Here is a 144179-nt window from a genome sequence, read left to right as displayed (position 1 = left end):
ACTAACGGAGGGTGGGAATCTTGCCACCATGTGGAGGCCTGCAGTGTGAAAGGCTGAGGGTGTTCCTGGGCTGGATGTATCAGGTTTGGCAGCTGGAGACAGATCGCCTCATCCAGAGCTGTTCTTCTGGGTGGGGTACACACTCTTTAACAATAACTGGAACAGTTTACACCATGCCCAGAGCTCCTCGTTCTGGCCCTGACAGGGGACCTCAGAATGTGTCATAGATGACCCTGGCTGGATTCTGTTTTAAATAAATAAATAAATATACACACAGTATTTTCTCTTTAGAATCTTATTGCACTATTACTCAGTTGTTTATTTGGTCATTGGCTGTGTCTATTACATTAAGACTCAAGGCTGCCAGATCCTAGAATCTACAGTATGTATTTTTAAAAATCATTATTTTATTATTTTTTTACTGACTTTGTATACTTTATTAAGGTGTTAAATTTAACTCTTAATGAAAGAGAAGGGAATAATGCTTTCACAGCAATATATAACATAAAAGGCAACCACTGGTATCATATAGTTGTTAATGTAACACACTGTAAATTAATTTCTTATATTTCTAATATAAAAATGATCATATTCAATACCTCTGAAATGTGTTCTCCCATTCGGTAATCTCTGTATTTATTACGTTCACATAGGGAGCTGAGTCAGCATGAACAGGCTGCAAAGTAGCAGGCAAAGGAGGCGGTGGAGCCTTCTTCAGGTGAGAGGGAGAGAGGAACACCTGAAGAAGACTCTCCATCCCCAACGTAGACTTTCTTTCCTTTACCTTTCAACAGAGGATGAACCTTCAGCCATTTCTTTATTCATTAAACACCTTGAAATCCAAAATGAGGCTTATTCAGAAATAACATCAATTAGACTTTTGCAAGATAGGTTGATGCCTTTAGCTACACTTAGACACTTACACAATATTAAAACATATTTAATTATGCATTTGAACTTGTGCTTTTAGTATCAAATTCCTTCCCTCCAGCTAACATCTTGTGCTGTAAATCATGCTACATTTTTAGCATTGGGAGTGATATTTCGATCTCCTGCTGCGTATTGTTAAAACAGTCCAGTTTTGAAACTTATGTCAGGTTGTTAGGATGACAAGGGCGACACAGTGGTTAATTTTTCAGGATCAGTCCCTGGGGGCTATCTGGGGGAATCTGTATGTTCTCCTTGTGTTTCCATGGATTTCCTTTGGGTGCTCCAGGTTCCTTCCACAGTCCAGACATGCTGGAAGGCTAGTTGGCTTCTGCTGTGAGTGTCTGTGTGTTTGGGTCTGGAGACATATTCTGGATACAACAGTTCAGAAAATGGATGGATGTTAGGACAATGATATTCTGGAATTGACTTCAAACCTATGCTTCAATGTGATTTTTTAAATATACCAAATAAAGACAATGAAAGTATCCAAAATAATTTTATATTTTATATACCAAAGACAGTATTTGTGTAATGGGACAAAAATGTTCCCTTCATTTCTTCACTTGAGTGTTTTGCGTAACTAATCTGTGGCTCATCTGGGACTGACATTTTGGAGTGTCAGTTGATGCTCTAAGTTTGAGGATTTGAGAAAGAAATGACACTCTCTGTTCTAAAAACCAAAGAATTTACCAGTGAGATGAACAGCTGTGCCAGTTGATTGTGAAAGTTAAAACGCAGCAGGAGCCCTTTCTCTGGGCCTCTAGTCCCTAGCTGTAGGGAGGACTGACTAGGAACACTCTGGGGAATCGCATTGTAGTCCGCAGTGTAGGAAGCCAGCGACAAAACCACATTCAGGTTTGGATTTTGCTCTTTGTAAAGGCACAGGCAAGAGATGAGAATTCATGAGTACTTATCCCCCAGGCATGAAGGACTGCTGTGACTCATCCAATTAACGTGATCTAGCATTCCTCATCATGTACTGTACTCTCTGCTGGGAGTAAATCACAGCGAAAGTCCAGACGGACAGCCCACACGACACACACATCGTCAGAGCTCGTAGGACACTGGACATGCCCAAATGATTTGATTCCAGCACATTGCTCAAATCAATTTGGCTTAAATCATAGTTTACCCACATTTGAATCTAAAGCAAAAATACAAATTCTTGTGTGGAAATTACAGTGCCGTTATATTCAAGCATGAAATGAATTTTAGTACTCTGTAAATTTGCAAATTGATTTTTTTCTTAGTAATATATTTTTATACTGTTCTGCCAGTTTAGCCAGTATAGTCTGCATTTAATTTATTATTTTATTAATATATATTATATATTTCCCATATATAACATTTTTAGATTAAATATTTAGTATTTTATTAAGAAAGATTATGAAGACATGGTCAAAAGTCTTTACTGGTCTTTAAGTCAATAGTATAATATCATAATTTTGAAACACATATCAGTTCTGACTGAGATTCCTCAAGCAGAGGAATTTTTTTAGATTAATCAGCTTTCTGGTAAACAGATGCTCACTGATGTCACTGAAAGGTGCACTGCTTCTCCAATGGGTGTGGACTCTCCTGTCAGGCTCAGTGGCGCTTGCAGCACATTAAAAAGACGATTGGCTCGCTGGGTCAGTAGAGCAAGACAGCCCACCTGTGTCTGCACTGTGGGAGCCATTGACATGACCAGAGACACAAAAACCAGATGCAGAAGAGAATAAAAATGAAAAATTCAAAACTAATCACAGCTTTGACATAAAAAAGAAATGAATTGTCGACATCACACATTTTTTGCTGCAGACTTGAAGTTAACAGCAGCACATGTTTATTCCTTGCTTTCTTCTCTAATACAGTACGTTGCCATGGGGCTACAGGGTCATTCTCATGATGTCAAAGTCATGCTCACTGCCAGCTACCGCATATATACATCATCCCTGCCATAATATTTTGATTCCTTGTGCACCAAGTGCCGTTGTGCCAAACCAGACATCAATCTTCCACCATCAGCATGGCATGAGCTTGGCTCTGGCCTCCTGCAGCACTGTGGAGGGAGCTTGAATACTAATGCTGGGCGAATGTTGCCTGGCGAAAGAACATTAAGGCATGATATAATGAAAAAAAGCAGGTAGTTGGTTGGTTTTGAAAATGTGGTCACAAGAGGCACGAAATAAGGAAATCAGCCTTACAGACACTCAATTCATGCAGCTCTAGATTTTAGAGTTATTTCACATATTGGCCACATCACCAGCTGCATCTTGATTCAATTCGGATAAGAACTGTTTCACATTTGTTTACTTCGTGATGCAAAGCTTTTTTAATTCCAGCATCCCTCTTTATAAACAAAGAACTTCCTTTGAATTCAGCCTTGCCTTCACGGAACATTAGGCATTTCGGCAAAAAATAGGTGAGACATGCAGGGATGCTCTGTGGAACTCCACCACAGTAAATGTACAGTTTGTCTGTGGTTTACACCTCATTACTTTGTGTTGCCATGGTCCTCTGTGATTCCCATACAAATTGGAGTTTTACCTTGTTACTACCATAATGTCACAAGTGGTGGTTTCAGAGTACAGAGTGTGTAAGAGGGCTGGGTAAAGGGTTAATGTGCACCCTGATATGATGTGTGCTGAAGATGCAGCAGATTCATCTGAAATGCTTGAATATGCAGCCCCCTGCCCTCCATGGCTACAGTATTTCAACCAGTTTTTGTGTTCGGTCTAGCTATACAGTACCACAGCAAGACACCCCCTTTTCTAAAAGTACTCACCCATTAAGACATTTGTCAGTGACTATTACTTTTTGTTAAAGAACATGCAACAGGAGCAATTAGGGATGAAGTCCCTTGCCTTGTGTTTTTAAACTGCAGGCTAAAACCCACACATTTCCCCCTAGACTGAAGATTTTCAAAAAGGAAAAAGGAGAGGGCGAACCACCTGGACTGAGAAAAAAAATCTGTCTTAGTGACACATTGTAGATCCTTTTGCAGGATGTAGGATTTGGATCTACAATAATTACTTTTTGTAATTGCTGTTTGCACTTTGTCACACTGCCTGATTAAAATCTCCCAAACAGCTAGACCAGGGCCTGCCCATCTGGCTTTTATTTTGACTGAGTTCTCAGTTACTTCAATGAACCCTTAAGTGAACTAATAATTTGTTTGATTAGGCCATTACAACTCTTTCTCTCTTAGCTCTTCTGTTCCCAATAATATTTAGCAAATCACATTCTTGCAGATTTTCAGCTCTGCATGTATTGGCAATCAACCACAGGTGAAATGGTTGTCTGTATTTTCCTTGACACATATTCATGAACCAGAATTAAAAGTTTTTTTTAGAATCTGTTTCTATAAGTACAAAAATGACATGATTTCAACTAATTAAGAAAGAAACCAGAGTGGAAAGAAAAGTGTTATTACATGAGTTGGAACAAGAGTGGAGTAACCAGTTAAGTGGTTTGATAAGTGATAAGTGATAAGCCAACTGAGTTCAGTCTGTCCAATCACAAGGGGGATTCCAGTGGTCAGCATTCTAAACACATTAATAGTGTGTCAGGATCATGGAATAGTGCCTAAATATTTCAAGACTCTTTTTATGTATCTGCTCCTTTCAGTCTTCTGTGTCCTTAAAAGCTCCCTGCATAACCGTGCAGTTTATTACAAGCTATTCATTTTGTTTTAATTGTTCCTAAACAGAGAAACTTTTTCACCTTTTTCCATATCTTCTGAGCTCCTGTGAAAAAATCATTAACAGTGAGTGTATGGAGTCTGGAGAATTCATAGATATTTTTTTAGATATATACAGTATGCACTATTGCCTTTCTTTGGTTTGCCCACCTGGGTGCTGTAACTAATACAATTTAAACCTACTGAGTACTGCTCTGTAAGATAAGTAACTTTATAATCTATGCTCAGAACATTCCTCAGAGTTCTTGTCAGCAGTGAGCAGGAACGTCTCTTATTCACTTGTTTCAACTGGTATGTCTTTGTTCTACAGTAGGTTTCTTCATTCCAAAGCCCTTGAAGCACACTTTAATGTAATTGGTATTATCAATGCAAAGTACTCTATATGGATTTTCTTTAAAAACTAGAATCACCATTAGTTCTTTAAAAGGCTTTAGGGCTTGGCTTTTGGCTGGAAAAGCAGTGGGACATGATGCAACATGACACAGTTTTCCAGCATGTCCACCTATTAAAGCCATTCGTCTTTTGACACGCTGCTCAGTCACAGAGTAAGTACTGATCTACATCTCTCTCCCATTTTGCTGAAGGCTTGCAGGTGCTCAACAAGTTGCAGGAATCAGCAAACCCCAAGAAAAGACTGAAAGATGCCCACTCTACCCTAGTGGAAATTTATCAACCTTTGTCTTCCACCAGGGAAATCGAGTGAAACACAAGGTGTTCATACCAGTCACATCTGGGCCCCAAGGCTCAACCAGTCCTCTTAGAGGGTGGCTTTACTCATTAAACCACTTGGAGCTGTGATGGACTTTCATAATTTGATTAACGATCCTTACTTTCAGTGTAATTTTACATCAGATGACATGCAATTTCTAATTCCATTCATATTAAACAAGAATGTGTTCAGGGCATTATTTATTTCACCTAATTCTACTTTTAATTAACCATGAAAGTCTACTTCTTTTATCCTTTCCTCAGATTTACAGTGCTCCATTGGAATTTCTGATCCAAGAACAAAACAGTCGTTCGAATCTCCCTCAGAGCATCCCCTGAAGGAAGAAAAACAATGGAACATCATAATTCCTTATATAGGGGTTTTCTAGACACTCCACTCAAAGCGCTTTATAGATAATGGCGACTCCCCTCTACCACCATTGTGCAGCCCCACCTGGATGATGGGGCAGCCACAGTATGCTCACCACACACTGGAGGAGGAAAACCAAGTGATGAAGCCAGTTCATAGATGAGGGTTATTAGGAGATCATGATTGGTAAGGGCTAATGGGAAATTTGGCCAAGACACACCTACTCTTTTCAGGAAACGCCCTGGGAGTTTAAATGACCACAGAGTCGGGACCTCGGTTTTACATCTCTTTTGGAGGATGGAGCTTTTTTACCCTTTTACTTTGTCCCCATCCCTATACTGGTGCATTAGAACCCACACATACTGCAGGGTGAACATCCCCTGCTGGCCCCACTAACATCGCTTCCAGCAGCAACTTTAGTTTTTCCCAGGAGGTCTACAATCCAGGTACTGACCAGGCTCGCACTTGCTCAGCTTCAGTGGGTTGTCAGTTGTGATTTGCAGGCCATATGGCTGCTGGCATCTTCTGTTCAAACCTGCAATGGTATTTAGAAAGTACCAGGCCAGAGGACATGTAATGTACTGACTGGAACACATCTCCAAGAGGATATCTGGGATGTCCTATCTGGGAATTGTGAAATAATACTTCAGAATATTTTTAATAAGTTTTAAGTCAGAATAAGTTTTGCTCAACAGCTTTGCCTTGACATGCTTCTGCATATTGAGGACATATTCAAAGGTTTAGATTGAAGAAGGATGTTCTCTTGCAAAGGCATGCGTTTGAGCCCTGCGTAACCAATAACTTAAGTGAAATAAATAATTTAATTTAAAACTCTCCAGTACTAACAGGAAATGTACATGATGCCAGTTCACTATAGGTTGCTTTTGCACTGTTGTCTTCTTTCTACAGCATTATAGCTTGAAACCAACAGAAATTCTCATGCCATTGTTTGTCTTTATGAAGGATGCAGGTAACACAGTCAATTAAATATGTGGGGGGAAATTGTTAATTTTTAATATCTCTTAATAAACCTAAATAATATCTCTTCATAATGATGTTTATAATGATCAACTAGCTGTTTGCACTGTCCATGACTTCCTGCAGAAGAGATTCTTGATCACTGTGTTTTTGTTGCTCCCACACATTCAGCCCATTGTCCTTAGAAGGATGGGCTATTGATATTGGCAGTGTTTGTTTTTTCTCTTACAATTTGAAAAATGCATTTTGCAGGGTTGGGTTTATCTGTCTCTTGCTGATTAATGATATTTTCCTGCTTTGGGGTCTCTTGTGCACAGGCCATCCTTCCACCAGCAGGTCAGTATTAATGAGGATCCTTGTCTCACTCTAGCAAATGACAGAGCACTTTGTGGAAACTAGAAATGATAGTTGTTGTACGGGCAGAATAGGACCAGCAGCCTGAAAAGTACAGCAAATATTTTTGCAATTAACCACAAAACCACTATGGCCTTATTTATCATCTCAGCATGCCATCACAGGTAGCAAAAAAAGACACAGATTACAGAAAAAAATAGATCTTTCTCAGAGAAGAGCTAGCTAGCTTGCATCAGCTGAAGAGAAACATGCCTTTTTGTCTGCAAAAAGTGTGGTGAAGGAAAGAGAAAACGGGTTTAAGCTTCCACAGTTGCTACAATTAAGGTTGAGAGTAAATAAAAGCTCTTTGAAAATCTGTGGTTAAGGTCTGTCTTAATCCTAGGAGAAGTGAGGTGCAATATGCCTCCACGTATTAAAAAGCTCAATTGTAAAATCTTTAAAATCGTAAAAGTGACTTGGCCAAGTACAAAATCCCTCCCTGCATATCCCTCCCTGGCTGTTAAATTAACGTTGGCATTCTGCTCAGCTCATCGGAGCTAAGAATGGAGGGAGTAGGGCCCAATCACGCTATGTGGTTTACTGAAATTTCCTGCAATAAAACCATGACTGAAAAGACATCCATAAAAGTGTGAGGAGAGAGCAAAGAGGGCTTCTGCCAACCCCATCCTGAATTTTCAATGAATGCTCCACGTAATGTCATTGTTTACTGTTGCTGTGCCATTTTGTGCTGGTTTCTTTGGTTGAGCATTTCTTGTTTTTGTTTGACATATGGCAAAGGCTGCCTTAGCTGAATATCCAAACCATAAGCATTTCCTGCTTTAACTCCCATTTTATATAACTATTCCGCAGCCCCTAATTTTATAGCATTGCATGTTTTTGTTTTAAGATGACATCATCGGTTCTCTGGAGAAGCACTCAAGTGCAGTGTTTCATGGCTGGGATTCAGAAATAGGGGTTGAGGGTCAGAGTGGACTGCTCCCAACAAGCTCCACACAAACCTCAAGTCAGCCCGACCCCTCCTTCACTCTGCTGAACAGCAGGAGGCGAAGACCTCTGTGAGCACAAGATGTTCCTCCAACGTACTTTTATTAGCGTTCAGTAGCACTGCCTTAGGCGAAACAGAAATGTCAAAAGCTAAATATGATTTGCACATTGCACTACTAAAACAAAACAGGAGAGAAAACGTTCTTGCCAGAGTTTACTGTGGTATGCCATGTTAAAAGCAGAGCAAAGTGCAGTGAAGCACAATAGAATCATGGCAAAGCATGAAGAGTTTTAATATAATCATGATACACACTGTGGAATACTGAAGTAAAGCAAATGCAAAAACATTCCAATAAATGGAAATGTGCCATGCTACTTAAGAATGGTGAATTGTCAAAAGAGAAGATTTGCAACCTTATTTGCTTCATGGTTGGAGGACAAAATTTCAATTTTCTTTTTGCATTGCTTCAAATATCTTTTTTTAAAAGCTACTTTTCCAAGTCCCTCTTATGCACGTGCATCTGATCCACAAGGCCAGTCATTCTTATATTCCATTAACGTGGACCTACAGTATATGACACTGACCCAGTGGAGCCAGCAGCAGACTTTCACTTGTTTGCATGGACCTGTGAAAGGGCTGCTCAGAAGAGCCTTTCTGCTGCTCCCACCTTCACAAAGCAGAACTCAGTGAACAAAGTCCCGTGTGCAGAGAACACAGTCCCATTCACTCAGAATTGATCTCCATTCCTGGCTATTTCCATTGAAAGCCCACATGCAGAGATGTCCAGGGCCTCATTGTAACTGAAGTATAGCTGCTTCCAGCTGACACCATCTGAGGGCACTGGCCAGACAGCCTCACAGGGAGGACACCACCCTCTCCAGTGTGAGGGCTCAGCTGAGAGAGCTTGTTAGTCATTTTTAAAAAGGGATTTTTTCATAGTTTCCTCTCTGCAAGATTTCATATACAGTATATACAGTATATATACACATACACTGTATTTATAGAATTATTCACCTCCTTGATTATTTTCAGTAAGTATTTTACACCTTTGCTACCACCCACCTATAACTGATCAGGTGCAAATGAATTGTTTTAAGAGTCCCATAATTAGTGAAATGGTATCTTCCTGTAGCTAATCAATCTGTAATAATTGTAGATAATTTCCTCCAGGTATACAAAAATGTTCAGCCTACAGCTCACATAGAGAAGAAACCATAGAGACTGAGGGACAGAAATCTTTTTTTTTTTAAACATACGACATTTGTGATTAAAAAAATGTAATTTTGGTAGGTACAAATAATTCTGAAAACTTCTGTAAATATAAAATGCACTACATGTTTGTGTAATATACATACTGTATTTAATAATATTAAATAATTCTTTTAAGCAGATTTTGCTATTGAAATTGTGGGGCCATATTTATTTTCATATGACTCTAGGTGATCCATGGTGATTATGGGATTCCATGTCTGGGAGACAAGATGTTTGTCCCTCAAACTCAGTAATGTTTGGTGAAGTATGGAACAACTCATGAGGGGAGACCGGGGCTGGTTGCTAAAGAACTTACAGAGCTAACCACTTATACCTGATTATTTTAGGTGCTATGAAATAAGTAACTGTTGGTATTACTGTGCGAAAATGTGAGGGCTCTGAGGCACAAAGAAAAGTAACAAACCGTGACAGGAAATGGGAAATTTAAGATTGGAATGTGTGAACTTTTGCTGTATTTCACATGGAGGCAAAATTAATTCCTGAGTATAAAGTCATGGGTTTTGGTTCACGCACAGTTACGAAAGCAATTCTTACTGACACTGAAGAGCAATGCCATGAGACTGACTCTGTCCTGCCTTGTGCATCTTTCTTTCCTTACCAGTGATTGCCTGGAAAGTCCGGGTGTTACTGTGAAAGCAGCAGCAGAACGAAAGGGAAGTCAAAGAGCTGCAGTAGAATAGAGCACCTTCTGCTCGTGGGATTGTGGGCTGAGGATTGCTGACGCCTGAGTGAAAAGAGGCCAAATCTGCAGCTGTCTTCCTGTGTGAGGACCTCAATAGCAGTGTAGGTGCAGCCTGAGAGAGTACAGCCTGCCAAGAACCAGGGAAGAAGTGTTGTCGTTGGCCGGCGTCCAGGTCAACAGTAATTGTGAGACCCATTATTAAGTTTTGCTTCGAGAATATAACTAGGAAGAAGCTGTATAATAATACGAGCAGCAAAAGTCCCTGAAACCTTTAAAACTCCCTGCTCTGTGTAATGTGTTTTTCTTCGGTCACCATTTTGGATAAAACTGAACAGCTTTCTTCAAAAGTCCGCCCAGTCTTACAGTTTCCATTTACTTTTTCTCTCTCCTTATTCTTGTTAAGCCAGCTGAAACAGTGTCCAACCATAATTCCTTCAACTCCATAAGGTGCAGTAGAGATAATTAACCCCACAAGGTGTAATGTGGTTTGTTATGGGAAATGTTTTTCGTTACAGGTTTAATCTTTTAAAGTGAGTTGACAATGGTGTTTACCATATCTACATTAGTACACATACAGTCAGTTATATATTAAGGTTTGATTTTTTCTATCTGTTGTTTGGGCAGTACAAAATACTCTGTTGTTCAGAATTATATCATCCATTTTCATACAATTATTATAACTATCATCTATGTATTCTTATCATTTGCCAAGTGCCGTATTTGCATGTGCAAGGCAAATAGTACTTTTAATAAATAGTGATGCTCTTTTCACACTTAATTATAGTACGGCATTCTTACTCTTTTCCACTCTCATTTAAATAATCTGATATCCCTGGGTACCTGAAAGCTGTCAGAGTCTTTAATTATGTCAGTGATAAAATGGAGATCATGTAAAATCAAAATAGAAAAAAGCCCCTCATTAATAAAATATTGAGTCCTTCCAATATCATAATACAGTAAAAAATGATTCACAGAGAAGATCTGTGCACATTTTACTGAGCAAATAAAACAAAACATTGGACTCAACTGATCAAGCACGATTTAGTTATTCATAGGGCAGGCTTGCTCTTATATCACAATAAATATCACTAATTGAATAGGTCTGTATGACCAGACCTGTAAAAGTGGTTCAGTGTTGAAAACCTATGGGGAAGCAGGTACAACATGAACAGTTCTTCCAAAGCCAGGACACAAGTTTGCCCATGACGTGCTGTCAGTGTCCAGATTGTTTCTTCAATCTCATTCGTTACAAATCATCGTTGTGTCCGTAATATATGACAGTGTCTTATATCTAAAACCGAATTTTCATTTTTTTTCAAAACACATTAGTGCTAAATCTCACTTGTATAAATTCTAAACTATCTGAGTTTGGATTACCTTATGCTGTTCCTTTTCTAAAAAAGAATTTACTGTACTTCCAACAGAAACCAGACATTGGAAAGCTTCATGTTTGTGTCATTGTTTCATCTATTTATTGCGCTGTTTCTTTTTTTAGGTATTCAGCAGAGTCTGCACCTCATCAAGGTATTATAGTCTTGGCTGTACGCACACACACCACAGATGGGACCTTTATTTTTCCATTGTCTTCACCTCTGCTAATGCCTTGGATTTCACCCACTTACCTAATTTATGTTGCTGGCACCACGACCAGGTTAAGAGAGAAATGTTGCAGGAACGGTGAGCATAAAATAAATCTGTCCTCTGGGCCAGATTCCCATAAGGTTCTCTTTTTGTCTGCACTGTGTCATGGGATAGATTCGATGTGCTGGAATAAAGATGCAAGACTCAAACATGGCTGTTTCTGATATAGAAGGCCTGCACTTTGTCACACCTTGGCACGTCAACTATCACCTAGTTTTTGCTAATTATTGTTTCCATGACCGTGCATGCTAGACTTAACTGGCTTATTATTAGGTCCAGTTTTTTTAGCCATTTTATGGCTCTACATGTACCTCTTACACCCTTTTATTATAGTGCACTTTAAACATTTTTACTTACTAAATGCAGGTCTCAATTCTCAATTTCCACTCTGCATTACAGAGGGAATGAGAATCTGGGCTTCTCAACATCTGCAAAGCTGTCACTGGGTGAATAATGCATTTTGTGGTTCTCTCCTCAGCAGCCTGTCTGAGAGTGCAAGGTCTATAGTTTGCTTCATGTGGAATAACCCCCTAGAGCCATCAGCTAGATAAAGACAAGCCTCGTGGTCTATACTCTTTCTTGAAGTACCCTTACAACCTCTTAATGCAACGCCAAGAACGTTTTCCAAAGTTATTGATCAAACCTGGCAAGATCTCAGTTCATTACATAACATAAACCTTTCTCCGGCAGTGAACTACACTGCAAGGTCAAAGCTGAGGAAATTCAATGCATGCATAGCTAAGCCTGAGAGACAGATATTTTCATTTCAACCACAAAAAACTAAAAATAAGAACAGGCCAGGTAATAAATTAATTGGTGGTAACACTCATGTGTCTGCTCAGATGATATGAATCTGCTTATTTGAAAAATGACAGGACGCTGAAGTAGCTGACAGTCCTAAATGGTGTAAAACGAAATTCCATGAATGGAGGTAATTCTCTTCCAAGAAATAGAGTTTTAGGACAGTTATTTGATAAAGGTTAGCAAAATCGAGAAAATAAAAAGGAAAGGAAAATAATGGTTTTGTTCCATGTAGGCAGTGATCACGAGTTCAAGGGATCTTTTTTTCAAGAAAGTTCAAAGTATGTGGTGGCCTATCTCATACCACGAATCTAGACATACCTGACAGCTTTCATAATTTTAGTTACATTCCTGAGACTCAGTCTAACACAGACATGCAATGCATAGAGTACAGTGATACCAATGAAGGGGACATACAGGCTCTTATGATTAAATGAAAGGGGGAAGAATATTAAAACTCAAAGACTGGCAGAACATCAATTATAGCTAAGGGAGTAGGCAAAAAAGACTAACTGCCAATTCAGCATGAGTTGTAATTAAATAGCTGTGGAATAGACAGGACATCGCTCCCCCACTTCTCCTTCTGGAGGAAACTTTATCAAAAGCCTCACAACTGCAATTTATTGTCCAGTAACAGGTCGTGGAAAGAACTAGCCTCTCTCTTTCTGTAGGTAGTTTGAAATTAAGGTTTTATATTCATTGTACAGGTAATCCTAATACTTTTCTCACCTTTGAACTTAAATTAATCAGGGAGCTATTAGAAGAATGATATAATATTGAAAAAGATCAATCATGACACAAACAGGTATAAGCTCAAATATTAAAAGCATAAAAATGCTGAACTCCATAACCATACTGTATCTCAGATTAGTGTGTTTCTGATACATTTATATAACACTGTTCACGTGGTCAGTCGGCGTTTTGTTCATTCTCTCTGGGCCTTCTTGGAAATCTCTGTCATTTTAATTGTCTGTGTAGTTTGGCCTTTTCTGAATGGTGAAAGGGAGACTCATGGTGTTTTTATGTGTTTCAGTCAATTCAGCAGGCTGGTGAACATAACGTCAATGTACATTTCTTCCTCAGTACTTCATAGGTCTGTATGTAATCATTCCGTGTTTCAAAGAAGATTGTTTCCAGTAAAAGTATTTATTGATTAAGTCTTTTTGGTAAGTTTGCTAATGAAGCCACTTTAATGGAATATTTAATCATATCAAGGTGCTGTAAATCAGGCACTGGAAAAAATAATTTTGTGGAGAATAATTAAGGCTTCCATTCTACTGTTGCAGTAATATGGGAAATGGAGCTTATGGAATGAACATTGAAGGTAATTACAGTGACATGAGTAGAGCTATTTCCAGTAAAAATGCTCTTATTGTATTCAATATGACCAAATATTAGGATATTGGTAGTTAGGCATTTGTTAATGTGTACTGTAGTTATAATGTAATAATTACCTTACTACACAGACGTTGTATCAAACAATTTTTGATTAACTTGTCACATTTGTATTTTTAAACTGAGCTGAGCATAAACTTCATTTTTCGCAGCACTTTGAGAGTGTTGTCTCAGAATGCTTTTCTTGTCTCCAGGTTTGGACCAAGCTTCATGTACTTTAAGCTCCTACATTTTCTCCAGAGCTGCTGCTGTTTCATCTCCCGCCTCAGTGAAAAGTTCATCAGCAGATTAAGACTGCGAGGCCCTAAAGGAGAGCAGCCTACTTCCACTCTGCCGCACAGCTGTGAGCCTTGTCGTCAAATTGCAGACAGTAATTCAGGGAGTTTTTAGTTCAGAGAGCACTTGGTTTGTATTTATATTTCATTTTTGGGGGCAGTTAGGTGAGACTGCATTCTGGAAAGTAATACCAGCAGGTACAGGAACTATATTTGAAAAACAGCAATATAGTAGGTAACAGTAACAAGAAAAAATGATTATGAGTATTAGCTCATTTTGATTGCTATTTTTTTAAAATTTGATATTTTAAATCAAACAGTTAATAGCTTGTAAGAAGCAGTAGTTGTGGCCGTGTTGTAGGGGGACATATGGCCTCTGTCACACCAGGCACCTTACAACTCTGCCTGTGCACTGGGCACAGGAAAGTAGCCCAATATCAATCAAAACAGTTAATAGCTTGTAAGAAGCAGTAGTTGTGGCCGTGTTGTAGGGGGACATATGGCCTCTGTCACACCAGACACCTTACAACTCTGCCTGTGCACTGGGCACAGGAAAGTAGCCCAGGCTGTACATGTATTGTGATGATTTTTGTTTCTGTACTTTACTGGCCTCTGTGAATGCATAGCTTTAATCCTGCTCTGCTTCTCCTCTTTCATTAAATTTGTATAAAGCCAACCTGGCTATCTGCCTGTTGCTGTGTTGAGTGCTGAAAAAAGGCAATAAAATACTCCACCAGTTTTAAAGGGAACAGACAGTGAAAAGTAAAAGCCCAAAGCCCAGCCTGGTTTGGATTCCTATTGTGACATACTGTATATGTGTTGCACAGAAAGTTTGGTTTGTGAGGTAAAATTTTACTGACTCACTTTGTGGTTCCCTGTATAATTATGCATTCACTATTTGTCAGGCTTTTGGAGGTGTAACGCATTAATGCAGTGTGGGACAGGATCACAAACTGCTTTTGAATTTTATCTTAATTATAGTTTCCCCATTTTATTTTTTTGAAAAGATCTGTATTTTTTTATTAACAAAAAGGTATTCATTGACCACCCATTGGAGAACGCCCTTGGTTTGGAAATTGCAAGACACCGGGTGTTTTTGATTCACCACGTTTACCAACATCTGAGATAAGGCAAATCCTCCAAACGTACATTTAAAAAAAAATAAACTTCGAGACTGGTCTGAAATTTACATTTAAACAAAAGCACACAAACACCTATACTTCCCACAGTATGTTTTCATTTTATTTTTCTGGGAGAGAAAATTCTTCTTACTTTTTACATCTCTACACCCGGAGTAGTGGAGTTGTCCTGGGGGCTGGTCTGTACAGAAAGATAGGAGAGGAATATAAAAATATAAATGGCATTAATTATACAATATAAATTGTAATTGTGGTTAAACCATCAGGCAGCAAGTCCAATGGTTGGTGTAAAGTCTGTGTTTAAAGTGATCTGGTAAAAGAAAAAAAATACAAAAGAGAAAAACGTTGAGCAAAATAGCCACCTGCAGCTTCTCCCATGAATTTTCCTATTAGCAGTTTCAAAAACAGGGCTACAATTACCCAGGCATTGTAACAACACACAGAAAAGATAACACCATGAAGATCAAGTCAAGACTAACTGCTCCACAATGAGTGAGAGTTTAAATATCCTTAACTCCAGCCCTGTTTCCTCTTGATGGACAGTTAAGCCTCCATTTAAACCAGAGGTGATTAGACTCTGTAACCTGACTCAAAATGGTGGAACAAACAGATAAGGACAATAATGTGGACCCACAACAGGTAAGGCTATAAATAGCTCATGTGCATATGGGATTAATAACATTGCAGCACGAGCAAAATATACCAATTTATTTAAACAATTTATTTTAAAATAAGTTAATAATGAGACACTTCAACAGAGCATGCAACAGCCCTTTGTCACGATAGTTATTCAACATGTATTCCATTGAACTGACATTAAAAACAGTGCAAACGCTATGAGTGGTTTTCAAATAACATCTACAGTGTGCCTTCTGCAACAGCTGCAGATTCAGGATTATCAATTAAAATATTCTCAGATAACTTCTAAGGCTTACTCCCCAGTAGTTTCGTATTGATCATGAGTTGTGTTCCGACTCATGATAGTTTCATTTAGATGGACAAGTATTTCCAGCTAGAGAGATTAGTTATGGGCATTTTATATCCTAAACTTTCTCGTCACAGAAAGCAGCCAGTGGCTTCTTGATAGGATAGTGTAAGGAGGAGCAGAACAGAGACATTGCAGAAAAGCCAGAAATAAAAAAATAACTTTATTTAGGAGGCAAGGAATTTGTTTAGGCATTTTCGCCCTTTGGGAATTGCCATGTGTAATGTAGGTTCTTCATTTGTGAAGGACTGCCATTTGAAAACAGGTCAAGGAGTGTGTTAAGTGCCTGTGTGGAAGAGGCTGGTTCAATTTCACTGGATGTGGATGCCATTTCCTTCTTCTTAGCAAAATAGTTTTGGGACTTGTAAAGGATACATAGCTTACGAGAGAGTGGCTTTTCCATTATGAATCGGTTGCCTGATGAGAAATGCAAGTGAAGAAGCATCAAACTATAAATCAGTCAAAGCCCTGACATACTGGCCACACATACTGTGTTGATTTTGTATCTCTGAAAGAAAGGTTTAGAATGTTTTACATGGGGTAAGGATGGCAAAACAAAGGATGTGATTCCTCATCTCATGTGCCAATCTCAATCTCTGGAAATTTGGAATGGCACATTTTCAGGCTGCAGTCGTGAGAAAGTCTAGAAACATTTTGTTTTTAAATAAAGAGTGTTTAGCTTTTTTTTAAAAAAAGGACATAAACACAAAGCAATAAGCCTTGTTTTACTGAGAACCTCAGCAGGCAACACTAGATGTGGGGGAACTGTGCATGAGACCAACAGCAACTCCACACAGAAACAAGGGCACGTCAGATGAGCTGTCTTCAATGTCTGATTTTTCTGTTTGATAGCCACAGCTGTGAGATTCCTGCAGGACAGCTGGGAAACTAGATCTGCATCGGCCCCAGAGAGACAAAACCAGCTCTATTTGTTTACATGTGTATCAGATGTATGCAAGTTTTTCCATGTAGTGAAATTCCGGGAGGTAAGCTGGAGCTCTGATTGAAGTCAAAGGGAGGAGGCCAAAGATACTTGATTGTGAAAGCCGGTATGGACATATTGTCGATGCCAAAAGATGTGATATGAAGATTTTTTTTTAACAGTTAAATTCATAAAATCATTTGATCTGGAGATTTTTTTCCTCTTCAGGAAAGGGATTGTTCTATAGACAAAGTTCTAAACCCTGCACCAGAGGGTCAGTCTCTGCAGTAAGCAAGTGTCCTCGGACCACAGCAGTGTGGGTTAGGAGTTTCCTAATCCCACTTCCTGAAATGTAGGATCTTTTTACTTTTATTTCTCCTGAGGGTTAGATACGTAAGTGAGCTAGTTATGAGCATAATTTTATGTTATGTGATTAATTAATGGGAATGTAAATCACTAATTGTAGTCACCGTTACATCTAAAGTATGGATGTGTAGCGGAGCCAGTTCGGATACGGTGACGTCATCGCCCTCCCTGCACGTAGCAGGGACCTCAGCTGCCTGGGCTGGGGGAGGTCTCCTTTAGTTCATGCGTCCGATTCCCTGTTGCGGAAGACCGGAGACCAACTCCCAGGTGTTGCAGGATGAAACAGGTGGAACTGTGACAGTCACAGATGCCTCTCCATGGCTCTGGAGAATGTTAGTATCTTCTCCTTTTGTCTTAAGAAGAAGCTAACATTCTTTCCCGATATGTATTAATGACCATTTATGTCTGTCTATAAAACCTACTGAACGATGGTTTTTCAAGACCAAGGATCTTAAGGATCGACAGGAATTATAGACCTGCTATAGACCAACTCTGCTGAATTATACACGAGCTGAAATCCCTGCCCTGGGCATTTCCTTTTCATTACCAAAGGTACTCTGTGCTAGAACCAGATGGCTTTCAAAGGGAAGGTGCCTGTATGAGACAGATGGTGTCCCTGATATTAATGGACTTCCTGCTGATAGTGGTTCTCTGATTGGCTGAAGCTTAGTGATGCCACTTCAGAGATGGACACTGTGCGTTCTCTATTGGACAGTGATGTATCTGAAGTACTCCCAACAGAATGAATTACCATAAATAACTCACTAGCTCCATATCTGCATTGCAGCTAGAAACTTGCCTTTATCATGTAGAGAATGTAAGAATGATGTAGGAATTTAAAAAGCAGCAGAATGTCCAGTATTGTAATTTTACTGTTATAAAATATAAAAAATTACAGATCATTGCACAAAAATGACAATTTTTGTACACAGTTTTAAATTATGCTTTTAATGATTCTGTCTATTACAGTTTTTCCTATGCAAAGATTCACATTAGTGAGTCTTTCACATGCTGCGCTGAAAGTTGTTCAGAGTGTCAAGGTGGCCTGTATTTACAGCCATGTGAATCTCTGTCACATTGCACAGAAAAGAGCTCTTCTGTTCAGGCTGCCATGAAGTCGGGACATTTAATGCTGAATCATTTCACAGTTCAAGGGAGTTCAGATTATTTTTTCACAAAGAACTGGGGTAGGAGGGAGCGCGAGAGAGACGCAAGTAGCTGCGTGCCTTGGTATTTATTTTCACTTTCAGCTGTTACTGAGCCAGGGTTCGAGAAGCCAGTGTCTCGACACCTTTCCCCTTGAAAGCCATCTGGCTATAGTGCAGTCCCCCTGGCAGTATCACCTTTCCTAATCTCTGGTTTGTTTAGTCTTCAGACTAATTGCTAGCCAATGTATCATTTCTCTACACAACAAAGTGCTTCACTGATTGCCTCCTGAAACACTGCCCTCTCTGCATTACTTAATAATACTGCCACACTTTATCAGTGTCACTGTTTAAAAAGCAAGCAAGCATGTATGCCAGCCCAAGTTTTCACAGGCAGAGATGGGGAAAAAACTGAAGTCTTACATTCAGTACTGACAGCTTGCAAGTCTGCCCAAATATAAAGTATAAACTAAGGTATGCTAAAGTATAAAACATAAATCTGTGCAATACCAAATAAAGAGGTAGCTCTTAATTATTTGATTCACTGCTGGTAAAGAAAAAGTAGTAGCCATTTTCAGACTATTTGGCTATGCAACAACACCGAATAATGTGTAGCTGCTTTACTGTAGTTCTAGTCTTCGACAAGATGGACAACATCCTGTATAGACTGTGTGGTTGTAGACATTACCTCAGAGGTTTTCAGTGAGTCTCCTGGAAAGGGGTCTTACAGTATGTGTGTTCTCATTTTTCAAATTAACTCTCAATCATCTAATTCAATCTTTATTTTTTTTCAATATTGTACTTGATCAGTCCATAAAGATATTTTGTTAAAAGCAATATCACTTTAATTATTTGTTTTTACCTGAAATTTAATTATAGATTATATCTGGTTTAGAAGATTACTGTTTCAATTAGGTGGCTTATTCTACAATTCATCTTGATTGGGGCCTACAAAGAGAAGTGTTGAAATTCCTTGTGCTAAACACAATGTGTCCATGGAGTTCCGGCTAAGCTGACAAATAACCTCCTTTCTGCCACCATGTTTTTCAATGCCCCATTAAGTATTCTGTTAGTGGGGATCTGTGTTTTATCTTTAATTGGTGTTATTATCAGTTTGAGGGTGTTCCTGATCATCAGCCCGCCTCCCGTATTCAATTTTGTGTTTCATTCTTGACATTTCAAGGAAAGCAGTACTTCTCTGACCAGCTGTATTGCTTCAACAGGGAAATCAAACTTCTCACCTCTGGGCTGCACCTTTCTTATTCACCATTTCCTACTCTTCATTCCTCTGGTACTGAGCCCACAGTTCACTACCATTCCTGCTGCGTGACATGCAGAATGACTCTCTGTGCTCTTTTGCTGCCTTGTCTCTCTGCTTCTGCAGGGACATGTGATCTGAAAGCTTTGACGGATGATTTAAACACTTTAACTAGTTCATTAGAAATGGTTTCTGAAAGAAATGACAGCATAGCTAAGCATTCACATCTCCTCTCCAATGCAATCTTGGTAACTCATGTAAATGCTTTCCAATGGAGCTTTCTCTGCAGTGTCTTTTCTCTTTAACTTTGACAGGGTGGTTTATGTCAACTCATGATTATTTTTAAGTTAACTACCAAAGCCAAAATAAAGTAGATTGGAGAGGAAGAAATATGGAAGTGTATTAGTATTGCACATGCCTGTGTGTGTCATCTTACAATCATTTTAGACAGGGGGTAAAATGTGTTATGAGCTCCACCAAACCCATATCTTCCATTATTGTTTACCACTATTATAAAACCGAACTTCTATCGATACAGCTTAGATTAGGTGAGAAGAAACCAAGCTTGTGATTTAGCAGCTTTTAATTGACTTCAACTACAATCTTCAAACACATAATCAGTACAGCTCAAGGTGAACTGTACCTGAGCAGCCAATATCATGTTTACCATGTCCTATGTTTACCAGTCAAATTTAACTAACGGATTATCAGATTTTGCTCATCCTTAATATCATCTTTTTCCTCTATACACATCCATAAGATGAAAATGTTGCTTTTGCACTGTGAAATGTGGCATCATGATTCACTATGAACTTTTAAAAAAAATGGCTTATATTTGAGAAGATTACCAAAGCTCTGTTCCCATATAAAGAAGTGTAAATAGTGAGTGAAAAGAGCACAACAAAACAAATTGCCTGGGCCGTTTGCACAACAGTGTACAATATAAACACTTTTATCAACTAAATAACATGCTGTTATCAGAATCAATGTCGAAGAATAGGGGTGAATACAATCTTAGACCCATTAGTTAACATTATTTTCCAATGCCAAACAAACACAAAAACAGACAACAAAAAGGTACAAAGAGGCTGATTAAACATGTTTAAAAGATAAGAACAACTGACCAGTCTGTCACAGCCACCCTTGTGAAATGCATCTATCCAGAAGAACATTTATTTGTCTCCAGACCCTTAGAGATACTGTTGGTAGGTCTTTAGAATTTATTTGTGAAATCTCTTGCCTTCTAAGATATTGCCGAACAATCTTGTATTATTAACTGAGGGATCTATTCTCTTACTGGGTTACTGTTACAGTTTGAACGGTGCAAAGGTGGACAACTGCAAGTGTTCATCAATAAGCACAACATGTGACTGAGGACATGTCATTCTGAAACAGCCTTCAGCTTTCATGGCCACAGGAACAGACACTGAATGAGGTGGGACGCAGCTGACCTAGGGACGGGCATCTGCAGAGAAGTTCCAAAACGTATACACTTGAATGGAGATTGGGAGAATTCAAAGACATTCTTTGCAGTTTTAGAGTCAAGAAGTCAAGAAATGAACCTAAGGAAAAAAAACATCAAAGGACTGGGTAAATGAAATGCTTGTACAGTAAATGCCAGGAGTACAAACAAAATGCAAGAAATAGCTTGTGCTTTGACATTTATTGATGATAACTGAAACCTATGAAACATGTTTAACAAAGTGACGTTTGATAGTGACAAATACAACATATGTGGATTAAATGTTTTTGCGAATGCAATTGAACCCTAGTCTATCAACAACTCTCCTGGGGTTTGCGGTATGTAGCTCACTGTGAAGATGTTAAAGACACCTGCTGGGTGAAGCAGTACTTAAGAAGGAGAGCAGCACGCAGGAAGGACTACTTAAAAATAACTGATACCTGACCCAAAACTTCCTTTTACTGTTTTTCAAAGGATTACTGCACCAAATGGACTGGGTCTGCTTTAACTGAAATGAATGTGGGGAGTCAGATCACATTCTTTCCGACAGAACGTCTCAGTTGCCAGACGGTTCACTCCCAGTTCATTCCTGACAAAGTGAGAGGAGGAATTTTCATTATATTGGACGAGCCTGTGCACAAATTGGCAACCAATCAAAGAAAACACATCTGAGATCCTCATGTCTTTTTTCATTTTTTATATTGTATTTATAATTTTCATCGCCTTGAAAGGTGTCGGGTGTCTTTCTCTTTTATTAATGTAAAGACACCATTAAACTAAGAGATTAAGAGAGAAGCCAAGGGACCTCTGGGATCTTGGCTCTTTCTTCAGAGACAATGCCTTCCTATATTTTGGCAGCAGTTTGAAGACTCAGAATTCCAGACAATATTGAAAATTCCAGGAGAATTTGTTGCAAAGTAACCACGGGGCTTTAAGAGTTCAGATGGAATACATTCAACTGCAGCTTTGTACTGTTTATTAGAAAGTACATTTTGTCCATATGCTACGCCCTTGGAAAAAAAAGGACACACACACATCCAGGTTATTATGTTTAACTGTATTAGGCAAGGCTCTTAGTCAACTCTGGAGGTATAAATGCAGAAAAGGAGAGAAAGAAAAAAAAGTCTGGCACAGTTTGTGATGTAACTCAACTATGTTTCCCAAGTGCTAGGCGTTCACCAGTGTGCCCTCAAGATCCTCAGTCCACATCTGTTTAGTTAAATCTTCTTAAAGGAACGGGACAAGTGAGCAGTGAGCTGCAAGTAGAACTCACAACTCCTGCACCACTTACCTCTGTCCAAAACCATGGTCTCATCTATGAAGATTTCAGGGGCACAGAAAAAACTGAATTCATGTGCTTCCTTCTGGGTCACTGACAGGCTCTCTTCAGAGGATGGCTTAGACTGTGCTGTTGCCAGAAGCTCAGTCACCCTGAATCCGAGGCTGGCTGCTGTACTTTGGCTGCTCCCAACAATTAGAGGCTTACTTACCTTTAGCAGTGTATAGTGTTATTCTAGGTTGCCAGCCATGTGGCATTGCCAGTGTGTCTTTCTCCAGGATACCCTATACTGGGCTCTGTAAGAGTAAGGCTCAGCACTGCTTGCTTGGCCTCTCCCTGATCTACTGGGACCTGTAATGGTGTGAGAGGTCATGCTAATCAGACATGCTTGAACAAATACTGTATAACATTCCCTATGGTCTGCAGCATCTATTGTGGGCTTGGTGTAAGACCCACCTGAGCCAGTGAATGTCAAGATGATTGGCACCCTCAGAGTAGGCTTTTTGAGGTAGGTAGGAAGCCCAGAGGCCCGTGATCAATTTTCAGCATATTTAGGCAGGAATCAGCAGACGTGGTCAGGAGCCAGCACTCTTTGGCAGAAGAGCCAAGACTTGTGTGAGTGGACAGAGAGCAGTAAACTATCTAGAGCACAACGGGACTGGTGCTGGCACAAGCTATAGCCAAGAATTAAAACTTACCCACTGGCTACACCTGAGAGACGGTGCTTGATCACACTCCAGTTATTTTAATATCTTTTTTATTTATTCTTTTGTTTTTTTTTCTCATTTAGCATTTGGTAATGGCTGCACGCCAACCCCAAAATTCAAAACGAGCACATGTGAAGGGCTTTGAAAGGAGAGCCAACGAAAACAGGGCTTCAGCAGGTACCCCAAAGAGGCTTCATGGTGCTTTAAATCAACCTTCATGGTGTGTTGGAAAAAATAAATTTCAGCCCAGACAGAGGCACTTAATACAGCGCTGGCTTTTCTTACACTTACATAGCGCCTTTATGAACACTCCACTCAAAGTGTTTTACAGCTAATAAGGACTCTCCTTCACCACCACCAATGTGCAACCCCACCTGGATGATGCAATGGCAGCCATAGTGCACCAGTATACTCACCACACACCAGCTCTCAAGGGGAGGAGAGCAGGTTGAACAAGTTCATAGATGGGTAATATTAGGAGGCCATGATTGGTAAAGGCCAATGGGAAATTTGGCCAGGACACACTCCTACACCCTGGGATTTTTAATGACCACAGAGGGTCATAGCCTCAGTTTTATGTCTCATCCAAAGGGTGGAGCCTTTTCACACTATAATGTCCTTGTCACTAGGACCCACACAGACTGCAGGGTGAGCGCCCCCTACTGACCCCAGTAACACTGCTTCCAGCAGCAACCTTAGTTTTTCTCAGGAAGTCTCCAATCCAGGTACTGACCAGGCTCACACCTGCTTAGCTTCAGGGGGTTGTCAGTTGTGAGTTGCAGGGTGATATGGCTGCTGGGTATATATTAGATATTCATTCATGTTGGAGCTATGAGAAAATGTGGAAAAAATTGAAAATGCTCTGCCAGCAAAACCTGAGATTAATGCTCCTTTAAAATTAAAATTTGGCAGTAATCTCTTAGCTCCCATGCTCTGCTGACATACTCAGTGCAATATCCCCAAAGCCTGCAGAGGCCTAAATCTGTCCTGAAGCATGGCAAGAGGGTGTACCCTCGTTTCCAGGAGAAAATAACCCCGATTTAAAAAAACAAAGGCAAACCTGAGGCTAGCCCTTCTTTAGAAATTTCACCAGTGTTGTGTAAAGAAACATAGTGTTAGTCCACATGTTTCTGCTGCAGGATGAAACGGAAATTAAGGGTCACATGTGAGACACTGTGAGTTGGTGTGGGCTGTTTTACATCTCTGGGGATCTCCACACTACATAGAGGTAATCATTTTCCACTTCTGATGAGCAAGAGAACAGTTCTTCGTAAGTAGAGAAAATAGGAAGATTCAAGCATTCCTGTATTACAGAAGCTGTTGTATAGTTTTGGCAGTTAACAACAACGATTAGCCAGTTCTAAAAAAGAGTTTTACAGAGTATGCTTTTTCATTTTGATGCATTTAATGAAAGGCTCCAACATGAAAACTAAAGGATTAGCAAATGTTACTCATTATCATTACTAGTTGTGACTCATGTGTTATAAAACGGTGTCTGGAGCCCAAACATTTCCTAATTTCTGTATGCTTTAAAATGGTTTCAAGCTTCAAGTTTGTACGGTACATTAGGTCATTACAACTCTACAAGAACAAGGGATGTTGAGGTTTTAATTAAATGTCCCTACCCCCCCCCCCCCCCCAAAGCCAAAAAAATAAGAGACTTTTTATTTTTTTATTTAACCTTCAATTAACCAGAAGGTCTCCTTAAGATCAAGATGTCCATTTTAATGCAGACCTAGTCAAGAAGGAAGCAATGATGTAATCACACCTTTCATACATACATAAAGACAGTCTTGGAGGGGTTGGAGCAGTAGTGGATAACCAAAAGTACTGGACGTCTTACAGACTTCAGGTTTTATCGATTAGCCCTTAACTTGCAACAACTAGGGTATGTTAAAGGAGTGAGCAATGACTTTCTAATTGAAGAATGAGGGCTACAGAAAGGTTTGTCAGTGGCCAGTGCTTTGTTTAATGGCACTGCACATAAAAATAGTGCTATAATGACAATCACCAAAAAGAAAAACAGTTGCAGAAACCTATAAACTTCAAGAGCATTTAACATAAGTTGAAAAACATTAGAATGAAAATACAACAAAACATTTCATACCAATAGTTTAATCACTTCACTGAACTCAGTGGTATAACATAAGCACATTAAGTGAGGTTACGAATGAGGAGAAGCCACTCAACCCATCAAGGTTATTTGGTTGCTAGCAAGTAATTGATCTGAGGATCTTGTCTAGTCGTTTCTCGGAGGAAGCCGGGGTATCAGTTCCAACAACATGGCTGGGTAGCTTGTGCCAGGCTCACTTGAACAAGATATACATGACACAAAACAGGAATGTGTAGTGAAGCTCTGGAAATACTGAAATAGAAATAAATGGAAGAATATCATGGTCACATATCATCAAAGGTAACCCAATCTAGAAAAAAAAACATTATCATCCATTTTCAAGCTAATTATCTTAGTGAGGATCACATGCACTGAAACACTTTATTACAATTTTATTAGGCTTTACAGGTTTTAGGTTTGAAGGCCTGGGTATTGAAGTACTTTTTAAGCAGTTCTGGGTTGAGGAATATTGTTGGTCTTTAAATTGAACAAGGGCAGGCTTTCTCTTTGCTTCATGTTCCTAAGACAACAAAGTGGATTTCAAGAAAATAAGAAAAAAAATTAGATTAGATACCATTTTTTTAAAGAAAAACTAGAGCATGTGGTCAGGAATAGGTCTTCTTTAATAAATTAACCATGGTCATATATTATACAGTGTGTAAGGCTTTTATGAAGTGTGTCTACAGACATAGTTGATCACATGTATAAAAAACAGGCAACAACTGTCTGGAGGGGATCATGAGAAAATTAAGGATTTTCAACACTTGTTAAAAGTTACATGTGAGAAAAGCATTGGGATTTGTTAAATCTCTGACTAACTTGGAGGAGAGAGGGGGTACAGCAGGGGACCTATATCCTGGTTTCACAAGGAAATAAATTATTCTTTCTACAAAAACAAAATATTGAAGAAGGACACTTTTTAAGGAAATTAAACCTATCACTATATATTCCATAATTAAATCTTATTTCAATATAAGGGATACAGACATTGTCTCCTAAAGACATCATAATTGTAGTGCCAGACAATTATTACTAAAAATACTTAATTTGACTTGTGTTTGGTACTGCACCTCTGACTAGGTTTGCAGTTACTATTGCTGCATAACTCTTTAATATAATATATTTGAAGACAAATGTGGAAATTTCATTGGTGGTGTTTTCTCCTAGTTGACTGGTAATTCCTTATTTTCTGAGTTTTCATCATCATCACCATGATCCCTGTGATGGTAGATCTTGGTATGTAATTGGATCCTAAACAAGTTTGGAGCTCTTGAAAAAATGACTTGTCCCCAAAGTAGTAAATCTTCCCAACTGTCTAAAGGAAAGAATTGATTAATTCCAGTTATGATACTGGTCATGGTCATGATACTGTAATTGACCTTTTGGTATAAATTGTGTGACTTAAAAAATATAAAAAGTGACAAACGAATTCCAACCAGTTCATATGAATGCTAGCAGACAAGTGGTCTGAGGAGCTCATCCAGCTGTCTTGAAGTATATAAAAAATGTAACTTTTAATGTAACAGTAGCAATATCTTTGTCAAAACATTTGAGACATTTCAACTTGTAAACATGGAAACTACAAATGTGAGAAAATATACCATCTACAGAACAACAGGATCCTACATTTTACATGATTTTACATTTTGTAAAAAGACATTGATAGGTGACACAATTATTACCACATAGCAATAAATTGGAATCCAGAGGCAGAGGTACTCAGTTAAAGAAAATGAGGCACTCTGCAATCTGACAATAAAACATGGCAGTTTTGCAGTGCAGCTTATGAATGAAGATTTAAGACTACAGCTCTTCAGACTTTAAAATTCTAAAAGCTAACACTGAGGACAGCCTTACAATTTTGATGTAAGCTAATTTAGTTTAGCTTATTGTACTGTATGTGAATGTGAGTTTTTTTGACTGTAGATATTGTAATATAGTTATACACCTTTCAATTGCCTGTTAATTAGTAAATAAATTAAGAAACACATTTCTTAAGAGAGTCTTAAGAGAAGGAATTGTGGTGAATCACACAACTACAAACTCTGTGGAAAACCCAACAGGAACACAGCTCAGTGTTTCATTGCATGAAGGGAACTTATGGTATTGGCTATTCTATTGGGTGTAGTGGGGACAGTGTAATCTTCTAATTGCCTTCTTAAATATTATCTTCCCAGGGGACGAATCTGTATATTCTCACACGTCTGCTGATGTCAGTGAGAGATTTGTCCTAATTAATTTGATAACCCCTCAGTGGGGTTGGCTATTTTCAGCCTGCTGCACACTCCAGTTACTAACAATCCACACATACAGCACTCCCTGTTCTGCACAGTGCTAGTCGTGACTCACACAAAGCACAATCTGGCTGGGAGAGGCCATTCTCCACTGAGATTGCAAAGGAACATGTATTGGACACAGTAACATTGCGAGTTTCCTATGAAATGTCAAAAGGCAAAACAGGCACTGCCAAAGCTATGCAGGTACATAGTGGGCTCTATTACCGAAAACAGCCCCCGTGCAATTTGCAATTTATTAGAGGCTATCTGAACAAAGTCTTATACACAGCTTGGAGATGATGTATGTTTTAAGAATTCCAATGAGGGGTCAGTGTGCTCTGTGGGCCAGTGCCCTTTGAGAGAAATATAACTGCGAAACATAGATCAAAGCACACTCTCTCAACAAGTGTCACCTCTACAGGCAGGGTCAGTGCAACTGCAGGACATGCACATTGGACATTGACTAGGGAACCTTTTGTGCAGATTTTCAATCTGTTACTTGCAGTATCTCAATAGATGGCTTCCACTCAGAGGGTGTTCTGCTGCCACCCAGTGGCTTTGTGTAGTATTGACACAATTTATCTTTTTATTGAACCACAGCAGATCACTCTGAACCAAATATCAAGGGTCAGGGTGGCCCAGAGCCTGTCCTGGGAAGCATTGACCACTAGGTGGGATACACCATGGAGGGAACACCTGTCCAGCAGTGCACACACACTCACAAAGCGCACACAAACTCACACCAGGACTATTGTTTTTACAGAAGCCAATTAACCTGCCAGCATGTTTTCAGACTGTGGGAGGATACCAGTGTGTATTATGTAAATCAAGCATAGATGATGGAATGAATCCATGAGATAAGAAAATTGATTATTGGTTCTTGTTTTTAAAATGTTCTTTCTTTGTTACAAAATTTTGTTTGACTAAAGTGTATAAATGGCTTTCTTTTTTCATTTCCATTAGGTCACAGTGTAAGACAGGGGGAGGCAGCCATAGCGTGCCAGTACACTCACCACACATCAGCTCTCAGTGGGGGGAACAGAGTGATGAAGCCAATTCATAGATGGGGAACATTAGGAGGCCATGACTGGTAAAGACCAGAGGGAAATTTGGTCAGGACACTGAGGTAACATCCCTACTCTTTTTGAGAAAAGCCCTGGGATTCAGGACCAGAATGTAAAACTGTGGGGCATTAGGACCCACACAGACCACAGGGAGAGCACCTCCTACTGGTCCCACTAGCACCTCTTCCAGCAGCAACCTTAGCTTTCCCAGGAGGTCTCCCACCCAGGTACTGACCAGCTTCCGTGGGCTGTCAGCTGTGATATGCAGGTTGATACAGCTGCTGTTGTTTCAAAAACCACTCCCCTTGACCTTTAAAGCCTTTTAATGTTAACCACAGATATGGGCTGGGAGAGAAGCTCATATCGAGTGCCTGTAGAGGAAAGCTACCTTGGGAAAAATCAGTCTGCTGGTGGATCAATTTTTTGTCCGGGCCTGAGCAAATTTTCTTGTTTTCCGTCTTACCAAGTACAGTACTTGGCATTCTGTGTAGGCCTGCATATTAAAGTGCGTATTTTATTTGTTCTTGGCTGGAGACATCTGCAGTCTTATTTTGTGAGATGCTTTGGAGCACAGAATAGTTTGCCCATTTGTCTTCAAACACTAAAATTGGTTGAAAGACTTAAATAGTCATTTTATTTAGTAATAAAACATCAGTGTGTGATGTAAGATTTTGAGAAGTGAATAAGGCACAAATGGTTTGATATTTCACTTTGTATTTGTAACAATTATGGGGTGTATATCCTCTCTCCAGACTGGAGTATACCCCTCGTTTGTGTGCTCCAGGAAGTCTTTTTTCTCTTTTAGTTTGTAAAACGCCTCCCTCATTGCTCCCTTAATAACGTTAACCTTTTCATTAAGTCTAAACAGCGAAGTTAATTGGAAAATCGACCTACCTCGTTAAACCAGTCGAGTTACAATGACTTGTAATGACTTACAACTGTGTGCCCCATCTGTACCTCGTACCACGCCCTCGGGCATTCCTCTGCGCTCAAAGCAGAAGCGCATTTCCAAAATGTTGTCGGTCTTCCAGTTCTAGAATTGAATTAACATAATTGATCTAACATTGCAATCTTTCTAAAATGCCCATCAACAAGTCGCTAAAGATGCAATTAGTGCTGTTTTCCCCCGTTAATTCCTTTGTAATTGGCTAATTTACTTTTCCCAGATGGATGCCATGCAATTATAATTTTCATTTAAAGCTTTTACACCTATAAAACATCCACATACATTGATTTTTCTCTTTTATTCTTAAATTACACAACGGAGAGTTTTAACTTCACGGACACTGCCGTTTTGCTAATATTCATCCTAAGACTAGCTTTTAAGAACATCCTTTAATTTTGATTTGTGTTTTTACGTACTAGCTCGATTAATGTTTTTATTCATTTGGGAGTATACTACATTAAAACTAAAGAGGGAAATGACAATTGTATAACATAATACAAACGAAAATCTTACATTTAAACAGTTCGGCGCCAAAGCAAGTAAATGTTTGCTTTTTTTTAATTTAAGATTTTTTTTCTCCGAAACGTTACTTTTGTCATGCACATTAAAATCTTGGAAATGCAATGTAGTTTTCGATTTTTAAATCCATAATTAAATATGGATTTAATTAAATTCATAACTCAGAATCAAAATATAAATTAAGAAAGGTGATACCAAAACTTCGGAAGCGCATTGCTGCCACCAAGTGAAAAAAAATCGCGTATGTCTCGTAATTACGAGAAATTACTGGATTAGGGCGAGATGTTTTTTTCTTGGTGGCGGCAATGCGCTTCTGTACAAAATAGCTGAAAAGCGAGAGAAAATATGACACTGCATAGAATACAAGAGCATAATTACGAGTCTCAACTATTTCTATATACAGGTACCAGGGGACGTCCCCGTTGATCTAATTCTATTTGTATTTACTATTCCGATTCCACTGTAATTAACCTTTACAGGGTGCGAACATACCCCTGAAACAACATTTTTCCACTTTCAAATTTAAGTTTGTAATAAAGTCTTTTACAATAGGACGGGCTTCCCACTTTATCAATAACTAATACATCGGTAGTGATGTTTTCTCGAATTTTATCTGCACATTGATTATAAAACATACCTTCACACACAGAAAATTTAACAACGGGCGACACGTTATAGGACTGGTGTAATTATTTTTTTCTGACCTTGATTGAAAACTAGCTGCAAGCAGAAACATTAAATATATAAGATTCTTTTTTTTTAATGTAGTTTTTAGGATACTTTTATCTTTTGAAGTGAATCTGTGTTTGGGAGTCGTGAATTGCCACACGAATTTGTTAATATTCTTTATTTTTAACTGCAACATTTTACAGTAGATGACTGTATCGCGTCCTAGGCTTCAAGACACACAGTGAAGACAATTATAGCCGTCACAGCGCTTGCTGACACAATTTGTAATTCGGGCTCTAACACCATAGTTTTATTATTTGTAAGCAATTGTTTATCCTGCTTCAGTTACCTCTGGCTTTCGATTTTATGTAAGGGTAAACGAGATAACGTTGTTTATCCTTTTTTTCTATTTCAACGCTGGCGGCAGGCTTAGTAGCACCTTAGAACTGTACTGTAGTTTTTAATGCACTACATATAATTTCGTTTTCTTTCATCATTTTTAATTTCAAATATTTCCCGTTTCTCATCAAAAGGTGCCACAGACAACGGCATTCAGCAGGCCGCACAATCAATGAATGATTATTTTATGCAATAAATTAAGATCTAATAAAATGTTATGGCGTTCCGTGACTTGTGCAACTCGAGGCGCATTTCGATTGCAAGTTCAAATGATCTATAAGTTGGGCCTTTTTCAATATTTATTTTCAACTCTACTGTCCAAATGCAATATTTGAAATGTACTACAGTACTGTATATGCACATGAAGTGAAACGAATAGTATTGTTCTCTATTCTTCTTCTCCAGTGCATTTGAGTGTTGTGGAAAGAAAGCGACATAATGTCCAAGAAGGACGAATACTCCGAGAGGTGTGATTGGCTTGCGTGGTCCTGGAGAGCGGCGGTGATGTCACGGTGCCCCAGAGTAAAAGGTGGCCGCAGGACAGGCCCGTTGAGAGCGCTGCAGTGGCACCCGGAGCCGAGCCATGGCAGAGAGGGCGTCAGTGCCAGGGGCCAGCACAAGGAAGTGTGAGGAATACCCTGACCTCTACTCAGACGTCGCTTCCGTGAGCTCCACTGCAGGCGAGTTACCGTTCCTCACCTGTGCACACAAGCCATCCACCGGCTCAGTGAAGATGTTGTTTTTCAACAGTTATTTATCCATAGGCTGTAACAGTGAATGGGATCTATGCTATTCACCTTCTTTTTCCGTTATATTACTATTGTTGTTAGACTAACTTAAAAATCACCCAGAATGGGTTATTTTACCTTCTTTATTGCGAACTATCTGAGTTCTAGTTATCGTATTCTACAACATACTTAAATCGAATTTGCTATAGTGTTGCGAAACACATTTAGTTAATTAATATGTTCGAAACAAGCAAACGAATGACATCGCGTGATTGTTTCTAACTAGTTAATACTGCAGAAAGCATATCCAGTATATACTGACCCCACTGATAGCTGATGTGTGGTGAGTGTACTGGTGCACTATGGCTGCCGTCGCATTATCCAGGTGAAGCTTCACATTGGTGGTGGTGGAGGGGAGTCCCCATTACCTGTAAAGCGCTTTGAGTGCAGTGTCCAGAAAAGCGCTATATAAGTGTAAGCAATTATTATTATTATTATTATTATTATTATTATTATTATTATTATATCCATCCGGATGGCAGGAGCAGGTCTTTCTTAGTAAGACAAGAAAAATAATAACAGTTTGGTAGTTTGAGTTTACTGTAAATATAAAATGTTTTGCTACCTCTGTGATATGTACACAACGACGCTGTCGTTATGAAAAGGCCATTGGTAAAAGGCCATTGACCATCCTTAGATGTTTGGAAATGATGTAACACCAACTTTCCATAAATCTCAGCAGCGGCAAAATCTAAACTATATCCAGCCAATGAAAGGCCAAACATAGGTCCTTTGCAAAACAGAATAATTGCTATTTAACTTACAGTAGCTAGAAAATATACTTTGGTATCAAAATATTAATGTACAGTACAAGTAGCTGTCATTTGAAAGAGCTTTAGCCAGAGTCGCATATTTAAAGTTTCGGTTTATAATGCTGACTGATATCTTGACATGCAATTTTAAAGTCGTTTATTGCTAAAGAATTAGGTACTGCTTCATAAACTAAAAACTGCTTTGGTACCTTAAATAAAAAAAAACGTCAATTAAAATGGTTGTATTTGTCGGGAGATCATATAACATTTTATAAAATAGAATTCTGTGCAGTTATAATATAATAGCTTATTATCTCTAAATGTCTTGAGGTTTTAAAGTATAATTGTAATATACATTATTTTTAACATTTAATAGAACAATATTCATATCTACTGTGTATAACGTAGCCTATGTTAAATATTCTTTATAGCATGTAAACATACAGTAGGCATGTTTTTTCACTGATTTGCTTGATTTGTACCGGTTGTCTACAATGTTAAAAAAAAAACATCACATAAATTGAATAACCGGAGTTCAAATGTTCTTGTGTAGCCAAGAGTAATCTGAAATGACAGGCGTGATGTGCAAACAACTAGTCGTTAGAGATGTGGAGGAATAAGAATTGCATCAAATCTATCACTGCTGAATTCGATAGTGAGCTCAAGGGCTCGCTTTTTCAGGATGACGCCACGAACATCCATTTTTCGATATGTGAGACTTTTTTGTTGATTGACTTTTTAAAAAAATCCCAAAGCCGAAGGTATTAAAATGTCATTCTGCTGGCCGTCACTTCCCAGTATTGTGCTGATTTTGTCGACTGACGGCTTCAGCTTGTAGAACTATGGTCCACTTTGGACAAATTGAGTCGCTGTTTTGGCTTTTGTTCGGCTAATCTGAACAACATCCTCGTGTCTCTGTTCTCCCTTTCTCACGATATTGAATTGTGGGGACAGGGCCAGGTGGTACTTAGGTTCCCTTAGTTTGGTGGGGTAAGTAAGTACATTTTAATCCCAGGATCTAAGGCATGAATGAAAACTTTTAAACACCAGCAACGCCGGGAGTCTGTTGGCGGAGACAGGAGAATGGAGTAGTCCGAGTGTTGAACTTCAGTTCGGTGAACAACTTCAGATTCCTTTTTAATACCTGTCAGGCTACAGGTAACATAAGCTATCTGAACTAAGACATGTGAAATAAAAAAAGCATCCTGGTTTCTCCCAGAACAGAAAAGAGACTCGTTTGCGGTTTTCAAACGGGAACTAAAAACTAAAAATAATATTAAACTATTCGTTTTAAAGCAGTGTTTCCCATTGTGCGGTCCAAGCCTAAAGTCCGGCAAGTCTGACCTCCCTGATAACCACAAACCTCTTTCTGCACAACATTCTGTGAATCCGATCCCAGTTGTGAGTCGGTATTGTGAGAGGAGAAGAGACGTGGTTCGTAAAATGAAGAAATGTAAAACCTGCACTCAACAAGCATATAACAATAATTCGACTGCCAATGTTCATAGGTAAAGTAGAACATTTACGGCAACCTTTTTTAAAACAAAAGCTCCTTTTAAAATATTGCGATGCAATTTATTCCTTAGTCTATTTCAAAGTCAGCAGAAGTGACTAATTTGGCAACCTTTTGTGGGTTTTATTTACATGCACATATATAACGTATAGTGAGAGGCATTAAAAACTTAACAAATGAGTATAGAAAGCAACTTTGTTGGATTTTTATCTTCTCATTAAATACACACATAAATACGTTGTTTTTTTTAAAAAAAAAAACTAAATTGTGTGACAACAAAAGGTCCGCTTGGAAAATATCTAAGCCTCCTCTAAAAGGAAGGGATTCATTATTTCAATCGTTGTTACTTTTCAGAGATGTTGTTATTATTTCAGAGATGTTAATTTTCTCTGATCTAGATGTCGACAGCACTTTCAAAAAGGCCCAGGTCAGCAGCGCTGGGATGCAGTTCTCCTCACACCAATCGGGTCACTACCCGACTCCCGCTCGCAGGCGGCATCGGACCACCTTCAGCCAGGAGCAGCTGGAACACCTGGAGGCGGCTTTCAATAAGAACCAATACCCGGACATCTACTGTAGAGAGGACCTCGCCAGGGTGACGAAACTTAACGAGGCGCGCATACAGGTGAGGGAAACTGCAAGGTGGGTTTTCCTTTGCTTAAATAATAATTCCTTACACTCACAGTATATAGCGCTCTACTGGACACTCCGCTCAAAGCGCTTTACCACCACCAAGGCGTCGCACCCATCTGGATGACGCGACGGCAGCCGGGGTGCGCCCGTGCGCTCACCACACATCAGCTCTCAGTGGGGAGGAGAGCAGATTAATGAAGCCAAGTCATAGATGGGGATTATTAAGAGGCCATGATTAGTAAAGGCCAGGGGAAATTGTGGGGGTAACACTTCGACGCTTACCGAGAAACCCCCTGGACCTTTTTTGTCTCATCCGAAGGACGGCGCCTTTTTGTTACAGTATAGTGTCCCCATCATATACTGGGATACCACTACCATACTGGCATATTAGGACCCACACAAATTAAGGAATTAGTGATTTTAAATTGAAGATTGGAATGGTGATTAGATTCTCAGTATACATTATTTGCATTTTAGCTCTCCAGCATCTTAAATTGCAGGAGCCTGAAAGGTAAAAGAACAGAGCTTGTGAATTGTGCCCCGTCCGGTGATGAAACGGCCGTGCTTTCTAGTTATGCGAGTTCAAATAGCTAGTTCTCTTCACCGCTTTCTCGCTGCCTGAACTCCAGCTCTGACCGCCTCTGCCCACAGGTGTGGTTTCAGAACAGGAGAGCGAAGCACCGGAAGCAGGAACGGGCGGCGCAGAAGCCACTGCCCGCGGTCATCCCCGGCTGCAGCGGGTTTATGGGGGGAGTGTGTGCAGTGAGCTCCGCGGGGCGGCAGTACCAGTACAGCCACACCATCAGCCACATCCCCCGCTTCTCTTCGGTCATCCCCAGCAGTTACGTCCCCGCTCCGGCCGTCAGCCAATTCTCCTGCGCCAGCAGCCACCCGCACCTATCGTCAGGGCCGACCCCCCCGCTGCAGCACGAAGACTGGTACAGCCCGCTGCGTGCCATCGGTGGACCGGCACCCAGCCTGCCCCCACCCATGCTTTCCCTGGCCTCCATGCCTGGACTGGAGCCCCCACCACACTGGAGCTAAAGGTGCCACGCATCTTTCTTCTTCGCTATCCTTTTACGTGTAGATTAGCGCGTAAAGTCTTAAACGCTGCAATGTAATCCAGAGCCTTAGGCCTGGGTTAAAGCAAACGCGATCCCATTCTCAATTTACACACTCGATACACAATGGAAAGTTTCATTTGCTTCTTGCTCCTATTCAATGGAAAGTTGCAAGCAAGGGTTCGGATTTGAAATTCACAGGTGGTAGATACGATGAAGTTTCAAAGTAATCATGACTTTAACTGTAGTGCAGTAGTGTCTCCATACAAACAACAGAGCTGCTTCACGTGGAGTGCCGAACGCATAGCTTCTACAGTGTAATGCATGCAGCTGGTACAGCTGTGTGTACAGACTTACCTGAAATTTAAAAAGAAAACCTCTTAGAAGCACAAATCAAAACAGGATCTAAGGCAGCTGCAAAGTGGTTAGCAACCAGTTTTGCCATTTTGATTTAATTCTAGTAGGTACTGACCAATTTTAATGCAGGCGTTTACCAATGGCATCTGTCATTGTTTGCAACTCATTATTCATGTAAAACCACAAGATTATTTGCATTTGACTGTGAGTCTTTAAATGTTCAACATTGGCATCTCAAGTAAGGAACTAAGCCCAGATCAATATGGATTTACATGATTCCTTTTATTAAAGGTACATCAACAAAACTTTGATAAAGTTTATAATCTGTCACTATATAATAAAACTGCAAGATGTAGACATTCTTGAGCATCTTAGATTACCTTTCAATAATTCACTGAATTTACAAAATTCAGAATTAAATATTTAGAAAATGGTTTTTGAAAACAAAAAAATGTAACAATAGAGCTGTTTTTGGATTTCCTGTAGAAAATTATGTTGAAATTAAATCAACACATTTATAGTCTTCTTGCACCAGTAAAACATTAATGTAATGTGTACAATACACATTAATATGTAGCTTTTTAAACTTGGCTGTAAAATGTGCAATAAACAGGTTTAAGCGCGCACAAGCAGCAACGTTTGCATTAAAACAATATTCCACCATGGTCCTGACATTTTAATTGTACAGAGTCACTAATGCATTAAGTTTCTTACTTTACATCTTTACTGGGTCACAGCGCCTTCAATGATGCACTCAACAATACTTTTCTGTATACTGTACAGGCCATCACTACTCCAGTCTGCTGCACAGCCTGTCCAAACACTCACAATTCAAGACCTTCTCCGCTCAGTACAATCATCGACTCCACATCAGCAATGCTTCTTCTGCAAGTACGGCACTGCAGAACCAGGAAAAGGACGTGCTTTCGCTCTGTGACTGTCATGTGTATAATTAAGGAGAAGCAAACCTTTTTGTATTCTTTAGGACCTTTTGCTAAATATTTTTGATTATGGTAAAATTAAGCAGTACTTAATATCCTTCTCAGATATATGAAAATCTAAGACAGTTAAGATGTTTATCTACCAATTTGTGGGATTGTACTTAAAACATTTTCCAAGTTTGCAGATTTAAAAAATAATTTGCTGTTGTTTTGCACAAAGGCATCAAGTTAAATAGACACACAGTTCAGGTAGGTTGCTGCGTCAGCATGTGTAGTCTGCAAAGGAACAAGTAATACTGTAGGTTTATTCCCTACTGAAAAGAGAAGAGAGAAAACACAACGTTTTGTCTGTGAAGCCTTCTTCAGGTGTGAGGATCACTATGGATCACGCTTTGCTTTGATTTAAAAATATTTATTAAGAAACCTTCTATTCCTTTGTGGTTTCTGTTTCCCATCCTTCACAGATGTAACTGTTGTCCATGTAAAAATAAAATTTTATAATGAATTCAAAGGCTGCAAGAAAACCACTGCAGTTTTGGGCAAAACACTTTCATCGAATGGATGCATTTTCTTTTTACAAACACAGAATTACAGTAGGTTAACTTGAAGCACAAAACCCTTTGTTGAAAATCATTGCTCTCTTCATTACGATTTGTATGAAACAAAGGAATCGTTCACTGCACATATACTGGTAGGCATTAAAAATTCAACAAATAAGTATTGGAGCCAATAGTATTAACTGCATTTTTAATACCTCTCAGTATATTTAAAAGTCTTTCTATTAACTGTTTTGATGATTTTTGTCTCCAAACCATTCACATGATTTTTTCTTTTCACGTTACAATTTTAAAGCCCTCAGTTACAACACATGGCAGCATATTAACATAACTACAAAAGATGGCTCATTTCAAAAGGTTTTGATGAAAATACAGTGTTGACTAATATTCAACACCCTATGATTAAATTACAGTAAATTAACGTAGCTCTTCAATATGAACACTATTATGGCAGTTATCTTCAAATCTAGTTTTTTCAAATGCAGATGCTGGTAATATAAAAAAATCTGAACTCAACTGTGATTTGAAAAAATACCAAGAAGCTTCAGCAATTGGTCTACTGCTTGAAATACTTTAAGGAGGGATGTGCGTTAAATGTGGATTTCACCTCTTAAATTATCAACATACACAACTGTCAACACAGTGTTTTGATTACTCTAGTGATTTTGCAAACTCAGCATAGTCAATGTATCCATCATTGTTCTTGTCATCATCTCGAAGCACATCATCTATTAAGCTAATGAGGTCTTCTTCTTTCATGGGTTGGCTGGTTTCTCCTCTTTCCTGGAAAACAAAATTATATACAGTATGTAAAATACTACATAAGGCCCATTGGTAATTACAATGCAAAAATAAGTTTAAGCCTAAAGCAATCTAATTTCAAAAGATGTTTCGCAAAATCGCAGGATGAAAAGCCTCTCAGGATTGTTGGGTTTGATGCTAAGCTGCTAAATTAATCTTTGACTAGCAGAGCGCCATGAGATTTGGCCAACCTCTTTGTGAACGTGAGTGATGGCAGTTGCAAGCTCTAATCCATCCAGCAGGTTGTTCCCATCATAGTCGTGCATTTTGAAGTAGTGGAGCTGCAGCTCTTGAGGAGTCATGTCCGACTCTGGCTTCTCAATCACCCCTTCTAGATGTTCCATAATGTGGCTGCAGAAAAAAGACAAAACAGTTTGGTTCGGAAAATAGTTTTGGAAAACAAAAATCGTATCCTTGCCCAGTTTTATTTGACTGAACCTGAACAGCTGTGCTTGACTTTTATTTTTCAATCATAAAATTTTACAACGAGGCATTGTACATGTACTTGGTAGAAAGTAATTTTTGACACATAGAAGAGAGATGCCTGAAATTCCTTGCATTAGTATCATTAATGTACAGGTCCTCAACTAAAAACATTTACAGTAGACTCCAGAGCACATCCCAAATTGAGTGAATTTATGTAAAAGCTTTGCCACCTTTACCTGAACCTTTCATGTAAAGCTTCTCACATTGTATGATGACTGATGTAGTGATAGAATGTGTCAGACTTATACATTTATAATCCTTGGAGGTCTTGATGGTACACAGTCTGAAGCCCAAAAATGGTAACATTGGGGAAATATCAAATGCAAATTGAAAAAAACACAAGTATTTAGCTTTTTAATAAGAATCTATGATTTGCTAATTCATCAAAGTTGGGGAAGCCAACAGAATAATTCTGTACTTACTCTTTATCCTGGACAATATTTTTGTCAAGTCTGAGGTTGGGCCGGTGCCCCTCAGCAACCTCTACATCAGGTTGCCCGTGATCTTGTGCTCTGGCTGACAACAAGCAGCTGAGCAATAGCGCTGAGCTGAACATGCTGCTCCAGCCGGCTCTGCCTCTCCACAGCATTCTCACACCAACCAACTGTGCAGGACACCGACGCACTCCTCAGATGCTGAACTCAACGCACTCTACAGGTGGCCTGTGTTGAAGACAATTCCTGTGGAAATAGTGGGTAAAGATCCACTGTCAACTGACTCCATTTTTAAACTCTGCGTTGTTCATAGTATTTAAGATTGCAAACGTTTCAGAAATGCTTTTGAAGACTTCTCTACCATTACATTTTAAAGACAACACTGTATTTTCATCAGATGTTCAGATTTTAATGAGCAATAAAATATTTTGGAAGAAATTTAAGAGGTGTATGAACATAAAAGGTCAATTATCAACCCATGACACATGAGGACCATCTTGAAGCTTGCAAAGACAGAGCCAAACATTTGTACAAAACCATTTTAGGGAAATATATTTTTAATTGTGCCATTTATTAGTCACATTTTTGACACTTTTATCCAAAGGGACTTACAACTGTACCAATCTATAGAGGAACCTTTCACAGGAGGCCACCCACAGTGACCCACCTGAGATTTAAATCCAGAACCTACTGTAAATAAAAACACTAACGACACTTAGCCTAATCTGGTAAAGAAAGTACATTATTCTAAAGCATTGTGACATATCCTTACTGTCATTGGAGATATCCCGCCTAGCGTGGATACTGTTGGAATAAAAAAGTCAGTTCTTCAGACATAAATAGTGTTTTTTCTCCTGAGGGAATAAGAATATCACATGAATTCATCTGCAGTTAAAGTCTCTTGGAAGACAGATACTGTTGCAACCTTTTTGTCTTGGTTAAAATCCCATTTAGGTGATTTCTTTAGTCATGACCTCATTTCATCAGCAGAACAGTCTGCCGAATCCAATTATCTATTAACTAAAGCTCTTCTAAAGAAATATCAACCTGTAGCATAACTGCAAATGTCTCAGGCTTCTGGTTCTGAAAACCATTCTCTTACATCTTTCCATAACTAGTAGGTAGTTAGTCCCCACCTCAGGGCAGATCTTGGTATTCATTGTACATGTGAAAAAATAATTGTATCTGCTGTACAGATCGAATTGCAGTTTCTAAAACCTTCTCGTTTATGAACTAAACACGCCTACGTTGACAATAGATACTTTGTACATATTTGTAAACTGATGTACGTGCGTAACGGATTATCAGAAACATACGACGTTATTACTATCGTACCTTCTGCACCTAGAAATATAAGCTAATACAGAAAAAGCAAAATGAGTTTATATAGTCAAACAAGTGGCTATTAAAAGGTGTGTATTTTCGATGTATGATCAGACAACATTAATTTGAACGCTGGCGAATGCCATTTCTTAGTTGATCAATACGCAATTCAGCAAAAACAAGATACATATTTTTTTGTTATTTTCGAGTGCTTCACACCCCCTCATTACATAGGTCTTCTTTATCTCAAATGATATGTTATAACGGTAACAAATTACCGCTGTTGATGCTAATAACACCGATCATACATTAGCTATAGACAGTCGGACATCCTAGATTACTTAATAAAAAGCGTGTTCTAATGATCCCACACAGGTATAAACTTAAGACAGCCTAAATGTCTTTAATTTTGTCGATTTACTATTTAGTGTTAGTTTAGCTGTAAACTAATCATAAACAGTGTTTAATTGAACAGTGTAATCGAGAGGATCCCAGCAGAGCAGCTGCAATTCGACACGAGTTGGTGCAGGTCAGTCTGAAATTAGTTCAATAAAAAATGTATATTCTTATTAAGCCTATTTTACACACCTTTATGGCCCAATCAAATCACTTCCACACTCACCAATTTCCTTTGTTTTCTTTCCTTTCCTGTACAAATACCCTGACTCGCTTGGAGCGATACTTTCGTCTATGCAATTTTTTCCACTGTATTTTGGTCCTTATGCTTTGCCGTAGTGACCTTTCACCTAAGGACACGACGTCTCTCTGTGATTGGCTAAAATTGTCAAAAAGTACGATTCCGCCTCCTCCTGAGGTTTTTCCACGTACCTCTAGTAAAAGCAGAACACTTCCTGGATTATAGAGATAAGGTGTTACGGTTATGGTTTATTTGAAAGTGTAGTCTAACCTTTATGACTCGGCAGTATTATTAGGTTGGAGAAAAGCACCAAGAACTAAGCACGAAGGTATACACAGCTCTTGAATTATGTAGTCTGCTAGATTTGAATTGATCCGTTTCTCTGACGACACATTTTCGGTATTAAGGCTACTGTATCGTGTGACAAGACGTTTGTACATGTTAGTGAAATTCTGGTTTTGTGAATGAGTAAAGGCTGATTGAAAAATGTCAAGGATTCTTTGAAACGTAAACCAAGTGATTGCTTCTTCGCTTCCTATAGCAGACATGCTCAAGAACATACATTACCTTATTTTAAATATATGTATTTAAATGCTTCTAGAGCAAGAGAAAAATCCCCATCTATCCAGAAAAAGTCTGATTACTTAAAATATTTTAAACGTCCAGTAACTGTAAAGTTTAGTACTTTAGAAATCGTACACTATGCATCAGCAGACCTACAGGCCATTACCTTAAATTCGTCAAACTCAGGATGGCTGGGTCTACTAATCAGTATTGGATTGGGAGGACAGAAGAAAAAAGCGAGTTGGTGCTGGAAGCTGTGTTGGTAGACAGCAAGGTCTATTTGATAGAAGGTGGCACATCCCCCCAGACTTCCGTTTCTAATCCAGTGTCTCATAACTTAACATCACTTTATTAGCCCTATACAATTTCTTGCATTAGGAATTCGTCTTTTCGCATACCCCAGGTTGCTCTCCATGAGACACGTAGACACATTGCACAGCGCCCCCTGGTGCAGTCGGGGTTAAGGGCTTTGCTCAGGGGCAACACGCAGTAGGATTTCTCTGCCGGCTGTGGGATTTGAAGCGGCAGCCTTCCAGCCATAAAATGACTGAATCCAGATGTTCAAACACGATCCTGAGTAACTGTTCACCCCATAGCACTGTTCGTAAGAATAAGGATGTTAGTTATTGTCCTGCCTGTATTTCACTCTGGGTTTGCACGATCTCCTCCTTATTTCGGTCTAGAAGCGGTATCTCACTTGTCTCTAACCTGCGGTGCACTGGATGCCAAACTAAGGTGGTGGATGAAGCAGATCTTAGATTTAGAATAATTTGGGGGTGATAATGCAACACGAATGTAAGGAATTATTATGAATTTTGTACAGAGATGTTTAGCTCGGCCCATATAAGATTGAACATGAAACCAACATCTAAACACTGTATCGCATGCTTACTTTCCTAGTTCGCGAATCCAGATTCCTTTTTTAATTCTCTTAAACATTCAAAACGAAAGGAGAACTTTCAGTTCATGTAAGAGCTAAATGACGCCGAATGAGCTTTCGGTGACGTAATCCCCACACATTCAATAACTCAAAACAGTAGTACAAGGTGTCGTCTTTTAGTTTGTAACGGCGGGGTTAAAATACTCGTTTATTTACCACAGTATCAGACATCAGTAAAACGATATAACCAAAACAACAGCTGTAGTTTCTACTTGTAAGACAACACAGCTATTGTTATCTTAAACTAATGTTACCGTTATTTATATCAATATCTCTGTTAAAACAACGGCTGGCGGGCTGTTTTTTTTTTCAGATCGCTAACATGCACCTTGTTAGTCATTATGGGGTTTACATAATGATGTAAATGTATTATAAAGCACAACATATACTGTTTTTTTGCGTGATTGTTTAAGAAGAATACAATTTTAAGCACGACAATACTATTATTGTTGTAATAATAATAATAATAATAATAATAATTGCTTACACTTATATAGCGCTTTGGACACTCTACTCAAAGCGCTTTACAGGTAATGGGGACTCCCCTCCACCACCACCAATGTGCAGCTTCACCTGGATGATGCGACAGCAGCCATAGTGCACCAGTACACTCACCACACATCAGCTATCAGTGGGGAGGAGAGCAGAGTAATGTAGCCAGTTCATAGAGGAAACTGTTGTAGGAAACACAAAGTGGCAAAGAAATGCAAAAAATCTGTTTGACAATGAAAGCAATAATTGCGTCTATCACCCCGCCAGTTTATATTTACGGGGCTAAAAAAATAATCTTTACCATAGTCAAAGTTCGTTGTATCCACGAGGAGGCACTATTGCGTAATTTAGAAGCACATTATTTTCAGTTTCGGAGCACTTAAAATTTAACAACCTCAAAAGGCTCAATTACTGTTTAGACAATAACGTCAGACGCTGGGTTTATTGCATTTTCACGATGAAATATTAGGTGATTTGACATTCAAGCATTTCATTGTAATGTGCTCCATTTAAAGCTGTATGTGGAAGTCAGTGTTTCGGCAGATCTACCAGAAACTAGTGTTTTTGAATACGGAGCAGTAGGTGATCATTATCAGCTTTGTTGTTTAAAGGTTGTTATTAATCAACTGTGTAAACAGAGGCCCAGTTTGTTTCAACACTCCCTAACAAAAAGCAGAGCAGTATGGGAAGAGGAAAGGTTATTGTACTGTAGATCTTAGAGTTTTTTTCTTAAGGTAACGCATAATGTTATGAAAAATAAGATATATATATATAATTACACTTAAAAGCAAAAAAAAAACAACAAACATAAGCAAGTCTACGATGACGAATGTTCCTTACAAACATACACAACAAACACAATGTAATTATTTGGTTTGTTTTTGTATTTTTTTTTAAATCACATCAACAGGAAAGAAAGCTGATGATGTTGTAACAACAGCAAATTATGTCGTTATTCTAAATCTTCACTGTAGCTGCGTTACATCCAGGAAGATTGTAAATCCCACTCACTGTATAGTACTTAAACACAAGTCACTTTCCAGTCGCACATGCTCAGTGAGAAAGTTTACTTTTTGATTGCCTGTCAGTCACCAGCGGGCTCAGTGACTGTGGATTACGGTTATCGTTATCAAGGAGCATGGCAGCTAGGATATCGTTCTCTCAGTACCGTTTGGAGGCTGAGATAGAGAGGTGTCGCGGCGAATGCCAGTGGGACAAGATACCCGGTCTGGTAGAGCAACTCATTTCGGCTCGAATACACGAAGATGGTGAGTGTTTAGGAGGAATTTGTCGCTCTCTCAATTATAAAAAAACAACCGCAAAAAAAAATACACAGGCAAGAGAATACAGTAGTGGTTCCGCCTTTACAGTCAGGGCTGAACTTTGTACTTACAAAGTCAGTCATTTGTTCCAGTAACTTCAAATGCAAAACGTGTGACTCGATTCACTGACCAAAGTTAGGGAAGTAGCCACGTTCATCTTGCAGAGTTGTGCAAGCACTGTGGTGCGAGTGCTAAAAGTGAAGAATTCGAATTTATATTGAGTGATAGATTGAATTAAAACACAGCTTAGAGTTTACACATTACGTACAGAAGTTTACATTGCTGCATGATACTAATACCTAACTGATAAGAACTCCTTTTCATCTTCAAATTTTAGATTCAATGGATTATTGCCATTCTGATTTTTATGTTACAACGCAGTTCTGTGCTATTTCTAGATCTAGTGGTTTTGCTTAATTTGTGGTAAGTAGGAAATTTACTTACAAAGTAATCGTTTTTGTGTTCAGAGTGTTTCATTCTGTCGCCCTGGACTTGCATTTTTAATGTTTTTTTTTGAATGAATGTGTTCCCTCAACCTTGTTTATAAGTCCTGTCAGATTTCCTTTTAACAAACATTAAAAATTCAAAAACACCTTAGACTTTAAAACTAAAAGAGCTTTCTATAGATTACCATTCAAGGAATATGTCATGAGTACATGGACATTTACATGGAAATTTTGTGTTATACAATGTGCCAAACAGGATTTACACAATATTATTAAGTGATGCACAGTAGGTTTACAGATATAGATTACAGGTTTGTTAGTCTCTTGACTAGATAGCAGTTTTATACAGCTGTCTGGTAAGTCACATGAGGAAGCCAGTTTTTCCACATGTAACTCGAAAATAGAACTTGAGGAGAAATTCCTTCCAATAAGGCTGTCTTCCTGCTTACTGTACATGCTGTAATTGTGAACCACAAGAACCACCCTACAGAGTTGTCTCAAACATGCAGAATGCAGCCTGCATACATGTGTGTAAAGTAAATAAATCTGAGGTGACTTTTATCCACCTGCTTGACAGTGTTGTTTCTGGTCGTTAAGTTATTATGTAACACAAGGACGGTCACCTGAACTTTTAAGAGAGGGAGAAGTTGATCTTTTTATGTAAAAAAAAAAAACAATGAGAAATTTCAATTTAAAAATATTTTTAAGAGCTTAGACAACATACTGTACCAGGTTTTCTATCATACCAGGTAAAATATCTGTTTTCTGTAGCCTCTCCGTGAAAGATCTTTGGTTTTGTGTGATAAATTCAAGCATGATACAAATACATCTGCTTTAAATATGGCTTTTTAAATATACTGTAACTTATTTAGTGTTTAATAAGTTGGTAGCATATATATATATATTAATACTGTAGGTTCTGGTGCTCATAAAGTTTTATTAATGGGAAGCATCTACATTTCAGTAGCTAAAACCAAGGTTCTTGCTGTTTATATGGTAAAGAATGTCTACCATAAATATTATTAACATGTTCTGTCAAGAAATAGTAACATGCCCGTTTCAGCAGAGTACTTTAAACAGTATTATGCCTAGGCGAGCCAGAGCTAGCAGCCCTTGGTTTCCACGGAAACGGCGCACATTGCAGGAACAGCCGAACACTTTCTGGGGCCGTGCAGACTTGCTCGGGCTGGTTGTCCCGACTACCTGCCTCCAATTAGTGGGCGCTTATTTAATCAGCCCAGGATATTTAAACCCTGAGCTGCCACTGACCAGTGCTCTGTCGTTGAGCTACCCTCTGACCAGTCTAGAGCTCAAAGTCCAACAGGCCTGCCTTCTCCGTCTCTCTCAATTCCAGTCTGCCTGTCAGCACCCCAGAATTACAAACCAAAACTCTTTGGTCTTACAACCCAGCCCTGAGCAGCTCTGATAGCTCTGTGCTCTCCCTCAGCCTCTGAGCAGCCCATCCACTAATGCCTGTCCTTTTCAACTATTTCCACTTGCCCTCGCTCTCTGAACTGCTTCGGCTAACTCCATCTCCTCTCATCATTTTCCGAGACTTCACTGTGATCAAGCTTTTGGATTTCTTTAGCCTGTCTGCATGATGCGGCTTTGTCCATCTGCTCACTGCACTGTAAGAATAAGTACGAGAGGTGTGTTCTTCCCCTTTAAAAACTGAAAGAGTAGCATTCCTTTCAATGGCCTGGGCAGAACATCTGCTCTATTAGCACGTGTGTTTGTTTAAGCGTGAATAAACAGAGATTGGTGTGGTTATATAGCTTTCTAATGGATACTGACTTTGAGGAATGTGAGTACCAGCCAGATTCTAAGATTGTCTACAGTACATGCTAGGACATATGAAATCAGCATTGCACTATAAATTTATCTTTTCCTTTCTACCTTTATAATTTAGAACAGAAAGGTAATAGCCCAGATTTAAAACTGTTCTTTTGCAAACACGGTTCACTGCTTGTCTCTGTCTTGTGCACGTTACTCTTGGTACTGGGCACAGAACTATACTGTATGTACTATACTGTATGTGTACTGAAGTAAACCCAGGCAAACAGATCTCAAATGTGCTCATAAAAACACTTCATAGCAGTTATTTCAGTAGCCAGAGGGAATTGTTCATGAATTGAAGTGGGAAGTGTTACGCTATGTTTATCCTGAGAGAGGGAAGTTGAGCAATTTTTCTTTTTGCTTTGTGGTCCACTAGTTTATCCTAGCTATGATGTTGATATTGTTCCACTGTCTGAAACAATAACACGTCAGGAATGTTCTGAAGAGACACTTTAGCATGTGGGTCTGGGAGAAACAGTGTGTTTGTATTATGGAGGTTCAAATGGCTTCACAGAAATCTAAACAAAGCAGCATGCAAAACAAGGTCAGCGTTCTCATGGGGCCAAAGACAGAGAAAGGTAGATTCAATCATGCTGTGACAACAATATGCTGAAATCGTGTCGTACAACTGAGTTAAGATGCTCCTAGAAATAAACAATGACTGCTTTTGAAAGCCAAAGTCAGATGCCGGCTTGTCATGGTGGGATTCTGCTCTTTGCTCTTCTGTGCTGCTTTACTTTGGCTGACTTCCCACCCTTTTGTGTGTCACCTCCTCCAGATGACTATGGGAACCTGCTCCTGGCTGAAGCCCTGCTTGAGGAATGTCTGTTGGAAAACACGTCCCAGCTGGAGAGCTCAACTGCCTTAGAGGAGACAAATCAGCCGAAGCTCAGGAAAGCCAAGGAGCTCCTTAGCTCTATCCTGAACAGAGGCAAGCTGCAAGTGAGTACACATCTCATGCGTGTGCTCATGAAGGGTCCTTTGATTGTGTCTCTGACCGATGGCTCTGGATGGGCCTTCAGTCTGGCTTCCATGTGGGCGTGTAATTCTGTAATGTCTCAAAGAAAGCATTGACCTTCAGTGGGTGCATCCATTTTCCTTATCAGCCACAGCCAGTGTGCATCTCAGCCATCATCAAAGGCTAAGAATGGCATTCAAAGGAATAAAGCAAGACTGAGGAGATCACAGACTAGTATAGTCTAGTCCACCCCACAAACTGAAGAATGAAAGATTAATCAAAGAGATTCCAGTGTTATTTATTTGCCAGCATCTCATTCAGATGAAATACCTTTCAAGGTTCCCAATAGGTTTCCTTCAAGGAAAGTTTCTTCATTTGAGAAGGCTCCGGCATATTTATTTTTCTAATTAATCTGTAATTGTTTTATATCCACTTATTTATATATTCATATTTACATTTTTCTTAATACATACCTACAGTATACCCATCAATTCATGAGCACACGTTATATATATATATCTTAGGGAGTCCTAAGCATGTCTTGTTTAGTTGCCTTTGAGAAGTCCCAGTGTTGTGTCCTGACAAGGGAGTGACAGGGCCAGGTCTCATGGCAGCCTGTGGTTTCCTCTCTGCTTGCAGCCCAGGTACTTGACTGAAGCATTGTTGCTGCTGGCCAAACTGTACTATGTCCAGGGCTGCTACAGGGATGCCCAGGGCATGTGTGACAGGGTGGGCTTTGAGGACATGGCAATGGAGGAACAGCCACTCTACCACATCAGACTGCTGGCAGAAGCTTTTGTCATCAAAGGTAGGACCCCTGTCTAAATGTTTTCCATAGGACTGAATGGAGTGGAACATCCTTGGAAGTCCAAAAATAGTAGTATTCCAGTTCAGTAGCTGGAATTGAGTCTTCCTTTACATTTCCCCCCGCAAAATAATGCAGTAGATCCCATGATTATATTATTAAAATACGGATTTAGAGTCTGGAACCATTTCTGGGATGGATGCCCTTCCACAGCTCTAAGCTGGCCATGTCAAGTCTGGGTGAAATAGTCAGAGGGCAGAGCTGATTGGCTGAGGCACATTGAGGTCAGAGCAGCTCTGTGATGTCATGTGGTCAGCCATCAACACCCTTTCATTAAATCCTCAACTCCCAGCCTAGGAAGGTCCTATGTAATCACTGATTAGACTGGCCTAGAGAGTGCTGAAAGTGAATGCTATTAAAGAAACGTCAATTTGAGCTCTCTGGTGAGCAGAACATTCTAATTTTCTGTTGCTTTACAGAAAAAGAATGTTTCAGTGCTGTGCATACCTAGCACCTTGTCACAAAGGTCTAATTCATTTGAAAACTGTTAAAATATGAGGTATCCTGTAAACATTATAAGTTTTGTTGTTGAGAATTGTCTGTTGAGATAAGCGAGTTATTAAATGTAGGAAATGGAATAAATTACTGGCTGGAATGTCCAAGTTGCTGTGTTTGTTACTATCACCATATAAGGACTGTTAGCTTTTCTAGCTTTATTCTTCAGCCAAGAGTGCCTCTTATCCCCTGAGACTGGTAAAACTTTCCACAGTGAGTTTGATCACTGATGGGAGTGTGTATCTAAGCCCTTTCCCAGTCTGGTCTGCTGAAGTACTGTACTAAGAGAGAAATGGAAAAAAATGGAAGAATTTCTAATGGATTGTTGAATAGAATATTATCCCTGAATACAATTACAGTGGGTCAAACAGGCACAAAAACAGAAAGAAGTCTTAAAAATCAGATCATTTCAGCCAGTTTCTAATGGACCTAATGATCTGTTACTGCTCCTAACCTTGTTGCTCTTTGAGTTCCCATATTTTTACTACAATTTAAATATCAGTTGTAAAATAAGGGGTGAGGCTTGACTTAAAATTAATTGCTTTTCACTATAAGATGTAGCCTTTGACAATAATAAGGTGCACATGCTATCAGGGATGTTATTCCCAATCCATTTACATTTAATCATTTTGGTATTTGTGTCTGTGTTTTGATCAAAAGATGTTCAGATCTCCTTGTCATTATTATTAATGATGTATGTGGTCTTTGGAATTAAAGAAATTAAATAATAAATTATTAACTAGAATTTTTGTGTTATGAAATTAGGAAGCTTTATAAGATCTCTTCTGCTGACACTTAGTTATGGATTGAGACAAGCGGACACTGCTTAAGTATTCATTAATGACGCCTTATAATAACGTAGTGTGTTATTGTTCCAGATGTCACATGGGAAAGAAATCCAATAATACACAAATGTAGGAGCACCAAGAGGCCATTGAAATGGCTACATTTTCCCCATGAGTGTTCATAGGAATTTTAAGTGGCAGTCTGAGTTGAAGAGAATTGTGAGTAGATAAATGAATGTGTCAAAATTGTGTGCAGGAAAAAAAAGATGTCTTTCTCACATTTAAACAGTGTAGTCTGTTCTCATATAGTGGTCTATATAGTGGTCTATAAAGGTTTGACCATGTGGATTGCTCATCTGTCACCCTCCCCCAACCAAGGACTGTCCCTGGAGCGCCAGGAGGTCTCGGCCGCCTCCCGCGTTCGTCTGTCTGAGAGGGAGGAGGAGAGTCTGTCCTGCTACTTGAAGGCCTGTAGCTCTGAGCTGCTGTACCTGCAGGAACTTGACAAGGTCAGTGGTATGAAGGGGTGAGGGGTGCAGAGTAGGGACAGGGACAGGGTCAGGGTCAGGGATGGTGACCCTGCAGGTGCAGGGATGGGGCATACAAGTCAGGAATCTGGCTTTCAATACTAATATCACTGCTGTTCCTGGCATCATTGTTGTGAAGGAACCATGTAGAAAAAATGCATGGTTAGTTTTAAGTAGTTCAAGTAGGTTGCTGTGTCAGCATGTGTAGGCTGCAAAGGAACAAGTAAAGGTTTATTCCGTGCTGAAAAGAGAAGAAAAGACACACAAGGTTTTGGCTGTGGAGCCTTCTTCGCGTGTGAGAAAGAGAGAGAAGTCAGCTGCTGATATATCATAGGAGAACAATTCCAGATCACTCAGATGACATCTTGTACTTCCAGCAACCTTATTTACTGTGTTTCTTTTCTTCTCTTCTCCATGGTTAGCTTTAGGTGTGTAGTAGAGTTAGTGGTGGGTTAGAAATAATGGTAGGGTTAGAAGTCAGAATCCATAAACATACTCATGAGCCATGCTATTACTGCACTGTACAACAGTCAATCTCTTACTACTTATAGCTACTATTACTGCTCCTGCTACTATTACTGCTAGTTATAATGATGATGATGGTCTAACTGAGACTCTCTTTGGCCTTGTGTTGGCAGACTCTGAGCACCTCCCACAGTAAGAGTGTGAAGAACAATGTGCCCTCAATGGAGTTTGAACTCAGCTTCTTCCAGCAGGCGGCGCTACAGAGCGCATACCTGTCTATGCTCCGGAAGGGGTGAGTCTGTATAGATTACCATCCTGCAGCTGACTTAGCCCCCCACACTATCAAAAAGGGCGTGTTTCTAACTGAAGGGCGTGTTTCTAACTGAATCATTGTAATTCAGGTGCAGAATTACATGTTTTATTCTATTTGAGCAGTAATAATATTAAACAGCTCAAGCAGGTCATTGGAAAAATACTGCTAGCTGTGAAGGTAGGGTTACTTAAGTAGGGAGCTGTCCCCTTAATAAATGTTGCATTATTTCCTTTAATGTGACCCTATTTACATATATGTCACTGGTTACCTCTCCCAGAAGGAGAACTTTCACCTTTTCCCACCCCAGATTGGCCTGACACTACACAGCTGAGCTAAGACTGAGGTACATCATCGATGAAGAAATTAATGAGCACAAATATTAAATATTTGTCCTTGGTTTTGATTTAATTGAAAAAAATAAAACTTTTTCCTCGTGATTTTGATCTACTATACTGAAAACAGTATAGTTTAACTACAGTAGCACAGACTTATACACCTTACTATTAGTAACATTACATCTGATGCATTTTTTTTCCTCTCAGGTTAATATGCATCTTTCCAAATAGGTTTTCGATGTGAAAGTCTTTGCTTCCAGAAGGTGGCAGTCTCTCCTTACAGATACTGTATGGCAAGGCTTGCATTGCTTTTGGTTGGCAAAACAAATGAAACCTCTAGATAATTTTTATTGTAAGTTCATTTTTAACCTTTTAAGCACAAGCTTCATTACCATTTTGACTAAGGGGCGCCAAAAATTGGAAACACCCCAAAAATAGTGTTTTCCAGCATTCCATGATTGATTGATACAATTTCTCAGAGACACAGAAACATCTTCCTTACATACAGAACTGAGACCTGCTTGTTGACAGAGCAGGAGGAGTCCACTTTCCAGTCCGATACTCCTAGTGTTCCCTCCACAGGCTGGAAATTCATTCAGAAATGGGGTCTTAGTACATTGTGTGGCAGATCTCCTGATCTCTCCTCAGCAATGTGGCCCAGGGCGTCCAGCAGCTGCGGCAGGTCCTGAGAGCAGTGGACACTCGGGGCTCTCAGAGCTTCAGAAAGGTGAGCAGCCAGTCTTCTGAGTGTTAATGGTGACCACACCCTCCGCAGGGGCTCCTGCAGTAAAGAAAGATGGCATTGCCCTGTGTTCGAAAAAAAAAATCGAGGGTTCCCTTTCTTGTGTGGTAGTGGTGTCTGTGAAATCTTTGAAAAAAATTAGTTCTGCGGTACTTTCTGTGGTGTGGTGTAAAGTGGAAATGTATGATCGTATGCATCAGATGTGTACTTGCTGGGGAGATTTACACTGTACTGAAATTGATTTCAGTCATTATTTTGAAAGGGCTGCAGGATGAACTGTCTGTTGCTTGCTTTCGAGCACACCATCCATCTGGCAGGTGTCTTCTCTTTAAGGTGAAAACTTTAGAAACTTTAAACTAAACTAAAATGTATATTAAATCTGCCATTTAAGTGGTTAAGGCTTTATTGGGATTATTATAACTTGTTAAGATTATATGAGTTGTTCTGAACATTTTTGCACAGGTCACCTTTTTCACCTGTGCTATATTGTAGTGAGAAAAGAACTGAGAGATTAATGTGATGCTGCTAAAAATGTCATATTAGCATTCTAGATGGGAAGCAGACTCGTGATGCATTGATGTCATTTCTCAGTTGGTGCAGTGTGAGAGAGATATTCATCTTTAGGTAAATAAAAAGGACTGGTATTTATTATTAATAGTTGATAGACTTACAGACTGGCAGGATTATGTGGCTCAATACACAATCATGTGACTTGGTACAGCTCTTTGAGATGATGAGAGAGGTTATAAAATAAAAACTGATTGATTGAAGCAATTATACAGTATAATAACCTGCAGGGCCAATTTTATTACTGAAAGCTCAGGCATTTCAAAACAAAAATGATTCACAGCAGGCTTAAAAAAACAGTTTTGAAATATAAAGTTTCAGCTGTCACATAAGAAGGTCCTGTGTGTGGAAGTGGTGCATTTGACACATACTGTATGGTGTCGAAGGGGCAGTGTAGTAGTTTAAAACCCTACTTCTTGCTCTAGTGTACTAGCCAGTCCTTCATCTCCAAAGCTGAGTATGATAAAGCAGTGTTACAGTGCCTGTCATTTCAATGAGGAAGGCAGGACAGTACTGCTGTTATCTTTGTTTGTTTTTCAAATCCTCTTTCCATTTCTGAAGCTGGTATCAGCGCTAATGTTTTAAGATCTCAAGCAATGGGAATTTGTGGGTCATGTTGAAATCATTAATCAAATTAAATCAACATTTGTAAAGTTCTTACATTGTAATAGAATTACTGTAAAGCTCATTGTTTCTGAAAGGCTGGCAGATCTGCGGAAGAATGTGTTCTGTGTTTTGATCAGTGGGAAGGTGTTATCCAGAGATCCATACTTCCAGAGAACTTTCTTGCAGAGCTCAGCCACTTTGTAGAAACCCTCCTCTTACACAGCAGTCCTTTCTCATCAACACAACCAGCTGCATAGAGTGCAGCTGGTTGTGTTGATGAGACTCACATCTAAACACCCATGTGCTTCACATCAACACACACTAAGACATGCACCAACTCCTTCAAAAAAAACTAAAACGCTGTGCCAAATCCCATCCAAGTGTGACAACGAAATGAAATTATAATTTAAGAGCTAGTTACTCAACTGCATGTCGCAATGCAGTTCCTGCTGGGATCCTGTAGCCTAGCAACACAGCTTTAGCTTGAGCAGCTTATGGTTATGCAAGTCCCCTCATTGATTGAAGCTGCAGCACTCTCAAAAATTGGATGTTTCACTGCTGTGTTAAAGCACAAGGCTTTGTCTGCCTGAGCCCTGCAACGTCTGATAGGAGAGCACTGGTTCAAAACGGAACTTTATTCACCTGTCTCTATGTGATCTGAGGAGAGTTTCGCAAAAGGGCTTGATTGTCCCTCGATGTGCCTGTAGTTGTGTGCCTGGAATAGATGGAAAGAGGTCAGTGTTGTGTAAGTAGGTGAATCTCATGTGGAGAGAAGTAGGAGACATCACTGATGCCCTGCAGGCAAGCTATGAGTGCAGTGATCTCAGATTAGTTTGAACCCTACGGTTTGACAAAGCTGGTGTTTGTGGAGGGCATTTGCTATCAAACCATTGAAAGCCTGCAAAGAACCAAGGTCTTTACCTTTAGAGAGGCTGACATCTGAGTTGACCAATTGACTTTCTGGCTCTGAAAGAGAACATATTTTTATACTCCTTGCCCACTCAAAGGTTGTGTGATACTCATGTGGGCTCAGAACAGATACGAAAATGTCACTCATTAACCTCCCCCTTATACCTTTGCAAAGACAGACAGATCCCTCTTATTAAACAATAACGTTTTGTTCCTTTTCTTTATTCCACAGCAGAATAGCGTTCAGTGCTTTTGATTGTTATTTATTTCTTTAAGTGTTCTCATTATGAAGACTACTCTAGGGATACAGAACAGTTTTGCATATTTAATTATTCATATACATTATTTAGAAGCATGTATTCCCCAGCTGGGGTGAGATGTGATGCCTCACTCACTATGTATCTTTTGTTATGTTGGTGTGCACAGTGGGGAGGCTAAGTTCTGCAGGTTTTGTAGGCCTCTTTTAGTCACCACCTGCTTGAAAATTAAAACCAGGCATTAAGTAATTGGTTCAATTAATTAGCACACACTTCATGGAGGATGGAAAATTAAAGACCTTGTATTCCTCCAGGACCAGAGTAACCCACCCCCAGGAGCAGGGTGAGAGCACTGAAGGGTGAAACAGTTCTCCTGGGTACAGGGTTCAGTGCCCTCCCTAATGATTGCTTCCACAGAGCAATTACGCCACAGTTCCAAAGCAAGAGCAGAAAGGGATATTACTATTAAATTTGCTTGATATGCAATTTACCAAGAGCCTGAAATATGTATAGTAAACCAGTTATATTTGTTTTATTGTCTGTTGCCTAGTTTTAATTTTGTATTTATTTAAATTTTAATTAAATCAAAGCATCTTCCAGTCAAACCTTGGTTTCATTTATGGAGACCCCTATAGTATGTTTCCCGTGAACTTAAAATCAACAGTGTCTCTAGGAATTGGGGGACAATAACTGAGTTGCTGTTACCTATGAATACAATATGAAGGAGACATGACTAATTTAAAGAGAAAGTGGGAAGGTTTCTGTATGTAAAAATCATATTTAAGTACTGAAGTCTTCATTTAATAGCATGCTTATGGTTTTTAGCTTGGCAGATATGCCTGCAGAGATACAGCTTAAACAGCACCAGAAGAACTGTTTCTCAGTCTTATCCAATGATGAGATTTCCTATAATTGAAGATATTTTAAGAACATGCTTGTTCTGTCTGTTGCTGTTAAAGCTGTGCTGTCCAATCAGCGTCCTGTATCTGTTTTTTTCTTGTTGTTCTGTTCACCTAGGACACACTGTAGAGTTACAATAGAGCTTCTACACAAATTATAGAATGATCTTAGAGAAGCTGCAGCCTAAATTGAGGTCAAGATTCCTCCCTTTCTTTGCAGATCAGCAATCCATTCTTTTCTCTGAAAGCAAAGCCTACCCTGAGTCACAGACAATGATAATAGATGGTTGCTGTATTTATAACAGCTAAACAATGACCTAACTTTAGAGATGTGGAAAGGTGGTATAGTCATTTAGGGAGAGTTCAATACTAGCAGTCACTAAAAAAAAAACAAGTTAATAAATTAGAGCTAAACACTAATGAAATTGTTAAATCGCATGTAGTGAATTGTTTGGTATAATATGGCATTATATACTGTACATAGTTCTGCAATCTTGTATTGTACTACATGTTTCATGTGCAGAAATACATGGTAATTTCCTATTAGAACTGTTAGTATTTTGTTTTAAACTACAAGATCTTTATACTGTGATACAAAACATATAATTTCAGGTTAATGACTGTATAAAGAGGAAAACTTGACCATGAGTCAGATTTGTTTGGTAAATGGGATGGATTAGCAAAGACAATACTTCATATTGGCTACTTGTGTACAGTATGCTGTTCTTTGAATTGTTGTGATTAAGTTGATGACGTTTATCATCCGTGCAAGTTAAAGATTGCTCACTGACAAATTTAATTCTTCCAAAGTCAGCAGTATTATTAATTCTCAAATATTTTCTGGACAAGTAGTCTTTGAGTAAATTGTTGATGTTTCTAACATGCATATATCGTAACTCCTGATTGTATTTGACATGTTTAAAACTTTTGGAGTGCGATATCAGTGTTTTAAAAACATTTAGTGGTTGTTGTATACTTGTAACGCATTCCAGGTGCACTATTAAATTGAGCTAATGAGCATGTACAAATAGTTGCTTATTTAAAGTTGCAAAAAGTGAAATGACAGGTTTATCACATATCTGTGCTTCATGCATTTGTTACAGAATGTATTAATAACAAAATATCACTTGGAAATAATAACACTTTACTGATTGCTATATACTTTATAACTACATTATATTAATACTATGAAAAATGTGGCACCCCCCCCCCCCCCACTGGGTTATTTTGACATCTGCACGCTGTGATTATTAAAGGAAATAATCTATTCTGCTAAAAAAGCAAAGATTTAAGTTTGCAAGATATGAGAAAAAGCAGGCTAGTAACTGATATTCTTAATATTCTAAAATTCTTTCATCTGGGGAGTTATAGGCTCTGTAAATCACATTGAGTGGTGTGGAAAATCTCTGCCGGGTTGTTTCAATGTGAGGATGCGTGTTTTTGTGTTAGCCAGCAGGTGGGGTGAGTGAGCTACCTTTCTGTAAGTGCTGACTCCATGCAGCACTGAAGCTGGCCTGTGTCTGAGCGGATTTTGAAAGAAGGCCACTGCAGAACAGGACTGCAGCCACTCTACAACAAACACATTAGCAAACTCACTCTGTGTTCTCTGTCTGACTCGATTTTCCCGTGACAAATTCCATTTGTCCCTAAAAGGAGATAGTTTCACACCTGAAGAACGCCCAACAGCTGAAACAGAGTGTTTCTTTACTTTTCCTTCCAGCGTGGCATACATCTTTACCTGTTCCTTATAAGAGATAGGTTTTTCTCACTTAAATAGTGGCCATACAATTTATATGAAGTAAAATGTGAACACCACCTCTTCTTATACACACTTAAACACACAAATCATTTTTATTTTTATTTGTTCTTTTTATTGTTGTAAATAGTTTTTAAAAATGTCTTATGCAAAGCAGATCTATCAGGAATCACTTTACCTTCAAGGCTGTCTGCTGGGCATTTAGAATTAGAGAGAATGGGGGAGGTGTGTAATTTGTGTTTGGATTGTGTGTGCTATGCAGGCAGCAGCAAGGAAACTGGCAGGGGCACTACTGAGCATGGTGAGTGAGGACAGCTACTGGAGTCCCCTGACACCCCTGCCCCCTGACTGGCTGGACAGAGAGAGGATTGTCTCCCTCAGAGACTCCTGCCACTACCCTCTCAGAGCTCCCCACCAGTACAGTGGAGACAGGTATGCTCAAAATGTTTGCCTTTTTGTCTTCTTTTTAAGGGTATTTCAGATAAGGTATCCTTTTATTTAAAGGATAAACATATAATAAGGTTAAATATCATATGTTTATTTTTATATATTAAATAAAAATAAGTTTTATAAAATGTCACATTAGGATGCAATTATTCATGATACAAAATATTAAAAATCTAAAGCATATATCAGTTCCTAAAAGATTATTACATATCTAGGCATGCATGCTGAAGAATTGGATGTAGAATAAAGTACCCTTTAAAATGCAATTCATTACATAAATACAAGCACAGAATGGCAAGATTAAAGCAGAACAGCTGTTGTCCTACATAGTAATACAGACAATAGAGTCCAAACAGGGGTGAGCTGTTCTGTTTGAGCAGCTGCTCCCATACAAGTAAAAGTTTCACAGGCTCAGTAAGTACATGTTCTTTGTGTGTTACATTGTTGATTATCAAGCACACACAAGCCCATGATATGCTGCCACTGCCAGCTATATTGTCAATAAATTGATAATAATGAGAGTTACATAAATCACAATAGTAATAGGTTCTGGTCGCTGACTACTCAGATATAATGAAATTATGCAGTGTTCTGTGCTAAAAAAAACAAGAATGTTAAAATGCCAAAATACTCCACTTAGTCTGACATTGTTACCTGATTCCCAGAACAAAAAACACAGACAATCAGCAAAACGCTCCTTCTCTTATTAATAAGCTTGTGTGCCTGCGTGGGTTTCCATGAATATTTTCCCCAGGTCGTAGGGGGCAGTAACTGTATCTGTCCCATGGCAGGTCAATGAGGACTTTGCTGGCTGACGGGGAGCCCAAAGGTCAGGCCTGTGAAATCGGAGCACACGCTGTGAAAGACTGAGAAAGGAGGGATTGTGTGGCAGATACATTAGTGTTAGCAGGCTTGTGTTACAGACAGAGGTGAAAGGTATGACTCCCAGCATAGTCAGAACCTCATTGGCTTGTTTTTCTTGCTGGCAGTTTGTTCTGCCCACAGGACACTGTGGAGGAGGCTGTCCTGCTGCTCCTTATCAGTGAGTCCATGGTAAGACTCTTTTTTTCATGGCAACGCTGGTGAACTAATACATGCAGTGATAGGAGCTGTTCTTACTTCAGCCTCACTACAGTACTTGCATTCGGTGGAGGTTTGCAGCATTGATATCTTATTAGAAGCAGAAGCTCTTTTTCACGTGCTGAAATCACTTAAGTGATTATTTTCATTTTTAAATGTTGCTTATGTGTTTATGCATAATAAACAGGTGTAACCCTTTTTAAAATATTTGTTCATATTTATTTTACTACATTTGGTTGAAGATAACAGTGAACTATATCACCTGCAGCTTGCTGCATACTTGAGATGAGCACAGGTATCGAGAGGTATTTTCACTGTAGCCAATCATATAACGCAGATTCAGCTTAGCGTATATCATTAATGGAGAACAGGTATGTCTACTAGAGTAAGCTATCCTCAACATTCTGTATGGCGTGCCTGCATGTCCAGACTACATGTGTTTTAGCTATTGATATTGCAATCCCAGCAAGCCAGATTGCACTCAGAACAGGAAAACAGCTTCTCACTTTTTTGTTTCTAGTTTAATTTCTGTCCACTGTTTCACTGTGGATGGTAGATATTAAAATTAGGAAGCTTCCAATAACTTGATCTGTCCATTTGATCACTGTCTGCTGTTGACTGAAGGGACTGCAGAATGAAAGTATACTAATTGAATGTATACTGCCTACTTTTTCTACAATGTAGTTTAGAAAAACACCTGCACACATATTATATGTCTTGCACAAATAGTAAAATATAATTGATATATTATACTGTCATGTGGTCGTTTTATTGATATCAATATAATTGATATTGATAATTGATAACTGACAACATGAAATTGTCTAGGTAGAAGGTGCCTCAGCAGTTGCTGTATTAACTCAATTTGCTTTACTCTGCTGCCCTTTTTTGCTTCTTTTTTTCAGTTTCAAGTCTGTTTTTTGCCAATAAAGAACTGCTTGGAAAGGTGTTTCCAATTAGAACAAATAAAATGCTTAAAGATTGATGTGTGAAAGCTTATTCTGGAAAGCAGCTTCTTTTTTGCTGATTGCTGTACATTGTTCCTGCTGCCTACAGCCGCTGTCTATGCTGCACTGTTGTCAGTCACAGACATGTGCTGCAGGAATGCAGGGCAGCTCCTCTCACACAGATGCTTTCCTGCTCGCTACAGTTGGGTATATCCGTACCACGCATATTTATTGGACTTTTATATCTTTATTTGTTCCAGCATATTAATTTTTCTCTTCCTCTAATAATGTGCGTCACAAAAATTGTTTTTTGAGTTGCCTGCTTAATGGATGTATTATGTAACCATGGAAAACTGTGTCATCAGTCTGATTAATTTCTCATAACATTTCTCTCTCACATTACCTCATGCACTTCACACAGCTATTAACAATTGTACAAATGGTGCCTGGGAGTATCAAGAACAGGGTAAATAATTCAAGGAGCAACATCAGTGCATACACATTTGGTGTCAATATCTTAATATTATTCTTAGATTATTTATTAATTACTGTAGTGAAGTACCAAAGCCCAGGGAATTAAATCAGCAGCTATATACTTTTATTCAGCTATGGTAGTAACCTGTCAATAAAGTATGGCCTTTTTTCTCATCCTGCCCAATTACTCTATTGGAGTGATTGTAGTGTTTCTGTGCTAGATGATGGCTTAGGTCATTGCTCTCTCCATTGCTACTCCCAGCCCTGTAGGCTTGTATTTTGAGAAAAATCCAGGAAGGTGACAAATCCTGTGTGTAGCTAATGTGATCTGAAATTCAAACGCCATGAACTTTCTCAAAGCATTTTGTTTAACAGTTCAAAAGCCATATCTTCAATAATTTCCTGATATTTACGCCTCATGTTGAATTATGTAATTATGTAATTGATATTCAGGAACGGGGTCGATTAAGTGAAGTCAATTGAGTCCGTATTTTTTTAGATTGTTGTACCTTGCAAAATTAATGAAATGGAAATGCGAGGAACAGTGTTAATACACATTCCTGTGAATGCGGGTTATGTAGACATTAGTATCCTAATTGTCTGTGCTCCTCCCCCCATAGGCAAACAGAGATGCAGTAATCAGCCGAGCCCCAGAGCAGCAGGAGGCTAGGTCTAACAGCTTGCAGGACGCTACTTCTGTGTATGACCTGCTGAGCATCGCCATGGCCAGAAGGGGGCAGTACACCATGCTCTCAGAGGTAAGACTGCACATCCTGGGGCAGGAGAATGGCTGGCCCTGCAAATGAGAGCAGGATAATGAACTGAAAGCAGTTAGAAGACAAGGTTACAGTGGGCTTTTCATCACAAAATAAAAATAGATTAGCCAGATTTCTTTTTTCCCAGATGGTAAGCATTGCTTACTGAAGCATGGTTGTTCGTGGCACAGATTTTATGGTTGAATATGTCCGTGCTGACAGAACATCTCAGACCTTTATACTGAGAGCAATGTATGCGTCACGTTAGTTTTGATTGCACTTTTTGGACCTGTATTGAAGTATTCTTAATTACAATAAATGGTTGTAATATAATTCCTATTCTCAATTGTACGTACATTAATTTACAGAAGTATTCCTTCTGTCTGTGAAATGTAATATAATGAAATTGCCCCCAGTCTTAAACACAGGGCTCCAGTTTCTTCAGTACTCTCAGGCGCTCTGCCTCCTCTCCACCGAGGGGTTCTTCCAAGACGCTGCTGCTGTTTCCCCAGCTTCTCAGGCTCACTCTTCATGTCCTGAGTGTACCAGTGGGGCTGGCAGTCCCTGAGTGGACCAAGGTGAATGGAGGTGCATGAAGACAGAAAAGAAACATTAACTCATTTTGCTCCTTAACATTGGTTGCATATATAACCTACTAAATCCAATGTCCTCCCAGTCACTAACACAGAGTCACACATGTCTAGACTAAAGGGTCATTACTAGTGGTCTCCAGGTCTCTCCTTGTCAGGCTTGCTCTGTGCCCTGTCGAAATGTAGTCTTGTGGCCATTACTGTCTCCTTCATCACTGGTTCATGTGTCCATTTGGTCTGAATGTTGATTATCTACTGATTTGATGTTTGCAGTGGGTATTCCAGTCATCAGGTGGAACAGAATAAACTGTGGCAGAATTTGAGAAAGCATCATATTAAAGTAAATCTCCTTGAGGTGTTCTGATATGTGATTAAAAGCTAAAGGTGTAGATGCAAGAAGCTCCTGACAGGCCTAAGAGCATTTCCTGTCTTTTTTTTTCCTGCAGTGCCTAGAACGTGCTATGAAATTCTCTTTTAATGAATTCCACCTCTGGTACCAGCTGGGTTTGTCTCTCATGGCTTGTGGAAAGGTAAGGTGAAAATATCTGTTATAAGAATCATTAAATGCATCGTGTCCTGCCATGTCAGGCATTTCATATGACAATGAGAAAACTGCTGAAATTTCCCTTATTGTTGTATTGTCTTGTAATGGGCTTTTCCCTAGCAAGACCTATGACTAAGGGAAAACATCCATGCATCCATTTTCTTACTGCTTTCTCCAGTACAATGTTGTGGGGGACACAGGAGCCTCAAATGGTAAGCAATGGGTGCAAGGCAGGGTACACCCTGAAAAGGACGCCAGTCCATTGCAGGATAAATACAGGCACAAACATACACACACTCACAAAAGGCCCCCAGCAATTGAACCCAGGGCCCCAGTGCTTTACAGGCCCTGCTAACCACTGACTGACTGTGCCACCCTAAAGGGGAAATAGTTTTAAGGTCGCCTATCACTGAATTAGACAATGGAGATACATGAATTATATTAACATTTGAAGCATCATTTGAAGGTCAGACGTTGGATGTCAAAAAGATTGTGTTCTCTTTTCCTCAGGTAGTTTTCCAGGTAAGGTGATTTGCTTCATTATAAATTATTAGACTAAATATTATGTTCAGATATTTCAGATGGAGCTAACATGCAGTTAATAAAGACATTTTAGATTTCCAGTGGGGAAAAAAAACAGGGCTGTGAATGGTAGCTGGGGGAGCTGATGGGAGTGAAGTAAATCGATTCTGTCATGTAGTCGGGCTACATGATATTGCTGTTCGATCGAAATAGCTTGGCCCTTATATGGGTAATGTGGGGTACCTTCTGTGGACAGACCCATCTGTTTGGGCTTATTGAGTCTTTTCTAGGAGAGGAAGTCAGTGTTCCTGGTGAGTCCTTTTCCATTCCCCGCAGACAGGAAACAAGAAAGCAAATTGGCCACTGCAGTGGCTATGGAAGAAAAATATGACATTGTGTCTGTAGGCGTGCGTGCGGATGTGCTCATGAATGATTTATTATTGAAGACTAATTGTTGTGCTCTTACCAGATTCCGTCCAAAATGGGACCCTACAAATTCTTTTAAAAATATATATTATAAAACCAATTATCAATTAATTTTATGATGTAACCAATTAGGAATTGTCAGTTGTGTCTGTACATCTCAGTTCACGGCAGTACCTCGTGGACCCACACGGAGAAAATGATAAAGGGCAGAGAGGCTCTTCTGACTCAGCCATCCATCAAGGCATTCACCTTTTGACATGGTGTCTTACTGCAGGTTCGGCTCTGACTGGGGGTGTGCCATGTCCTTCACACACAAAAGTGCAAACCTTCAGGTGCCCCAAAAGTTGCATGATTTGAAAGAAATCTATCCAACTAATCCAGACTGAGTCGTTGTTGCCATGTGGTGTTTTTTTATTCTCTTATGAAGAAAAATTCTGTAGTCCAAACTTTCACCTATTTGAAGATCTCAGCTAACACACTGACCTTTTTTTGAACTGGATCTCTTAACATTATATTACAATAATGCAAGGATGCACAAATGTTATTTGAAATGTTGACCAAATCCATTTTGGGACAAATGATATACAGTGATATTGTTTTTAACCCACAAGCATGGTAATAGAGGAGATCCCCCATATTGCCTGTCTGCAGTGTGAAGAGTTTTTCAAATGCTGCTAGAGTGCAGTGGTGTAGTATACGCCCCTGTAAACCTCTCTGTGTGGAACTGCAGTGTTAGTGCCAGGCACCTGACTGCAGGGCACCCAGCTGGAGAAGAGAGTATTGCTGGACTTCCCTGTGTCCCCAGGGCTGGAGCTTCTCCAGGGGTCCCACTTTCAGAGAAGGCACTGTAGTAAGGAGAGCTGACAGTGGAGGGAGGCAGGTGTTGGTGAAAGAGTCTAATGAGCCATGCTGCTCTGTGAGTACAGATAAGAGTAAGTCATTGTAACTGCACTCTGCGAGGCCAGTCTTGAGCCATAGCATCCTGCAGTGGATTTCAAAAGGCTTTCAAAATGTACCTGTGCTGCATGAACTGTAAACACTGTGTTCCTGCTGATCCCAGTCTGCAGTGCTGTTGCTAGGAATGCCCACTTTGAGCACACAGTATCATCTACCGCCTCTGGTTCACAGATGAACCCTTAATTTATTTTTGCACATATTTGTTCATTTCCTTTCAAGAGGTTTGCTCAGTGGGTGCTGTATCTAGCCCTGATAGTTTTCGTTTTATTTTTTGTTTATGATTTAAAGCAGCGCATTCTGTCACACACTATGTCAGGGAAGTTAAAGATGAAATGCAAGTCCTACCTGTGTTATATTTAATCATGTTACTGTTGCTGCAGATGTGGAACAAAAGCCTGATCATGTTGGGGAGCAGCACTGTGTATGTGTCCAGACTGTGTGCTGACAGCCGTTTCACACAGAGAGCTGCTGGCTTTGTCAGATTTAAAGCTTCACACAAGGAACAGCACAGATTAAGCTTTCATAAGATGCTGTTTTTTTAATGCATACTAAAATGCAGATGCAGTGCAATGAAGGTTGGGCTACACTCAAGAAAGATAGAAGGTGAATACTACAATGTTGGTGTATGTGTCAGAATTGAGTTTCTCCACCTAAATTAGACCAGCCATCGCAAACATCTGTTCCTTGACAGTTGATTTGAGTCAGCTATCAAGAGTTAGACTGATACCAGATAATTCTTTTCACTTGTCTCATTGAAGCATGGTGCAGTTCTTTTAGTTTAGACCCTGGAGAGGCCATATCACTGGACAGACATTGCAGGAGAAGTGCTGAACCAGATATATGGAAATATCCCTAGGTATTTATACATATAAATGGTGCACTGACCCCCTCATCTTCACTGTGGAATCTAAGCAATGAATAATGTAGCATCAACGCTGACAGGCTAAAGTACAGAAGGGCTGCTTCAACCCTCAGGCTGTTTTGGTTACCATGAAGGCTTATGATTCTTGCATCCTCAGAACAGAGCTGCAACAGAGTAAGACTTCCAGTCATCTTGGTCTTCATGTCATTGGATGCCATTGGATGAAGTTTGTATGTAGCACTTTCTTCAGATGCCTTGGACATCTCTGGTTTAGCTGATTACTGTCTCTGTCCATTTGTCTCTCTCTCACAGCTGAGGTCACTGCTTTCCTTGAGACAAGAAGAAAGCACAGACACTGTGCTGTGGTGGGTTAACAGGAGAGGCTCAGTGGTGATGGTTTTGCACAGAGAATTGATTAAGGTTATACTGTCTGCCGGTTTCCTAGGTAAAACATTGTCTGGTTGCTAAGCAACTGGCAATGAAAACACATTTATCTCTGGGTTTCATAGGGAGAAGTAAGGAAAAAAGGAGAAAAGGACTCAGCCCTAAACCTGTGTCAAGATTTGGTATTTGCTATTACAGCTGTTTGTGTCCAGAATAGGACGGCTCTATAAGTCACCTCTACAAAAAGAAAGCTTTCTAACTGTAACAAATGGTTTACATCCAATTGGGTAAAAAAATATCCAGCTCTTGATTGTAAATGCACTCCTACATAGGTTCCGCTTAAATATATTTTTCAAAAACATAGCATATGAATTTAACAAAGCAGGGGTAAAGAACTTCAAAGGTCTTGTGTTTATACTATACAGAAATTAAAATGTCAAGTTCACAAAGCTTTATAAGGAAGAATAACATAATAAAAGATAAATATTAAATCTGATATCACTGTTTCAAAAGTGTGAATGCTACTCACAGATCATGCATGTGAGATTGTACTTCTGCAACAACCATAGTGTGAATCCAGAAGCTGGAGTTCAGATTAATTGATTTCCATAGCAGCTGTCTAGCTGTCCCTATGTGGTATTTAAAAACTCCAGTCTGTGCACACAGATATCAGCAGATAGAAAACAGAAAGCAATATTGGTCCATTTCTCAGGTTGTGTTATATTTATCATACAAAGGTCATCTGGCTGGAGGTTTCTTCAGCTCTGTGATGAAATTAACATAGTGTCCTTTTCGAGGAAGTGATACCACTATGTGACAGTAGACTCAGAGAGGCACACTAATTCATGGTCACACCGAACTGTCTCATCACGCTTGACCTTTCTAACTTGTCCTATTATTCTGGCCTTCTTTGTCGTCAGCTGAGTGTTTTATATTTGGTGACACATATTGTCCTGTCACACTGTGGAGCATTGAATGCCCATCCCAGCTTGAGTGGTCTGCCACACTGTTTACTTACAAGGAGGAGAGAGACAGAGGGATAAAAGTCAGCTATAGACACAAGCAGATAATTCTAAATAATGGACAATTTAAATACCCAGGGTGAACCACAAATAAAGAGGTAAAAATGGTGGGTAGAAGCCACAGAATGACTGGATCTAGTGTAAATGTTCACAGATTTTAAGGTAATATAAGGTTAAGTCTAAAGGTAATAAGTAATGTTATTACAAAGGACAGAAAAAGACTTAACCTAAAATGACTTGCTCTGCATATTTCAGCTCACTACCTGTATTTTCACTGCTGTTTGAATGAGATCCAATTTAATGTAAATGAAGTGTGGAAATGCCTCATTCCAGCTGGGGCGCCTGGCAATTTTGGTAATGAGGGCGATCCCGGTACACTTCCTGCCTCCTCGTAGGCTTCAGTTTTACCTGTCGCTTTGAGCCTGACCGACTCTTAATGAACTAAATAAAAACATGACAGGAAATTGCAATTCCTGTGTAAAACTACATGCAAAAGGTTTCTACTGATCCGGAGAAGAAGGGTTAAGAAGCCTTTATGTGAATGATTCATTTGGCTGTCCTGCACTCTGTCTCTGCGGTTGCTTTGTGGGCATCTACAGCAGTTTCTTGAACCAGGGCACCCACTTAGGAGGAGCGTCATACTTAAATAGGACAGTGGCCTACTTCTGAGTATAATTAGCAATAATAAAAGGGTCAGTATGTGGGGGACAAATGAATGACACATAGCTCTTAACTGTGTCATGTCAATAAGCATACAGTATATTGTATGTCAGAACACTTCATGCGTATGTATACTGTGTATGCTCTGTGTGTAAATGAAAGAGATGTTATTTCTGTTATTATTTCCTATAGACTTTTATTAGATTACAAAGACATTTTTTATTTAGTTTGCCAGCGTGTCTTGGATTTATTTGTTTGTGATTCATGTAATCGGGACGGTACGCGGCATTTTAAAGTGAGCTGCATGCTGGGCCCAGAACAACTCATCCAGGAATGCATTTATGTTTAGAAGTGCTGCATGTGGGAGGGGTAGAGTGTGAAGCACGTCAGTGTAACCAGTGTAATTAACCTGTTGGGTCATTGTACAGCAGAGAGTGGGCTTGTCTGTGCCTCACACCCCAGATCAGTAACCACATCTTGTGCTCTGACCCTGCAGGGTGCCAGTGCTGTGTCTGTGCTGAGGGAATGTGCCAAGATGAGGCCCAGTGACCCAGCCATCCCCTTGCTGGCTGCCAAGGTCTCCATTGGGCAGCTTCACTGGGTGAGTGGATTCAAGTCCTGCCTCTTTTTAATGTGTTACAGACCGAGCAGCACAATGCTGCAGCAGCTCTCACAGCAGAAGGAGTAGCAGTGTACTGGAGTGTAAGAGTGGACAGCATGGGCGTAGTGGACAGTGATAGTCATGTGCCCTCTTCTCAACTGAACACACCCCCCTTAACCTTCAAAGATCTCCACTCATGGGTGTTATGTTAAAGTTGTATATTACACCTGCAAGGCCCCATTTAGACTGTTGTGTACACTTTTGGTCCTTTGTTATACAGAAAAGTACAGTATAGCTGTTCTGGGATCATTCCAGAGAAAAGCAACCAGATATATTGTGGGGCTTAAGTAAATGTCTTACAGTGACAGACTAATATATAGTTTATGTCTTTAGGAACAGGTAAAGATCTGGTGAAGATCTCATGCTGTCATTTCTTAAAGGAAGCTAAAGTTTCAGATTAATCAATATGTCTGGATAGCTTGTGCCAGACTCTCATACTGTACCTTCTGTTCTCAGTCTTTAATGCATTTGTCATTGTTTCCAATAATGTCCTTTATTTGTGTTTCACTGTTGATCCTGTAGACGTCTTCTGGGCTAGTTTTGGCAATAACTTTGATGGTTCAGTTGTGTTTAGAGTAGGACTTTCCATTAAGACAGAAAATGTACCTAGCTGCCCTTCCCTAGACTACTTCAAGAGCAGGAGGGTTTTGTGTCTGAAATATGGTGAATGTACATTATTCTAAATAAAGCTTTTCTGGTGCATTTTACAGTTTTAAAGTTAAAATCCTTTCAAGCAGATTTTACACATGTATTTTCTTATCCAGCCATTTTGTTTGCCACTTCCTGTGATGAACAAAAGCTGCAGTCTGTGTGTCATGTGCAGCTTTTCCAGCTTTTAAATGATCTTTCACATTTACAGTACAGTATATCCTATATTTGTGTATTTCCCAAACATGCAGAACTGAGTCCTTCCTGCTACAATGAGAGAAACCTATTCCAGGCCAGGCACTTGTGCTCCCTTCTGGTTTTAGAAGGCCCATTCCCCTTACCTTACTCCTAGAATGTTTCATTTGGTTTTGGGTTTGTTCTCCAAGATCTGGAGGAAACACTGTGAGTCAGTCGCAGCTCCTTGACAGAGCAAGCCCCCAGTATGATTTGCTTGAAGTTATACATCTACAAAATAAACCCTCATTCAGATACAGGGTTCCAAAGCCACGTTTATTTTCATCTCTGATCTTGCTGAACCTAAAATAGAGAGATTCATTCTTTCTGCAAATTCCAAATTGTTTCATCTGTAAGGAAACGCTTTTCAATTACAGCTACTGACACTCGCAAATTAGGTAGTGTGTACTCAGTGTCCTTGGGTGGGGAGTCTTAGAGGTAGAATTAATTGAGTGTGAATCTGCAAGCCTTAGGTGTAAGATAGTAATTTACTTTGAGAGTGGCGGGCGGGCTGAGAAACGGGGGCACCTGCTCCAGGTCGGTGTGATTATGCAGAATATAATGGGAGATTAGACTGACGGTGTGATTAGGAAGCTGGAATGGCAGGACTGCTGGCGAACAGCAGCAGGAGGAAGACAGAGAGAGAGAATGTGAAGTGAACAGGATTAGGAGGCCATCAGTCAAACTGGGTGTACAGGTGATCTACAGTAGGTGCCACTCCTCCTACCTGTTTTAATGCTTTTACACAATATTTGTGACAGTCCAAGAAATCGGCAAAATGAAGGACAATTTCTAAGAGCCCAACAAACAACAAACTGCACATTCATTATTTTGAGTAATGATATGAGACATGGTCCTGCCTGGCACCAAATCTCCCTTACATCTACAGCATATTGAAAAAAGAAAAAAGTCCAAATGTTTCTTACCAGACTTGCTCCCATACAGTATACTGACAAATTCCCTTGGTTCCTTCTTCGAGGAGTGGAGTCCAAAATGTTTGGTGTTGTGTCTGGAGCACTAAAAGAGAAACAAGCCTCTCTTTTTTGCTACTTTGCTGTCTGCTCAGCAATTCACAGAGTCTAAAGATTCTTCATGATGCAATGTAAAGAAATTCAGTATCTGTAAGGACAGTAGTTTTATTAATCAATTACTGGCAGAAGCATGGAGTAGTTCTTAGAGGTCTTGGACAGACCAGAAGATTGTGGGTTGAAATCCTGGTGGCAAGCTGTTCTTGTACCATGCAAGGTTTTTTCTACAGTAAATATTCCACTCTGTGAACTCAAGGTCACTATTGAAATGCGAATTTTACCTGATAAAATAAAGGGATGTAAAAATCACAGAATAAACTATTATTTGCCACATAAATGGTTATCGATATTCATTGACCAAGATACTGTAGAAGTGAAAGTGATACTGTATTTCAATACACGAAACTCTGATTTCAGTCCTTTCCTCTGCCTTCCCGGCTCCTCTCAGCTCTCCCGGAAGCTGCAGTTAATCCAGATGTTGTGTCTTGTCTGTCACAGCTGGAGGAGGGTGAGGCCTTTGCACGACAGGTGCTGGACATGGGGGAGCAGGCAGCGGAGTTCCTGCCCAGAGCTCACCTGGCTGTGGGCCTGTGCTACAGCCTGCAAGCCACTGATGGTGAGAGGACTTCTATGGCACAAGCCATTACCTCCTGGGTCTTGACACCAGATGGCCCTCTGTTTCTAGCTCCACCCTGAGTTTGTAATTATTAATTCAAACTGATTACCACTCAATTAGATTATTTACCAGTGTTTTCTAGTCTTTAGCTAGGGAAGAATTTAAGTTCCTAGGTCCATGCATGTACCACTTAAGGACCAAGAGTGAACGTCACTTTTGTAGCCCATAGGTATAAAACATACAATATATGGTACATTTACTGTATATCTGTTTATTCTTAATGACACAGTTGCACAGTGTGACATAAATCTTCCAGGATCCCAATTTAAGAGATGCTATAAGCAGTCTCAGCATCTCTTTTTGACTTTTTAACATTACAGGTTTATGTATTTTTAAAATTGCATTTTATAAACCTTTCATGGAAGAAAATTCTTTATGCATGCACCCCTGAGGCACAGCTCAGCCATCTCACCTCAGGAAAAAAGTTCTGGTGCAACTGAGGACAATCTCTCGTAGTATAAATTTTACCGAGAATGTGAAGCATGTTTTTACTGACCTGCCCCTCTTCTTCCCTAATACCCAGAATTGCACAGACCTAAATAAATGTATTTCCCTTTTTATTCATGTTACTAAGTGTTTGTGATATGGATGCCTTCGTGAAGTACAGTGCAATTTAGGCGTGCTTTTGTATGGTTTATGTTGATATGCTTTATCACCTTTTAGCAGACAAATAAAACATTGTCAGACTGCCGTGATTTAATCCCTAATTTAGCTCACAGATACTCAAATCCATAATGCAGATCCTAAAATTGCATCTAAATGTATCTTCAAGATTCCCTTGTGTAGGTGTGTTGATACAGCAGCATCAGTAAAAGCATTATCACCAATGAAGAGCACTCTCTCTCTCTCTCAAGAGCCTTCAAATTACTTTTGATAAATGAAGCTTTCTCCCTCCAGAGTATCTGTCACATTGCATCTTGGAGGAGGCTGCTGAATGTGGTGGCTATGGGTTAGGTGCTGAGGGAACATGTGCTACAGGTACTGCTGAGGTGTGGCTACCGACATTTCCACCTCCAGCGGATGGAGAGCCTCTGTGGAAGGCTTCTGTGACCTTTACGTCTTTTCACCTAAGGCAGGATTAAAGGCTGGTCAGATCCAGCTACCAAAGGGGCCACAGGGTTATCTCCTTTTTATCCTGAATCTGAGCTCTTAACTAACCTAATCTAATTATTACCTTACTTGATTATGTTGAATATTTTTAAAGCTTTCCAATACTTGATTTAAAGTAGCACTATATATTTTTTTAATTCAATACATAGGTGTTCATTTTTTTCCCCATTCATCAAATACTTTGACAGATTACAAACTCAGGTTGACACGACTAGCTCTTAATAAAACTGTCTTTGCAGTTCTGGGGAGTTTTGTCACTGGAGGTCTCTGAAAACATCAAGGGTTAACCTTTACTGGGTTTACTGAAGGACACCCTGGATTTGCCACACTATTAAATGTCCTAGCATTTCACTACAGGTTTGCACATTTGTCAGTCAAGCTAAGTGATTGAACAGCATTGAAAATATTCGAAATGCAGATTCCTGATGGGCCAGGCTGTCAGTCTGCTTTTTACAGCAGAGATCCATGCATTAAAAGGAGCTAAAGAGAAGGGGTTGTGTTCCTTTTCATTTTTTTGTTGTGAAATTCTTGAAAGACCTGGGTAACCTGTGCTAATATTGCTAATGCAAGTGATATACTGTAATTTGTCCTTCCAAAACCCAATCAATGGGGTCGGTTTGGAGTTCTTTCTTTTAATGTGACTGTTTCAACTGTCATTTGCCATCAGTACTGATGGAAATCCTAATTAGGTGTTGAAAAGATGGCAATATACAGTTGTTTGCAATGTGTTGACAACTAATTCTGAATATCTGAAGCAATCTTGTATAATCTTAATTTGAGGTTTGCTGATTTGAAATTAGAGAACAGTCTGTCTTTGAATTAGGATTGTTTTCTTTTATTTCACAGCTTCTTTAAAAGGAAGTCAGGATGAGTTCAACAGGAAAGCCCTGGAATCCTTAAAGATGTGAGTGTCATTATGTCTGTGTCTAAATAGTCCATCTACATATATTCTTCTGGTACATGACTTGCTTATTATAAGGACAGCACTGGCAGTGTTTTGCTGAATCGTAGACATAGAAGAGACGTTTTTCATTACCTGTTTCCATTGCCTCAAATGTAGCTTTTGATATTCATTGAAGACTTCTGGAGGGTGGATGGGATTAAGATTTGTTTTATTAGACCTACACAAAAGCTTTACCTTAGCATATTGGAGCTATTTCTCTCCATGCTGCTATTTTATTATTTTTATTATCATTAATTTTATTTTTTTCGGGGGGTCATGGAAGAAATGATTAAAGTTTAATGCAGTACAAGTCGGAATGTTCAAAATGAAGAATCAGTAGATATCCCCCAGAGAAAGAGACCTTTAAGAAGGCCAAACTGTCCAGGTAGAATTCAGCCAGGACATCCTTACTCCTAGGCACAGTGACATGAGACCTTTAATGACTAGACATTCAGGACCTCAGATTAATTTCATATCTAAAGGCACCCTTTACACCACAGTGGTCACAGTAGGCATAATTGGGCATTGTTGGAATTCTGGTCAACAAGAAAGAGTGCCACCTACTGGTCCATCAATGATCTCGTTTTCCCATCCCAGAACTAACTGGGCTGAGCTTTTTCTTCTTGTGAAATCCCAGTACAAAGATATTAGTACAAAACAATAAAAAGAAAGGAAGGAAGATATGACAAATCACAAGATAAAGGGAAATATACATGAACAGTTGTTGAGCACAAAAAAACATGTGGCTCACTGTCTTATCTTAATGTATCTACCAATCTACCCAAACATTCCATTCTGCTTCTTGAGGTTTTGTGTCATTCTTATCACTAGAGGAGTCCAGGTAGATTTAATTACTGTAGCATATTTATATTAATAATTTGTCATTCATATGTAACTCTGCATGTTAAGATGAATATGTCTGGTGTGGAAGTATGCTAGTCTGAGCTCTCCTCTTTGCCCTGAGCTCTGAATTAAAGGCCTGCAGCTGTCAGAGCAGTTTTTCTTCTGTTGTGCTACTGTTTGCCATGGAGCTCAGATATGGAACTGTGCTGCCAAGGCAGCTTTTCCTGAGCTGGTACCCTGGTCCTTTGGAGCATATGTTTTTATTTTTCTTTAGTTTTTTTTATAAGAGAGATCATGGCTTATTATATCTATTTGAATTGTGAATTGCTTTTAAATAAAGATAAGTTTACGTTCCAACAAATAAAAAAGCTTTGAAAGTCTGATTAATGTATAGCTTAGGCAATATGCGGAAATGTAATGTGTAATGTGAGCACTCTCATGTTTGCAGATTAGTAATCACTAAATGGTGAGCTGTATATACAGTATATAAAGGATTCTAGGATTTCTGTGTAACAATAACCCATTTTTAGGTCACCTAAATCATGAATTTATGCCCTCTTTCAAATCTGATGACTACGTCTGCCTTTGTATAACTGTCTGATTTGCTGTTTTGGGTTGGTGGGCTGAATTTCAGATACAAGAATGTTGCAGCCTTTCTTTATCATTTCAGAGCCCATTCCTTGGACCCAGATGACCCACAGATTGCCCTGTATCTCTCGCTGCAGCTTGCATTGGTCCGGCAGGTGAGCTAAGCTCTCTGTGCTCATCATAGTCCAGATGAACATCATAGAGAATTAATCCTTGTAAGCATCTTTCTGGGAGGTGGGAGGGAAGCAGAGTGTCAAGCAAAAATCCACAAGAACACAGGGTGAACATGCAAACTCCACACAGACAGAGGCTCCAGGCCACAAGTGAACGCAGGACTCTGGAACTGTCATGCCACCATGCCTATCCTTGCTGAGAGAGAATTGTTTTCACAAGCGAAAACCTTCAGCTGGTGGTGAAAAAGAGACTTGATTAATAACATTGTGATCACATATATTTGTTTGTATTAGGCAGTTGTCCTCTGAAGACCAAAACTCCTGGAAAGAAGAGGGGTGGCTTTGAAATTGAAGGGGGGTTGTGGAGCTGATGTGATTCCTCTATTGCATAGTTAACGCTGTAGAGAACAGTTGTGGTGTGTTTGGAAAAACTACTAGGATTTGGAAAACCTGCTCAGGGCTTAGCAGCTTAGTCACACACAGTCGCCTGAAGGGGGAAACACTGCGGAGATAGATTCACCGTTCTTCCATGTGCTGCTATGCTTGGAAACCAAGCAGAGAGAGGATTGTTGCTAATCTCAGAGCGGCCTAACCATGCTAGGCAGCATCGTACACGCTCTCATAGGGTCTCCAGCGGAAGATCTAGCCCCTCTGTCTCAGGTTACTGTGGCCCTGGTTGTGACTGACCGCAGCATCTGTCACCACATTCTTGCTAGCTGCTCTGGCTCCAGGCTGAAAGGAAGGTAGCAGGTTCACATACTTTAGAACTAAGTGCATTAGGAATCAGGTATCCTATTAAATTAACCAGTTGACCAGAAGTATCCATGCATCACATAAATGCATAAATAATTTCATCATCTGATTTAAATGGTGCCTGGTGCCTGGTTGCAATGCTGAGCCAGGGTCATGTTGTTAACTTTACAAGATAGATTTAAATGCCTCTGGACAATCACTAGTAATGCACTTTCCCACAGTCATGGGCACTTTGAGTGTTTTTTTTCCTCTTATAGCATTGAATAGGTGTCTCCTTTCCTAGGATGGATCCATAAAGCATCAGAGAAAAAACAAAGTTCATTATCACAGCAACACATTTACATTTCTGTCATTCACCACCTTAGTTGTGCTTTTTTAAGCTAAAGATGATTTGAAGTTTCTCTTTCCCCTGGGGGTAGTGTTCATGTTACTGTAACATGAAAGGAATCAGATTCATTGTAGAAGCTTGTCCCAGGAGCAGTTCTGACACTGATACACTGTAGTAATAGAAAATTCTGCCAATTGAAATGAATACTTCGACATGCAGTTTTTGTGTGATTTTTCTTACTTGTACTCACAGATGACAGTGTGATTCTTATTGGCGGGTTATATGATACAATCTCTTCTGCAACCTGTGTTGATAAATATGTAGAATAGTACAGTATGTAATGCATTTTCTGCATACATACTGTATAGTATCTGTGCAGGTCTACTCAAGGTAACAAGCTCAACACATATAGCACTCAATGTTGCCTTATACAGAAAAGTGTCCAGTTAGTACAATCTGAAATGGCTCATCTCAAATAGAATGTGAGTCCTTCCATCTTAGATCTGTTTTTGCTGATAGGTGTCAGCAGCCATGGAGCCCCTCCAGAGAGCCTTAAACCTACGCAATGATGACTTGCACTCGCTGCATCTCCTGTGTCTGCTCTTCAGCGCCCAGAAGCACTACCAGTTTGCTCTAGACACAATCAACCTGGCTCTCAGCCAGCACCCAGATAGCTTCAGGTATGGCACATCCCCATAGAGCACACTGGACTGCTCAGCGCTCAACTCCGTGCAGGTACTTACTTATACAGTATAACATAACCACCCCGAACCTCTTGCGGAGTATCAGGAATCTAGACAGGGACAAAATCGATCAGCTGATTTTCTGCCTGCTCCCCTCCTTTATTCTCTCATGGAGGTATTGGAAGGCATACACTCTTGCAGTCTGGAAACACTTCTATCACCTGCTGCTTTCTTCAGCAGTGCTGTGTGTGTAGATCCAGGCTGGTCACACACTTAGACTCTTGAATTGTTTCCAGCAATCTCAGTTCCCTGAGCCATGGGACCACTTTGGCTGGAGTGTCTTTGGTGAAAATTTCTCATGCACATATTGTATTGGCAATGCATTGTACCAGCACATAAGGTTTTATTTTAAATTATTTTTTTTGTTCTATTAATTGCACAATATCCCTCCCTCCTCTGGCTTTTTCACTCCTTTTTTCACTGCTAAAGCTTAACATATACCATACACGGCCTTGGATGGTTGTGACTTTAAGTTCAGTAGTATGAGTAATGGTAGAAGCAGCACAGAGGTGTATAGCAGTTAAATATAGCACTCTCGTGGTTTCAGCCAGTTAGCAGTGCAGTCAGATTCTTTAATATGCAAACATATTTAAGCAAGTTTTAAAATGTACAAATATCAACAGCAGCACACAATGTTTCTTTGCTTAAAAGGCTTACAATTAAACAAAATCAAGAGTAGGCGGTTAATTAAAGGATGGATACTGATGTCCTGTAAGCAGGGCTCTATTATCTATTAGTAAATCTGCCTGTGTTCAGCCCTTTGTCATTATTAATCGTGATCTTTTTGAAGAGCAACATGGGAAAGGATTCCCTCCAGGTAGCACGGTTGAGGAACACTAGTTAAAAATAATGAAGCACTGCAATAAACCACAGCATAATTAAATCATCTTTAACCTTTTTCTACTTCATCATATTACAATTTAAATATTGGCATTTGGGTTGTGAGGCAGGTGCTCTTTACACATCTTTATCTTGCCCTGTTTAAATTTTCACTGCCCTCGTCAGTGCTCAGTATCGCAGCTGGCAGTGTGTTGGACAAAATGACCAAAAAAAGCAGAATGCAGACCTTACCAGTGGCACATGATCCTGGTGGGTGGACACAGGATATCCTGCAGCATTCAGTAATGTAGTGTGCTGCTGTCTAAAGTAGGTATGCAGTGTCACTGGTTGTCACTGTGAGTAGAGTGACAGTGATGCTGTTTATAGACTGATTGGCTTAGTGCCATGTTAGGTAAAAACTCAGTCACTTCAATTAGAAAAGATGCTATTTCTCTTGTCTGTGTTTTTTTTTCCATGGAACCATAAGGACAAGGTTTTCTTTGCATCTGAAGTAGGAAATATATTACATCTGTTTTTTTATTTTTCAAAATATAATGTAGAATAGTGGTATTTCCAGCAGAAATTGATCTAAATAAAATGTGTCTTCAATCTGTCTGCTGTCTTTTAAGTAATCTCTTGAATATCTAATGTAACCTAGCCTAGGAATGTAAAAATGTCTTTTTCGTCCTTCTTACTAAATTGATTTGTATCTACAATTAGGTCATACTGTAAGTGTTTAAAAGCTGTTACTGTGTTATCTGTTATGTTGGAAGTAATTCAAAATATAAGCCTGGTAACATTAATCACTCAGCACCTGTAAAAACTAAGGGAGTGGGACTTTTTTCTTTGTCTAGACAGCTGGATTCTATGGACACTAGGATCACAATGGTTTCTGAGCTGAGCACAATATTTTTTTTTAGAAAATAAGGAAAAAAAACGCTCTGACAGCTGAGCAAATCTAAACAGGTCTCCTGTGTCCAAATTGCAATGAAGAGCAGTGGACCCTAATCGCTGGGCATTGCGGATGACAGTGTCTTGAAAATGTTATTTCATGCTTGTTAATAAAATACCTGAGGGTGCATAAATGGAGCATAAAGTGATCTGTCCCCCCGGTACCGTTTCCACGGTTTGATTTGAGGTGACGTAATTCTAGGCTTGCTGAGGGATCTTTGCAGGAATGTAAACTCCAGCTCTTTATTTAAATCTCCAGCTCTGCTGGCTCGTAGGTGGGCTGAAACCCCACCGACAACCTCCGGCAGCTTCATCCTGTTCTGTCGCTTGCTCAGCAAGATTGCAGACGACACCCACATGGCCCCCTGGATCAGGGCAGGTGGCAGGGGTGGTCACTTAACAACTCATACACAGTAGCTGACATGCGTCTGACGTCTCACAGCATGTTCTGATGAGTCTTTTTCTGAGAAACAGCTTGACTTTGCACAGGGAAGGGTGGCAAACTTCCAGCCAAAAATCTTAAAAGGCCGATGATTGTAAAATGATCAAAAGACAAATAAATCCTACTGGACAATAGCTCCAGGATGGCTTTGGAGGATGACTTTATGAATTCCAGGTTTTGGCAACTATGTTGCAGTGTCAAAGGAGGACATATCATATCTCTTTAAGTTGTGACAGCATTTCTCTTAAGGGGAATTCCTGAGTTTCGGAGATATTAGAAACCTTACTTGGCCTTTAGTTTAATCAGGCAGTTGTTCTTGTACTCTGCTATGCCGGGTCTCTGCTGCTCATGTTGCTTAGGTTTTGTTGCTTTTATCTCTCCATTTTCCATTATCATAATCAAAGTATTGTAGATGCCATTGTCCACAAACAAAAAGTACTGCATTTAGAGCAAACTGTACCGATGCAATCATCATGGTCTTTATGTGTATGCAGTATAGCTTGAAGATTTGAAGCCATTCCATGTGTCTTTGAATTCTGCATAAGAGCTTTGCTGTTTGCGAAGAATTCAGAGCAGCTGTTGTGCTGCAGTTCTGCTATTCAGGCAACGGCCACAGGAGGCCAGTGTTGAGCTCTGTAGTGGTAGAAGGCAAGCTGGCAGCTGGGGAGGGTGTGTGCGTATTGGAGGGGGTGGTAGATTTGTCTCTTCCCTCTGCACCTCATTGCCTCCCAGCCGCAGACCGCATAGAAAAAACTCGAGCAGGAATGGCAAAGAGAGGCTGCTTGGGGCCGCATGCAGCATTGGCAGAGGGCCGAGGGCTGGAACAGGAGCTGTCAGCAGCACGGCTGACCCCAGCCCGGAGCTCGCCGCCTGACTTGCTGACTGCTCAGACCCGTGGCAGCCTGGAAGCTTCTCATGCGACTAGGGAGGAAAGGTCCGCTCTCCCTTAACTCTGCGCTGATTTTGAGAAGTTGTCATGAGCTTGACCCTGACTAACTCTCCCTGGACACCGGGGCAGTGCAGCAGTAACGTAGCTGAGCAAACACAGCCCCACTTGAGTGCCAGAGGAGGCTGCTGTTTGTTCATCCAGGCTTAATGCCATGTGTGTGTTTACTAGGTTACAGCAGCACTGGATAATAGATCTTCATTTTAGCCTTGATTTACTCCTGCTTGCACTATGATTTTATGGCCAGTCCATCCAACCTTTCAAATGTTTTTTTAAATATGAAATATCTTTTTTTTTCCTCTTTGACTCCGGCCATTAGAAAAATGCAGGACAGTATCCAAAGCCTCATTCTAATCCATTTAAACTCGCATGTCAAGGAGTTTACTCACATACCTTGCCTAAATAAGACTTACTGATGCTCTGCCTGAAGCATGTGTTAAACTGTGCAGTATCAGCTGCCATAGTAAACTAAACAAAACCCAAATCCCTGGCCATTCAGGTAGGCACCAGTCTTTAACTAACTGGTACAGCAGCACCCTTTACTTGTACCATTTACATTGGTTTAGCATGGTACTCAAGTGAATGATGTTTCCCCTCAGAAACAGCATATCAGCATTTTTCACCAAGAGATTTAAGCTTTATTAAAGCTATTCTTTATCCCAAACTGCCTTTCTGTTCCTGGAAATGTAAGCCTTTGTATTTATACATGATAGGTTGGGTGAAATGTCTCCGGTTCACCAGTAAAAAGGCTGGACATCATTCTGCAGTTTCCTGGTATTTAACAAATGTATCATCATGGCTTTTGATTACATAACTGCATTAAGGGATATCTAAATTGGCCTTCCATGTGTTTACCATAATGAGCCTGACCAATGTCAAAGCACCCAGGGGAGAAAAAGACTTATGACTAGGAAATAAAATCCAGACTGAGTGGCAGGGTTTTGTATGTGTGTGAACAGAGCATGTGTGCATGTATGTACAGACAAAGTGCTCAAGCAGTTTGGAAGTGGGATGAAGAGCTCTCAACTCAGTCCTGTAATGATAGCTGTGCTATAACACTGTGGCTCTTACTATGCTGTGTGCTCTTCTGTTTGGTAACAATCAAACTATGCTCTCTTCAGCACGCACCATGTTTATTTGAACAAAAGGAAGGATCATGGTTGGGTATTTAAACTACTGAAGACAGTCCTTAAGGCTGATGGTGTGCTTCTATGTACAGTATGTCATAACATGAACATTGCGTGCTGGGGGAACTCCAACAGGATGTCATTAAGATGGTGTCCAAACTAGGAAAAAGACATACATCAAGATACAGAGGGATGCCACTATGTGTTTCAATCACAGTAATGGTTTCAGATTAATGGAAACTGCAACACTGCTGGAATCAGCTCTCACTTTATAATAAATACAAAATACTAAGTAATAAAAAAGACCATCTTTGTCAGATTATTGGACATTAAAAACATGTAGACAATTTGGTGTGACTTTGAATCCTACCATTGTTTTCAGAGATCTGTAAAGACAAGTTTATCGAAAGAAAAAGCTCTTAATTGTTCTGCTTACTCCATAGTCAGTGTGTTAGCCATTCTTCTCTATGTTGTGTTTCACTGCAATCCTCTTGCATGATTAGTGAGTTAATACTGTATATCCAGATCTTTAGGATCTTCCTCAGGAGAACTCGGTGTACAGTACTTGTGCTGGAGCGAGTGTTAATGTAAGAAGGCTCTAGGGAGATATTTATTGGAGGGAATCAGGAGCAGTCAGCTGAAGGCTGAGACAGTAAACTGCTGAGAAACACCTAGAAACAGGGAGAAATGTCATAGTGTCCCTAGTTTTTACAGGGTAGTATATCTTTAAGGAATGCCATCTATACATCTTTTTATAAAGCAGTGAGTTTTAAGCTTGAATTTGAAGAGACATTTTAGATAAAGCTGAGGCCTGAATTTGGGAAGAGTTGTTTGTGTTTGTAATGTAGTTTGGCTGGTATTTTGCCCACCTAGGCAGTGCTTGCAGTTGGTTCTCATGTATGACATCATAGGAAACAGTAAAGAAAGGCAGACAAGGCAGTCAGTGAGTTTTGTCCCTAAAACTAAATGTTGCCTTCAACTGGAGGCACTGTGCCTGTGGCTGCAAGAGCAGCCTTATGGTTTTAGTCCTGTGGCTGTTTCACTCTCTTCACCTGCTGCCTTTTTTATCACACCCAGAAAACACTAGCACAGAAATTAATGTCCATAACCTTACTGCATCAGGGAAAAGTTTCAATAAGCCCAAACCCAGCTGTGTTTTGATCTACTTTTCCTATCTGAAATGGAAACGGCATTTTTTAAGTTCCAGGAAAAGCATATTTAGTTCCCCTACAGTATGTTCTGTATGTATATACTGTAATGTTGTTCAGTATTGATGGAGACACCAATGGTTTGCAGCGGAAGTTGGCCCATGTCTCCAGTGTGCAATGCACACTAATATTGACATTTATAGGCAGGGTGATCCTGAGCCCATGCACAGCTCTCAGGTGCTATTTTCCCAGGGCCTTTGGTTCAAGTGGCACCAGCCAGTGCAAAGCATATGGTATTTTATATTTATGAGCGTGATATCAAACTTTGGTCTGGAGGAGGTTGAGAGCTGGGCGTGGTATACTCTTTGTCAACACAATTACATAAACTTTGACAGGTTAATATCCCTTTCCAAAAAACGTTGATTTACCAGTCATCCTTCCTTTTATATCTCTCCAACATGTTGTGCCCAAGGGTGAAGAGAAGTGCGTTTGCTACAGTACAAATCGTCCTCCAGTTGCTCACAGGAGAGAGAGCAGTGATTGGAAGAGCGATTGCTTTAAGCCACTGTTTGCTAATGACACAGCTTACTCCAACGGCAGACATTTGGACTACAGCCCTCAACCTCAACCTGTTTTGCATTTGAAATAAGCTTAAGAGATGCAAAGTAGGGAAAGGGACTAAGTGAACAAATGAAATGTTTTTCTCAAAACTGAACTGTTTCCTATTCTCAGCCTTAATTATTATCACCAGTTTGTCTTTCAGTTTACTATTTAAATATTTACTGAGGTACACCACAGTATAGTCTACTGTTATGTACTTTTCAGTTGTGAAAGCATAGAAAACCCCAGAGAAGTTTGTTTCAGCATCATACTTCCAATGGGAAAATCTCACGGCAAGGAAAACTCAGAACTGCCATGCATTACTATGTTACCATTCAAATTTTATAAGGGCTGGCCTGCATTCGCATTTGTAGTGTGGCAATGACAAGGTCTCTATTCCCTGCCTGTTAGAAATGCGTGGATGGAGCTGTTGTACATTGGTGTTGTTTCACTACAGGGTTTTTTTAACACGAGAAGAGCTGAGCTTATGCTGTTCTGCCGTAGGGGAATCAGTGCATTTTTGCACTGGATTGCACAAACGGAAGAACAGAGACTGTTGCTGACAGTCCCCTTCTGTATGTGTTGTGTTTCTTTCCCCTCCTTTCCCTGTGTTAAACACACACAGACATGCATGCTCCCCCTCAGTTCCCTGAAGACCCTGACTGCTTTGACCCCATTAAGGGCAGTCCTCATTACTCAGCCAATCACAGGCTTCAGATTGCTAGGAATCCCCATCACCCTGGCAACTGTGAGGTCATTCTTGCAGAGAACAGTGTGCCTGGGGGGGTGGTGGGGTAGCTAGAGATGGATGTAATTCTTTGTGTGAATGACAATCGAGGCATTTCTCATTCCGCTCTGTGTATGGATGAGATGGGATGCAGGGGTTTGTATTAAAAAATGAACGTGAGAACCTTTCAATATTTAATGTTCTCTTACATTACATGCATATAAGTGTGTTTACTTCATTGTGTGGGTGTAAATGGTGATAGAAAGAATAGATTTTTAGATTGAAATAACAAGATGTATATAAAGGAGGGATTTGTTTGTAGCAAGAACACATTTGCATTCTGAAAAAAGGGAATTTCTCACTTGTTGGTTAATAGCTCTGGCATAAAAAAATATGTGCAAGGATTGAGTTGTCTCTCTTGCTTTTTTGTTGCATTTCTCATTTTCTGCCTGGAAGTTTCCTAGACTGAGAAGGAGAACACACTGACAATCCATCTGATTGGGCTGTAAATGAATAATGCATTTTTTCTTCGTTCATCTCTGTGAAGATGACAATGGAAGACTCAACTGGACCTTTCAGCTGGTTTTCTCTCCTCATTTTTATTTTTTTCTGCCCAACCTTTCGTAGTACTTTTTCATCTGGATATCTTGCATGTATGTAAATAAAGCAACTAATCATTTGGTTGCTTCAAGTGCAGTGCTGCATGCTGTTTTGGTTTAAGGAGATTTATTGAGAGAATTATCAGCTGGCAATGAAGAAGGCAGATCTGCTTGTTAACTGAATTTTCTCCTGCATTCTGCATTTTCCTTTGCCGAGACCTCTCTCTGATTTCAGCTGCGGAGTGCGTGTGGGCGTTCCAAGCTGTCACTTCATCTTCTTACAGATTTTTTTTTTAAAGTAAAATTTTAATCAGGCTGAAAAGAGGGAAGGCATCTCGGATTAAAATGGGTCATTGGAAAGAACACGCCCTGCGATTTAAAATGCATGAGAAAAGACAAAAGAAAATCAAGCGCCCGCATTATACTGCAGCACGCTTACACAAAGGACACAAAAAAGATGCTGAAGATCTTAAAAATTAAAGACAGAAAATCCCAGGGTTATCCCAAGGTCCCGTGCTTCATCAGAAAAAAAAGATGTAAAGAATCAACATTTATGTTTTTAATAGCGCTTATCCTTCAGGGGTTTGTTTGTTTTTCTCCTTAAAAGCAGCAGCAGTTGGGGAAGTTGGGGATGGCAGTTTGTACGCATGCGCCCTTTGCCTGTATTGTAACTGTACAGTACGTTCTCCCCACTGGGACAGACTGCAGTACGTGCAACTCAGCCGTACGCTCCTTCTGTCTGCCTTCAGGCTTTTTCAGGTAACTTCCCACACTGAAAAGTTGTTAATTTCATCTACAGTTACCCTTAAGTGAAGTAAAGCGGGTGTGGGATTTGTCACTGTGCTGTTCTCACTAACCCCAGCCATGTTGCAGGACTAGATTTTAACAATCAGCCATAAACTGCATGTGTACAGAGATGCTTCCCAAACGCAGACTCAGAATGTAAATACTGTATGTTGTCTGTGTGGGATGTAAAGCTGCTGATAGTAGGATTTCATAAGAGAGGTGAAAATACAGCTGGTATCAGAATGTGGCGCTCAGTGTCATTTTTATCTAATGTTGAGTTGTATGTTACAGTGCAGTTGAACCAGTAGCAGCTTTGATGTGCTGGTTTACTATGGTTCCGGTGAAAGGTTAGCCGTTGGAAAGAGAGATACTGTGCTCCCTGCCCTGTCTGGCTGGGTCACTATCCTGTGGAGTCGCTACAGCAGACCCTCATGTCTACAGTAACCCTAGAAAGAGTATACAGCATTTGCAAAGTATTCAAGAAATTTGTAGGACTGTCTAAATTATTGCTCCTTCTCACGTTCTGTTGTCTCTTTCGGAATACCTGTCAATCGCCGCTTTGTACAGCTTTTTGCCTGTTCATCAATCATTAGATTTCTTGATTTTTAACTAATTTCTCTCTCTTTCCATCTCTCCTCCCTCGTCTCTCTCTTGGCCCGTATCTCCCAATCTCTTCTTCACTCTGTGTTTATTCCTCTGTCTCCCTCTTCTCTGAAATCACGGTCACCAGGAGCTTTCATCAGTTGTGAAGAAGGTACTTCTGAATGCATCTCTTGTCCTCTGGAGAAGTGGGCTGTGTGATGTTGCCATGCTGCTTTAGCGGATGGGTATTATTTAGTCATTGAGGGGAGTGTGAAAGAGAGGAGACAACAGCTTTTGTATTTATATTTTTTTCCTATCAGGTCTTGAACAGCTCTGTGCTCTGTGCATTAAAACCCTTTTCGACCTTGTGACCTTCCCAGCCTGACTCCCCTCATTTTAAACAGTGATCTCTGATCTCTGCTCTCTCTGCACAAAGATGATTAAAGCAGGCCAGCTTGCATTTATTAGTACGTGCAAGGGGGTGGGGGAGGGGGGCAGATCGAGATGGAAGGGAGAAGCAGATGGTACAGAGAGAAACTGAGAGCTCGTGAGCTCGTCTCTGTCTTTATCAAACATTGAATCGCACTCCACTGTATCTGCAGTCTGTCTTGATTGTTGGTTTTGGGGTTATTGATGTTGTACACTTACCCCTCTCCTTTACATGATGTATTGTTGAAAACCCGTTGTGAGAAATGCCGATGAAGATGCAGCACTGTTAAATTTGCATGGTGTTATCTATTTTATCCAGGGTTTACCCTACTTATGTACACTTTATTTTGTACTGTAACTGTTTTGGTGGCATGGTGGTGCAGTGGTTAGCAATGCGGTGCTCCAGTTTCCCAAAGACAAACTGGAAGGGTAATTGGCTTCTGGATAAACTGGCCCAGGTGTGAGAGAGTGTGTGTTTGTTTCTTTGTGTGCCCTGTGATGGATTGGCATTCGGTCCAATGTATATCCTGCCTTGCGCCCATTGTTGCAAGGAGAGGCTCCGGATCCCCTGCAGCTCTGTACTGGATAAAGTGTTTAGGAAATGGATAGATGGATGTAACTGTTTTTCACAATTTGCATCATCCTTTACCAGCTCTGTGGTTTATCATCCTGTACCACAATTTTCTCTCCTGTGGTTTCTGATGCTTTCCAGCATTTAAACAACACTTTAATTTGAATTAGTGTACATTAAGAAGGGATGTACAGTACCCTGAATCCTGGAAGAAAGAAAAGTAAGGCAGGTGGCTTTCTGTAGTATTTCAATTGACTGGGACTGTTTGAATTCCTTGGTCTTAGGAGCTACAGTAAATACATACTAATGGCTAATGTTAGACCCTTGAATGTAAGAAGCATCTTGCTCTATTTAGCTGTAAGGCATGTCTCTTCTCCACAAGCAGTACTTATAATACAGAAGTACAGAAAATCTTGAACAAGGTGTCCTAATATCCATTTCTTGTTTTTATTACCTTCTCTAGCTAGAAAATAAGCAAAAAAGTAATCAAAATCCTCTTGACTTTTGATTTTTGAATCTTTCCCCATATTCTTATACAATTTAGAGATAAATAATATCTAAACTTTATATTTATTATCTAATAAATTATAAAGATGAAATAAAAATAGTATGATCACAGGCAATACAATAGTCCTGGATTGAAGAAAGACTTTGTTAAACACAGACGCAGAATAGCACTGTGCTGTTCCTGACAAATGAATATGTTGGCATGATCAGCTGCTGTAGGTGCCCCACCTGACTCCATGCAGCAGGGAGGGGTGCCCAGCACTCTCCTTATGGCTACAGATGAGGGTACAGTATGTGTCCCATATTACTCAGGTGATTGCCCAGGAGAGGGTTTCTAGGGGTTTTTCAGTGTCAAGCCCCCTGCACAACCCCCAGCAACCTTGGCTCCAGATGTTGCGTGGAGGGGTGAACAGATGGCTTTGTGCATGGCAGCTGTGCCCGGACCAGCCTGCATTTACGTCAAGAAATGTGCCCCTCTTCACCAGGGCAAGACAGCTGCCTGTCAGAGGGCTGTTCTAGAACTCGGGGCTCATGGAGCTTTGTCACAGTGAGCTCATATAGCATAACAACCTGTTACACTGCTTGCCATCAAACATCTGAGCAGAGTACAGTCAGGCTTCGTCAGATTTGTCTGTAGTAAAGATTTGTTAAAAGCAATGTATTATACTTTTTTGTATTCTTTTGTGTCCCTTCCTCATTCCTTATGTTTTCCTCCAGTCTATTAATAGTTCAAGTCAAGCAAAAAGACATCAATAATTTCATGTTTGTGATTGAAGGAAGAATTAATGACTTAAATTAAACAGAAAATGAATCAAGCATAACAGGATTAATTTATGAAAACTCATTCATGCTTGTGTTAAATTAATTCAGTTATAATAATATCTAATAATAAGTCCAGCTAGATTATATTTTGCTACAGCAAAAACCGTGACTCTGGTCAGATACTCTCTGTCATGTGTGCCTGTTTTTTGTATTTTTTATATTTAATGGTTTGCTTAACTTTATATAGTAGAATGAATAAATACATGTAGACAAAATCCTTTCAGTCAATCAGTGCTTCAGTACTGTGATAGAAATATGTATATTTTTATGTGAATGAAAGACATGAAAGATTTAACAGCTGAGATGAAGTTTGCCTATTTTTCTAGACAGAGAGATTACTGAAAAAATAAACACACACAAACTACATCTAAAGAGTGTGAGTTTTGTGGCTGGGGGGAGGAAGCTATAATATTAAGGGATAATTTATTTGCTTAAACGTTGTATCTGACAAAAGACACGTTCTTTTTCAAGGGCTGGACCATACCGAACAAGCCCAGATAAAAGTGAGTTGCTCAGTAAAGCTCTGCTAATTTATTTGCCATTTAGGACTGCAGTGCACCACTCTTAATGATGAGCAAGCAGGTACCCCTCCACACCAGGCTCTGATGTGCTTGTCAGCTCTGAGTTTCAGCTCAATTAGGTCAGAGCACAGGAACGAGCCAGCCTGATGTAAGAAGAGCTTCATGTCTGACACAGGACTCTCTGTGCGCTGACTTGCTACCACCACTCTGCCTGCCTAGAATGGTAACTATAGTCTGAAGTATATTTGCAGTCAAAAGAGTATTGATTACAAAATAATATTCCATCGGGCTAATAATTAATAAAATACAAATAAATGTGTGTTCAACTTCACATCCCATTTCCGAAATGCAATCCTCAGGCTCTCCGAGGGGACCTGTAGGACTAAAAGCCATGTACCTGTTGTGAAATTTGTTCAAGACATTTTGAGTTATTAAACTTTATAAGGGAAACATGATCTTTTATTAGATTGTGGTTTGCACTACGCAGAAAGAGATGTCGATTTGTAGAGCACTCATCCTGGGAGCAGCTTGCCTGCTATGAAGCTGAGTATGCAAGGAATGTGAGGAGGTGTAATGGATAGATTATTGCCATATAAAAAAATGCAATAGGCTTCACACAGTTTCACAACCTGCTATAAGCCTTGGTTTATTTACAAGGTCATTCATGCTTGAAAAATTGAGATATTGTTGACTTCCTGATATGCTTGTGCAGAATGTGTGATTTTTGTGTGCAGTGAAAGCTCAGCATGCAACCTGGCTATACATAGAGGCAAAAAGAGAACAGGGAAAATTAGATTTTCTTCATTTAAATGCAGGTACAAACTGCAGCATGTTGATAATTATCGAAATGCACATATGCAGGTTTTAGTGATTTACACCTCCATCACTGTGCATGTAAACTAAACAGTTTAATTCCAGAAAATTAGAAAGTTCTTGGATAGTTGCATAAAAAGGGAAAGTTTGAGTAGGCCAAACTATGGAAGTCCATGGTGAAATGAAGCTAAGACACTAGAGTTAACACCCATACTCTTCCACAGTGTCATGGGATCTTTCCTGACCTGGTAATCTGGCCTCAGTTTAATGTTTAATTTGAAGGATAGCAGCTCCTTTCACAGTTTTCACAGTCACCATACTGGGGCACAAGGTTGATCTAGATGGAAGAGTTCCACATACTGGTCTGCAAACACTATTTTCAGCCTCGATCTGATTTTCTTTTCAGGTCTCCCATCCCAGTATTGACAAGGTCCATACTTGTTTAGCTTATGAGATCTAGTGATATCAGGTTACAAGGTTGTAAAGTTGTTAATAAATTGCTGTTAAAGTTTTATATTGTCTAATATAACACACAGGATCTTTGTTGATTTCTTCAGTGTTTGCAAGATTGCTCTTCTTTCTGCTTTAGTGCAGAAATTGTAATTGCTGTGAACAGAGTTATTTCAAGATACACATTACCTTAAAATGCAACTAACTTATCTAGTGCTATGCAGTCATCTGTTTGAAATGGACACCATGATATCCTTCAGGAAACAGCTGAAGTAGATTCTTAGATCTGTGATTTACCAAACTAAAAATTATAAAAGATGTGCTTGTTGGTTTCCTCTTGTCTGCAGTTGTTCTCAAACAGTCCAGTATGATAGAGCATGCTCACTGTACCATTGACCTAAGAAATCCAGTGATACCATTTATCCAATTGAAGCACACAAGTGAAAATTATTGGATGTCCTTTCAACCTATAAGACGATGTCTGTGAAATGTCTGTCTTTTGGATGTACTGTATATCACTTGTCTATGGACAACTGTTAAAAGATCATTTATCACAGCAAGAATCTGCTTCAGCAACCAGTTGCTTCATTGAAACCCGCATTAGATATCATAAGAAAAGTTGCTTGTTTGCATTTGATAACAGTGTGTATTCACTACTTGGCATTTAACCAGAAAACCATTAACAAAGTAACTTATTGTTACATAGGATCTTTTTAAAAATAAAACATATTGCTATGCTTTGGTCTTGGAGTTATTATATTTGACCAAAGGTTCATATTGTGACCCTTTATGTTAACTAGAGGGCTGCTCTTTTTAAAACCAAATTCAGCGTTTTACTTTTCTGCTGATCATTAACAATCGTTATCATAGAAACTAGAAAAGCTGATTCAAAAGGTTCCAGAGCTTTGTAGAGGTCACAAGATGTGGAAGTGCTGACCAGTGGAGATTGCACAGCTGTTGTCAGTCTGGATCTCTTTTACTAACAGACAGGGTGTCAGTTTGGTTGGCAACACACCAGTCAATTAGTCAGCCAGGCTGTCAATCCTTCAATCAGTCTGTTGGGTCTTCTCTGTCCTTTAGTCAGGTGTCATTTAGTCAGTCATTGAACATGTCAGTTTTTCACAGCTGGTAAAAGGTGATCTGTTGCTCAGTCAGTTGTATCTCGCTGAATAAATAAGGGTCTTGCATTTCCTGGAAACTTTAAATCCACCTCAGAAAGAGAGATTCAGACATGCTCTGCCTGCTGGGTTTCACATGTGATACTGTTGTTTTACGTAATGTTGAAGTTTCTGTCCCTTTCCTTGTAGCATCAAGTGGCTATTGATCAGGCTACATTGTGTTTAACTTCCACACTGAGTATTTTTTACACCTCATTTTTTAACAAGAAGCTGCACTTTGAATGGGAACAGTAGACCAAGAATACAGGATGGCTAAATTCTCCTGAATTGCCCATCTCCAGAACTTAACAAGTTAAATATATAGATTTATTAACAAATAGGATGACCCATGTGGTGGTTTAACGTTATCCAGAGAGTTGAAAGCAGTGTTTTTTCTTCATGAAGTAACATCAAAGTGCCATGTTTCATTACCATAGCAGTCTATTCCATTGACAGATATTAGCAGGAATCTGACAAAATTGCAGGTTGCTTTCATAAAACTGTAATTACTCTGTAATTAGTGTATACTATATAAAGCAAGGTTAGCATTGTGTGGAGGCCATCAATCAAGAGGTGAACAGGAGCAGGCCACACGAGTGAGGTGAACTGTGAAGTGCTTATACTGGATAAGAGTTGAGGAAAATATTCTATGTATACTACATTTGATTTTTGTTGACAGTCATTACAAATAAATAACATTGATAATGACTCACACTGTGTTAAAAACAAGGACAATAATTTCCTATATTGGCTGAGATATCTATTTCCTTCCCTCTTGTGAAGCACCTGTATGTATGATCTCTGCCCCAAATTAAGCTCTTGGTTAAATATTCTCATAAGTCGCAACATTTATAAACATTTATAAACACTTTGGCACAATAATAACTAAAGTTATAAGATTAATTTCAAGGGAAAAGAAAACATTGATTTGCAAATAGGTCAAGCAATCGCTTCTAAAATAATGTTAATTATTTCTGTTAAATAAAGTCCTGAAATCTAATATGGAATTGGTGGCTGTCTTGTAAGATAGCCTGTGAATGATTGTTTATTTAGACTGGAGATGATTCCGGTGTAGATGACACTCCCAGAATGCGCATGGAGCTCTGTCTATTGCCTTTCTACTTTTCAGCTGCACAGGCAAAAGTTGTAAAATGGGATCATTCTCATAGTTTGAGCTGTTTTGTCATCTAGGCTCAGCCAAGATCAATAGCTCTCTGAGACACTCAGTCAGGCACCACTGTTGACACCCTTGACAGTCCCCCTGTCTGCTCATATTGACCCTGCTGTAGTCGCTCACAGCCATCTGCCTCTTCTACGTCTGTTCTGAGTTCTCTGAATTCGTAACCTGTTCTGTTGAGTGAAGGGGATTTATTTTTCATTTTTGACTACTTCAGAGTCTTTTTTGAGTTGTGCTGCTGAAATCAGCATATCCAGTCTGGTAGTAGGTTGTAACATTAATTACTCTTGTCCTGTCCAACTTGTTTTGAAGGGAATTTTGGTATGAATATAATACAGATCAGTGTCTGGACTTCCAACGATTGTGCTTTTGTTTATATGCTTTCGTTTATCTTGTATTGGGAAATATTTCCCATTAACCCAATGCTCGAGAGAAAGCCTTGAGGCTTATGTGAATGGGAACTATTTTTCTGTCTTTCTCCCTTTAGTTTATTGACATAATTCCCTTGCTAAGGCCCACATCCTTGAAGATCTATCCTTAAAAGCCTCCAGACATACCACACTGTTTTAGCTATCCTTTGGATCTTTTTGACTCCTTACAGAGGTTTCTTTTGCATGCAGTTTTGGGACTGGGTTGTGTCTCTTCCTTATGGGAAACATACAGCAACATGTATACGGTGCTGTGAAAAGGTTTGTCACACTAATTAATGGAAATACAGTTTCCTACCATGATACCCTTGTTTACCTGGACCTGGTGTTTTCTTAAATAATCAAAAGGGCTTTTAATTATCATTTTGATGTTTTTGAGATGCTATGGTGTATAATATAGAAAAAAGTTCAAATTAAGAATCATTGTAAAATTTAAAATAATAAGTGAACCCCTAATTTATTTAGCATAATTTAGGGGGGTGTTTAGAAATAGGTGGTTAACTAATTGGGTGACAAGTAAACAAGGCCTGTCATGTCACGTCACAGTCAAGAGAGTTCAGAGAGTCCCACAAAAGACTAGTTGATGCTACAAAACTATTTCTAAACATAAGGTGGTCCATCCATTGCCTGTCAGACAGTTACTATTCAAGACCATGGTGACCCAGGAGCAGTTGTCCTGCTAAGAACACCCCAAGAGCAGCCCAAAAAACATCCAGGATGTCAAGAGAACCACGGAGGAATATCTGCGGAATAGTTTCTGCAGACACCATTGTTGCTCAGTAAAAAGAAGATTGCCCCATGTCTGAATTTCACCAAAGAGCGCTTGAATGATCCACAAGACTACTGGAAAATAATTTCTCTGGATAGATTTGTCCAACCACTGCTTCCAGCTATCAAGCATCATGGTACAAGTATCATAGTTTGGGCTGCTTTACTGCCCTGGGATCAAATCATCATGTTATTAATGTGGCACTAAATTCGCAAATTATGGAGGTGCATGTCAGGCCATCCATCAAAAAACTGAAACTGAGCCAAAAGAGGGTCATGCAGCAAGACGATGATCCAAAACACACAAGCAGATCTACAGCAGACTGTCCATAGAAAAAATGTATTGGCCATGTCAAAATCCATCCACCATTATACCCCATTGAAATGTTACAGCAGGACCTGAAGCAAGCTGTTCATGCATAGAAACCCTCAAATGTCACCAACTTGAAGCTGGAAGAAAGTACAGGTCAAATTCCCTGAAAGCCGATGTGAGAGACTGATAATTATGAATTGCATTAGGGTTGATAAAAAGGAATAAAGGTGTAATTTTCATTTCTAAATATAATCTAGTATAATATAATAAATATCATCAGTATGTGTGTGTTGTGGAGAGAGAGTACTTTAAAAAATCTTCAAATATAAACCAGGATTAAATCATAAACACTTTTGCTGTGTCATAAGAGAGAAATCAATAATCACTGAAAAACACTATACAAGGTATAGTACTGTACATAAATGACCACAGATACAACAGGCTTTAGCTGGAATAAAATGGATGCTTGATTTGGAAGGGATCTGGGATCATCTTGTTAGTTTCCAAGGAGAAACTTCTCATACAGAAACTGAAGAGAATAATGCTTTTTAGTTTCTGCTAAAATGACTGATAGTGCTATCACTTTCAGCAATCTTGTTATCTACAAGGTCCACATACATCCGATGAAATGAATAATTTAAAATTTCCCTGACTGTGCACTGCTAAAAAGTTCCATACTGTGTTTTTTCTCAGTAGAGTAGACGGTCTCTTGATTGGTGAGCCATGTGCCATGTGCAGTATAAATGTGCCTATACATCATGTCCTATAAGGTAGTGTAATTAAATTAACAGTTCATTGCAAATCATAGAGATTAAGTCTATAAGAAGTGCCAGCCGTTCTCTGCAAATGAGAGTTTCACCTTTCCAGTTATGAAACATCATTTCCTTTAGCAAATTAGCCATGTAAGCAAATTTGTGCTCTTTATTGAGGGCGACAATCACTATTAAGCAACTTAAACTGCTGTCTGATGTAGTGAAGTTAGATGCAGCCTGCCATGGCAACAGCTGAGCTACCGTGGCGACGCCTGACTTGGGGAATCTATTTAAAGAGACACAAGGCTGGCACTGTGTTATCAGGATGGCACTGATCCCCTTGCACAATGGTAACTAAACCTGAAGTGTTGTACAGAGAATCTGTCATGATGTATTATTATTATTATTCCTTACACTTATTATGCACTTTCCTGGTCAGATATCAGTGGGGAAGAACTATAGGAAGAACACAGAATTTTAAAGAAGAGATAGAGTATATAGGAGAATTTAATCTTCTCTAATTATGCTCTCTTTTGCCTTTATCATGGAGCTGCAAACCTGAAGTTCCAGAGATCTTGCTAGGTATTACAATGGGCATGATGCACTCTTGCCTAATGAGCAAGAGTGTCTCAGGTCTCTGTACTCTACAATGTCATTTTTCTGAACCCCACTCTAATTACACTGCAGTGATGCTGGGCCCAATGGCACCATTCCATCCAGAGCCAGCTGCCTCTCTCCCTGTAAATCACACAGCATTGCAGATGTTTCCTGCAGCGCAAGGCTACCGGTAGTCATACAGCTGCTGCAGTGTCAGTGTCTAAGCACAGAGGGGCGAATGACTGTTCAGAATTGTATTCATGTTTTTTTTATTGTGCATGATCATGAGGCACATCTCTGTTCTTGAGTGCAGTATTAATACCCCCCTTTCCCTAAGTCCTGATCTGAATTTTTTGAGTCTAGGCTAAAGTAATCCCAGATAAAAGTCACCCTGCAGGGCAGAGGAGCTGGTATCTGCACAAGCAGATGCCCTACCTAAGGCAAGTCTTATATGTATAAGGATTGCATAGGATTTATAATGGATGCTGGAAATCCACTTGACGTTATACAGAGAGGCACTTCAGCAATAAACAACCTGCTCTTCTGTCATATTCATGTGGATTTTGGTTTGTAAAATGGAATACAAAACACTGATAGACAGGAAAACTTCAATTATATATGAATTTAGTTTTTATAAATGTCATTACATTTTGCATACTGTGCATAAAATTTTAATTTTACTTTATAGCTAAAGAGATCATGATGCCCTAGGTGTTAAAATGGCAAGAACCACAGGAAAGAACCAGAAGAAAGAAAATACACTCTGCCAGTAGATATTTTAATATTTATTGGACTGTCTACAGCCTAAATAGAACGTTAAGAGAGAAAAATGTCCCCTGTCATATTTAAACTTAAGAAGATAGAATCTAAAACTGTACTTTTCCACTTTAAATTTTCTACTGTTCATAATGAGGGATTGTTTGAAGTCAGGAATGAGGTCATTCTCCTTCATTATAAATGGTGATATGCACCAAGACCTTCCTTATGAATTTTAGCATTGTGAATGTGCACAGTCTTCTTGCAGTTTTGCTATTCTTTGACCATGACTATACAATACCAAGCCTACACTTTGCTACGGTGAGCCTTCACCACATCACTCTGCTTCATCATTTCACTGTGCTTTTTCCAACATGGGGAAGTGGAAACACAGGAACCTTTTGTAGGATCTGTTCTAGCAATGAAGGTGTCAGGGAGTGACCCCTTTCCTCTGACTCACAGCTTGCTGTTCACCAAAGTGAAGCTGGAGGAGGTGCTGCTAGGACCAGAGGTGGCGCTGGAGACCTGTCAGCACATGCTGCGCCTGTGGCAGAACTCTTTCGAAAGCACGTGCAACAGGTAAAGGGTCTCGGGCAGCTCTTGGGTGGGATAGAGGGGTGTGTCTGCCAGGTGTGTTTGTGTGCGTGTGTGTGTTTATGTTGGAGAGTACTTTTGTTGAGCAGAATGGTTTGGGGTGTCCATCTGTGAATGTATGTATACAGTGCGTGTAATGCTGTTTGAACTTGACAGTGGCTTTGGGATCCTAACCTGACATTAATAAATGTTCCATACTTGGGTTATTAGGGCACAGGCTAAGAACAGAAAAGCCAGAAGATAAAATGGTAACTAGGCTGTAGTCTCCTGCACAGGCTGGCTAAAACAAGATCAAGGTCATATAGAGATGTACTGTACTATGTGAAATAGAAAACCTCCAAAAAGGCATCTGATTTCTCTTCCTCCTTTCCTTTTGTTATTGTTAGTAAACTATTTGCTACGTATTATTTGTGCTTATTTACTAGCTCTCAGAATAATGATGATGCAGCAAAATATTCATTATCTTCAAAATCAAGCATTGTCATGATGTTAGTATGAGTTTCTCTTAAAGAGAAACACTCTGAGCGGCAACCCTCCTAAAAGCAATTTAATCTTCTTTTAGTGGGTTATTATCACAAATAGACTGTTGCTGGTTATGTTCTGACATGAACTGGTTTCTGCTTTATATAATACTTTTTTGTGAAAATATGAATGAAAACTTGCTGCCTGAAGAGACAGAGACAGAGCTACCTTCTGACAGAGTGGAGAATACTTGTTTTCCTGAAGATTGCAGCGCAGTGTTGAGTGTGGTGCCGACGATGATGATGGCTGCCGTTGTCTGTATTACAGTGAAGCAGATGAGGGCAGCAGTGTCCCAGAGCTCGTGCCCCCCAGCAGGGCAACTAGCGCGCTTCATCTCGCCCTGCCAGACTTCCAGGACCCAGAGACTGGTGAGCCTGTGGTTCCCTGCTACTGCCAACACCATCTGACTACACACTAGCAGTGCAGACTTTCAGGGATATGTCAGCCCATTTTCTGTCCTATTCAGGGTTTTACTTTTCTTGTGTTCTTTAAGTATGGGTGATTATTTTACCTACCATGACATTGGTAATATAAAGCTAACCTCAAATGTTATAGAAATAAGCAGATCTGCTGAGGTGACAATACAAAATACTCTACAGTATATATAACAACTCAGAAGTTGGCACTACTTCTTCACAGATCTGTGGCAGTGTGTCCTGATAAATCTTATAGATCTGAATTGATCTGGTCCAAATAAGACTCTGAAAGTATGTCCTAACTCTATGTGTCCATGACACTTTAGCCCTGTGTAGTATAGCAGAAGTTGTACGGGTTAGAGTTTCAAGAGCATAGGCAGTCCAGTCCTAGTCTGTGGGAGTGAGTCTGCTGTAATGTGACATCATGCAAGGAATGTGGACCCAGGCTGTCAGCCTTCACCCCCCCAGGATCCCCAGCCCCCACCCCGAACTCTCCAGAACGTTTCTAACATTCCCCAACAGCTGCGCTGCCAGGCTTGGGCATTTTTAGCCGTTGCCTCTAGTGTTATCAGATTGGCAGGATGATAAAGCATTAAACTCGTGACATTTCAGAACCCTGACCCAGTTGCATCCTCACAGCCTCACAGCTTCTTCTTTAAATCATCCCCAGCCGCCCCTCTTTTCGACGTCCCCATTCAGGGTCACTTGTTACATTGCAGCTGCACCGAAACTCGCACACAATCTCAAGAATTGCCGTGTGCCTTGCTGCTCCCTGAGAGATCTGGACAACTGTGGGTTAGATGTGTCAAGTGCAAGCCCACCCCCATGGCCATATGTTTGGGAGACTAATGTAGTAGCCTCATTTTTGTAAAGGTTTTAAATCATTCTGGCCATTTCCAAAGATCTACAGGGGTGTGTGGTTCAGCAGGAATGCCCATTGAAGGCTGTATATTCCGGGATCTGTGCTAATGGTCATTGGAATGTTTGACAAAAAACTCGTTATGGCATTGTGTTGCATAACTCACTGGATCTTTCCCAACCCTCCATTTAAATTGTCCTATTTCCGTAGAAAAATGGTCTGTTAAGTTTAGAGTAGAATACCTCTGTACAGATATACACTGCTGAACCATGAGCTGTGCTGGGAGGGAAACCAGTACAATTGTGCTGTAACAGGATTATTCCCATTAAGACAGACTCATTGCGCTGGTGTATATTACAGATCAAGGTTTTGTTACCTTATGGTCTGCACAGCTTTACTTCCATTCTAATTAAGAGCTGATCAGAACAGTTGTTCGAGTGTGATCAGTCTCTATATTTACATCTCAAAAATCAGGAGTTGTGGCGGTACAAGTAACACTGGAAATGAAACATGTTGTTTCAGACACCTATATTTAAAATTTGTTTTCTTGAGTGTTATTGTGGTGCTCTTTTTCTTGATTGTGGCTGGTTGCTAGGCAATACGGAAAGTTCAGCAGAAGGAAAGAATTAAAGAAAACGTATCCATATAAGCAATCTGGGAAACTAACACGTGCAGAATGTTGGTAATAATGGAAATGTTAACTGTAGTTACTGTATATTTGAAGTGAATTCTGAACTGGTTAGTACATTAATTTGGGACAACCTGTTATTAATAAATGCATCTTCACACAACAATCCATGCACTGTATGAGGAAAGTAAGCACCTGTGTATGTTAGAGACATTAATTGTGTTTTGTACTGCAAGCTCCACAGTGTCAAACAGGAGAGCATGCAGATAATGGAGAAGTGGCACATCTCTCCCTGTGTTGGCACAGCAGGTTGCCTGCTTCTGACAGGTCCCTGGAGCTGCTGTTGGCCAGCTAGCGAAAACCCCTGTGGCACACCAACAGCTGTGCGCCACAGTTTGGGGAATCCTGGTCAAGATTGTGTTTTTAAAGAATTCGTACAATTCTTTCAAGCAACAAATGATGTTTTTTTTTGCTAGCTTATTTACAGATGCCATGTTGTCATCATGGTCGAAAAGATCTCACAGTTCAGAGTATTAGTTTCCAACCTTTTCTGTTTTGTAACACAATAAAGCAGGAATAATGCTGAGAAACCATCAATGTAGTGAAGCTTTGGGTAGTCTGTTAATGCATGATACAGTGGGAAAACCACATCAAAGCATAGAAAAAAATGTTACGATAAGAATGGTTTAAGCAGTGGGCTAACAATTGTAAGTTCTATGAAAGGACAAGAGATTTCTTCACTGAGCCTGGACTTGCTTTCCAAAGGGGTGAAATACACAGAAAATAATCACAGAAATCCTGTCTTCTGCATGACTTTGCCTTTCCTTGGCCTGGGTCCATAACTCACAGCAGCTCTGTTAGCACCCAGGCCTCTCACTGAATGTGCAAGGCTGCTATCACTAACTGCAGATACTTGTCCTGGAATTACCACCTGCTAAGATGAAACTCAGCCTCAAGGTCTCTTGGCTTTCAAACCTGTGTAGAGATCACGCCAGGGCACACAGCACTCAAAACTGGCTTTAAATACTTGTTCACTCAGAACTTTTCCAAACAGAGAGCATGTGTTTTATTATTTCTCTCGTGCCTTGTGATGGACGCTTTATTCGATGCGAAGCGAGATCAGGTTCTGAAAAAAAATAATAAACCCTTGTATGAACCAAATCTGGGCAGAGGCCTTGTCTACTATTCCAAACTGAAGACAAAATAATATTTTTGGAAAAGAAATTTCTTCACATTTTTGCTTGGCCCCATTGGTTTGGAAACAAGGTAACTGCTGCCAAGTCTGTCTTGCCACCCCTGCCACCCTCTTACTGCCTTGGGAGATCATGTGAGTTTGCATGGGTGTTTGTGATAACAGGAATTCAGGTCACAAGTACAAGAGCAGTCAGGGGAAGAGAGACTGTTTTAGATTCCCTTCCCTCCCATTCTGCAGAGGCCTCCCGTGCCTTCTGAGTTTGGAAGTGGCCCTGTGTGCTTGGTGTGCTGCCGTGTCCCAGTGCGGAGAGATTAACTGCAGCTCTCTGTCTGTGCAGGGTCCCAGCGCGCGCCGTCCATCGCCGCCTCCCGCCTGGAGCAGGCCATGTCGGAGATGTCCGTCCCCAGCTCCTCACAGAAACAGGGTCCTGCCCAAGTCTGGACCACTCTGGAGCACATCTGGCTACAGGCTGGTATGTGTCCATTACAGAAGGACAGCAATGAACTGCCCATATATTTCATGTAGAAACTGATTTGTGTAAATCAACATCTAGAGTATACCTGTTTTGATTTATATATATATTCTTAAGTACTGTAGGTGTCCATTGTACTAACAGTTCTACTGGGTTCAATCCTTTGTTATGTCTAATTTATCAACCTGCATGACCAGCTTGGTGATTCCATTGCCCTGCGGTGGAATTGAAAATATAGCTCTCCAAAGTAAGCTTTATAGGTCATGTGCAGTACAGTGGCTTCTTTCACAAAGGCTGGCTGTAAATCTTTATCCTTGAAGAAGAGTATTTATAACCTGTTCTTGTGTCTGTGGCAAAATTGCATGTTTCTGTGAAATATTCTATATCTTGAATTTTGTCGGGATTTCTGTGTGTATCACTGGATCTCAGTCAGTTCCTTGTGACCTTTTACTTGACTTTCCCAGCCTTGGATTTGTAGTTCATTTGTCTTACAGTGACCAAGCAAGTGCTCAGGTCTTTATTTACTAGTCATCTTGCAGCACTTGAAATGTGACTAACTCACATGCTGGATAGGAATCAGTCATTTGGGTATGTTATGTAACGTACTAAGCAGGAGTCATAAGACGATAAGGGTGCGGGGTGCTGCAGTGAAAGCGATCCTGTGAATTGTGACACATTAATACTCACAATAACAAACGCGGTGAGATGGTGATACAGATTAAGCTGCTAGAATTCGCCTCTCACCTCCACAAAACCACTGTCCTTATCTGTCTCGGGTTACAAGTCACATTGCCTTCCACATCAAATAAAATGAAAAAGAAGAAGACACCAAGAAGCACAGAAGTCAGTGTGTATCTGAGGGAGGAAAACTGAGGTATTGTGAGAATCGCTACCAGCAAAAGCTTTTTTGGCCATAGCCAGTGTCATTGTTCCATGTGACCTTTCTCACGACAGCCTGTATGCAGACATAAAGTGAATTGCAATAAGAAACATAAAACTCCCAAACTGAGCATGTGTCTTTGCAGCTGCTGGCTCTTCCTCAGGTCATTTAGGATGACAGGATGATAGGTTTATGGGCAGTAAAAAGGGATCTTGGCACGGATTGGGTGAGAGTCAGAAGGAGTCAGTGGAATCCCAGGAGAATCGGAACTTCTTTTCAAAGCCGAACTGTATCCATCACGTGTCCTTCACCCAGACCGGTGACCTGTACTGCCCCCTGTTGCTCTTTTACATCAGAGTAGCACTCATCACCACTCCTTACACAGCCAATCACATGGGCTTATTCCACAGCATTCCACTGTAATTGCCTTCTTCCTGTCCCAGGAAGTCACATCAGAAACCAGTACACAGCATGCTCCCTGTTTACCAAGAGGTAATCTGAATTACTGAATGTGGTCCATATAAAAAATTTAAACAGTACGCACCAACTTGTAGCTTGCTAAGTCCCCAGTGAGACAACCACAAGAAAATGGAATCATCTATTTTAAATGTCGGAAACAGCTATACAACAAATCCTGCGGTCTTGCTTTGAAGACATTTTGTGTGCACCCTTGCTTTCCTCTTAAAAAAACACTTTCTTTCAGAGGAATGTAATGAATACACATTGCATTGCATGCCTATCACACAGGTCCTGGAATGGTTGCTGACTGCTCCAGCCAAGACGTGCTGTGTGAAGAGGGCTGTGCTGCTGACTGTACTGTCCTCTCTGTCCGCTGTCATTGGCAGAAGGACTAGGCTGCTGGGGAGAACTCCTGAACCCAGCCCAGGGCATTGCCTTGGCAGACAGCTGGTCTTAGGAATGCCCTTATTTAGTAAAGAGTGTGATTAGTTCAGAGGCATAGCCTACTACAAGCTATGAGTCCTGGTGAGTGTGCATATGAATTAGGCATTTTGAGGGTGTGTGTGTGTTTTATTAGCCAGAGGATAGCCAGAGGTTTATTTTGTGTGAGGTGTTTGTCCTTGACATTTTCTTTCTGGACTAAAGTGTATTATGCCTATGGTCCAAACATTTCAGCAGAAGGCCAGTCCTGCATAAGGTATATTTCCAGTGTGGACTAAGGTGTAATCATTGTGGCTTTATTTTTCCAAACTATAACATTTTTGTGAGGTATTACACGCCAGTATAAGCCTTCTGAGAGTTTATTTGTCCCATACCCACAAGAATCACAACTCATTTCATAGAATTAACTATAACTGACAATGTACTTATCTCTGGGAGGATACCAGATACACAAGTTACACAACTGCATACAGTCCTAGAGTGAAATTATCCCTTTGATTATTAAGTTTCTCACTTTTGGGGAGATCCGTTTGTTTTTCAGTGTGAAATAACTCATATTCTTCGGGTGTTCTCGTAGCTTGTCCTTCACTGCACAAATATCACATCCTTCCTTCAGCTTGACTGCAAAGAGGAGTAAAGGAAATCCATTCTTTAATACCAAAACTGTGTACCAGCGGAGAATATGGAGCAGCCAAGCCTTCCTGTCGCTGGATTGAATCTGTCACCTTGGCTTTTCTCTTTTCTCCCAGCAGAAAAGGGTCAAATTTTGACCAGCAATCTGGTGCTACCACATGGCTTTTTTCTGAATATTTCTTGACTCTTTGTTGGATCTGTTCACTGTATCTTATCTTGTTTTACTGGCATGGTTAGACCAGACTTGGCAGAAGATAAAAAGTTTAGCAGCATGTCAGCATTTATTTTTGGTGTACTGGTGACTTTAAAAAAATGTAAAAAGTTGAATTTGTGGGTTAGTTTTTATGTGAATATGGATGTGTAGGATGACGGTGTACATATACTACTGTTGCACCAAAATGATAAAGAACAGATTTGTGTTGTAATATTAAAGTGCTACTTTACTGCTACATCCAATGTCCAACAAATTGAAAGAATGAAATGCAGTGTAGGACTCTGAATTGGCCTCTTATTATTTAGTCAGTGGAGTAGAAGAACATGAACTAATATGTGAGAAATTAATAAAAGCACGAGAAGAGGTAAAACCAAATTTTGTGTTCAGTACTCTAAGTAGAATATTGATAATTCAGAAGAATCAGAATGAATATTATTTTGAATATTGAGGAAACTGCATTCCTTTTTAAATGGAATCACTAGGACAAAATAAGAGCTAGGTCACAAAAAGCGATTTCAGAAGCCTGGTCTGGATCACTGACATGACATTCATGTCTCTCCACTACAAACAAAAATTAGAAGTATTTATAACATGACATACTTTAAAATTCAGGTTTTTTTCATACCGAGCATCTCACCTATTTTTACCTTTATCTCATTTCTTTCTTTTTTTTACTCTCGCTTGTTGGAAATCACTTTGCTACTGTAGTTGTTCTAGGGTAGTGTTTCCCTTTGTTGAGAACTGGGTGAAACTCTCGAACGTCTGGACTTTCACTGACCTGTCCTTGCAGGGGAGCTGTTCGTGGCGCAGGGCCGGGTGAAGGAAGCGTCGTTCTGCGTGCAGGAGGCCGGGACCCTGTACCCAGCCTCCTACAACGTGCTGCTGCTGCGCGGGAGGCTGGCAGAGCTGCAGGGCAACGCCGCGAGGCCAAGACGTTGTACGACGAGGCCCTGACCATCCACCCTCAGGGAGCCCGCATCCTGCTGCACCTGGTGAGACCTGCTGCACCCCTGTGCAACCAGGCCTGCTATTGCATTGCAATTGGATCTGTTTCAGAGGTTAGGAAGTGCAGGTTTTCATTCAAAAAGTACCAAAACACCAGAAGCCCAATATCCAATATTATTTTATCTCCACATCTCTGACCTTATTCAGGTAGAGCAACAAACTTAAAGCATGCATCTCCTTTGTGGAATCTTAAAGTAACAGTCAGCCTAAAACCGGAAATGGATCACACTGCCATGCGATGAGAGGCTTGGTTTGCCTGACTTGTAACCAAGACAAATTAAATGGCTGTTTCTGATACAGTTCACAATTAGATCTCCTTTAAAGGTATTTCAGTTACATAAGGTCTGAGGGAAACAAGGCAAGTGATGCAAAAGGAATTGTATTGCATTTGCATCCCACACATTTCAACACTATTTCCCTTTACTGCAGTGCGGAACCTCACACTTCTGTACAGGGAAAGCATGTTTTTAAACTTACCCTTCACCTGGCTTGGCTTTGAGGTGATGGTACACACACACACACCTGCATTGAACCCATTTCTGCAGCAACGTTTTGATTAAAGCTTGACTGTGGAAACACTAAAAATGCTATGTTCTCAAAACAGTAGGTTTTCCAAAGCCAACGTTCTTTAATGCCATCGAGTGCCTGAAGAGGGTTATTGAAACTTTTCTTGTCACTTCATATGTGCTTCAGCAGAATGTCAACAGGGTATGGGGATGGGCGTGGGGCTGCTGTGGAAACAGTTTTTGAGCACTTAATCCTCTGTTACCATACCCCTTCCCTGTCCTCCAGAGAAAGTAGAGCAGTCTGCTTTCACCAGCTGACAGAGGCAACGGGGTGACAAGTGATGGGGTTGAAGTTATCAACTGTTGTCATGGAGATAAGCAGTGGCTTATCAAAATGTGTGGATAAACTCTGCTGAGAAAGGACCAGGCACTTACATTTTTATTCTTTTTTTTTCTTCACCATTAGATAAACAATGAGCTTTCCTTGTCTTCACCCACTAATCTGCTAAAGAATAGATCTCTCAGTAATAATACAAAGTTACAACTGACTCCCCTGCACTTCAGGTGCCTCTTTGCACAATCATAAGAAAATTTGCAAAATGAGAGAAAGAAACTGATACCTAATTGATCCTAGAATCTCAAAGTCGTTACCACAGACTTCTGGTACTGTAAGCTTCAAACACACAGCAAGGTAGTCCATTCCAGAGCAGAGCTTCACCCATGAAGAAGATAAAGAAGTGCATGACATGTTGATCAGATAAAGTGAATTTCTGTTTCCATCCTGGGATTTGTGTACCTCTTTACTTTAGTGGAGGTGAAAATTCTGTAGGTCAGATGTTACATGCTTTTGAAGTCTTGTTTTTTCTCCCTTTGACTCAGTACTTATTGAATCAGGAATAGACCTTGTGAAGTGTTAGGTTGCAAACTTCAGAAGCTTTGTCTAGAAGTGATGCATTCAGCTATAAATATGTGTTGGCAACTTCCGCAGTATAATTGTCATACTGAGACCTGGGGGAGGCTTTGATAATGGTTTTATCGGTTTCCACGTTGTTATGTTAAGCTCAACTGGGAGACTTACTGAGGGGCCAATGGAGAAGGACTACCAGAATCTTGAGTCATATAGGGTTTCTTTATCGTACTTCATTTCCTATCAGTGCATATGTAATCTGGTAATACTCCTGTCTAAACCTTGCTTCATAGAATGCAGCAGCAGAACTGTTATTGTCAGATGCCTTAATCGTCTGATTATATATATATAAAAGCAGCAAATTACTGCTCAGTCCAGGCACAGCTAGGCCTCTGTGTTTCTCTCATACAATCCACTGCAATTTCATAAACACTGCTTTACTTTTTATTTTTATGGTATTAAAACTGCATGCCACTCAAGATAAAGATAACAAAAAATACCATTACAAAGATGCCCAAATACAGTATGTGACTGCAACATATGTCTGTTGCAGCTGAAGGTTGGCAATTGACATTATTAGGAAGTCCTCCGGTTCCAGCAAATGAGGTAGACTGTGGAATTTGGCATTTACATTATGAAAGCAGAAAGGTCAAGGTACCATCATTTCTCATGGCAATGAATAGTATGTCAATAATAACAAATGCAGTCGTCCACAAACCAAATTTTCAAAAAATGTCACACAGTTTTTAACATTTTTATGTGGTGGTGTGTTAGGATTCACATTTATAATAATGTCATTTTATAGAGATTTTGTTTCTCTTTAAACATCTCACTTTGTCCCCTTAATGCCCTTTTGCTTTATTTCCCTGGAATCACAGTGAAGGCAATGTGTTCAGCTTTACTGGCAGTGCATCAACGTAGTGTTTGGCACAGTAGTAAGAGCCCATCTCTGCTGGCTAATCTAGATTCCAGGGGTCACTGGGCCATTTAAAACCCTGGGAAAGAGCTCAGCAAAGACTTCATAACTCTTGTGTGGTGCAAGTGCTTTGGTTGATTAGAAATGGAATCCTTATTTACAACTAACAAACATTCCTCCTGCTGTTTACCCACTTAATCTTGTTAAAGAGAGCTCTAATCCTATCAGATTACAGTGAACTACTGTCCAGCAGAATGGTTCTCTTCTTTTTTTATGGGGAACAATCCACTGAGACTGAATTAGGCAAACAGGCAAGGAGAGATCTCTATAATCCACTCATGTCCCACAGCTGAGTGGCAAAATTGAACAGGGTATGCCTGCTGCAAAATAATTAGCTGGGAACAATCCATAGTGCTGAGGAGAGAGGGAGAGTTTACTGATAAAAATGAGCCTGCCATCTAGAATGGGGGTGGACTCTAAAACTTGGACTGAATCCATGAGTTAGCAGACTGGTCGGTTAATGCTACAACTCACTGCCTCACACTGATGTTTGGAATTCTGTTAGCCTCTTGGGTAGACAGCTTTGCGTCACTCAAATCCTCCACATTCCAAAAGCAGCAGGACTTGCATTTATTTTATTTTTCAATCATATGTTCTCAGAATATGTCTCTTCTAAATGCTTAAGCAAAAGAGGTGGCTCAAGGAGCTGCCATGCTCGGTGTAGCTCAGGTTTCTAGTGAGGGAGTCTGTGTGTGTGCTACAACTCAGGGGAGATCCAGTGCCCCCAAAGTGCACTTTATTCCAAGAACAACCTTGAAAAAAAAAGGACATGGATTTAGATTTTTCTCAGTGTCAAAAAGGGAGAATGTCATTAAATAACGAAAAGACTGCCATCTGTTCTTCACTGAACAATCTGCAGAGGCCTCTCAGCAGCTGGGAAAATACCACAGCAGCAGTTTCTTTAGGGATGTTACTGAGCGCCTATTGCACATCTTGGAAAAGATTCCGGCTGGGTTTTTTTGAAGTCCCTTGTGAATACAGATTCAGATGTGGATACAGAAAATTGTGCCGCGTTTTTGTTAATCTACGGATATAGAAAAAAAAATGTCAATGCCCTTCATTTGAAACTATGTAATTAGCTAGCTTGTTTCATCATTTTTGCTTTGACATAATGCTTCTCTTCTCTAAGGAACTCAAATCGCTTTAGGAGAAGGATCCACTTCTTCCATCTCTGAAGAGAGCTCATCCGGACACCAGGGTTAACAGCCCTACTCTTACAATGGATCTCTCATAATCAAGAAGTCAGTACCCTGATTTAATGTCCATTCCAAAGGATGGCACCTCAGATAGCATAGTACCCCCTGTCATCACACAGGGGTATTGTTTTATCAGGGAATTCCAGTTCAAAAGACACTTAAAGCAGTAACCTGTTTTTCTTGGAGGCTTCCTATCACAGTGCTGACAAAACCCTTGCAGGCTTGTGATCTGAGATCTCCCAGGATCAGGCTAGGTGTATGTGTTTTAGTTTGATGTATATGTTTGTTCCACCTGGAGTTCCACATGGAGTAACTGACATAGATATTGGTTCCCTGTGTCTGAATTCATGTACCATGAATCTTCACTGTTCACCTTAAAATAAACTGAAAATATGACTATGGTTTAAAAGTACAGTTTAATTTTTTAAAAAAATATTTAAGCTGAGTTAAGTGGCGAATGTTCAGTTTTTCAACTGAAGCTTGCCAGCATTTTTTATTTGTGACTGCATGTATTAAAAAATACCAGTCTCATTGTACTTTTGTCATGTGAAATTAGACCAGAAAGAAAAGAGGGAGAATCCAGAGAATATCTTCAAGGGAGATACATGGAATGGATCCGAAAAGTGAATTCAAAGGAACCACAGTATTAAAGGAACATGAAATGAAGTGCTTATACTGTACTTAAATGCCAGGAGCATTAAGAACAAATCATTTGCATTTGTTCTTTGCTGAGGTGGTGAAAGAATTGGCTCTTGTTACTACTGTAGATCATATCTTCCAGTTACATCTGCTCTCTGCTGTTCTGCTTCAGAAATCAAAACTCTTCAGGTAGATTACCATCCAGCTGTACACATCCCTTTTCAAAAGGAAAAAATAAAATGTGCTTTACTTTGCTTGAAGTCTGCAACCTTGTTTTGTGCATTGAAATAAGTAAAGGACAAGAGAGAAGAACTGAACAGGATGTTAGAAGACTTGGAACTTAATTTAATTAACCAAATGAATAAAAAAAAATCTCACTGTCTCTTTAAGCCAGGAAACAAATGGAAAATAAATTAAAAAGACACTGCATGGCCCCCCAAAACAGATTATACCCTATTAGCTTTCATCACCCATGAAAGGAACACAAGTGGTTTCTCTGGCACTCCAGTATGCATAGTGTGCTTCATTCTGTAAGCAGAGCAGGGAGAGATCAATATTGTTCACCCAAGGTCTGTACCAGCTGTCTGTCTGAGGCTGGCTGATTTGTTGATCAAGGTGTGCATTCCTGATATTCTAAGGCTAACTCGTTCACCTATAAACGTACCTGCAAGACAGACGTTATCTCAATGGTATGTTTCTTCTTAATCTTTACAGGCACTTGGTGTGCTAATATTCAAGGTAGAAATAAATGGCCAGTAATGTTTTATTTATAAATGCCATCCATCTTTTAGAGGTCTACCAGAATTGTATTTTAAAAATCTACATTTTGTGGAGCGCCATAAGACTGGTTTATCTGGATCTGGGCTGTAATTGCTAAAATTAGGCAAGACATACATTAGCTTCTTTTAGCAGTTTTAGATGATTGTGTGATCTATACAGCTAAATTATATTTTTTTCTGCTCCAGTTGATCTTTAGAAGCTCGATGGACCAGAGGCATGGCAGTTAAGGCCGCAGCCTCACAGCACTTGGGTCTTGGGTTCGATTAAATGCTGGAACGCATTCCACATGGAGTTTGCATTTTCTTCTTGTGATCATGTGGGTTTTCTTCAGACATTCCTGTTTCTATCCGCCTTCCTATGACTTGCTGGCTAAGTTAACTAGAGTCTGTAATTGTCTCCATGTGTGTGTCTTGTGATGGTCAGGTGTCTTAATCTTATTTGAGATATAATCCTACCTTGTGCCCTCTATCTGCCAGGTTAGGCTCTGGCTTGTCAGCACCTTTTATTGGTTGAAACAGCTGTGGAAAATGATTGGATAGATGACTCTAAATCTCTTCTTAATGGGATTGTTTTAGTTTCTGTATATGTTTACTTTTTTATTTAGCAATCTGTTTCAATTTGTTGCATAATTCATAAAATGTTACTGTAAGGCAGGGAGTAGGATGACGACCCCTTTTCGAATAGGACAGCATATGCCTTTCTCAATGAGAGGGGCATCCACAGTAAAGTCATGCACCTTTTGCAAGTTATGCTTTTTTCAGTGAAATTGTTAAGATCCACACACAATATGTTATTGAATGCCGCTCTATCAAATCCTTGGCAGTAGATGAGCAACTGCTGTATAAGGCTTTTGGTACACAGAGTGCAGAAATCCTAATGATGATTCTCAGCAGCACACACCAAGAAGCCTTGGAAAGATTAAAATCATTAGAAAAAAATGTACAGCAGCTTTTTTAAGCAAGATTAAAAAATGACAAAATGGCAGAGATCCAAGGAGTGGGGAGCAAGCGGTGTCTAAGAATAGCTCCTTTGACATCAATGAGAGTAGGCGCAGATAATTCAAATAACTTGTAGTGTTATTCTGTGGATTTCCTGTATCTTAATTGGGTTCTGCTAGCAGGTTATGGAAGGAATTCTTTTATTGTTTAATTCATGATTAAATAATCAATATAAAGATTAAGGTGTTTGGGAGTATCAAAGGGATGGATGTAGTTTCTCTAGTTTAGTCTACCAAGATTCCCAATCTGGAGACATCTATTTCTTTGGCTTACTGCTCAAGAGGGCAGAACTAAGAGTTATTGATTGTTTTAAGACTGTTATTGAAAACAAGTTATTAACCTATTGATTACCAGTATGGCCTCTCTGCAGCAGTACCTCTCCAGCCAGTACCCTGGGGTCCTTTGGGATTTATAGTAGTTTTATGGCTCACCCTAAATCACCTACTGTATTGCTGAAGACTTGCAACACTTATAAATTGTTGATCAATTCTCTGGCTTTTTAGAGTTCCTTTTAAAATCCTGATATTTCCATGTTTTAGAAAAATATACAATCTTGGTTCTTAGATGAGGAGTCTGGTAAGTTTCAAAGTTGCTCAGCGCAGTGTACAGGTCGAACTGCACAAGCCCAACATTGCTGGTGTAGTTCAAACCCGGGTCATGTTACATGTAACTCGGATTTCTCCAGCAGTAGCTCACCATTGGCGTGTTACTGCCGTGGTGCGTCGCCTTGGATCTCCATCAATCAACTGCAGCAGCCATGTGCCAGGACCTTGCAGTGACATGAGTGAGAGCTCACGCTGCTGGTCTTTCTATTAGAGCTCACACTTCTGTCAGGTGCCCTGAAGATGGGTGTGTCAGAGGACACATTCATTCTCTCCCAGGCAGTGAGGAGTCACTGCCACCTCTCTTAAAACATTTTGAATTGTGTGGGTATATAATAAAAACAGATTATTAAGAAGAAAAAAGATATGATTCTTCCATTGACTATCAATATGAGAAACTGCAGAGGAAATAAAATTTTATTTAAAAAAAAACCTCCGTCCTGTGTCCTATACTTGAGTACCAACAGAGCAGAAGGTGCTCATTCACCCAGGGCCAAATAAGCATGCTCTGGTAGAAAACCAAGTAAATGTGTTCTGCTATTAAACAAATTCAGGTCCGTAAGAAAGAATGAGAGGTTCCTGTTTATTAACCATTGAGTGAGAGAATGAACCATGAAACATGACTATACTGTAGACCAAGGTTCACTCCTCTTATGCAACTCCAGATTTAAAGATGCATATTTAAAGAGACAAAGTTAAGTTTTTCTGCTTTTGCCATTGGTGTCAATTCATTGTATGTTAACAGGTTCAAAGTTCAAATATGCTGTTGGTTATACGTTGTATTCACGTCAAGTAGGTTTATCTAGTGTGTATCTGGCACAGCATTTGCTTGAACACAATCATTCAGACAGCACAGTTTAAACAATGGTGAAAATTTGTATTGCAAAAGTTTGGAATTTCAAATCTCCATGTATTTTTTTGTAACCTCCAAACATCCATTATTTGGAAAAGGTTTCAGTGTACTCTATGAAAAAAAACATTCGTCATCCTGTCAGAGTGAAAGTGAAAATGACAAAGAGGAGGTTTACCGATTGCTGGGTGGAAGCTCAGTGAATCAGCAGTCATTCTGCAGTTTGACAACTTTGGGTTTTTATATATTCCTGTTTTACTATAAATATACATCATGTTGTGCTTACCTTCCAATAATCATGGTTCACTTGTCACATTGTATTCAAAGGCCCTGACAGTCACTGTGTTCTAAATTACTGTCATTTGTTAAAATTTGTTTGGCAGAAATGTTAAATATAAGCATTGTGATAACACTTCACATTAAGTGTCCTCACAATCCATTTAATTAACATGTCAGAAGCAACAGATATTACTGGTAGGCTTTAACTCTTGTTAATTATTCCAGGTCCAAATTACCTTTTGAATAAGCCTGAGCATAAAACTCAATTGCTGTACAGAACAGTCAGCTATTAGGTTGTGTCAAAGGCTAATTGATAAGGTGGACATATCAACTTGCAGATAATGACTTTGTAATGAGTGCTAAGGTACAATTAAATGTCTCAAAGGATGCTTTCATAACAAAGCGCTTCTCTTTGCATCTGTAAAGCATTTTATCTAGAAGCTAGTATAAACGTACATGTAATTGTAGGATGTCAAAGCAAACTTCAACCCCTTGCAGACTTAATCTTTCACTTATTAGACAAGAACTTGAACAAGAAGTTGATTTCTCAAAGTCTCGTTTGTAGAGCACACCCTTTTCCTGCCTGGTGTCTCTATTTCAGTCGAAACCCTCAACCTTTTATTTTAATTTATAAATAGCACATCAGCCTTTTATTTTAATTTATACTTAGCACAGTAGATATGAGGGAATGTATTCGATTATTTTCTTTATTAGTCAGCAATACCCACTGTTTCCTAAATTTCCACTCATTTTCAGACTCTTTGTTTTTTTCCACTTCATTGGAAATGGAAATATCTTGGAATATTGATGTTTAACTTCCCAGTCTGTACTGTCTCATTCCTACCTTTACACCTGAGAAGTTCCACAAGATGTCATTTGCTTCTGTTTTCCTCCTCAGCTTCATTGCATTTGACAACACATTTGCTGGCTGCCTAATTGCAGATGCTTCTTAATTCTCACCGTGGACTGTACCTGGTAGTATCATTGCCTGTCCTGAGCCACCCATCTGGAAAATGCCTTACCACCACCCCTACATCTCATTCCTGCCCTTGTCACTTTGTTTTATTTTGTGCAGAAGCAGCCAAGTGGAAAAGTGTTCAGAGGCTCACAGGATGTTTTCAGAACTACACTGTCAGACGGGTGGATTTTGTACAGTTTAAATAAATGTAGTTGTTGCTTCTAGTTGAGAGCAGTCTTGCCACAATCCAATCGTTTTTGTTTAGACATGGAAAAGGATTATTTTAACAAATGAATCTGTCAAGATATGTAGTATGGTAACTGGGTGCATTTGGTCTTTGAGCCCAATCCAGTGATGAAATCACCTAGGAAGCTTGATAGCCTTGAATTCTTCCTTGACTGGATGCCTTTTGGCTTAGCAGTTACTTAGTTTTTTGCAGCCACTCCTGCATTAATTAAGGTATTTAGAGCATTGCACTAATCAAATCCATTTTGTTTTCTTTTTGAGAGAGTAGTCTCAAATCAACTTTTGTAAATACGGTATTCAGTGGATAGATGTTCTGAATGGTTTGCCAGTTCATTTGGCCTACAATACCTTGGAGCTTTGGCTGGTTTAAAATGCAACACCATGTGGAAAACTGCATCAGCATGAAAAACTGCATCATGATGACGACACGCTGCGGGCAACATATCCAGGAACAGGAGTGAGATCACCAGAGGTGACTTCATCACTCATTAAACATTTAGAGGAAGAAGCACCAAGAGGGGGAGCAGTAGGATATTTTATAAACAGACAGTGTAGCACATAGGGCCTAATATGGGCCTCCAGCCATTCTTCAGTTGTGACTGGGCACCAATAGTAACGGGGAGGAATTTGTGTAATCCAGATGGAATCTGTCACTCCACCCTTAATGGGCCCGATCAGGGGATGTGTTGCATTCACTGCCTTACACTCTCTTTCACAGCAGGGTGTGGGTTGCAGGGTTCTCTGGCATTGGGTTTCTCTTCCAGTGACAATCTGTCTTGTCAGGGATATGGTTATTGCCTCACACTGTGGAAGTGCAGCGCAGACAAGCTGTAGTTATTGAAACATCATTGTTTTATGGTACATCTGATTGCATTGCTGTGAGCTGCAATTAGCAGCCCATGTGTGGAGTTTCTTCTCATGAAGTGCTGAACAGTACATCATTCTTCAAAATGTCACTGTGCTTGAAAGTGAAGACTTTAATGGTTGCTTCATGGATAACCTTACATCTATATTACAACTGCCTGAAAGCTCTGCTCAGCTTAGTTGTGCTGTATATCATGTTTTTTTTATCTTTTTAACTGTAGTTTGTCCTTAATTAGAGTCTTGCCAACATCGGTGCAGCAGGCCTACAGTATGTGTAGCTTAGTACAAGTAAAGTAAAGGTTAATTCCACACTGAAAAGTAGAAAGAAGAAACACATTTCAGCCGTCGAGCCTTCCTGAGGTGTCGGTGTCTTCGGAACTTTAACTTGTTCCTTTGCAGGCAACGCACGCTGACATTAAGCACTAATCAAATTTTAGTCTAAAATGCTTCAAGTATGTCTTACTAATCTCTCTAACAAATAACACGTAACATATACATTTACAAAGAGGACAGAGAATTTTACATAATTGTACTGATGTGGTTTTCAGTATACTGTATGTAAGGTCAGTATTGCCAGTTCATAATGTACTGTATGTCAATGTATTGTACCTACAGAGAAAAAATACACTTTGTTGCATTAGGGTTAAGGTTAAATGCTGATGTTTTGCATTTAAACTTCCTACATTTAGATCCCAAGGGCAGAACATGCTTTACATTCTTCTCCAAACCTTTGCTCCTTGTAAGTCATCAGGTTTGTACTTCTTCACAAGGGACAACAATGACATAGACATAGAGTTTTCAGATACAGCTCTTTAAAATATTAAGCATGGGATTAAAGGATTATTCTTCATCCACGGCAGTGTGTTGTATTATCATAATTTTAATACTTTCATTACAATATGAGCATTACATTTGTCACAAGGTGTCTTATAAGTCATTAGCTGTTGAAGCAGCTGGTGAGTCCCTGAGCTTCGAACATTGCTGGCACTTTCTCTTTCCAGAGTCTTTGCGTTAATGAATGACCAAAGCCTTACTGCTTAGTATGGCTCCTCCTGAAGCAAAGAGCACAGCCCTGCCATGACAGTAGGTAAAAAGCAGCTCTCAGACTTCCTGTCTGCCATTACCTCAGCCTGTCTGTGGTGGAATATGCGATCTCTAGGGAGCAGTTTCATGCTATATTGATAGCTGCAGGCCTGGAAAAAATTTTCAACTGATTAGATAACACAAATACATTATTTATAATACTGTAGTACTTGTCTTCACATTTTGGGATTGCCTAGCAACCAGGAAAATGTATTCCATTGAGTAGGGATCGGTAGGAAAAATGCATTACATACAGTACATTATCACTTCATAGAGAACAGTGGGATGGGGGTGGGGTAGTGGAGTACAGTACTAAATTAATTGCTTTTTGAATGTGTGAGAGTGTTGTTAAAATACAATGTTTATCTATTGAAATGCTGAATCAAATATGAGTACATAAGGGTGTTATTTTGTTCTTTTTTCAATCTTCAGCGAGACCGAGGAAGGCCATGAGCTCTTTGAAATGTGCTGTATTGTAGTCAGCTGTCCTGTAAGAGTGCTCAGGGAGCAATACTGTATTCAGAGGCTACTTTTTAGCTGTTTCCAGCTGACAGAGGAGAACATTAATTCCAGAAAGGGTTGTGGGAGTATGGAACATACTACCACACAGTGTTGAAGCCACTACCCTATATTCTTTAAAGAACAGGATGAGATCCTAGGATCAATGAGATACAAGCAACCATACAGCCTAGATGGACCAAATAGTTTACTTTTATAACCCTTTCTTGTGTTCTTAAATGTCATTAGTGTTGATGCAGTCTTAGATCACTATTCTCTAACTAAAAGTAAATAATACTTAAATAATAATCCACTCCAAGTAAACAATATCACTATTATAAATATATGGGCAATGTGGCTATCAGCAGACCTTTTCACAAAATTATGCACAGCGTATATGACCTTGGTTATATTGCCAGATTTAGAGAATATTGCAATATCCTTCAATTGTGTAAGAAATAGTGGTGCACAGCTTGTCATCTTAAGTGCAATGTTTTTTTAAGATGGTTAATACATGTTTACAGGGGAGACTAAAGTGAATAGCTATTTAAATATTTATTTCCAAGCAGAAATCAGAGGCAGCTTTTAAGCTCTGTGGATGGCATGACTGAAGAGCAACCCAGGAAATCTAATTTCCTTAATAATTAGATTAGAGCAACCGAGGAGAGAATGATCTTCCTGAAGGCATTATCTCTGTGATCTGACTGTCATGGCACAGTGCACACAAAACTCTCCCAACGTAGTCTGCCCAGAACAATGTCATACCACCATCTTACTTTGTTTCCTATTCATCAGTAAAATTATTAAATGTCCACACATGTTCTTGGACAGACAGGTACTTTGCTTGTATAGTCATTACTACAGTAACAATTCTCATTTCACCCTACAAAGTACAGTATTTTTCAGCAAGAATACTGTTACATTTGAGGTATCATCTTAAAACTGGGATACTAGGTTAATGACTTTAGGGTGGAGGTCACTTGCTCTCTAGTCCTCTATGCTACAGAAACTAGGATGAGCTCAGGCTCGAGGAACCACTGTAGCTGTGATATGGACTCTCTTTTTACTACCTTTCTAAACTAAAATCTGATCAGTGCACAGAGTCATGCAGCATTTATTTTCTTATTTTTCACAATTCTGATTGCCAAGAGAACTAGTGTAGAGTGGTTGATGTATTCATCCTGTATTCCATTTGTATGTGGCCTTCACCCTGATCAATGAGTTTGAGCAAACTATACTCACAGGCGTCTTCTCTGTTCCTGAGGTTTTCAGCAGTTGTCTTGAACTTACATTGAATTCCCTAGCCGTAGAAGCTGGTAGAAACAAAGCCCAGTGATTGCACATATTTAGATTTGTGCTTAAAATGCGCAGGCAGCTGTGTGGTTGTAATAACAAGAAGAGGCAGAAAATTAATCAGCGCACAAGCAAGAGTATATGACTCCTGCAAGATAAAATCAATAAGCTTGCAGGAGCGGGTTAGATAAGGATAACCAATAACAGGTTCACAGGGGAATCTTGAAGAATCCTTTATTTAGCAGTGTAATAACAAAGACAGAATATTGATTGGGTTAATATGAACTATGAAGCTGGTCACTCTTTCACTCATAATAGTAACCTGGTATCTCAAACGGCAAAAGTTACAGTACTTACAAGGAGGCTAAAGCTTACTTTAAATACAATCTTAAAACATTTTTTCCTGATAATATTCAGAAAACTTAATCATTTACCAACCTTTACCTTAACATCTTGTTAGACCCTAGACCCCCCTAAATGCCTTTCCACACCAAATCTGAATTGAATGGACAGTCCAGAACATTATTCTTAATCCTTTAAAATCTTAAGTATAATAAGTGCTTAGTGATTACTGAACCCACTGTTACAGTAACTCAAATCTAGGATGCTTGATGTTAGTTTTAATCTACAATTAATTTTGAACTGGACAGAATTTTACTGAACAGCCTTTCCCGTCCAAATCTTTACTGTTTTGCTTCTTATGATAATATATATTAGGATTGGAGACAAGCAGTCAGGACTGCCCCAGAGACAAATCAGACTAGAGACAATAGTGAGGTGAATCCTCTTCCTTTATTCCCATGTGCACAATGGGAGTGCCATAAACCACAGAAGTCTCAAAGAACAGGAGCAAGTAGCTGACATTAAATAGACTTTCAGTGAGGGTGGCTATCTATTACCCACGTCTACTGTAACTTTCTATCCCTAATTGATTAATTAATTGCAGTGAGTGATTATCATTTAACTATCTCATCTCATACAATACCATTTTAGATGACATCAGATTACATCCCATTATACTTCTCCTTTAGTCTTCCTCGTCTTCATCAGAGGAATTTATGGCCATATAAGGAAGTTTATGGCAACCCTGGAATCAGGGATGATGACCGGGTGTCCCTTACTTGAACTGGTAATGTCCCTCTTTCGAGAGGTGTTATTGAGGCCAGTTTCTTTCAGCCTTGATCGGTATTATTTGATACAGCTGCCTCCATCAAGTCCAATTTATATCTTCCTGGTCAATTTAAGTAACATCTTCAAAACATTCTCGCAGGATTAGGTATAATGCAATGGGAGTATATCAGCTTTCATATAACTTTCATATAATTTGACGCTTAGGCAGGAGCAATATAAAAGTATATATGCTGAATATATTGTACTTCAGGATATAAAAGTGATATAATAATAGCAAAAATATCATCAGTAATCAATCAATAAATCAGTATTAATTAGTAAAGTACATGTGCAATGATTACAAACACTGGTCCTAGAAATGTCCTACATAACCCCAGTCCCTGCTGAGCTCTTACATGCTTTGTGGCCAACTAAACTTTACCTGTTAGAAATGATTTCGTTCTTTTAGAAAAAATACAGTACGTGGGTTTATAATCTCTCACTTGTGCCTCCTTTCGGCAGCAGTACTATAGCTCTAAGGGACCCTTAATAAAATCTGGGCCGGACTTCAATCCTCATTCTGCCTGCATTGATTACTCTTGCCTAAGGAGAATTACAGGCTGCAATGTACTGTATGCCTTTATATGCAGTTGAATGTATGTTACAGTGGTAACAGGCTGGCCTATTAAACTGTCATCCTTTCCCTCCTTTCACAAAATGGCTCACTGACTGCTTTTGTGTGAACACCTTTATGAAAGAAAAAGGGAGAGGCTACGATGATCTTTTTTATGGAAAACGTTTTGTAAAAAAGGAAAAGCAATTAAAACTGTTGTCTGAATGGGCCGTGATTCAGCTGAGAAGACAGTGATGTTCTTTAAAGGTGGGCTCTGTGCACTGAGTGTGCCAAGAGGCAGGAGAAAAGATTTTGTGGCAGCAGAAGTGAAATTGGGCATGAAAGTTCCATCTGAAGTGTGTGGGTTTTTTTGAGCACTGGATGACATGAATGCAAAAATTTTGGCATGGAGCGTTAGTATCTCAACAGCAAAGTAAAACAGATGAAAAGTCCAGAGTAATTTTGCTTGACAGACCCACACGTTTCCTAACTTTCCTTTTTTCCCTTTAAGTTAAGGATGCATACAGTATGATAAAAACACGCAGGTGAAGTCATGACTTACCACTGTCTGCCATTCCACTGTTAATCCTCCTGTACTGGGTGAAGCAGAGGTCAGTAGCTGTGCAAATAAACCTCAAGCAATTATCTTGCTCTGACTGTTCAGATCACATGCCAGTTCTGTGCTTGCTCTGTGTTTCCAAAACAGAATGGGTATGGTATATGCAACAGAGCAGGACAAAAAGGATTGGGGTGGGCAATGATCTATCCCAGAACACTGTGCAATCAGCTGGCATGCTGAAAATGGCACAAGGGGACCTATTTATTTTGTTATTCCTGGCAAACGTTGGTGAATAAAGACCCGTCAAGCATGCAGATATGATGTGCAGTATTCAATTATAGCTTGTTCTCACTTCACAGATGACTAATGGCTACACTCCATTTACCTGCCCACGTTATGAAGAGAGAGAGAAAGAGGGAGAAAGATATTGTGAGAGTGAGATCAGTGAATGTGGGGCTGACGTATGCTATTGTTTCTAATAATAGTGCTGTTTTTTCAGGTTCACTCTGTGAAGGAGAATGGGCACTTTAAAGCCTGCTGGGCGCTGTGTATCAATAAGTGGATTCAGGCATTCAGTTTCTTGTATGGCTGTTGACACCGGTCCGAACAGACTTGAAGTGATCAGGTTTGAATTACTCTTGAGTCTGTATGAAGCAGTGACATGACATGGCAGCTTGGGAAGCTGCTGTCATTGTCTCTGGCTTATGGGCAGCATTTAGAACATGGCATTGCTGTAGCTAAATATATTTTCCCTGTAGACAAAGTAATATATTGCCTTTAACTTTCATTTCTAACATGTTAGTCATACAGTACATGCAAGCAGGTTTATCATTAACCACTAAATCTAGCCTACTGTATATATCTTTTTACATTCAGTGAAACATTTTCCATCCTCATCTCAATAATACGCATAATGACTGTGTAACATAATACACCTATTGCTGTTTGTGTTTCTCTATTTAATTAGTAAATTATAATGTTGTGCAGTGCATTTCATCCAAGAGGATCCCATCACGCATGCTTCACATGTAGGAGGGGGTTGAAGGGACTCGCTTCATGCACCACTGTAGTGCAGCCCCCCACCTGGGTGATGTACAGTACGACAGCAGCCCCACCACAAAGGTGACCATGTGGAGAAGTGAGAAATTGTTACACAGGTCATGCCATACTCAACTGAACTCTAATTTAACATTGAGGATAGACATCTGGGTAACAGCTGAGAATAACAACTGTTTTTCTATGTAGTATGTCTTAGTTTGAGATACATTGTTTATGTGAATCAAAACACTTCCTGACAGAGGGCTGAATACTCTAAGACACACTCGGGCAGCTTCTCATTATTGAAGCATTATGTCACCATACTGACTCATAAGTATACAAATACACTTAAAATCTGCCTTTCCAGAGAATAAAAAATTGCTTTGTAATTCAACACATAATTAAGAGTCCTTTGTGAAGCAAATTAATTTATCTGTCAGTCATGCTTCTCACACAGCTTGCCTTCATTTGTCCCGGACAGATCTGTAGAAAACTGAGGAAAGATTCTGACATCCATGTCTGTCCCTTTCTAAACACTCTGGACAGGTCACGCTGCTACACTGTGAAGTGTGGAGCCTGTTGTGGCTTCACACAGTATAAGAGACTTTCCCTGACTTGGACACAGTGATCCATTTGAAGTTAAGCCCCTATTTCCATGGCTTCCCTGACCGGAGGAATCCAGACAAAGCATTCTTGCTCAAGAGTAATTCAGGAATATCTGCAAAGGGGATTAGAACCCATTAACTCAAGAGCCCCAGCTGTTGTTCTATGGTGCCTCAATTGCAGATGTTTTAAGGGCCTATTTCAAGCAGGGATTCGATATATTGGATTGCCTTAGAAGACCAGACTGGATGGCTGAGGTGTGTGTGGGGAAGATTGTTAATGGAACTGATCTGTAAAGGGCTGTGGTCTGGAAATCAGGAAAGGGTTTAACTCATTTTCACCAGGTCAGTTCATGGAGGTGTGCTCTCTAAGGATAGTTTTAGTAAATGATCGGGTTGCAAACATTTGAGGACTCCTCTCTGGGTAATTTTGTACACTTAAAAAGCAGAAACTAAGGACAGCATTGTGTGCTGATAGGCACAGCACCTCTATTGATTTCCAGAAATATTTCTATTGCTCCACGTGAAAAAAAAAAACATTTGTTAGCACAATGTGTGAAGTGGGTGGCTGGTACTAGCAATGCCAACATCTATATTTATTAGAGTACAACATAAAACGAGGCATTTGGCAGCCTTGTATGCATTATTGCATTGTAAAACAACATTTTAGCTACAGTTTCAAAGATCCTAAGGTGGTTAATCAGCTAAAAAAAAACACTCCGGTTGCGTCATCAATCTTTAAAGATGATTTCTCTGTGCAGGAAATGTAATAAGCTTCATGCTGCGCCCTAAGGGGGTCGACGGTGCCAGGAGAGGCAGCCATCCTTCTTTGTGCTTCATCGTGCCCTGGAGCACAGTTAACAGTGCTACTTCTGGATCCGCAAAATTTATAACTCTAATTTAGCGCTTGTATAAACCACCTCTTCTATCTGCATACGTGTTACTGAGGCTGAGAAAACAATGCTTATACAGAACAGCTGCTCGAACAGCATTAGTTAAAGAAATGCAGCTGCACTGATACATACAGGAAGGTAATTTTCCTAGTAGCACGCAGATCTCACAGTCCCCCTCTCTGCTCAAACCTTTTGCCAGAATCATCCTGGATTGTGTTCTGCTTGGGTTTTACTGAATTACACCCGTGCTTTTATTTGTGTGGTTTTTTGTATCAGAATGTTTTGAAAATTGAATTCAGCTTTCCTGTCCCACCATTCTTGGGTGTCTTGTGTGAGATCTTGGGTTAAATATCTTCTACCCTACAACAAAAGGGGGCACCGAGCTGGGGGGTGAAAGTGATACCTATAGACCCTAGGCTCACTCCACTTTTGCCAGGTGTGTTCAGAGGGATCTCTAGAAAGAAGCAGAATCACATTTATTAATGAAGAAAAGTTGACCAGAAAAACAGGAATTGTAAACCTTTAGTATTCCTCCATTTTTTGTATTATAGTGTGATTCTGTCTCTAAAGACTTTAGTAGGAAGGTCACAAAAATGTTCCTCTTTTGATTGCCAGCAGCGTGTGGATCCAAGCAATATACTAACTGTTTTTTAAAGAATATACTTAAGCAAGATAGATGGACATATTGTTCCATACTCTCTAAATCCTCCTGTTGTCAGTCCTACATTTAATTTCCGCATTGAGTCCTCAGGTATTTGTGTTTCTTTTGGTCCAATTGGTTCATTCTATTAATGCCTGATGACATGTTCAATTGAATTAAGTGTCTTTCTATTATTTTTCTTTGTGCACATTTATAGAGATTATTTTAATCTGACTGTATAAGAAGGCATTTATATAAATCCAAGAATCAGCCTTGGAGCCTGAATTTTAAATTGATTCCAGATATTTGTTTTTACATTCGACTTTTCTCACAGTGATACACAGGGAAATTAATGGTCCAGCAAGCTTTAATAACTCAGTGCCATGCAATTAACTTCAGTAATCACAACACAGCTGAGCAATTCGGGAATCACATTATATCTGATCAGCTTATCAGATCACTGAGGGAGAAGGTCACTCAGTAGATCAGCTATAAAGCCCCAGTTTATCTGGTCAGATTGGCAAGATGTTTGCCTTCATTCATTTTGTTTTCCACTTCCTAGTCAAGTTGTGCCAAAAGCGTATTTAATAGCAAATTCTCAGTCTTTTACGTGTAGAGTTGAGTCTTTTAATGAGTCTTTTATTAAAAATAATATTCATATATACAGCTTTGACCTAATATTCATAGCATTAATAGTATAACATCTTCACTCCTCTCTTTTCAATGCATACTAATTGTTAATCCCCATAACCTGGCTGTAAAGATCTAAAAAGGAAAACAAAATCTAAAAAAACTGCTCAGTGTGAAGCGTTATTTGCCAACAAAGGAAAGCATCCAGAGGTGTGGTTAGAAAACAAATCTAAATCATTCACATCCTCCTGGGCTCCACTAGCACGAAGAATAATACTAATATTCCTGCACACCGTAAAGTAATAAAGCAACAATAGCTCTGTTTTTCAAATCCCTTTTCTCTCTTTCTTATGAGTACACACACATTGAAGTGGAGAATAATAAGCAAGAGATAGTTAACTTTTTGAAAATCAAATAACACAAATGCACTCAAGGGGAAAGATCGCATATTTGGGACTATGTCAGAGCAAGGCAATGTTTCTGTAGGACTTTGTAGAGCAATTCTTTGCCAATATTTAGGTTTTAAAAAGAGCCTTTTGACTTTCACTATTTAATGAAAGTGCTGCTTTTAGTAAATTACCATTACTGCCAGCATTTACAGCTATAAATTCCAAACTGCTTTGGTCATTCTACTGAAGTGTTCATGTGTTGAAATTCTACATTACTTAAAGCTGATGGACAAATCAGGAACAAATACGAGTAGCAGAAGTGACTTGTTCTGAGTTGGCATCATCAGACACGCATTGAAAGGGCTTGGGTTTGTGTCAGAGGCTCCAGAGATGGGAGTGCAGTTTGTAATGCCCACAACAGGGCCGTAGAGAGCGGAACGAGTCTGCGAATCTGTTTTTGACAAGGTTAGCAAGAAAGATTAGCTCATGGTTTGTTCAGTTTTCCACCAGGCCGCATTCATTTTCGACCGTGTGTGTCCACTCCCTTTAGCCCTTTGGTGCCTGGCTCAGCAGGGGTGGGCACCTTTCCAAGCAACAGCAGACGTTTTTTTTTTTTAAAAAAAACAGCGGTTTTTCAGGCAGCATCCCAGGAGTGTGTTTGGGAGAGGGGGGTCCTTTTTTCTTTCCAGGGGTGCCCATCCTCCATGCAGCTTCGCCTTTCCGCAGGCCGATCTCATGACACATGAAGAAAACCCGGCTGCTTTCAAAGTTTTTTTCCACCGTCAACAACAGGCAAAACAAAAATGCAGACCACCCCCGTGTGCGCCAGCTCCCCCACGGGCAGTGATAATCAGTGCCATCAGAGGAGTGGGTCTTTGTGCAGATGGGTTGCTGTCCCCTGCGTTCCAGTGTGCTACTGGTTTTTTAACAAGAACTTAAGTAGATGCCTCCTGGTGCCAACTGTGGCCTGCAGTGAAAGTGAACTTTCTGATTTTGTTCTCTTAAACGTTACCTCAGTACCAGTGGATACATCAGCAGCAGGTTGGGGAGGGGGTGGAGAAGCTGCAGAGCTGGCTCTCGTCTCCATCAGGATTAATGGAGAGAGCTGTGCGGTTTGCAGCACTGTCTCCTGTGTCTGCTGTTCCCTCACACAGGCAGTGGTGCAGTGCTGTAGTGCTGTATTGCAGTTCCTGACGCCATGCTGACTGAGGGGGGTTTTCTCGGCTCCTGTCACACCGCGTTGGGACGAGCTGTTCCCTTGAAGAGCTGCTAACGAGCTGCCCTGCCGCCTGCCAACAAATACTCACACACCGACTGGCAGCAAAGAGCACATGAGTGCTCTCACCACGGGATTATGGAGTGTTTCTGGAATTCCAACCCAGAATAGATGGATGGATTGACTGATGTGTTAAAAGCGTTGATCAATTAATTAGATTGCTGTTGATTGTTTTATTAAAAGTCTGTATTTATAGATTTCACAGCAATGGATGGCTGCTGGGGTAGTCAGACATTTGTCAATCTCTATTGACCTTTACCTGGGGCTGGAGGTGAAGCACACTTTCCTGATACACCCTCAAGTAAAAACACACCTGTGTATTCACAAATATTCACAGCAATATTTGTAATATAAATGAAGATAACGTAACACAAACCTAACAAGTGCAAAGATAGTTCGAGAAGGTAACTGCGTCCGCATGCGTAGACTGAAAAGAAAAAAAAGGTTAATTCCATGCTGAAAAGAGGAGAAAAGAAACACAATGTTTCACCCGTGGAGCCATCTTCGGGTGTGCTCCACAGCCGAAATGTTGTGTTTCTTTACTTCTCTTTTCGGCATGAAATAAACCTTTTCAAGTTCAAAGATATGCATATTCGATTTCACATGTACAGTGATATATCTTGAATGATTGTAGGACAAGAAGTTCAAAATAATTCACATTCAGAGTCGGTAAGTTAGTATTATTATTGTAAGAACATTTTATTTAAAAATAAAGAAGAAGAGCAGGTTGTTGTGAAGTTCAGGTTCTTGTAGAAACTCCTTCCTGGAGTGTCAGGATTACACTTTTCCCACAACTCAACAGGGCTTACTGTGTATCCGAGTTTCAAACCTTGACCTTGTTTACTGAGCACAGTCTGCTGCAGACAAATGTCTACTTCATTAAACCATTACCCTGGCTGGTTCACCATGGTTACAAAACACAACTGATCTGACTAATGAAAATTCCTCAAATAGTGTTCCGCTGGAGAACCACACTGAAAATCACTCAGAAGGAATGTGACAAGGAAGGAAAGACTGATGTGTGACCTAACACTATCTGATAAGACACTGTTTTATTGTGTTACCATTTTTTCCTGCTCATGTGTGAAATAAGGCAGATATTCCCACTTCCTTGTTCACTCTTAACATATCCATAACATAGCCATTCTTGTGAGGAGCTCTGCTGTCTCTGCATTGCAAGCAAAGCCACTGCTCTATATCTGTAATAAACCTGCATACTGTATCTAAACTCAGCAAGGTGTATTGGTTTCAATACAAGTAATAGGTTTATTCCATGCTGAAAAAAAGAAGAAAGAGAACACAACGTTTCGGCCGTGGAGCCTTCCACACCTGAAGAAGGCTCCACGGCCGAAACGTTGTGTTCTCTTTCTTCTTTTTTTCAGCATGGAATAAACCTATTACTTGTTCCTTTGCAGCCTACGCATGCTGACGCAGCTACCCACCTGAACTACTTGGTTTCAATACTGCTTTAATATCTCGAAGTAAATAATATATATACTGCATAATACATTTTTAGTTACATCTATGACATTATTATTATTTGTGTTGTTGTTGTTGTTGTTCTTGTTATTACATTGTGTTGTACACTATGAACAGAGGCCGAATCTCTAGATTAAGTGTTACAAATATTGTCTCCGTGTTCCAAGTATACCTTAAACATTATTGTCATATTCAGTATATACAGTGTGTGAGTTTACATTGTAACATATTGTATATTAGAAGGAACACCCTACTAAGTGTGCTAAGAAGAGAATGCTGTCTTTATGATTTACGCATATCAGTATTAACAAGATCTTCGTCCAATCACAATATTAGAGCAGATGGAATTGTTACCTGGCTTCACATTCAGCACATCTATTGCCAGTGTTAGCAGAAAAGGACAGCTGCTTCACCTTTATTAGAGCTGCTCAATGTGACAGCATCTCCTATAGCATTGTAGTGACTGGATGTGAGCTAAGTGATATTCATACCCCTGACCCATTACAGCTAATCTACATGACATCCATGTGTGCGTCTCTCTACCTCTGCACAGATGCTACACTTTTACACAGCTTGTTTCAAAACACTAAGCCAGTGTACTCGATAAGTACTAGTAGGCACTCAATGTTTTCACAGATACTTTCTTTGGTGAGTTTTTATTAAAAATGAAAATATCTATTATACTCATTCCCTAACCCTGCTTCATGGTTTCAAGTTGAAATATGATTGCAATCAACAGGAATCAGCCCTGTAGGGACATTAGCAAGCCTAATGTTGGGTTTCTCTGGTATAAATAATAAGAGAAGACCTAGAGCAAGATGGTCAAATTTTACAAGGTCGCCTGTAATGTATGTGTAGTGCATGCATTTGCATGTTCTGCCATATAAATAATTTATGTTACACACAGTTCATGTAAGTCCAAATCATTGATCTAACTTTATAATCTTATAATCATTGATATACTCCATACTGTATCTTTTTTTAAGGTTTCTGTTGTATGAATGCACTCATTTTATTACATGAACAGCTAAGAAAAAAAGGTTTCATCAGGGATTCATCAAGGTCTAATTATTGTAGCTCTATGCATATTTCACACGGTACTTTTCTGGCCTTTGATTGTGGATCCTTTTAACAGGCCATCCCCTGATGGACCTAGAGAAGGCAGCCTGTACATTTGCTTAAAAGCAAATGAAGGCGGCACATTTCAGTTGGTGTGTGTGACACATACTGTAGTTTCATCATTTAAATATCGTCCTCCGTTTTGAACAGTGCCAGTGAAATGCTGACCTCATCATTTTTCCTTCCTCTTGAAAAATGCAGTCCTGATGTTTTTTTAGACACTGTCCTCCAGTTCCTTAGTACTAAGCATTCTGAAACATTGCATAGTCTTTTAAGCCCTTTTTGCAAAAAGCAGTGTGATTTTTTAAATAATTTGTTCTGTTGTTCTTAGTTCTTTTTAAATGTTTAGGACAAATCTAGGACAAATAGATGATAACTGCTCAACAGTCAGCCAGTCACTTTGTATTTTGCAACATCTACTGCCTTTGTCAGATGGATACGTTTTTTATATTCAAAGGGGCATTGAATGCTGCACCTTGTTTACATTTTTTTCATATGAACCATAACCCCTTTTAGAGGTCTTTTAATAAATGTGAAAGTCTGAAAGTTTTTTTTTCAGAATTGAACATTAAATAGGTATGTTTTACTTGGCTTACTCTTAAAATAAAAATTCTTTGTGAAGACATAATTCTTCCACAGCAACACTCTACACCCAGTATCATTGATTTATTAATCTGTACATCGGTGTGTATATCCAATGTAAATTAAACTCATAGATACTAGGTGTTTTTCAGCCTGACATACTTCAGACATGTGCTGAATTTCAATAGCATATCCTGTCTTTTGAAAATGTGAAAATGAAAATGAACTCACTACTTTCATATGGTGGATAAATGTAAAACTTTAAACTCTTAAATCTGGTAGTTACAATCAAATATGCAAATTAAAATGTACTTTAATGCACTTGTGAAGATTATCTAGTATGCCAAAACCAGCTTCTGTTTCTTAAAAACTGCTTGTGACTCAGATGTTGGTTTCAGAACACTAAAGTATGGTTTGCATTCCTAAAAAAATCTTGCCTTGAAGGATTTCAAAGTGTTTTTGATGTTTAAAAATGTATTCTGTATTCAACAGGCACACTGTAATTAATGTAATTAGTTGTTTGTTTTTCCAATTCTTGAACATTTGCAGTGCTTCAACAGAGCCTTGCAAATTCACAGTTCACAGCTGAACACTTTGTTTTTAATGGACTGGAAAAATTAAAAGAAAGGCTTTGTTTCAGAGAACTGATTTTCAATCTATTGAAAGTATTTTGTACATTTCCTGCTGAAGAAATGCTTTAGTTTTAGTGACATTGTTTTGTTTTTAAAAAGTCATGAATATAGCCAATATGTTCTGTGCTCATGGAGATGGTAATGTTTTCAAGTTGTTTATGTTCAAGTGAAAAGCAATCCTTAATTTCAAAGTATTCAAAAGGGACTTTCTTATACTGTATATGAAAACATAAAGTTAGATCAAACATAATATTAGTAACAGTTTATTTTTGTATTCTCACAACTGAGGATTCGGAAATGGTTTATTTTGAGATTATTTGCATCATCATTGTCCATGTAAATGTGTTTTTGGACTGCTGAATGGATTGATTTCTGGAAGTGACATAATATGACTCCTGGAATTCCATGCACAAATCAGTTTAGCTGGATGAAACATAGTACTTAAAAACAGCATTGTAAACACAGTCAGCAAGGTGTGTGTCAAGCTAATCAAAGTCTTAGTATTTCTGTCACACAGCACACCTCATGATCCAATTGTTTTTGTGCTTACCAGCTCCACAAGCCAATGAGACATGTATACAAGTTTGTGAATAATGTGCTCTGATTAGCACGCCACAACCAAAATTCCCTTGTCCATCTTCCAATCCAATCTGCATTAGATTGAGCCACTGATGTGTGAGAGATCCTGTGATAACAAGTATCTTGGCTTTTGCAGGACCTGTCACAGGCAGTTGCTGCAGCCAAACTTACAATCTCAGGACCATTTTACTCATTAGCTCTGAAACGACAAAGACAGCAGCATCAGCAGCACAAGCTAGCTGTTCTTATGGCGGGATGGCTGTTTCTGTCCTTTATGCTCATTTGCATTCAGAGTTGCATTTCTTTTTTTTTTTGCGGGGAGAGAAAGGAGACAGATTTTTCTTCCTTTTCTATTCCTTCCAGTTTGCATTTCTGCTAAACTCACAGTATGTTGGGAAGAGGATATTTATATTTGGCATTGTGAAAGAGGCTTGTGATGTCAGGTGTGAATTTGTGATTTAAAGACATCCACAGTCAGAATCATCCTCATCGTTCCTCTAATTGGATATGCATTTATTTCTTGTTGGTGTTTGAAATTGAGAACATTCAATGAAAACTGCCCAGTTCTACAACAGAATTGTATTTTCTGTCTTATTTGTGCTTGTGTGGTGAATTCTAGGAAGGTTTCTGGAGCTATCCTATGAAGCAGTGATATTTGCTGACAGCTTCTGTCAGGCAGGAGATTTCTGCTGACCTCTTTTGCTGTCATCGGTTTTAATACTGATCACATTGCAAGTCCCTGATGCTGCCTGATAGGTCTGCCTGTGCAATGAGCAAGTGCTATGCAAATAGCATAGTCCATAGTGGTAGCTGCTATGTGTTGGTGGAGGAATTGTTAGCAGTGCCTTTTGTTTTATGTATCTGTCAGCAGTAAAGTTGAGCTCGAAGGCAGATTAGTTGAATTTGGCACAATTAAGAGGTGAGAGAAGCCTGAGAGGCAGGCAATATGTAGTACTGTTCTGCACAGACTGAGCTTTTCTTGTGTGTGATTAACCCTGAGCAGCACATGTCTATGATTCCGTCCTCCTGCTCTGTCTTAGGTTTATCCTGACTCTTCCTTTTGAAATGTTGTACATCACAAGGAGAGAAGGACAGACAGCATTGTCTGGGTTTAATTTGGCTATGTAGTTTACATTAACTGTACAGTTTGGTCATTTACATTCACTTTTACATTTTGGTAATGTGTTTTATTACATTTGTATCATTATAATGAAGTCTTTGAGATATCTTTCACTATTTTGTCCTTAAAAGTTTAGTTTTTCAAGAGCAAAAAGAGCATTGGCACAAGGCAAACACTGTCCAATATCACAGAAATACAATCTCCAGTAATGAGGATATGTCATTTATTTTCTTTGTATAAATACTGTGTGTGTTGCTTAGATGTACTCATAGAGAAAACATTCACAGTTCTCTTTATTTTTCCAGTGTGTCTTGGGGTTAATGAAGACCGTGGAATCTCTTCCTCTGCTTCCCTGACTTTCCACAGTACAACATCATTTTTAACACATTTGAAACGTCAAGAAACATCTCTAAATGCTCAAAACTCTGAATTACCACCCAATTAATAAGAAAATATACAGACTGTGGCAGACATCTTTGTTATAAGCTGGTCTAACAGACAGTCTTTGTCTCTTAGGGGAAGGTAACTGTAAGGACTTAAAAAGACAGAAGTAGAAGTAGACTGTGAGATTTTTCTTGTGCTCTCTGTTTGTGGACTGTATTTGTTCTGTGCCATTTACCCTAGAGAAGCATCATGTCCAAAATACTATAATAGAGTTTGATGGCTTTGGTGGATCTATGCTGTAGAAAGGTATATTTTCAGACTCAAGTTATACTGTATGCTGTATCTCAGAATAATATACTGCATTTCTATACTGTATGTTCAGTGTAGTTCAGCAACTGGAGGTCACAGTGTCTCACTGCTGCCACTTACTTACAGTGCATTTACAGATACTGAAATGTAGGAGCAAAAGGAAGGACTTTGGGTTTCTTTCAGAAAACAGGGCCTTAAATCCTTTTATTGATAGAGTGGGTTAAAAGAATGTGAGAAGTTGTCACAGTGATTTGCCACTTAAAAGAAGACCCATTTAAGTACTGATCAGGCAAACTTTAGCTTGTGTCTGCTTTTAGTTTAGCCCAACATGTCTTTGAGTTGTTGAATCCAATTGCTTCACCAGGGCATTTGTAAAACAGAGCCAACATTTCACAAAATCACAAAATGTTGGCATGTGCCAATTTTTAACTTTCATTTTGAACTATGACACTAACCAAATCCCAAAAATGAATTCATTTTGTATCATATTTGTAGGATATGAATTTCATTTGTATGCTAGTTGTACAATTATAATACATCTTCCGTGTTTTCCGCAGTATTTTATTTGGTTTAATCTAAATCTTTGGTGTAGGCTCCTGCCTCATGGTGGAATGGATTGTTATTGGAAAGCCTCATGCCTGAGCATCTTCTTTCTGTATAGCTGTGGGGGTCTCTTGGCTACTTGCTGGTACTCAGTCACATGAAGCTGGAATGTGTGAAACTAGGACATCTTTGTAGGAGAAAAAATCTCCAACTGAAAGTAGATAGCCTGTGCTCCCAGACAGATGAAGACATTTACAGTCCAGTCCGTGTATAGGGTTAGTGAAAGTCATAAGAGATGCCCTAACTGGAGTGATCCCATATAACACTGTAAGCTAGTTTCCTTCTTATACCATATCATGTTAATTGAGACCGGAGCATGAAAATCAATCGTAAGCAACTTTGACTTATGCAATGCATTGATTAGAAGACTTCACTCCATATTTATGATACTGTAATTAAGCAGTAGATCCTGATGCTAAAGGTAAATTAAGTAATCATGAATTGACAATGGAATAGATAGAAAAGGTAAGGTTGCTTATGTCTGTCCCAGAGAGACAAGGCGTCTTCAAGTTCTAGAACAAAGTGTTCTCAGAAGATACAGGAACTCCCATTGTATGTGGCAATACCACAGACAAATTATAATGGTACAGAAATAAATAATTGTAATTTCCTCAATGAACAAACTCTGCACTTTTCAAAGTAAAAGGTTATTAAACACATGTGAAAAAAAAACCCACAATCAAATTCCCTTTTAACTCATCATTGACAAGGAGGTGAGGAAGTAAACATAAATGTGAAAAGTCAGTCAGCTTCAAGGAGTTCTTTGAAGGATGAAAGCATTTGTCATCTTTTATTAAAAGGTGCATCTGCACTGAAGTCATTTTCAATGAGTACACCAGGCCATTCAATGTGGGCAGCTATCTAATAACCATAATTTGAAACCTTTTGCTATCAAATAATGAGCCTTTTACTAGAACACAGATTTAAAAACAGACACAGACAGATATTAATTATGGGCATGAATATTAATTAGTTATTAGTACTTAGAACATAACATCTCCCACTTTGATACAAGAGCTAAAAGCTATTTCATATTCACACCCATAATTCATTGCGACAGTCGCTCTCAAATCCCACTTCAGTCTGCAAGGATGTTCCTTCTAGTAGATGGATAGACAGATTTTGTCTTACAAGAAACATCTTTTAGGGTTACAGTGTGTTTTGAGAGTAAGTAATCACTATGAGTTATGGGAATTAATGTAAATTACCTTTCGTCCGTCTACAGACTTGTCATTCCATTTTGCCAAATTAATATTCACATGTCATGTTGAAGATGAAAAAGTGTATATAATTTTGCTTTAAATTTATAGTTTTAAAATTAAACAATAGTCACAGATTTGTAGCATTGTATAAGAAGCAAGTAGCAAGCAACAACTATTGTTAAAAAACTGCTTCCATACTTGCTTGTATGAAACTGCTAGTTGCTTGTTTCTTTCAGAAAATGTGCATCTCATCCCTGGCCTGCTTGAGAATTTGGGCCTAAAAACTGTGTAATAATGAGCTATGGCCAGTCAGTGTATTGTCAGAGAGGCCTCAGATTATGCAGGCTGTGAAGTAATACCCTGTGTTGGTGCTAGCACTCTCTTGCACTGTGAGCTGTGGCCCACCGTGTGTTAATGAGCCCTGCTCTGTTTTTATGCCTTACAAGAGCTTTATTCTCTCTGTACTACACAAGAAACAGATCCCCCTTCAAAGAAAACATTAAACAAACACAATCCAAGCATTTCCACATGCTCTTGTGTTCACAAAGCATGCCCATGGGCAATTCTCTGCTGACTGACAGAGTGAATAAGCGATTATTTCAGTGCACCTAATCAACAGTAATGTAAGAACACAATAAAGCATCAGGGGTGAATGATGAATACGATAAACAGCCACTCCCTCTGTGTTTCTTGTCAGTTATTAGTTTATGTAATTCCCAAGCCTTTAACACTGGAGCCTTCTTATCTGTTTCTTGTGCTAGAGATTTATGTGGTGCTTAAGAGACCCTGTAAACACACATTAACAAAATAGAGAACAACTTCAGAATATGCCCAGTATCATACCATCATCTGCTTTCTGGTTGTGTGCTGTGTGAGCTGTATAGGCGTAAGATGTAGTCTTGTTTTGTATGTAGTTTAATTTGCTGATCGTTCTCTTCATATTACAGAATGAGATTATAAAGCAGAGCAAGTAAAGTGGGCTAGTAAAGTTCCAACAAGTAGCTATTGTTCTATAAATAAGATTAGATACTAAATATATCAGATTATAATTTTTATATCCACAGTTTTATGTTATTTGATTCACCCCCTTATGTTAAATAAGCAGCAGACAAAATACAGATAAACATTTTTTTGAACAATCACTACTATAAAGATATCATCTCTGGGAGGGTGATCAGGAAAGCATTATTTGAAGTGGAAAAACAGAACTCCTTATCTCAGGGTGAAAAGAACTATCAGATGTATTTGTTCTACCTATAATGTTGACATGTATTTCAATGTCGGTGCAAGTAGGAGTTAAAAACAAGTTCTGCTGTAATATATACTGTATACATTTTTTGACAGATTGCAGATTTGCAGCTGGCAGACTTTCACCTTTTAACTCTGATTGGATTAATTCTAATTAAACATGTTATATATATCAATGTCCGTGCACACAGTACTGTGCACGTGGGTTTCACTGAAATGTTACAGTTACATAAGCCTTATGTTCTGTTGCCTTTTGAGATGTTTAGGGGGGAGGGGTCTTTCAGCGCTGTTTGGCAGTCTTTAAACATAGCAAGCATGCTAGCTGGCCTGGGGGTGGCAGACAATGCAATGCACTGCTGCAAAGAACTCAGGCCGTTATTCTGCAGGGGTACATCTTCTGAATATTAGGAAGACCTGAGGCTCTGAGCTCTTAACCCACACCACCTGCTCACAGTCCAGCCTGGCTCCAGGCCCATTCTCTGTGGTGCTGGACAGATATGTGTTTGGGCAGCAGCTCAGCCCTTACTGGACCTGTGCACCCACCAGCCCGAGGTACACTTTAACTTTCATGTGCTGCAGATTGGCTGTTTTTTTTAAGTAATTACCAAGGGAGAGCAGGTGCCTCTGTTTTAGAATACGGAGTATCACACAGGATGTTCTGTCTGGCAGCTTGACCTCACAGGCATCAAAGTCATCCCTCTGTATTTATAGCTTTTTAAACAATACTGTGGCTACACTTCTTTTACAGACGCTCTGCACTGTTCTTTAACAATAACTCTTTTTCTCAGCTGTATTTCAGGAATTTAAGTCATTGCCTTGGGGAGTGGACGTGTGGGTGGCCTTCTCCAGCCACAAATATGAACTCTGTCATTCATTGATCATTTCCTTCTCCTCTCTAACCATCTCACTTTATCTGTGTCTGTCAGATACACAGCAGTCATGGTACTGACCTGTGAAAAAGTATGTGCACAATTAAAATCTGTCAAAAAGGATTGCATGCTGGCAGCAGTATTAACTGTATTTAGTTCAGGTGGGTAGCTGCGTCAGCATGCGTAGGCTGCAAAGGAACAAGTAATAGGTTTATTCCATGCTGAAAAAAAGAAGAAGAAAGAGAACACAACGTTTCGGCCGTGGAGCCTTCTTCAGGTGTGTTAACTGTATTTATGCTGCTTTGCAGTTTAAATAGCTTTAACGGCACAGCTCATTTGATACAATTACTTTAACTAAATAAAATGCATCAGATTAATGTCTGTATATTTCTCCATGAACTACGCTGTTTAAGGGATCATATGTACCTTTCTGTATGTATGATTTGTTAAGCAGGTTTTTCCTTTCTCATTCCAATTTTATGAAAACCTCAAGCATGTGACAAATTAATCCAGTCATTGTACTTAAACAGAAATGTGGACAAAAGGTCTACCCAAAACAGCAATCCTGAGATATTTTTCCAGAAATGGACTGGTGCCACAGGCGGCACAATGCTACGATGATTAGCATCTGCTACTCACAGCATTGGGGGCCTGGGTTCAATTCCAGACCTGGGGTACGATCTTAGGGGAGCTTGTACTGTAAATTATTCCTGTGTTTGTGTGGAGGTTTTCAGAGTGTTCCCACAATCCAAAACCATACTTGTAGGTTAATCTGCTTCTAGGAAAGATGGTCTGAGCCCTAGATGCTTTGTGTTATCCCACAAATCAACTGGTCTTGGCGAGAGTGTGTTCATGTCTGTGTCTGTGTGCCCGTCCAGGGTGTGCACACTTTTGCTTGCCGAGATAGGCTCCAGTTGCCCCATGAGCCTGAATTGGACAAAGCAGTTAAAAAAATGGATGGATGAAAAATGGATTTGTTCCACTTTCACTGCTTCGAATCCTAAAAGTACATTGTGGATATGTCTGTGCAGAATGGAGGATTCGTGCTGCAAGGAATGACAGGTCTAACAGGAGTCATGCACTGAGCAAGTTCCAGAAGTGACATTCCCCCCTCACTGAAATCTAACAAGTGTAAAAGTGCCGTGGCAGAGGACCTGGTCTTTTGGCGAGGCAGAGTTACCCTGTGCCTAGGGACTGACGATGTGTGTTCCGAGTTCGCCAATGACCAGGATCCATTCCCAGCTGAGACATGGAGACATGCACTTGTTACACATGTTCAATTAGAGTCTGAGTCAGCGAGTCCTCACTCTCTGTTTTTCACTCTTTCACTTTTCTCCCAAATACAAGAGTAAAACATTATTAGCAGAAAACTTCAAACTAAAGGGAAGTCATGGCTTAAAGCAAATTGGTCTTGTAACCATGTATCTTTTAATGACTAACATCATGTCATTGATCTTCATAAGTCATTGTCTTCTAATGTAGCTCCTGCAATACTTGATATATTGATTTTACATCCCATTATTCTTGTGCACTTTACCATTTGTAATATACATGTTTGTTTATCATTCTACGGGTATATGTCTTAAAATGTATTTTATATGTCTTTGTCTTGTATCTTGTTGGTTGTGTCCTACCCAGAGCATATACATGTAAAGGAGCTAACTCTGGTGCAGTTTAAAGAGCTCTGTGCTGTTCAATAAACTAAACGAAGGAAAAAGACTACACAAGTAACAGTGCAGTAATCGGCCTTCCTCTTTCCCTTTCTCTCTCTCTATCTGCCCCCTCCTTCTTCTCCCAGGGCCGGCTGTTGGTGCGGGCTGGCCGCCCTGGGCTCGGGGAGAAGCTGCTGAGGGATGCGGTCCAGGCTCAGAGCACATCCCACGAGGCGTGGAGCAGCCTGGGAGAGGCACTGCAGGCCCAGGGCAGCAGCCAGGCTCCTGAGTGCTTCCTCACTGCCCTGGAGCTGGAGGCCAGCTGCCCCATCGTGCCCTTCACTGTCATCCCCCGCCAGCTGTGAAGGCTGCCCACCCCCACCGACACACCAGCACAGCCGTATGAACCCTCCTGCAGCCTGTTTCCACTGCCGTCTTCTTCATTGACAGACACTAAACTGTTTGGTCTGACAGGCCTGGATCCTGTGCAGCTCCTGCTGGCAAAAGACTATACAGGATGTACTGAACATCAAAACGTATCACTCTATGCAGATGTGTTTTACTGTACATAAATACAGTATTCAGATTTTTGTTAGTAACTAAATTTAATGAGTTATAAATGTTTTGGGCATCTTTTTAATTCATTGACTTGGTTGGGGTATATTTGAGTGAGGAGATGCGAACGTGACAGTTATGCCAGACTTTAGCATGCAGTGCAGATGTACAGTAAACCACCAGTTAATGGCAAATGTTATAAATAATGTCATGTCTTCAGTGTAATTGAGTTAGATATGTTATGCCTGTGCAATAAAATGTCTGCGACCCTGCTACAAAAAAAGATATTGTCATTTTCCGGCAATATTTTGTACCAGTATAAGTGATGTTTGATGCTATTGTAAAATATATATACTGTATATATATATATCATTCCAAAGACAATAAATAGCTAATTATGACATGTATTACAGTGTAAGGTTACGAAGCCTTTATTGTTTAATTACAATTTATTTGTTTTTTGTTCATTTTATTTTTGGGCTTTGGGTCCTTTGACCCAAATAGTTCACGCAGCACGGACATGCCACACAAGGCACAGATATAGTGGTGGTTATTGAAAAACTGATTCAAGTTAATCCAACCAATGAACATGTTAACATCTGCATATTCACTTACCTGATGTGGAGTTTTCAACCTGCAATATTCTGGTTCCCTTCATGACTTTGATTTCAACTTGAAGACCCAAACCGTGAGCTGCCTGACCGTTGTACCTGAAAACGTTAGAGAAGGTTGACAAGGTCCGTCTAGGAACAGAGCCCCCGTATCTCTGAGCAGTGAAGATTAAACAGTGAAACACAAACCAGAGATCACAAGTGGAAACTACATGGAAGTGGTGGTGGGTATGTAGAACAAGTCACCCAGTCATGTTGTTGACGCAGATACCTTGGCTTCTTTAGAGAATTGACTGGGTGAGAGTTTTGAATCAATAAGCTACTACCACATTTTGCTAGATTTTGCCACCAAATGGCCTCCTCTTACGTATATCTATTCTTATGGTTGTATCTTTGAGTCAACAGTGTGTTGTTGCCTTCTAGGGACCTGTGATGGTGGCTCATGTAGGAGCATTGGCTTTGAAAAAGAACATCCATAACTGCTTGCATATAAAATACCAAGTCATGGTAAGCTTAGCAATATTCATGTAATATTGTAGTCTGGACTTAAAATCACACAGCATGTAATGTTAAAGACAAGCAATGTATAAGTGTTTACTAGTACTCGAGATGGTGTTTTGGATAATTTGTACAATTCTTGATGCCATGTCACAAAATGAATGCTGCTGCATTATAAAGAGTTCAAAGAAGAGTGACCAGAATAATTCCTGGTTGAAAAGCATTGTGATAGACAGATACTTTGAAAGAACTAAATATCTTTTCTCTCAAACTGCAAGGGACTACACAAATGTTTACAATACTGAAAGAATTTGTCAAAGCGAACCAGATTTAAAAGCCTTAGGGCAAAATTGGAAATTAAGACAAAATATGTTTAGCATCAAAGTACATTTAAATTTGATTCCCTGGCACCCTTAAAGAAACATCAGGATGTGATCTTCAATCCATATGTGGATTCATTCAAACAAGGAAAATGTTTCAAATGGCATTCTCTTATTTTAACCTATCTTATTCTGCCATTTTCAACTGCTCTAACAGCTCATCCAAGGATAAATGCATAGCTTCTGTAAAATCACAGTTATTTTTTAAATGCATTGTATAAATAACTGTGGGCCTGTACAACTTCAAATGATTATCAGGCTAGTATGTGCTCCTTACTGTGAGAAGGAAAAACTAACAAATAAACTTTGAGCTGATCACAGGGCGTGACGTTCAGCTGATAGATCACCTGGTCCATAGCAACGAGTGTTTTTGGTTACCAGGGCAACTGGAGGGACTTGTTATGCCTGTTTCTGTAGCCGAACAGAAAGAGAATACTGAGCAAAGGTCATGAATCATAATGTGTCCACCAGGCTGTTGTGTACTGTGTGCTACCTGCGGACAAGCCCTGAACTGAGACAGGAGTCCGAATAACAGCACTGTAGCCACCTGGCAGCTAAATAAAACTTACATTAAAAAGTTTTGGGGGGCTGGAAGTTCTGTAGTGAAGCACTGGCTAATTGGAGTACCCAGAAATGACATATTGAATCATATTAGAATATCAGAGATCAGTGTGCATCCTGCTGTATTCCACTGCAACTGAGTACTGGTTATATACAAGACTAAGCTATATTTGTCCCATTTTTATAGTGTAACATAATAGATTGCTGCTGTGATCATGAAGAAACAAACGCAGAGCACATTTTATTACGCCTTATTATCCTTTATTCTACTGTCATCTTACTGGTAGTTTGTTGTTTCTTGTCTGTGTTGTTCTTGAAATCTTACAGGTTAGACTTTTGAACAATGTGGTTTCAGGATGAATAGGTCAAATTTCAAGACAGATTGTTGGTTGTTGCCTCAGGTAGTTCATATGTACCTTAAATATAATGTTCCATAATTGTACAATCTACTGGAATCTTGTATAACTTCAAATATGAAATCATTTGTAGCCTTTGTTATGGTCTTTGTTAATTCTTGCTCATCTCTCTCTCTCCATGAACTTCAATGATTACTTAATATTACTTATCTGACTTCATGAAGAAATGTTTGCATAAGATTACATTGACATTTTATGGGCTGGAAAAAATGGTGTAAGGTTTAAAGCTGAAAACACAATAATGTACAAGTCGATTTTAATAGTGGAAGGGGTGATTTTAAAAAGGCTTTTGAAGTGAAAGCATTCAGTGTGTTTACACAGAACAATGACGCCAGCAACTTTTTACTGCCTAAGATTTATCATTCCTTGAGGAATGATAGAATTCTGTATTTTCTAAAGGAACAGCTAAATTAGAATTTGAACTCCTATTGAAAATGTGCCTTGAGGGATATATGCCACAACCCCCTACCAGAATAAGAGGACTGACAATTAGTGAATGAATAATGGAAACATGCCATTGGACAACTTATAAATGTCTGCTTGTAATTGTAAAACATGATTTCACAAGTGAATTGTGCTTTCGTGAAATAGGGAACCTCGCTATTGAAACTGGGCTGCTCTCCGTAAAAAAGTTTTTATCAGCTTTTCTGTATGGCAGTCCATGACTGTCTTCATCCCCTGTGACCACTGTGTGTCCCATCACTCATGCTTTTCTCCTTATACACCAAGAAACCGAGCTTTAATGAGAACAAAAGTCAACAGAAGCGATCTTTACGGCTCCTGTGCTTCACACTAGGGTCCTTTCCTCAAGTAGTCATTTTCTTTTAGTCTCTGAGGATCTGTTTGCAGCTTCCTGGATGACAGCGGGTGTCTAGACCTCACTGCTTGGAAGGTCAAAATGAAGGGAGTGATAGAAACCATGTATTACTGAGCCTACATTTCATGGAGTGACTCACATATCTTTAGCATCAATGTAACATTGCCTTTTCTCTTTGTAGTGTCATTATTTTTACAATGCACTTTGAAAGCATTACACTGGAAGGAGTCATGAAGAAACATGTCAAGGCCCTTTTGGTGAATGTTTTAAACTTGTACATTTTTATTTATGTACGTTATAAGTGCTAACGTGTATTGTTTTGGAAGTAAAATTGCAATAAAATATTGTGCAGTGCATCTTGATTGAGAGGTGCTGGTTTAAAGAGTGGGCAGCATGGTGGAGCAGTGATTTGCCAAGTATATAGATCACTGCCTTGTTGAAAACAAGACGTTTGTCAAATAAACAATATTTCTTCACAATGTGGGATGGAAGAGTAAAATGGTACAAGAATTACATCAACAAGCATGGCATGTGTGCTTTCAACACTTTAATGAAAATGGATTAGATAACAGTTTGGTTTGGATCTGATAAATAATCCACTTGTTACTAAAAAAAACTATTGGGTTTGTGTATTCCTGAAGTCTAAACTGCATTTTATGGTGATTTATGTATTGATGTGTATCTGAAGGGGTGGCATGGTGGTGCAGTAGTTAGCAGTTCTGGAGCTCGGGTGGTATCTGTGTGTTTGAGTTTGTAGGATCTCCCTGAGTTTACACGGGTTTCCTCCCACAGTCCAAAGACTTACTGGTAGGTTAATTGGCTTTTGGGAAAATTGGCCCTGGTGTGCATGTTTTTGTCTGAGCCCTGCGACAGACTGGTGTCCCATCGGGGTGTATCCCACCTTGGGCCTGTATCTTGCTGTGATAGGCTCTGGCTCTCCCCATTACACTGTGTTGGAAGATGAGAAAATGGATGAGTTTAAAGAGATTTATTTCATGGTAAATATTGTACTATTGTCCTTGAATAACATATTCTGTTTTTCATGAAATTGTAATTATTTAAGATCTGGTCGAGTTTTCCGGATAAATGCTGAGGAAAAGGCTTTTTGGTTTCCTTATAAAATACTGTGTCATTGTTGTCATTTAATGCCATTTCACTGCTGTTTCATGATGGATGTGTTGAATTCACCAGCCGGGTTTCCATTGTGGTAACAACAATTCTAACAACTGTAGTTCTGTGTTTAATTTTGCTTTCTGTCATTGATTAAATGAGCTATTGCAAGTCATCTCCCATCTCTTTGCCTGCAATAATATAATAAGCCCCACCCAGCCATGTGGAGATGTCCTGATTTTCTGAAATGTGCCTCAGAGACAGTAATATAATTGCATTGTGGCTAACCTCCTTCTCACACTGCACTGATTTGACAGATCGGCTTCCTTCCATGTCGATGGCTAGGTTATTAGAAGAGCAACAGAAAAGATTCAGAAGACCAGAAAAAATTCATCTCAAGCATGAAGAAGTGAACTGCATTTAAGTCCTTAGATTAATGGAAGGGAGATGAGGAAAGACGGCCTAGCACTGGTTACTGGGATTCCTGTAAAGAAAGTGCAACAACAGTTTCAATGTTGTTTGGTGCTGGAAGACAGAAGAGAAAATCCTGCACTCTACAATGAGGTTGGAATCATGAGCAGAGGAGTGCACAGTGTGAACAGTAACATACAGCACATATTTTCCAGCATTAAGTTACCATAGAATACCCTTTTCACATTTTCACAGACGATTGTGGTTCTGTGTTGGTATGACAGGTTTAGAAAGAGACTCCTGCATTTAAAGGTAACTAGAATGAAGACCAGATGGTGGAGTGGGACCAGAGTCATTGTGCTGGTTACAGTGATGATGGAACTTGTTTCCCATTGGAAGGCTGAAGTTGCAGACAAGACAGCAAGTATAATTGTCTTACAAGTAATTGAGAACAAAAAATGTGTGTTTAAAAAAGGCGTGTGAATCACAAAGAATGCACCAGACTTTAAAAAATAGAAAAACAAATGTCAGTGTTTTTTAGGATTTGTCTATGGTTATTCAAAGATTCATTTTACAGATTTCCCATCAAAAGAAAATTTGTGAAATTGGAAAAGAAAGCTTTGGTACAAAAGTGAACATTTATTGCCAAGACATCAATAAGTCTGAAAATATTAGTTCCTCTTATTGACTTTACTGTCCTTCTGAGCCTCGGTAACTTATCCTTTTAGTGCGTTAATACTGTATATAAATAGAGAGACATTAAAAATGCAACAAATAAGTTTTGGAACCAATAGCATTTGTTGCATTTTTAATGCCTTACTGTACATCTCAGACATTTCACTAATATTTAGCCAACATGTTTTTCTGCATGAGCCCAGATTCAATTAAAGGTTTGACCTAACCACTGATGACAAATTACAAACATAGTACTTGATGTTGGAACTATGTTTGGGCTTTCCCTTTCCAACAAATGAAAAATTGTCCATCAAGAGTTCATTTTGTAATTTGTGATTGATGGATGGATAGGAGCACTTTTTGATTTAATCTGGGCCTCAGTTTTGTGTAAAGTAATTTATTCACCGTGGAAAATGCATGTGTGATATCCTAGTCTTTGCTAGTACATCTGATACACTCATTTATACTGTACACCTAATAAATGCAGTGGGCAGAAAATGAGTCTAGAAAATCAAACACTGTTGAGCACCACTGAGCAACAAATAAGAACTGACTGATTCAAATCAATGCTATAACATGAAGCCCCAAGCTCTTTCAAAACAGCTGAGAAAATGGTAATCTGTTCCAATGCTCTCTAAAAAGACATGCTCAACCACGCTTGTTTTGCTCTGTTCTTTTCTGTATCCAGTGAAATAGGATTTTATGCTTTCCCTGACTGCTTTTTTGGGGGGTGGGCTGTTCTAATTTTTAATATGATTGCATTGCTACTGTCAAAATCCTAATCATTACAGTCCAGTCCACCTCCGAGCTGTCTGAACGCTCATTAAAGTTCAGTGACAAATTCTTCATTATATAATCTCAAGGCAAAGACGTTACATAAGCACTGTGTTTTTGTTGTTCGTGAATATCAGGTTTAGGATGTTCTTTTAAAAGAAGGCAAATGAATTTAGAACACGAAATTGGGGAAAAAAAACAATGGATATGATTGCATTACGCCTTCGAAGTGAGCAATGACACAATTTCAGGAGCTGAAGTCGAGAGCAATCAAAACAGCTTTCCTGCTTCCAACAGTGTTCCATTCTGCCAGCAATGTTTGATGAGATCTGTCTTAGTTATTGACATAGGAAACTCAGGCTGCCATGGCTGTCTTCTGTTAGGCTTAGTGCAGAGTGAGGTATTACTTATGCACTGTAACACCGGCATTTGAAAATCAGTGTTCTTGTATTCTGTTTGAGAAAAAAAAAACAGTCTTCTGCAAAACTGCAGAGAGGAAGGCCTATGGGATTTTCTAGAGCTAACTGCTGAGCTAATAGTGTTATTTTCATCACTGGAACCCAATCTATGTACTGATACATTTATGTGTGAACAAATGGTCAATTTTAGGGTGTGGTTGAAGGAATGATTCAGGGCTGGATTTGGAATAGGGGTGGAACAAATTAATGCACCTAAAATTATTGAGTTACACAGCAGTGTTTGGTAACAGTGAAACATTTAGTGTCAGCATGCTATTTTTTTCCCGGTCATTGGAATGGCTTTCATTAATTAATCAGTTTCATTATTTTGTATTGAATTATATTTACAGCTGGTGCCTCAGATTGTACATTTGAGGTAAAATATTTCTGAGCAATAATGTATGTGTGCTTAGAATTGATCATTAATCTGTAAAGGGGGGTTACAATACCTACTGTACATCCTCGTATTTCCAATATATGGAAAATGTATAAATATAGAGTTTCTGAATGGTTATGTATTTTATATAAACACTTTGATTAATACACATCTCATGTTTAGAAGCTTAGGTATTTGGAGGATATATCAACCATTGTTACCAAGAGCCACATGAAATACAAATGTCACGTTAGGAGAGAATGGTCTTAAACAGCCCTGAGCCATCAGATGTGTTTGCAGCTGTTCGATTTTCCAGTAGACAGTGCTCTGTAAGTAGACCAAAATAGAGCTTGTTAAATCTTTGTTTCTGCAACAGCGCAGTGATTATTACCCTTAAAATGTCTTTAATGTGTTGAAAAGTAATGAAATGGTGGTGGTTAAGCATGATTTCTGTCAAATATGAGCTGCCTGAAATATCAAATTGCCAATAAAAGGTCCTTTGTATTGTTCAATGGACTGAATTGAATGGCTGATGATTAAATAAGCATATTATCTCTGTCCGAAAATAAAACAAGGTGCTTATCATACCCAGCTGGTAGAAAAATCCTAAGCTGCTAGAAAACCTAAGAGGAAACTGTGCTTGTCTGGAAACATTTTAGTACTAGTCACACGGACATGAATGAAAGATCTCAGTCAGTATTGGGTAATTTTAATGGAATTTACATCGAAAGTTCACTTCCACCTCAGCTGCCCTAACTCATAATTATTCCTGACGTCAGTTCCCAAAAGCTGTAAAATCTATAAATAAGCTTTTTTCCTTTACAGTTGGTAAGAAGATTCATTTTTCAATTAAAAGCCATAGCAGTCCAAGGTAATGTCTAGAAGGATGGCAAGCCTTATCAGCACTTAATACTGTTGAAAACAGCCTCTTATTTTCATCATTGAGAAACACTGCATGAAAGTGCATATACAGTATGCACATAATTTCACCCACTGCTTTGGGTCACCAAAAACTAGCCTCATGTGTGGCCTGTTTGTGACACCTTCTCCAGGGTCCGAGGGGTTGTTGCAGGGGATTGTGATAGAGGTCACTAGCACTTTAAAACTGGTGGCTGCAGAAGAAGGATAATATTGTGCGGTTCTCAT

At 39.6% G+C, this 144179-nt stretch overlaps 3 protein-coding genes and 1 long non-coding RNA gene across 5 annotated transcripts; 2 read left to right on the top strand and 2 right to left on the bottom strand.

The window, feature by feature from the left end:
- The first annotated feature begins 34751 nt into the window (after window positions 1-34751).
- Window positions 34752-36052, top strand: prop1 (PROP paired-like homeobox 1). The gene is made up of 2 exons (XM_006638784.3): window positions 34752-35000; window positions 35660-36052. Exons 1-2 carry the CDS (start codon window positions 34752-34754, stop codon window positions 36050-36052), a joined length of 642 nt encoding a protein of 213 aa, XP_006638847.3.
- Window positions 36053-37758: 1706 nt separating this feature from the next.
- Window positions 37759-41699, bottom strand: mcfd2 (multiple coagulation factor deficiency 2, ER cargo receptor complex subunit). 2 transcript variants are annotated; one of them, XM_006638783.3, is made up of 4 exons: window positions 41591-41699; window positions 39634-39891; window positions 38917-39076; window positions 37759-38707 (listed from the first exon to the last, which is right to left on the bottom strand). In XM_006638783.3, exons 2-4 carry the CDS (start codon window positions 39798-39800, stop codon window positions 38576-38578), a joined length of 459 nt encoding a protein of 152 aa, XP_006638846.2. In that variant the 5' UTR covers window positions 39801-39891; window positions 41591-41699; the 3' UTR covers window positions 37759-38575. The 2 variants fall into 2 exon arrangements, with proteins under 2 accessions (XP_006638846.2, XP_015218161.2); XM_015362675.2 differs by having other exon boundaries at window positions 41557-41669.
- Window positions 41700-44560: 2861 nt separating this feature from the next.
- On the top strand, window positions 44561-136353 carry ttc7a (tetratricopeptide repeat domain 7A). Its single transcript, XM_006638631.3, is given in 21 exon segments — window positions 44561-44869; window positions 47984-48147; window positions 48803-48971; window positions 50687-50817; window positions 51474-51592; window positions 52597-52675; window positions 57947-58116; window positions 59121-59184; window positions 61253-61390; window positions 62424-62507; window positions 67851-67955; window positions 70424-70541; window positions 72558-72615; window positions 74168-74240; window positions 75859-76019; window positions 95333-95449; window positions 96254-96354; window positions 99422-99556; window positions 102974-103102; window positions 103105-103175; window positions 135538-136353. Coding segments are annotated over 21 exon segments (2535 nt in total). The 5' UTR covers window positions 44561-44739; the 3' UTR covers window positions 135757-136353.
- LOC107079388 (uncharacterized) lies at window positions 113870-118279 on the bottom strand. The gene is made up of 3 exons (XR_001480356.2): window positions 118149-118279; window positions 115813-115883; window positions 113870-114182 (listed from the first exon to the last, which is right to left on the bottom strand). It is a non-coding gene; the product is annotated as an uncharacterized lncRNA (long non-coding RNA).
- Window positions 136354-144179: the final 7826 nt, after the last annotated feature.

The sequence above is a fragment of the Lepisosteus oculatus genome, chromosome 17, assembly GCF_040954835.1.
Source record: "Lepisosteus oculatus isolate fLepOcu1 chromosome 17, fLepOcu1.hap2, whole genome shotgun sequence".
NCBI classification, from domain to species: domain Eukaryota; kingdom Metazoa; phylum Chordata; class Actinopteri; order Semionotiformes; family Lepisosteidae; genus Lepisosteus; species Lepisosteus oculatus.
Note: the sequence above shows the minus strand (reverse complement) of the source record. Positions and strands in the feature narration are given on the sequence as shown.

Coding starts and splice junctions, on each gene's coding strand:
- prop1 (XM_006638784.3), top strand. CDS start 34,752: ATGTTAATTTTCTCTGATCTAGATGTCGACAGCACTTTCAAAAAGGCC. Junction 35,001..35,659: donor TTAACGAGGCGCGCATACAG/GTGAGGGAAACT, acceptor CTCTGCCCACAG/GTGTGGTTTCAGAACAGGAG.
- mcfd2 (XM_006638783.3), bottom strand. CDS start 39,800: ATGCTGTGGAGAGGCAGAGCCGGCTGGAGCAGCATGTTCAGCTCAGCG. Junction 39,077..39,633: donor AATATTGTCCAGGATAAAGA/GTAAGTACAGAA, acceptor TTTTTTCTGCAG/CCACATTATGGAACATCTAG. Junction 38,708..38,916: donor TCACTCACGTTCACAAAGAG/GTTGGCCAAATC, acceptor TTTGTTTTCCAG/GAAAGAGGAGAAACCAGCCA.